The following is a 144179-nucleotide window of genomic DNA, read 5'->3' on the forward strand; positions in this document are numbered from 1 at the left end:
TAACAAATTTGCAGAAAACCTATGGCCTAATAATTCTATTTTTCCTTCTTGCCAGATTTTATCTATTTTCACAGAATTTCCTTCTGCGGTTTCTACTGTGAAGATTTGCCTAAGAGTGGTTAAAGGTAACTTAAGATCTTGGCAAAATGAAGTATTTATAAAACTTTGGTTCGCACTAGAGTCAAATAATACTTTTGCAAATATGTCGTGAACTAAGAACGTACCAGCTATCACATCTGGAATGAGTTCGGCCTCTTGAGTGGTTAGCTGGAATGCACGCGCATTTCTCTTAGTTGTTCCTTCAGCTGGTTTGGCTTGGTTGGCTACAGGTTTAGCTAATTTAGGACATTCAAATTGAAAATGTCCCCTTTCTCTGCAATTATAACAAATTCTTGTTTTCTTCCTGCAGTCTTCTTCCCGATGTCCTTTCGTCTTGCAAAAATTGCAAACCATGTTGCATTGTCCATAATGCTTCTTTTTGCAAGTTTTGCAGAAGGGAGATGATGAGGATTGCCCCGTTCCTCTTTTCTTAGTATTACCCACACGAAATCCTTGGGTAATCTTTTGAACTAATTCCTTCTTGCGATCTTCCTCTCTTGTGCGTACCAATTCATCTGTTAGGGTATTAGCTAATTCTACAGCATCGTCAATAGTATGAGGTCTCGCAGCTTTAACGATGTTTCGGATTTCACTAATTAGCCCCCAGATGTAACGAGAAATAAGTACTGGTTCTGGCGAAGCCAGTGTTGGCACTACCCTTGCGTATTCAAAGAATGTCGAAGTATAGCCCCGACAATCTACCCCTGTCATGCGGTGACTAAGGAATTTGTTTGCCATTTGGTCTTTTTCATATTCGGGACAGAATTTTCTTTCTACAAGATTCTTAAATTCTTCCCAACTCATGGCATAGGCTATCCTTCTTCCTTTTGCCTGGAGGACCGTATTCCACCATTCTAGTGTTCCTTCTTTGAACAGATTTGATGCATACATCACCTAATCCTCTTCAGCACATTTGCTTATTGCGATTACTGCTTCGGTTTTCTCTAACCAACGCAGTGTTGCAGTTGCCCCTTCGTTACCTGCAAATTCAGCGGGTTTGCAGGCAAGAAACTCTTTGTAAGTGCAACCAGGCGTTGCAGCTTTTATTCTTTTAGGGAGTGGGGCCTGTTGCGGGTCATGATTGTCATGATTGCCGCCTCCATTTATGCTGTTACTGCCGTTATCTTCCGGAGTACGTTTACTAGAAATTAATTGTTGTGGTTCGGCAGGTTTTTGAACAGCAGCCACAATTTCTGGAATAGCATGAGCTATCCCTTGGGCGATAAAGTGCTCGATATCTTGTCGAGTTATATATTGATCTTCTTGTTCTTGCTCAGATTGATTTACTTCATTAGTTGGTTCATTGTTAGCGTTTTCCATCTGTTAATTGGTAGAAATTATTAGTGTCTAACTTATTAATAATAAAATTCACACAGATGAACACATAAATTATCACACCATACAAGCATAACCAAAATTGTCGATTTCTCGACTTTCACTTTGTTATGGTATATTGTATATGCATCCGTACACACCGTATCTTACATAGTTTTATTGCCCATTTTACAAAGTTTTTTTTTGTTACTATTTATATATAATAAGATTTCCTGGCTTTTTCATGGGTTGACTGACGGTTCTAGTAACGATGTTCTCTCTCATCGTACTTCCAAGTCAGATGCTCTCCCATTTCCCTGATCCTATTACCCGTACCTATCAGTTCTTCGCCGAACTGACGGAGTTCAGCTAGATTTTCATTACTCATGGGTGGATTGGGGATTGGTTCGGGATCGAATTGAGGAAGGAAACTATAAGGACTATTGACTATATTTTGGAATTGCCAGTCGTTTGTCCACCATTCCTCCAGTTCACCTAGTGGTCGGGTATGGATTAAAGGTTCGGGAATAGCCGGTGCTACGTTTAAAGGAAATTGGACTGTAGCCGGGTAAGGATACAAATTAGTACGGATTGGGCTTATGACCTCACAGTTTCCTAATAGACGGTCTATTTCGTCTTGAAACGTGATTTCTTCTGGCTGTTTAGAACTTTCGCCAATCTCTATTCCTTTTTGCTTAAGATCTATTCCTATTTCCTTTTCGGGTGGTTTCGAACTTTCTCCAGTTTCTAGTTCCTTTCCCTTGCTCACGCTCACAGGATTTTCTATTTTAGGGAGTCTCCTAGTGGCTGGTTTCCTACGGCGTACTTTCCTCCACCCTACATATCTTCTCTTCTTTTTAGGTTTGGCTTTTTCCAGCGGTGGAGCTTGGAATTCCACGGGTTCTTCTATGTCAGCAATGTAACCAGTAAAGTCGTGAGAGACTTTGATAGGCACTGGATATAAGTTGAGATTCTGAAAAGCTTCCGACATCTCATTCATGCTGCATAGCATATATGCAAAAATGCAATGTTAAAACTTTGGAACAAAGTTTAACAAACAAACACTGAAGTTTTATTACATATTACTTTGTACAGAAGAAAACACACTAGGATTTATTTATTTACTGGATAGTGATTTTTCTTACTAGCCCCAACTTATCAGATATTTAGAGATTTGCATTTTCTGCTACAGTAGCTAGCATATAAAGATTTGCCCATTTCCCGTCTATTTTATCTTCCCAAGGTGCACTATTACCCAATTCTTGAACTTCTGGGTTAAACCTAACTCTCTTGGTTCGGGGTTTCTTTTCCTCCTGACTCTTTTTAAGTATCGAATCCCTTTTCTCTGGGGAAAGAGGATTCTCATAGTTTGCCTTGCGGACAAAGATTCCTTCTTCTAAATTTACTGGGTTTTTAGAAGAAGATGCAACATCTAGTTTGTGGTAGATAGCAGACAGCTTTTGTTTACCCATACTGTAACTATCAAATAATCAGTTAATAAAACATATAATCACAGAATAATAACTAGTAGAATTAAGTATTTTGTTAAATACTTAATTTAGTATTAGGCTTAATCAGAGGCTCGATCAGTGGCTCAATAGTTATTACTTCTTAGCTCTGATACCACCTTCTGTCGCGACCCCTGACCCACCCTGGACGGAATCGGGGAGCCGCGAGCAGTTCCAGTGGTACCCGTGGTATTTTTATGCGACAACGGAAGTCTTTTATTACAGGATCTTTTCACCGTAAAATGCTCGTTTAATATATTACACAAAGTTTTAGGGGATAAATCCCATAATTTACAATAGGTTGATTTCACACAGAAATCTTTATTTTCCAAAATATGTTTTATTGGTTTATTCATACTGAGCCACTTCCCTGAGCTTGATAGTGCTTTACTGCACTTTTCCTGGATCACACAGATCACCTGAAACATGTTTGAAAAAGGTTTTGTCAGCGGGGAAATACTGAGTGAATCATTCCATTTTCTAAAATGACCCGTTAGTTATAAATTTACAGTATTAAGAGCGATTACAATGTTTCTATCAACCAATTATCAAGAACGGGTATTTGTCACTCGACCGGATCTGTGACTGTGGTCATACCACTATTGGGTCCCGTCGCCCCAAATAGTAACGATTATCAGGCTCACTCACCTAGAGTGATACTCACTCACCTAGAGTGATAAAAATAGTAATGTGCACAATACCCCACATACCAGCTGTAATTTGGTGATTACAAAGACTTAATCCCTGTAATTATAACCTTGAAAATAATTTGAGGTATTGTAATACTTACTCACAAACTGTGAGAAAACAGTTAAAAAGAAGAATGACTCACATTGCAGATTAACGAGCAAATAGATAATGCCTACTGATTGGCCTTGATTACACCTAGTTTAACACAATGCACACACCGGCAGGTTAGTAACTAATACAGCATTTACGTCAATTCATGAGATTAAACCCTCACAATGATTAATCAGTGCAATACTCGATAATTCAGTCGGATTCACAACGAATAACAGAGCATAGTCCGAATTCGAACAGCACTCAAATATTCAAGTCGAAATCACGACGAATAATCAAAGTACAAGCTCAATTGAGCAGCACCCGGACTATCGTTGGATAGTTATAATCGATCGGACGTTGAATCGTAATAGCGATCGAGTTATTACCCTGATTGCGGCAGTACCTCGTGATCTTGTGTGTGTGTTGTGGACTGTATTGCATGTAACTCGACGTACACACAGAAGTTTTACGTCGTTTTAAGTTCACAGTTTAAGTGCCAAGGTCGGCTATTTATAGCCAGAATTTCGTCTCGCTTACGGACCGTATGCCTAACCCCTTACGGTCCGTAAGGGAACCTGGTCTGCTTACGGTCCGTAAGGACCAACCTTTACGGTCCGTAAAGGGTGCAGCCTACTTCCTAGCCTAGCTGAGTTCGGTTGTAGCCTTGGTGAATCAACACTTTTAACAAATCAGGATATAGCAACGTTTATATTAAGATAATTATCAATTAGGGTTTGCCCCCCTCGAGTTTTAGGGGCCCTGATCCTGATTCCGATTATTCCGGAAATTTCAGGGTTTATGCCAAATTACTTGGGTGTCTTAATTAGGGTTTTCTTATTAGATAATTATTATCCTAATTACCGGTTTTATTGACAGTTGTTACAAGAGTGGCATCCACTTTTCCACGGATGAAGCTGTTGGCAAGCAGGTGTTGAGACAATGTCTCATGCCAGGCTCTCGGGGCCTGGTGTAAACCATACAACGCCTTATACAGTAAATAAACCTTGTCTTTGTGGATTGGGTCAGTGAAGCCCGGTGGCTGTCTGACATATACCTCCTCTTTTACCTTCCCATAGAGAAAAATCGATTTAACATCTAGCTGATATACTCTAAATCCTTTCCACGATGCAAACGCTAGGAAGATTCTGATCGCTTCAAGTCTAGCAACGGGAGCATACACTTCGGTGAAATCTATACCATCCTGCTGACTAAAGCCCTGGACTACGAGTCGAGCTACGTTTCGAATAATTACTCCTTGGTCGTCTCTTTTGCACTTAAACACCCATTTGGTGTTGATCTTCCTGTGACCATCAGGCAAGTCTACCAATTTCCACATTCCCAACTTCTCGAATTGACTCAACTCTTCTTGCATAGCATTGACCCAAGAATCTTCAGTTAGCGCCTCTTTGTATGTTCGCGGTTCAATCTGCGAAATAAAACAACTTAGTGAAAACTCAGTTTGTAAAGGAGCAACTATAGAATAAAAACAAGTAAGGCCTTGGTCAATTTGTCGTCTAGTGCGAACGTCTGATTGTAATTCTCCAATAATCAGCTCCTCTGGATGGTATGAAAGATTTCTCGGCATCACCTCGCCTGGAACATCTATCTCGCCTTCCAAATTTGTGACATTTTGATTTGCATCTTGTTCACTGACTGGATTTGATTGACTAGAAATCTGGATTTGCTCCCCCTCAGAATATGAATCACCACGATCAAATACTGGCATATTATCAAATTCTAAATTATCAGTGACTGTCGTCTGATTGTCAGAAGCATGTTCACGTTCTGAAGATTGCTGAATATCATCATGTTCTCCAGCATTTCTTGGACCGGCTTCATCATCATTTGAAGTTTGCCGTTGTCGTCTAAACGACTCAGCTGGAAACCTTTCTTGTGATGATTCATACTCTCTTAGAATATCCAACTCTTCAAAGAACTCGGAATCTTCTTCCATGTCAAACGAATCCCACAAAGTATCGTACTTGAAACGCCATGAGTCCCCGGAATTCTGCGGTGGCATTGTATACCCTTGGCATTCAACATTATGTGCTTCAATTATCCACTTCAAGCTTGGAACAAAGACTTGTTTCAGTGGACTAGAGTAACCCACATATATTCCTTCAATGCTCTTTGGACCAAACTTTCCAAAAGGCTCTAGAACAGTACAGGGAGACCCAAACGGTTCCAGATACATCAGGTTCGGTTTGCGGTTGTTTATAAGCTTGAAACACGTCTTGTTGAATTTCTTTATAGTGAGAACCCGACTGAGTGTATAGCAAGCGGCTAACACTGCTTCTGCCCAAAAATTGACTAGTAGCTTTAAATCAGCAAGCATTGTCCTGGCCGTGTCAATTAGCGTCCTGTTCTTTCGTTCTACTACTCCATTTTGCTGTGGAGTGTAAGGAGCACTAAATTCTTGCAATATACCTCTTTCATCACAATACTCTTTCATTCTGTTGTTATTAAACTCAGTACCGTTGTCACTCCTGATTCTTCTGATTTGTGTCTGGTACAAGTTTTCAATTTTCCTGAACAACGTCGTCAAACTTTCAAACGTTTCATCCTTTGTTTTCAGAAATGATACCCACGAAAATCTGGAGAAATTGCCAGTTACTACAAGATAGTAGAGATCACCAGTTATGCTTTTGACGTTCACAGGAGCAAAAAGATCCATATGAAGTCTCTCTAAGGTCTTGAAACTGAGTTGACTTTCTTTTGAGGATGTGATTTCTTCTTTTGCTTGCATTTGATGCAGCTAATACACTCCCCTTCCAGATGGAAACTTTTCAAATGAACACCAGTGTCGTTGTGCACCAGGTGATTCATTTTTCGCAGGTGAATGTGGCCCATCTTTCGATGCCACAATTTCGATTCTTTTTCCGTTGCTTTTGAGATGAAACAATGAGCCTGACCCGTGGTAGTAGTAGCTACACTCATATCCAACACGTACAGATCATTGACTCTTGGTGCTCTCATGATAACCCATTCTTCGGGAACAACAAATCCTGGTTTCAAGATCAAACATTCTTTGTCTGTGAAGTGCGTTGTATACATGCGATCACAAATCTGAGAAATACTGAGAAGATTATTCTCAAGCTCGGCGATGTAGTTTACTCTTTCAAACGTGACAATACCATTAGATAAAGTTCCTTCTCCCACTATTCGACCACCTTGATTTCCTGCAAATCCCATATATCCTCCGTTAAACCCTCGAACATCGTACACTAGGGTTTTCTTCCCCGTCATGTGCCGAGAAGCTCCACTATCCATAATCCAACGTGAAACGGATCTTGGAAGCTCCTGCACATATCACAAACAATTAGTAAGATTTGGATGCCACCCAAGCCTCTTTTGACTCAGGTAGCTGGACATTGAGAACAGTTCTTTTGGTGAACAATGGTGGAAAATTCTTGTCATTCATCTTTAAGCTCTCTTCAGATCCAACCTCAACCTCTTTGTATAAGAAAAACTCATCTTTCTGAGGTTGAACAGATGGTTGGTCTTTCTTTTGAACATCCTTCTTTTCAGAATTGAGCATTTGTTTCTCAAGTTTCTCATAGAAATCCAAAGGAACATTCATCTTTACCGGTGTGGTAGAAGATGACTATTTTTCCGACTCTGAAACCTTTGGTTTTGGAGAAATTGTTTTCTTTTCAACAACTTTTGGCTTCCATGTTTGTTGAGATGACGCAACCCGCTTGTAAAACTTATCATTTTTAGTTACCACATTCTTTACAGGTTCAGTTTTGATTTTGGTGTTTTCATTTTTCAAAACTTTCTTCTCAACAACCATTGGAGCTTTTCCTTTTGCATCAACTTTCTTTTTCTGACTCTCAACAACTTCAGACTTAGGCTTTAAGTTGGTACACTTTCGTGCAATGTGTCCAACTTGATTACATTTGAAGCATGTTCGGGTGTCAACAACCCGACTTGTGCCTTTAGTCTGAGGCTGTGAGGCCTTTTTCTCAAAAACTCTTCATTTGTTTTTGAAAAAAATTTAGATTCTTCATCAGAAAGTGAACTTGAACTTGAACTCTTCACAAAAACCTTTTTCTCAACACTCTTTTTGTTTTGAACATATCTTCTTTGATAATTCTTACCACCCTGATATCCACCCGACCATCTGTTTTGGTTGTTGTTATAAAAACGTAGTGGTACAACAGGTTTTTTATAATAAGATTTATCTTTTTCAAAGTTCAATTGTCTTTCAGAATGTTTCAAACCTTCAATTTCAGACACATCAAGTTCAATCAACTTGAACACATTTCTCAGTTTGCCAACATTCACATTCTCCAACGGAAAATCACGATCCGAATACAACTTATCAGATCCCGCCATCTTGAACATCACAAGATTAGGTTCTTTACTTAAGTTGTTTTTGGATTTTGATTTCGGAATGTATTTGTCCAAAAAGCATTCATCATCCTCAGTAGTGTCACTTTCAGATTTCAAAACATTTTTAGCCATACTTTTAACAATTTCGGACTGGACACTATCTTCATTGGACGATGTAGTGAATGTGACATCAATTGTGTCTGGAAGCTTAATTTCATTTTCTTCTTCATCATTTACCAACCCGGATTTTTTCTTTGAAAAATTATTTAACACTGGCGGTGGAACCTAATGATACCCAACCCCGGTTCCATCGGAGTAAATATCTTCGCCTGCTTTGTTCTTTCCAATTGGTTTAGGAACGATATGTTGAAAAACAAAGCTTGCGGAGTTGTAACTGTTAAGTTTCAACTGAATGCGTTCATTTTCAATTTTAGCTTCTTGAAACTGAAGCTTCAGCTTAGCAATCTCATCCAATTGTTGGTTGATTTGCTCTTCTTTTACTCTAAGAACTCCTGACAATTGCACATTTTCTTTGTTTGTTTTACCATTTCTTTTATCAGAATCTTTTACCGTTCGTTTTAGCTTTTATTTTCTGAGACTTGACGATTTTCATGAACTAATTTTTCGTTTTCTTTCCTAATTTTTTCTACGTCAATTTTATCATTTTCGATTTTCTCAGTTAATTCTTTTAATCATTCATTTGAAGCTTTTAACATTTTGTCACGCTTTAAGATCTGATCTTCAACATCTCTGACTCTTCCTGTCAGCTCTTCGGTCTTTTTACCGCTTAGGTAAGCAAGTGTACTACAAACTTTGCAATCTTTCATGCAATTTTTGCAGTCACTCTCAATCTTTGCTTTCTTACCTGACTCATTGATTGCATCATTCTGACTGACCTTGCTTTTAGACTCAGTTCCAGAACTAGAAACTACCTCTAGCTCGTTTGCTGCAAGCACTTTGTCAGCCATCTTCTTCAAATTTTCTGCAGTGAATTCTTTTGACGTGTCAATAATCCCATCATCAACTTTCTTTGGCTGCGGCTACTTCTCTTTTTATTTTTCTTCTCCTCCTCCTCCCCACCACATTCTTTGGCTGGCTTCTTCTTGTTCAGCAATTTGCTCGGTGAGAGTTTCAACACTAACAGAATCTGGATCAACAGCTTGTTTCCTTTGGGATCTAGATAACATTCTCTATCAGCATCCCATATATTCGCCCTTTTTGCTTCTTTCCATGTATGATAAATTTTACTCTTCATGTTTTGAGCTACCATCTTTCTGTTGATGTATTTCACTTCTTATGTTCTGGTATCTTTGAAAGGAACAATCTTTGTCATAAACGCATAGCCCACTGCGTCGTCTTCTGGTAGCAGTTCACTCCAATCGAAACCCTCGTCGGCATGAATAACAGAAAGTGCTCTTGATTTTTCTTTGGGGATATCTTCTAGCTGCTTCATTCCGGGCGGTTCAGATTTGTTTTGATGATAGATTGCTCTTTTGTAATAATCCTCTCTGAATGGATTTACAGTATCATCAGCAGATGCGTTTCGACATTCACGTTTAAAATGTCCCTTTTGTTTACATTTGAAACACGTGACCTTTGATTTATCAAAACCAAGTTTTGTGGAAGGTCCACCAATAGAATGTATGCCTATAATCTCCATGAAACTTTGTGCTCTCCTGACCACACTAGCCATACACCATCTGATATCGATTAACTCCATCTCTTCTGGGTCGCTCTGATCATAGTCCTCCTTGGTGAGGTTAGTGTTTCCAATCTTGCCCGCAACAAGGCTCTCGTATGATTCTAGGACATATGCTAAAAACACCATTTGCTGCTTTGTGGATTCTTCACTGAAATTTTGAGCATTCTTGAGATCCACAGCAATGTTACATTGAAACAGATTCTTTGGAACAGGTTGACTTGGAATAGTTGACGAAGAACCTCCATGGTAACCACTGTTTGAACTTTCTTGATTTGACGTGTTAGAACTTTCTGCTGAGAAAGCTGTCTTAGGGGACAAATTCTTCGGGATCATACTTCCTCGGTAATACAGCTCAACATTCTGCTGATATGAGGAATGATTAACTTTGTTTGATTTCTTGATCCCCAACTCATGACTTTCCAATCTTTCGATTAACAGATCAACCGTCAGATCCACCGACTTTATTGTGTTCTTCAGCATCAAAGCAAAGTATTGCCAGTCTTTCTCATCCGGCAGCGAGTCAAACAGTTTGTCAACCAATTCTTCTTGAGTATATATGATTTCGTGTCTTGCAAGTTCCATCTTCAAATGCTCGAATTTTTCGATCATCTTTGACACAGATTCATTTTTCAAACATCCAAACAAATCGAATTCTTTTCTTAACAACTTCTTTTTGTTTTTAACTATCTCGGCACTACCCACACATTTCACTCTCAGTTTCTCCCATAGATCTTTCGAATTTGTGTATTCAATCAACGATATTATGTCATCTCTCACGGACTGGTGAAGTAAAGCAATGCACTTTTGTTCAGCAACAAAACTTTCTACTTCATCATCTGCTATATTTTCATAATCCGCTCTTCCCATATTGAAACCATTCTTCATGCTCTTCCAACTTGGATATGCAAAAGCTTTTAGCCATTTTTCAAACCTTTTAGCCCATCTATTGTATTCTTCAATTGCCATCAGTTTGGGCGGTTTGTTGTATGTGCCATAAGCACTCTCTACACTCAAAGCATCAGAAAGGGTTTTCTTTGCACTCTGACTTGGAGCATTTTCATTTGTGTTACTTGATGTATCATCTCCTGTGCTTCCCGTGAAAGCAAAAGTATCACTGAACTTATTTAGAAAATCATCCATTTTCAAGTACCTGAAATACTCAACAAACACTTAGAAAAATTTTGGATTTTAAACACAAACTCAAACGAAATGAATTCAAGTGAAATGAAACCCACGCGAAATAGACTTTCACATGAAATGGCAATAACATTCGCGCGAAATGAACTTTCACACAAAATGATCTTCACACAAAATACACTTTGGTACGAAATAACAACTTTGGTACGAAATGAATGTTGTTTTCGTATGAAATGAAGTTCCAAGATGATTTCGTGCGAAATAAAGTCTGATTTCGTGCGAAATGAGGATCTCAAAGGCTATTCCGTACGAAATGACCTCTAACCAGCTTGATTTCGTACGAAATGAACTTCTCAAAGTTGATTTCGTGCGAAATGAGAAATAATATGCTGATTTCGTGCAAAATGAGAAACAATATGCTGATTTCGTGCGAAACCACTTGATTTCGTACGAAATAGGGTTCACATAATTGATTTCGTGCGAAATAGATGCTGACTATTTCATGCGAAATGATGATGACATCAGCATATCGGCCACCATTTTGTCAAATTGATCCAGTTTTTGTTCGAATTTTGGTCCAATTCTTTCAAGGATTCATTAAAACAGTGTTTTACGTGATACATGTGAAATTCAATCCATTTTGTCCGTTAAATCTCATTTAATTTTGAAAAGAATGAGTAGAAGTCAGATTTTATGATGAAAACAAGCTGAATTGGTATAAACTCTTTTTCCTGTGCTCTGATACCACTTGTTGGATCGTCGTGTGACCTGAACGAGTCAATCAGAAGAGTTTACAATCCATATCAAAGGCGGAATCAGTGATATAGACGTGATAACAGCTTGATTCTCCCTAATTATCTTTCTTTTATTGATTTCAAAGCTTTTACAGATCAGTTGACAAATCGGCAGCACCTCAGCTCTGAAATCGGAAAGTTACAAATGAGCCAGCAGCTCAGGTATATATAGGCCAGCTATTTCGTACGAAATATGTAAAAGTCATTTCGTACGAAATCACCTAATCACACACAAAACCTGTTTTCTAACCTGCTGACCACTGGTTTATCCTATCTAGACACAAGACTCTATAAAGACGAAGTTAACAGACATTAGTGCACCAACAACTTGCCATCAGCCGGTTCCAAGACAAGTTCGGTTTTTAGAAGCATCCGGGTTAAACAGAACCAAGACGAAGCGATTTGCCACTCATACAAGCTACCATGCTGCTACTATCCTGGCGACGCCCATGCCAATCCTAATTGCCCTTCCATGAGCATCATTTCCAGTGTTGCTGTTTTCATTACAAGGATTTCCAGTACTGTCGTTGTTCCTTTGGTTGTTGTCTTATTAACTTAACAACGGCCAATCCATGATGTAGGAACCTTCATTTCCATATTGTAGGCTATAATTACGAATACCTTGTTGTAGCTGTGACTGCGGCCCCCAATGTCGTTGCTTGAAACGAAGCCCTACGATTTTTCACCATCAAAGTCCATCTTTTCACATTCTTAGCCACGTCCTAAAGCGCTACTCACTGTGCTGGTAGTTACACATACCACATTATGGTCAATTATCATTACTTATGCCCCGATTGATTCGTAAAAGTTGACTCCCATAAGTCGCTGACTAGCGTTAAGGATTTGATTGAAGCCGATTCGCTGATGTTCGTTGCCGGTAATCGGGGTCGTCCAGATACTGAGGTCGGTAGAGTACTACACTCATCCTGTTACCCATCAATGTTGCAAGTTGATAGAGTAATACACAATATGTTTCCAGAATGTTGCAGAAGTGGTCGCACTGCAGAATCTAAAGCGCCAATACATTGAACTCCAGCCAACGAAGAGGAGTGAGAAAGGTATCGATCAATCATTCGATGCTGCGACATCCAACTCAGGGACGTTCATACAAGCACCTAACATTCTACACGGTTCGCTAGGCGTTCAGATGGGTGTTCAGGTAATACTCGATAGCATCAAGATTCGTAAGGGTTCAGAGAGGAGTGAAAAGATCACGTTCAAGTAAGAGGCAATCACTGCTATGACTCTTATAGACTGTTGTGTTTAACATCGATCAAATAATCGGAACAGAACCCCTTTTTCACTTGTTAAGCCTCGCTGGGATTCGCATGCACCCCACATTATTATTATGTGTGCACCCACAATAATATTGTGATTTGCATGCTCATCTCAGTTCCTCCTAACTCACATCAAATGGTTCCTCAAACTCGAATGCCAACCAGAGGTTATCAAACGATAAGGTCATAGAAATTCAAGAACTATGACAGAGTACCAACGTATCATAAAGTAACCAGGCAATTCATGTAACCATGCTATAGTGACGAGTGTGTGTTCGTATGTTACATCATAATCAAATGTGTACTTGTCATGTAATGTATGCAACAGGTGAAAAAGACGAACCTTGCAGTCTGGAGCTGAGTGTCATGGTCGTATCCTTGTTTTCAGAACTGTTCGGTTAAGTCTGGTTACCAAGAATAATCAGTTTCCAACAAGGGTTACTAACAACGTCAGTCACAGTTTGCATCTATCCCACGATCACAGTTTAACATGTAGCACATACCCCGTTCCTTTACAGTTCACCCCTCATGTACTAGACTCTTGAATAGCATTTATCGAATGGGTTTGTTAATCACATAAATCAGTTCACATTCCATAAGTAATGTATCAGTAAAACACATAGCCATACTTATTCTAATCATCAAGACACAATTAGCAGGTCTCGTGGGTTACATAAGCAATAACTCAGTCAAATACGTAACTAAATATTCACATCAAACACAGTTCATGCTATACCAATTGTTCTGTTAAGATAGTTCTCAGATGGTATCCAACGAAAGATCAGACATGGCGAAACTCTTAGGTTTCGTCGAGTTATAATCACGGTGAAACTCTTACAAGTTTCGTCGAGTTGAGCCATGGTGAAACACCCATAAGTTTCGTCGAGCTATATGTGACGAACCCCCCCCCCCCCAATCTTTCGTCGGGTTACCCATGACGAAACATCTTCAATGTTTCGTCGAGTTCTCTTACCAGGTTAACAGTTTCTAGTCAGATCAAATAACAATATATGCAACCAAGTTCAATGAACCCTAATAATCACAGTCACCATTAACCGAATAAAATCATGCAATCAAGTTCATCGATTTATGTTATGCTACCATTATCAAAGTAATATTCGAATAGATTATCAATCATAATCTCTCATGGACCCTAATCACTACTCAAAGATTAACAGTATCATTACCAGGTTTATTTCACATATTCACTTCAGATATAGCGTATCATAACATCTCCCAATTATTTCCAATCAGCACATAATCTATTAATTTCTGATCATGAGTCGAACATCCTAACAACTTCCATATTTGCAATAACAGTTCATCATCATCACAGTCGGATCTGATCAAGATCGGCAAATTTCAGATATCAAACATATTTCTTATGTATTCTAATAAACCAATAACCACGGGAATTTCTACAAATCAATCATCATGCATTCACACATAATCATAATCATCAGTACGTATTGACCGTTAATCATACAAATAATAACAAGACACTAACCGAATAGAATGTTTTGAGCGAGGAAGACTTCGAGAGATGCTAAGACTGCCGTCGGGTTTCAAAGGAGAGTGGAAGGATGATACGGAGATTAGGGTTTTGCTGATAGGTAACTGCCGCACGTATGCAACACAATATATAATTTAGTCGTATTTGGGCTTTACTTGGGCCGATAGCCCAACTGCGAACAATTCAATCGACGAAAGGGTATTCCTGACGAAACTCCAATGTTTCGTCTAGCCATGATGATGACGAAACTTCAATGTTTCGTCGAGCAGGGTTTCATCGAAGTGAGGTTGGCGAAACACATGCAATACATAGACTCATCCCAAGTTTTTATAACAACCACACATAACACTAACTTACTCAATCAATACACACGTTATAACACAACCAAATTACGAAAACAGAATTGTAAACAAGTAACGTGTCGGGGAAAGACCTGTGAAAACTCAAGTTGTCATATCATCCCAACTTGAAAGAAATTTCGTCCCGAAATTTGATAAGTAACCCAAACACTAAGGTGTTAGATCAGGATGACTGTGGATTTTTCCTCGGGTACCACATCATCCCCAACTTGAAAGGGAATTTCGTCCCGAAATTCGTTAGTGACATCAAGAGTTGCTTCAACCGTAAGAACAATCGAGGATACTAGAGTTTTATCAAATCTTTGCGTTCCCACGTGAACTCCGGTCCACGTCTTGAGTTCCAACGAACTCTCCCGATTGAAATTCGACTGTGTTAACACTGGGTTCCTCAACAAGGGTATCACAAGTGTTTCATCGAACAAATGCTTCTTTAGGTTCGTGACATAAATGTCATTGTAAACGTTACCTAATCCGTTGGATAACTCAAGTTTGCAGGTCATGACCTTGATTCTTTCCAGAATTTGAATGACTCAAAGTGATGTAAGTTAAGCTCGCCACGCTTCCCAAGCGTACCACACCCTCCCAGGGTGGGACTCTCAACTGCAAGGCGTATCCTGCTTCTCAAAGATCAACCTTCGTTCTGGATATCATTAGCTTCATGTACTCGAGGATGATGTACCTAAAACCGCTTTTCGTACTCGTTTTGGACACTACGAGTTCGTGGTCATGCCTTTTGGATTGACCAACACACCCACCGTGTTTATGCATCTTATGAATTGTGTGTGTAAACCCTATTTGAATCGTTTTGTGATAGTCTTTATTGATGATATTCTTATTTATTCTAAAACTAAAGCTGATCATGCTCGTCATTTACGCTTGATGCTTGAACTTCTACGTGGTGAACGTTTATATGTTAAATTCTCTAAGTGCGAGTTTTGGATTAACGAAGTACAATTTCTCGGTCATGTCGTTAGTGAGCAAGGTATTCATGTTAACCCTTCTAAAATCGAAGCTGTGAAGAATTGGAGTACGCCTAAATCCGCATCTGAGAATCGCTCCTTCCTAGGATTGGCAGGTTATTACCGCCGATTCATCTCCGATTTTTCTAAGATCGTCGTTCCTCTCACTTCGTTGACTCAGAAAGAGAAACCTTTTGCTTGGGGTTCCGAGCAAGAGGAATCTTTTCAGACTCTTAAGACACTTTTATGTAACGCTCTTGTTCTTACTCTCCCCGACGAGAATGGCAATTTTGTGGTATATTGTGATCCCTGGAACCGTGGTTTGGGCTGTGTGCTCATGCAACGGGACAAGGTTATTGCTTATGCCTCTCGTTAACTCAAGGTACATGAGAAAAACTATACTACTCACGATCTGGAACTTGGTGTAGTTGTGTTTGCGTTAAAGATATGGCGACACTACCTGTATGGGACTAAGTGTGTGGTTTTCACTGACCATAAGAGCCTTCAACACATCTTTGACCAAAAAGAACTGAGCATGCGATAGAGGCGTTGGGTGGAATTGCTTAACGACTACGACTGTGAAATCCGCTATCATCCTGGCAAGGCGAATGTAGTGGCCGACGCTCTTAGTTGTAAAACTAATGTTAATGCTATTCGTATCTCTAGTGATCTCCATGCGTGTATTCGTGAAGCTCAGTATTCGTCAGCTAATGAAGGTAGTCTATTCGTTGAAATACGTGGTGCTACTGTGGATCAACTCGAAACTAAGTCTGATGGACTTCAATACTATCTCAATCGCATCTGGGTACCAGGTCGCGATAATCTCCGTGAACTCATTATGAATGAGGCTCACAAATCCCGTTACTCTATTCATCCAGGTGCCGATAAGATGTACCATGATCTGCGTATGATTTATTGGTGGCCCGATATGAAGAAGGACATTGCTGCTTACATCTCGAAATGCCTTACTTGTACAAAGGTTAAGGTTGAACATCAACGTCCTTCAAGACTCTTAGAACAACCAGAAATCCCTGTTTGAAGTGGGATAGCATTGCTATGGACTTTATTACCAAGCTACTCCGGACACCTTCTGGTCACGATAGTATCTGGGTGATCGTTGATCGTTTGACCAAATCAGCCCACTTTCTTCCGATTCGTGAAGATTATAAAGTGGGGAAGCTTGCTTGAATCTATACTGATGAGGTTATATGCTGTCACGGCATACCTCTTGATATAATCTCTGACCATGATGGTCGTTTTACTTCACGTCTTTGGCAAACTTTTCAGTCCGCTATGGGTTCCCATTTAAATCTTAGCACGGCCTTTCATCCTCAAACGGATGGACATACCGAGCGTACTATTCAAACCCTAGAGGATATGCTCCGTTCTTATGTCATCGACTTTGGTGGTAACTGGGATGTACATTTACCATTCATTGAGTTCTCGTACAACAACAGCTATCATTCCAGTATTCAGATGGCTCCTTTCGAAGCTTTATATGATCGTAAGTGTCGATCTCCTCTCAGCTGGTATGAGGTTGGTGACAAACAGTTTACTGGCCCTGAAATCATTCAAGAAACAACGGATAAGATTCTTCATGTCCGTGATAGCTTGATCAAGGCTAGGAGCAGACAAAAGAGCTATGCTGATAAAAGGCGCAAGCCTCTGGAATTTGATGTTGCTGATCGAGTTCTGCTCAAGGTATCTCCCTGGAAAGGAGTAGTTCATTTTGGTAAGAAGGGAAAGCTCGCTCCTCGCTATGTGGGTCCTTTCGCGATACTCGAAAGGATTGGCAAGGTGGCGTACAGACTCGACCTGCCACAAGAACTAAACAATGTGCATCCAGTGTTCCACGTATCTAATCTACGTAAATGCCTAGCCGACGAGGAATTGCAGGTTCCCCTTGAAGACTTGCAAATAAATGAAGCTGTACACTTCATGGAGAAACCGGTCGAAATCATGGATCAAGGTGTCAAGCGACTGAGGCGCAACAAAATTCCCATAGTCAAGGTTCGATGGGAAGGAAAGCGCGGCGCCGAATTCACTTGGGAACTCAAAAGTGAGATGAAGACCAAGTATCCACAGCTCTTCGAACAGTCTTCTTCCTAGATTTCGGGGACGAAATCTCCTAAAGGAGAGGAGACTGTAACGCCTGTATCCCTGAACTTTTAGCTATTGTCAATTTTGGTCCCTAAACTATGTGATTCTTGATACTATTGACACTTTGAATCTTTATGCTATGAGACTTGATTCTTAAATACTATGAAACTATGATACTTGATGCTTGATTCTTGACGCTTGATTCTTGATACTTGATACTTGGAAGCTAGATTCTTGATTCTTGATACTTGATACTTGGAAGCTAGATTCTTCATTCTTGATACTTGATACTTGGAAGCTAGATTCTTGATCCTTGATACTTTGGTGTTTGACTCTTGAGACTCGTGAAACTTGAGACTTGGTTGAACGAGAGACTGGAGGGTTGTCACTGGCTGAAACTATGAAACTTGGAAACTTTTGTGTTAACAATATAATCTAGTTATGTGATGCTATTACACAATAATGCGCAACGCAACGCTTAATCTAACTCGCTAAACGAACCAAAGACGGGAAAATGGAAAGGATGGGATTGACCGAATGGCAATCCGATCGGAGGGCCACTCGATCGAAGTGCCATCCGATCCGCTGCACACCGCCTTAACCTTCACTCTTACACTATAAATAGGACTTGTCACATCATTCTTCACTGATGTGACAGCCTCCTTCAACCAGACGCACGCTCTCTCACATTTCTTCCACTTCCCGGCGATTTCGGTATGTTTTACACTAGATTCTTGTACATCTTTGATCTATACACTATTCTCTACATGATTCTCGTTTGAAATCACACTTTCCACCATGAAATCTCTGAGATCTGAGCTCTGGAGGGTGACGTCACCATGGCTGTTTGTACAAACAAGCTGTGTGATGTCATTCCTGTCAAGATCTAGCTCAGATCTAAGAAATGTCATGTGTTTTACATCAAAACTTTGGTAGATCCAAAGTTTTCAAGTTAAAACTTATGTTTTTCTTCATCTTTTCTTGAACTTTTACTTAAAACAGTGGAATCTGGATCCAAACGGGCTGTAGACTTGGTGATTAGTCTAGAGCCGGCTTGGAAATGGATTATCGCCGGAGAAGACGACCGGATTACGGATCCCGACATGAACACTGTCAAGAACAGACGCCTGATCGGACGGGGTGATTCCCATCCAATCAGACCGGCTGAATACTGATGTGTTTACCATTGTCTCGATATGTACCAAGCCGGCACCGTTAAACTAGAAACTTAGAAATGTCAAGGAACGAAGTCGCCTCAATGGAATGGCAATCCGATCGGACTGCCATCCGATCAAACCGCCATCCGATCAAAGTGACAAGTGCCTCATAATCTTCACCACTTAGATTATCTTTGAATTAGAATCTTTGAAACTTTGGAAACTTCTACAATCGAATGGCAATCCGATCGAACTGTCGTCTGATCGAGTGACCATTTGATCGAGAGACCTGGTTTGAACACTTGGAATTCTTGGAACTAAATCTTGGATCGAATGACCATTCGATCGAATGGCCATCCGTACGGATGATCATTCGATCGGATGGCGATCCGTCCCAGCACATCTATGTCATTCGACCGGATAACCATCCGATCGGATGGCCATCCGATCAAGTGACTAATCTGACACTTTGCACGATTCTTGTTACTCTGTCCGACACTTATCTGTTGTAATCTAATCAGGCTAAACCTAAAGAGCCCCCTTTGATCCAATAGCAGTTTAAACTGGTAAGCAATCACTGTGAGTATACTCGATCCCTTTTCGTTTTAAACTTTGGGATGTAACATGTATTCTATGAAACTTGAAACTTGATACTTTTGAATCTAAACTCTATCCTATGTGAATGTGATACTTGTGATTCTTGATTCTTGATTCTTTATGCTATGTGAACGTTTAATCCAGAGTGTGTAGTTCCGCTTTAACAATAGTAGCGCTATAGGAAGATGCACCTCCCCATTATTCTCGAGGGTATTGTTAGGAGGATTCTAGTTTTCCTTGAGTCTTGGGAAAACACCAAAGCATCAGGACACTTGGGCTATCACTTGGACTACGAACACCAGCATGGCTAAAACTATTTTATTCATTTACATTGAGGATATGAGTCTTTTTAATCAATTATGCTATATACTCAAACTTGTATACTCGCCGGTACATTTTTGTACTGACTTTATTTTAATACATGTTGCAGGCTGATAGGATGCTATGGTAACAAGTGAAACAAGCTAGGATAGATGCTTAGAAACTCGCCCAGTTTAATCTATAAAACTTGGAACAATGTTTTGTGGTTGTATTTGATACTCAGTCTTGTGTTGATGTTTTAGACAAATTTTGCATGAAACTTATTTAATCTATATCGATACTATTAGTGTTATGGAACCTCGTGAGCAATCTGAACGCTTAGTGTCGCACCCCGATGTTTCCGCCATCAGTTGGGGTGTGACAGATTGGTATCAGAGCCATAACTATAGGGAATTAGGATATGTAGGAATTCTTGCCCTAGTCTATAGTCCTAGGAATCTTGACTCTTATCTGTTGTTTAAGACCTATGCATTCTACCATATCTGCTTCCTAGCAGCACATCTTCCAGCTAAACTAACATGCCTTTCCTAAGGCTGACACAATATACACTTGATACTTTGAAAACGCCGCTATTCGGTGTTTTTATTTCGCACGAGGTTTTCCCTCAAGTCAGGAGTGACATCTGGACCTTGATGAGAAATCTCCTTATTAGACACTAGTAGGTCTTATCTGTTGATAAGTACCGACGCTATTAGGGTACGATGTTGTCAAGTTAGAGGTGAAACTCATACCTTGATAACTAGTCCCATTCTTTGATTTTCATGTCTCGCCAAAGTTTAGAAATTCTCAATCAATAAGGAATGTGAAATGACCAAAAGGACGAATATCGTAGGCCTAACATCGATGACGTATTTGTCTAAGTAAGTCAAGACACGTTGCCTCAATTCGAGAGGGGTTCGATTCACTTTGGTTAGTCACCGTTCCTCTACCCGGAACAATCCTATGTTTTATGAGCCTATCTTCTATGTTATCTCGATTTTTATGTGTGGATTTAAACTTGATTCTTCGTTTAATTTGAGACTTTTTACACAAGACGCACATGTGTCCACATTCTAAAACTCTATTCATAATCTCTCAGGATCAAACTAAATTTATGAAGCTTTATTCGTGATACGTGGGAATCTTGATCGACTATGATACTATGTGAAGCTACCTGATGAATCTATGTGTTATTGTGGTTGTGAGACACTAAATGTAACATGGCATAGAAATACGAGACAGATGTGACATGTCTAAAACATGGTGGATACGCCGCTGGTACTTCCTATATATAAGTGTTTCCGGCATGTTAACAACTTTCGTACCACGAACCAACTAGAGTAGCCCAGTTGGCCACCGACACCCACCTCTTCCCAGAGGTACCGGGTTCGAGTCTTGGGAGTGGCATATGTCGCCCAGGGTAAGAACTCGGCATGGGGAAGTCACCGCGGAGCTAGCTTGGTCGGGTAGCGGCTCCCGGAGTGAGATCACTCCAGCGGTTGGGAGGACCGTGCACTATCCCCCCCCCCAACTTTCATACCACGTGCCATGAGAAACTTAGTGTTTTGCAGACCGATGATGTGAATGTTGAACTCTAAGCTATGGGAAGCTACTTGTGTAATCTATGTGAAATCTATTTGTAATCTATGTGTAATCTAAGAGTATTCTAGTGTGAATGTGTGGTCTTGAGTAACAAAATACGAAACGTAGCCTAGAGCCGAAGACGAGGCGGACGTGGCATGTCCTAAACATGGTGGATACGCCGCTAGTACTTCCTATATATAAGTGTTTCTGGCATGTTACCAAACCTTCGTACCACGCGCTAAGTGAAGTTCGTAGTTTTGTAGGCTCGGGTTGAAGTTGTCGGAATCTACTTGGTTAATCTATGTGAAAGTTTTGTGATGGCGATAGAATCTAATGATATGGTTAACGAAGCATGACACCGATGACGAGACGGACGTGGTATGATTGAAGCATGGTGGATACGCCGCTGGTACTTCCTATATATAAGTGCTTCCGTAATGTTGCCGAACTCTCGTAGCACGTGCCATGCGGAAATTCGTTGTTGGTAGACTGTGATGAGGTTGTTAACTCTAATCTATGTAGTAATCTATATGAATCTTTTGAGTAATCTATGCGAGTCTATTCGGTAATCTATGAATCTAATGGATAATCTAAGAAAATCTATTGGGCTAATCTACGTGAATCTACCGGTTTAATCTACGTGTGTATGATGATGATGATGATGATGATGATGATGATGATGATGATGATGATGATGATGATGAGTGTGTTGTTATGTCTGGCAATTGCGACACCTAACATGACATCGAGTACGAGGTGGAAGCGATGTGCCTGAAGCGTGGTGGATACGCCGCTGGTACTTCCTATATATAAGCGTTTCTGACATGTTGCCAAACTTCGTACAACGTGCCATGCGAAGGTCGTGGGTTTACGATGTTGAATCTATTGGAATCTATTGGAATCTATGTGAGACTTGCTGGAAATTTGAATCTTTAATCTATGTGAATCTTGTTGAATCTTGAGTCTTTAATCTATCGTGTGTGAATCTATACTGTGAGACTTTGTGAATCTAGACTTATACGATCCTCTTGTTGGATCTTTAGATGTCTTCTCGTAAGCTATCCGACACTCTCAAGAGATCCAGGGAGAAGTCTCAGAAAAAGATGATGTCCTTCACGGCCGACCAGATCGCTCGAGTCGTGCCAAGGATTGTCTCTGAGATCCAAGGATCAAACACTCCTCCATCCTTTTTGGAATCGAAAGGCGAGAAGCTAAAGCCTACAAAGTTCAGCTACAAACATTTCATCTCTTGCAACCCAAAACCTTTCACGGGCAGTGATGGGGTGACCGCTATGCTCAAGTGGTTTGACAGCATCGAGGTTACTTTGATTAACAGTGAGTGCCCTGAACACTTGAAGACTAGGAATGCAACAGGAATATTTCAAGGCAGAGCGTTGGACTTGTGGTCAAATGAGAAAAACATCCATTCAAATGAAGAAGCCTATGCTCTACCATGGGCCGAGGTGCGAGAATTAATGATGCTTGAATTCTGCCCTCCCCATGAACAACTGAAGCTCGAAGAAGAGTTCTGGCACTTGAAGTAGATTGGTGATGAAAATCTGGCTTATACTACCCGTTTCAAGCAGCTCAGCTTGATCGTTCCTCACTTGGTTTCTACACCTAAGCACATGATAACCAAGTACATCAATGGTCTACCTCCTGCTATGCGTGATTCTATTGAAGCAGCTCAACTCGAAACTATTGAGGAAGTCTACCGTCTTGCAGCTAGTCTCAACAACAACCGCATCCGTGATAAGCAGTTTGCTACTCCTGCTCCATCTAAGTCTGCACATCAAGTTACCCAGCAGCCAAGTGGCAGCAAGAACAAGAGGAGGAAGTCACAGGGTTCAGGATGCAATGCTATTGTGCCTCCTGCAAACCCTGCTGCTAAACCTGCTCCTGCTTCTGCTGTTCAGAACCCTGCTGCTCCTGAAATCAAAAAGCAGTACACTGGTCCTCACCCTAAGTGTGCGACTTGTAACTTTCATCATCCTGCTGCCTCTGCATGTCGTTTGTGTACCAACTGCAATCGCTATGGTCACACGACTCCCTATTGCCGTCAAGCTAATCCGGCCCAACCAGCCTAGCAAGCCCCTGCTCAAGCAACTTTACCAGCTCTTCCAGCTCCTCAGCAGAATCCTAAGCCAGTCAATGCTGTTCGTGCATGCTACAAGTGTGGAGACACTACTCACCTCTGTAATCAATGTCCTTAGCTGAACGTTTAGAGTATGGTTGCGCAATGGTGGTGGGAGAAGACCAAATATGGGTTTGCTTTGGCAAAGGTCTTTGTACTCCACGAGAATGGGATCGTGAGAGCCGCTCAAGTATAGTTGTAGTGAAGCCATCCGTGTTATGCTAAAAAATCTACGGTTCAAGCAGCGCCGTAAAAAGGAAGTTTTGTGAAAGCTGCTACAGCTATTCAGGTCCCCGTATTCCTGAAACAAGGTGAATCATCGGCACCTAATCCAATGCGGCGGACGTCAGCGCCACTTATAACCAAAACTGACGTACTATATTGAACATGCACGACAGAAGATCATTGTTGCTATGCTTTCGGGTGTCCTACCCTCCCAAAGTGAATCATGCTCAATATAAGGGGATCATGCATTGTCATGTATGCGAGCTGGTATGGGACAACGAGCATGCACGAGGACGTGCATGAAATGGTGGTGGGAGAGTGTCAAGGGCCAAATATTTGAAGGTCGCAATGTTGTGGGCTGTGCTTGAACGCTTGGGTTATTGGCTAGTCCTGGACTTCATCGGGGGACGGAATCAGTGTCAATGAAGAGGTGTACGTGCCTAGTCGTGCAAATGACGAACGCACCACTGGTCGAGAGCTGGCGCCGCTCTCCTGATGAGTCCAAGGCAGGACGAAACTAGTGACCCACACAAAGAAACGGGATGGATTGGCTTGTCCCCGGGGACTTGGGGACGCTACACGGGGCTTGAAAAGTAACCCCGTGACAACTTGACTCGTGAGGCATTCGGGCATCGCAACGAGGACGTTGCGAATTTAGGTGGGGGAGGATGTCACACGCTTCAAGAGCCTTCCGGGGCCATCTACACGCTTCAAGAGCCGCTCGGAAGACTTGGGAACAACCCGTACTCTTCCAGCAACGTAAAGGGCACAAGACACATAAACTTCCAGCAAAGAAAACTCTAGAACCCGCTAGAAATGGCTGGACAAAACAACCGTAAAAATCTGCCATGGAAGGATCTAGATTTCAACAAATATCATGATATTTAGTAGGAAATATCTTAGATATTTAAGCATGATATTTTGTAAGGAGTGTTCTAGATATAGAATACTCTAGATGGTGATCAATGTAGTATAAATAGGGATCATGGGGGCTCATTTGAAGCATCCCCAAATACTTGTAAACATCTAGCACACTTGTAATCTCCCTTTGTTAATACAAAGCATTTCTCTTGTATACTTGTGTTCAAGTATTACAAATAACTTCCTTGCGATCCAACGTTCCCTTTAGCAACTTTCATAACCAAAACCCAACGACACTAACTCTGTGACATTACGGTACAAACCTACTGCTTACTTCGTTTTCAGCTGGCCGTAGCCCATGCTTCAAGGCCGTATGCTACGTTGTATGGCTGCTTGAATATTTGTAAATATTATATCCCAACCGTAGGCTACGGTTTTACAACCGTAGCTTACGGCGCGTATAGGGGTTTGATAAATACACCCAACATATGGATTAATATACCAAACTAGTCAAACTTAGTAATGATTAAGTACTTTAATACATTATTTTATTCTAAGTCAAAAGTAATAATTATGTTTTTTTATGTTATTTTATTTTATAATACTTTTGTTACTTTTTTATATTATGTTATACTATTATTAGTATTAGTATTAATATCAATATTAATAAATAAATAATCAAGATACTTTATTATAAACACAAAAGTGAAAAGGTTTATCATAAATAAATAAATAATGAATCTCTAATAAAAAAGTAAACGTCGTCCCTTTTCTGTCATGTGTGCGAGGTAATCGAACCAAAACGTCGTCCCCTTTCTGACTTGTTTTTAACCGGCACCAGTTGGTTTTTTATAAGTATATAATATAATAATAAAGCAAATGGGTATTATTGTGTGGTTTTTTAAAAGTCACAACTTTTCATTCTAGAGAGGCAACTCAAGTTGCTTTTTGTAGGGTTATATAATTTTAAATAGAAATTTGATTTTTAAAATAAGGACATGCTTCCATGAATCACCAATACTAACGGAGATATAACATACACTTATAAGTGGTTAACTAAATTAAATCTTTAAGTTGAACAAATAGTAAAGCCAGACGCAAGTTATAAGTTACTGACAATAATTTAATATAATTAAGGATGATATAACATTGAGAAGAAAATCAAAACCCTTATTAGAGCAGTTTGATCATATAAATTAAATATGTATTGTTTTTAAATTGTTTGCAACTATAAAAAAATTAAAATAGTTGTTTAAAAAAAAATTAAAAGATATATGGAAACTTGAAAAGTAGAGTGAGAAATTATTAGTTTATGGAAACTTGAAAAGTTGAATTGTGAGAAAAGTAAAAAAAGTTGACTTTAGGGTGTATTTAACACAACCCCGCGTATAATAGCTCCACATTTTGGCCGCGTTTCAGTTTTAGATAAATTACACACAGGCCCCTGAGCTTTATTGTTTCGCGTTTCTTGTACTCTCAAGGTATTTCTCGCCCCGAACAACACCATTTACTATGTTTACCAACTTAGGCCATTTCGCTTCATCTCTAAACACTCTAACTTCACCGTATTACACGTTTAACCTGCAAAAGTACAAACATTCATAGTTGACACATTCGAGGCGTATAATCACGTGAAATGCATCAAAACACACAAGATAACACACTTAAGGATCGTGTTTCACACTCTCCATCAAAGGCCAGTTTGGGACTTGATCATTCTCACCTGTTCGATCGATTTCTCTGAACAAATGCTCCCTCGTTCTGCTGTTTCAATTCTCGAACCCCTAAACATCAAAACTCTGCTCCGTAGAAAGTGTACTAAACCCTAATCACTGAAACGATACCCTGCCCGATCGATCTGAAACCAATCAACGGATGCCAAAGTGCTGCCTGAATACCATGTCAAAACATGGATCAAAACTCACAACTAATAAAGAATTCAACAATCTGGAAATATAACAGACTCAATCCTCACAGCAGATCATCAACAAGATGATCTGCATACACTTACGACAATATGATCTAACAATCTAACACAAGATCTCAACACGAGATCATCAAAGAAAGATCAACAAAGTGTAACCCTAGGAGAGAGAAAGAGACCTCTGGATCGAAGATTATAGAGAGAGAGAGAGAGACGTATGAAAATATGAGAGTTGGTAAATTCATCCGTTGTGATGAGTTCACATATATATTCGACGAATAAGTCTTCAGCCCAGTAATCAATGTCTTCAAGTCTTCAGCCTAACAATCAACGTCTCCAGTCAGCCCGGTCATGTCTTCAGCCCAATAGCACAAGCCCAGTTCTCGCCAATGCAATTAAAACAATATAAAAGATGATTAGTGTATAAAATGTATAAAATTATGTGTTATAATAAAAGTGATGAGAATGATCAAATCAGATGCCTTATTTTTAACAATAAGGCTATACTTTGTTAACTACGTTGCGGTTTTGATCTCATGATAGTCGTTAAAGTTTGGTTCGGTTTTTACACTTATGAGGGTTATGCTCTTCTAAATTAGAGAGAAGGCTTAGAACCAGGACTATAGACTTACAAGAAGCTTAATTATCTGAAGGCTCAAGAACTACTAGCTAGCAAGGTGAGTTCCTCTGAACCGTTTCTAAAACAGGATGTGTTATTCTATCTGATTGGTAATAACTATGGAATCGACTATTTATAGCATCTGTGATATTTGGCAATGATTGATAGGATGATTGAGGGCTGATTGTATGTATTTGATTTAGCCAGTAGAGTATGTATACATAGCCTAGTTATGTGAACATACTGTGCTTACTCTGTTCTTATCTGTTTGTCATGATTATATCTGGTTGATGTTATAGTCGATAAATGCATGTTTTGAATAAAATCATTTATGTTCATGAGCTCACCAGTTTATACTGAGTCCCAAATATTTTTCGGGCACACATCTTAGGTGCCATGTGATTGCAGGAATTACAGACATTGAAACTACCATATGAAGAGATAGAGGTCTAGAGGGCTGCTGAGGAGTTAGATCGCTATTATAGTTAAACTGATATAATATTATTGTGTAATATGAGAGATGCATTATACTCTTTAATGTTTAAATAAAATATGAAAATTCTGTTGTGAATGCTCTGATTACTATGTGTTCTGTATATCCGACCCGTAACACTCCCTAGAGCTTATCCTAGGATGCGGGTGTTACAGTTTACTTTAGTTGTCACGACTTATGATTATTTGATGTGCATGTGTTTCTTGTAGGATGTCTTCTTCACGCATGGACTCTACTGTTTTACAACAGTTTGAGAGACTTTTGGAAAATGTTATTGAATCAGATCGACTGCTGTCCGAGAATCTTAATGACTTAACCGTGAGGGTTGCTAGCATACACAAGAAACAAGCGGAGCTACAAGTCTCCATTGACGCACTTTATGCGCGCTATAAAGGCCAAAAGGATGTTAAAGTCTAGCTTTAACATTACTTCGTAGCGCATATGTATATTTGATTGTAAGTTTTGTATATCGTATACGATTAATGCTTTTGTTATTAAACAATGTTTTAATTTGTATGTTTTAGGTTGTATATTTCCAATCGTATTAATATATTACGATTTGTAGTTTTATATTACCTTTTTTTATGTTCTCACATTGTAAAAATCCAATCATAAGAATACATGACATATTTCAAGAGAAACTGAATCATACGTGGAATCCTAATAAAGCAAGGGTAAATAACGTCAACGAAAGGCAAGGGCGATGGTTATATGGAAGTTAATGGAGGCTTCCAGTTTACACCATATATTTGGTTTCGTGTTTTTGGGGATAATATTTTATTATACGCATTTTCAGTCTTTTCTTTTACGTTATTCTACATCTTTGTAAACAGAGAATACAAGACATATTTGGACTAGTTATTAATTATTATTATTATTTTAATTTTAATTTTAATTTTCTCCCTTGCACTATAAATAATATCCGTTTTAACCCATTTCATTTGATTTTCCTTTAATAACCCGCGTTTGTTAAGGTTTTATGATTTCGACATTCCATTAAAAGTTTTGTTGACAATTTTTTTTTTGGGGACGACTTTTGTTGACAATTGAGTTGTATTTATATATATTGTCTTTTTTTTGTAACGCACAATAGAGTTGTATTTATATATGCTGTTTTTTTTTGTATCACAGGCTATACAAGTGCCAACACCCCCAACGAACCAAACCGATTCTGACTGAACAACATTGATAGCGGTGTCGGTCTAAACAGAACCAGTACCTATAGTCGTTTATATAGTTCTCAGCCGATATAAAAGATGTTTTGATATTACCTATGATACAATTAGCAAAGTTTGTGAACAGTATTCCTAGTTTTTCATTTTCTTTTAGTTTTTTTGTTTTTATCTTTTATTTTTGTGATTTTTATACTTTTACCCCTTAACTTTCAACATTGACACTTACAACCTCTTAACTTTCTAAAGACTTTTTAATCGAGTTTTATGTGTTTGTTGATATAAATTCAAGTTGATTTACGTTTCGACGTAAATTTTTCCTGGAAACAAGTTGGGTCAAATATAATATGTTCTTATGTTTATTATTGTGTACGTTTTAAGTTAGTTTACGCTTTGACGTAATTTTTTTCCCGAAAATGAGTCTGGTCAAATAGAATACGTTTTCGTGCTTATATTTATGTACGTTTTCAATTGGTCTACGTTTTGACGTAAATTTTGTTTGGAAACAACTCAGGTCAAATACGTTTTCATTAGACAGTATAAATTCGAGTCACTTTACGTTTCGACATTGCGGCAACGCGCCGTAACATTCTTTAACTTATAAAAAACAATACTTTCTCACGCGCTTATTTTTATGAACGTGTGCTGTCTAATTTAAATTTGTTTTTATGATTGTCAGTGGATGTAAAACCTGTGTAGATATTCTTTTAAGCATATCTGTTTAAGTTGCTATACTGAAACAAAATAGATATCGGTCGAAACCACACAACACAACACGGGTAATCTTACTAGGTCTTAAACAAATATCACAACTTTACTATTTTGTATCATGGTTGATACAACAACTATCAATCTATTATCTATATTAAAACAAAACACTTTGGTGCCACTTGGCATTATTTTAATCCTCTAATTGCCACCTGGCAACTTAATAATCCTCACAATTGTGATTTGAGCGGCAATATACATCGATTGGAGAAGCTTCTCACATACGCTTCTTTTATACTCTCTCTCTCTCATTCTCTCATAATCGATTAAACCATTACTCTGAAACCCTAAGTGGCGATTCCGCTCCTAACCGTTTCAATCGATCATGTGCGAATAGGTACAATCAATCTTGAATAATCAATAGTGATCATCGACGGTATTGAATCTGATATCTTCTTCTTTTATGATTGATTGAATGAAACATCGATGGTTTTGTTATGTATTGATTGAGTGAATGAATGTTATTTGAATATCAATTTTAGATTCTTTGTTTGTTATTGTTTTTTGACACACGATTTCGTTTTGTTAGGGTTTTAAAAGCTGATATCATGTTGTTTGTTTATATGATTTTGATTTTCACCTTCAGATGATGAATAGAAAAGGGTATGGCCTAGAACTGAGATGATACTGATACGGACACGATTACTGTGGTTTGATTACCCTTGTGTCCTTCCTTCTTTGTTTCTTCTGTTCCCCCTTTTGCTATATTAGAGTTTTCGACAAGGCTATGATGAGTTTGAAGTTCTGATTAAATATTGTTGAATATGGCACCTTGGCTTGGCAGGGTTGAAGGATGGTAGATATTCATCTGCAACCTCCCTTGCAGCCATGGTGCTTTCATTTTTGTGTAAACTCTGAGCCAGACTGTAGCATCTTTCCGACGATCGAAGGGAATTCCGATAGCCTTAGGTAACTCTACACACTTAGAAATCTTCTCTTGCACAATTAGTTAGTTATAAGTTATCCATTGTGTTGTGAAATTAAATCTTATGAGGTATTTCTGTTTTAATGAGCTCAATTTCAGGGTGATAAGTACGGAGCTACCGTTGATTACCAACCTGCTTTTAACAGGGTAATGTTATTCACCCAACTGACCCGTTTAACAATCTTTGAATAACTGCTGATCCGATTAGCTCTTTTGGCTGCATTTCTGATATATCAAACATTCAAACTGCTGTTTTGGATTTGCTGCATTTTCATCTCCATAAGAAACTTCTCAAGCTGTAATAAACATGTTTAACTTCATTTATGATATTGTAATATGGATTTAACGCATTTTCTTTACTAGGAAGATGATTGTTAGCAAATCGTTGTATGGGAAGATGATTGTGAGCATTACTTTTCGTTCAGGTACCTTCAATCTTCAGCGATAATTCATTTGTTGTGTTTATATTGTTTTGATTTTGATTAGTAATTGTCGTTGAGACGTGCTTATTTTTAATGCTTTATAATTCAGGTTTTATGGTTTCTTAATCTTTAAAAGTTTGAACAATTCTTCCTTCACACACTCCCTTTATGCATATAAATTCAAATTCTACAATGAAATCATGATGTAGAGTACAAACATGTAGAATTGGGGATAGAGGTTCACCCTGAATGTAAATTAGAATCACAGCAAACGACTGAATTTGATTAAGTCGTAATCACGAGAAGTGTTCAAAAGAAACTATTTAAGGTCAAAAAAACATGGTTTACTGTGGGTATTATCACTTTGCTCATAATCAACTCCACCATTAGTTTCATTGAAGAAAACAATGCTGGTAATGCAGCAGCTGCTCTCATGGCTAGACTGGCCCCAAGTTGGTTATTTTCAGAAAGTAAGTACGAAAAGGATTCGAATTTCACATCCAGGCGTGTGTGTTTTCGAGATTTTGAAATTGTTTATGATCTTTTCAGGTTTTGACTGCGATCGGGAATTTATGTATTTGTTCTATCACTGTTGGAATGGTGATCGAGATAATCGTAATGTTCCGGATTCAAGATAGGCAGTATCGGCCCGGTTTCTTGACTTACATCATCTTTCTTTTATTAATTTTATTATATTTTTGTATCATTTTTGACAATTTATATGATTTATACAGGGAGCGATTACGAAAAGAATGACAGGCGTAGAAGAAATGGCAGGAATGGACATTATTTGCAGTTCCAAAACCGGAACGTTGACTTTGAACAAGCTTACAGTTGACAAGAATCTTATCGAAGTCTGTTTCGTAGATGCGTATTTTTTTATTACAAATTCGTATTTTTTACCTGTAGTTTGACTTTTGAGTTGACTTAATTTGTTAGGTATTTGCCAAAGGAGTAGATGCCGACACTGTCGTTTGTGATGGCGGCCCGAGCCACTAGAACCAAAAAAAAAGATGCCATTGATGCTGCAATAGTCGGATTGGCTTGGTCAATCTGAATATATATTCAGCATAAGCTGTTAACTGGTCATCTTTATCCATAACAGTTTCACAGGTAACTTATGCAATGGTGTTTACAAACACACATTTATTAATCTTTGATTCAATTTAAACTTATGTTTACAGCTCTAACTCATTTTCTCGGATCAGCGATACATAAATTTAAATGTTGCTCAACACCCCAACCAACATTCAAACAGTTCCATCATTCAAAATTCATTGTACATCCTAGAGGTATAACGGACTATTTATCAACTTTCTCTTTTGAAAATTTATATATATTTCTGGTACATAGATTGAAACTGAATTATAAACATCTTTTACTATGTTATAGAAAGTGCGTCCGATGAGAGAAATGCCAGTCAGCCAACACTCGAATCTTCTCTACATGAGGGTTTTTTTCAAATAGTTAAATTCCTTAACTAACATAAATGTGATTGTGATATGAAGTTCTTACTTTAGCAGACAAACTCGACCTAGTTACGCTTAAAAACAGTGTGTGAAGTTCGAATCTTTGTAAGTAGCGTCATCTCCCAAACGTTAAATAGGTCGTTATCGTCATTTAAACTTCAATTTCAGCATATTCAACTTTCTTTATACGGAGTTCATGTTCTAAACTCTAAATCCTGTACCAGGACTCGACTTACAAGTACTTTGAGGTTATCTTTGTTGACCCTGCACATGCGGCTATCCGTAACGACCCACAGATCAACTGGATCTGTAACCCGGTGCACAAACACAGAGAGTTTCGCGGACTAACATCTGCTGGAAAGAAATACAGAGGTCTGCGTGGAAAGGGACACTTGAACTACAAGGCTCGCCCTTCAAGAAGGGCTACATGGAAAAGGAACAACACTCTTTCTTGAGCCGTTATCGTTGAAGGGTTTATTATATGCAAGTTTGTTATGGTGGTTACACCTTTTGTAGGGATGTTTTTTTGGGCTGGAGACTTGCAGTTTTTTTATTAAATTTTGTTCGAAACTTTGTTTTGTTTGTTGTATTATTATCTGAATTATTTTTTTACAGCAACACCTTTATATATTATCAAAAGTTCTTTGATAATTGAACATTGAATTGCCACCTTTTCTAAAACAAATATTTGTAAAAAAAATTGCATAATTGTAAAAAGGCAAAACATTTTGTAAAAAAAAATTGCATAATTGTAAAAAGGCAAAACATATAAACATGTTAATGTCACCTCTAATTAGACTCAGTCTCAATGGTTGTGATTTGTTAGCATGGATGGTTTACACTTCGTTTATAGAAGTTTTAACTATTTTTATGTTTTAGAGGATGTTCTTTTACCAACATACATGTATTATAGGAATTTAAATGAAGTGAAGGGATAACATCCCATTTGCAATAGGGATGACCAATGATGCCAACTCGATTTTCGGTACCGGATCCAACATTCTGCGTTTTCGGTACCGGTATTTACCTTCTAATACCGGTTAGTCCGTACGGTACTGAACCGTACAATACCGGATATTTTCGGTACCGGTTGGTACCGAGCTCATCCCTAATTTGCACCACTAGAGCTACGACTCTAGCTCAGTCGAGTGACCTTTGGGGTTAAATTCAAACTAAACCTACATATACTCTTTACACAATATGTAACATATTTAAAAAAATTGGGCCTCTGTGAGAATGGGCCTTAGGCTGTTGCTCATCGGGCCCTTGGCCTGGGTCGGGCTTGCGACTCCAGATTATTTGAGTAATATCAAAGGTAATGGCCACACATCCTCATACATATTCCCACACACATGATTCTGGCTTTACCTGCACACTTCTCGAGCTACGACTCTGGATCATCTGAATGATCTCCAAGGTTATGGCCCAAGACGCATAATGTTATGGATCGAGCGTGACATTAGCTCAAGCAACATATGCCGAGTAACCTAATCAGGAGGATGTGGCAAAAGAGACATGGTACGGTATTTTATCCACTTAAATGACCAATGGTACCGACTTAAATGACCATTAATGACGTTTATTTTAATTAGCTTAATGCGTGTTACACGTAACACAAGCTTTAAGCTAATGATGTGATTCACTGGTATTGTTGGGATTCGGAATGCCACATTGCATTCAGGATCAAGGATGACTGAATGAGTATTAATCTTCAGTCTCTTTAACATATGACATATAGCTATGCTCACGTCAGCGCTTGGTCACATGAGTGAATCCGTTCTCACTATGAAAGGATTTTCACTTCAACATGATGGTTCCTTATCTAAGGCGACCAAAGAATAAGATAGATTTTTGATTGTAGCGTTTTCAAAAACGACGTGGAAACTTTCAAAATCCCAAGCATAACATTTAAAATTTTGACGAACGTTACACTAAGCTCTCTTTGGAAGGAATCAACAATGATGATCTACCTGAGGATTCAATGCCAGTAGATATTATATATTTGTGTTAAGCCACCCGCGAAAATCGCAGGATCTTAGGCTAGTACCATAACAAAACAAACCGATTTCAACTAAATTTTGTATGATTGATATAGCAAGTATTAATACCGTAACGAAACAAACCGATATCATCCTAATTCCAACTAGTTCAGAAACAGAAATAAGCCAAAGTCAACTCAAACGATCCAAAACGGGGAAAGGTGACTCGTTTTCTCCTTGTTTGACCTCCTTCTTCACCATCCTAATCTTGCAGTAATTCATTTGAATACACTGTCGCCATGAAGAAAAAGCTCGATACTCGTTTTCCTGCTGTAAGTTTCTCGTTAAATTCATCCTTTTTAATTTCAATTTCGATCTAATTTTACATAATCAACTCCCTCTAGTTCGTATTTGCTGGCCAAATTCGATGTTGTTATAAATCTATATGATCAGATACAAACAATTGCTTTTTGTTTTTCAATTTTTTATTGAGTTGCAGTATGTTGTGACTTGTGATCAAATTTGAGGGTTTTGGGGGTTTTTTTAGGGTTTGATCTGAATTATTATCTTTTATGTGTTTTTATAGTTTTGTGTATGTGTAAAGCATCTATGAAGAGATTATGAGAGTACTAAAGTAGGATAATATTGATGATGCAAGTAGATTTATTTGTTATAGAGAGACAAAATCTGAGTTGAAGGAGGAGAACATCAGTTAAGATTAGACGTATGCCTTAAGTGAGTCTTGAATGATTATTTATGGTTGATTTTTTGTCAGCTCATTTACGACATGTTTAAAAGCTAGTGACCGTTGATTCTATTAGTTTAGGTTTTGTACCCGACAATTTATGGCGATAACTTATAAGCATTTTCACTTTACTTAGTGAGTACCCATGAGTATATCGTACAAGTGTTGAGCTCACGGTTTGATCTAAAAAAGCGCAAGGGGTCCGAGGCGTTTGGGTTCCGAAAGCATATGCGAGAGCATTACGTACATGTGGTGTTGCTCTATGTCTAACCAAAAGTTGCACCCGTCATCTATTTTACTTTACATATTAGCCTTTTTTATCGAGTAAACCATTTATAATCTATTCATCGCTTTGGGTACATATTACCTTCCTACAGGGCCCCGTTTTGACCAAGTGTGACCTAGATGTGCATGAGACACCTCGCGAACCAAGGCCCACGCGGAATAAAACACCCAATTAAAATACTAATAAAATACCTAAAATAATCTAATGAGTTTGATCTGCAAGATTAGTTACTAAAGGAGATCTTGGGTGTTACTTTTTCAGGGAAAACATGTTAGTTTTGAACTGACACATATGTACTTGAGTTATTGGACTCTTAAATGTTGTTGTGCGTCCAATCTCTGCCTATGTACTAGAGATCTAAATTCTTTGTGAGATCTTGTACTGTTTGCATCATTGAATTTTTGGTTGAGTATTGCACATTTGTATCTAACTAAGATTACTTTTTTTGCCTTTCAATTGCTATATCAAACTTCTAAGCTTTGAGTGAGACATACATAATTATTTCTCCAATACACTAGATAATATGAGAACTTGAAGCAGTTAAAGGGGCGTTGTAATTTGTCTACCCCAGTATCTCACAGAAAATATTTTGCAGGTTCGGATAAAAAAGATAATGCAAACTGATGAGGATGTCGGGAAGATTGCCATGGCCGTTCCGGTCTTAGTTTGTGAGTTTGTAGCCTTTTAGGTCAATGTAGCAGTTTTGACTTGTTTACTTATAAGTAGGTTGCTTTTTGGTTGTGTTTATTTCAAACGGGTCAAACCGAAAAATAAAATAGCAAAGGGTTGAGAGTTGCCGGAAATATATATATATATTTAATGCGTAAAACTCTCTAAATGTTTGTATTCAAAGAGTTAAGTTACTATTGTAATAGTATTGTGTTTGTAATTATAATTAAAGTACACGATGGTCCTTGTGGTTAACCAAAATTTTGGATTTAGTCCCTAGCTTTTTTAAACTTTAAAGTACACTGATGGTCCCTACGGTTTGTACTTTGTAACGTACTTAGTTCTCAACTTTTGCCAAAAGTACATGGATGGTTCCTGTGGTATGCACTTTGTAACGCATTTAGTCACTAAACGTTGGAGACTTAATGTGTTACAAAGTGCAAACCACAGGGACCATCCATGTACTTTTGGCAAAAGTTGAGGACTAAATATGTTACAAAAAGCAAACCACCGGGACCATTCATGTACTTTTGAAAAACTAGGGACTAAATTCAAAATTTTGGTTAACCACAGGGGCCATCCGTGTACTTTACTCTTATAATCAAAAATTTAAAACATTAGTTACTTAGAATACTTGCATAAATAACACATTAGTTATTTAGAATACTTCTGTGTTCTTACCTTTCTTAAATATTTATGCAGCCAAAGCATTGGAATTGTTCTTGCAAGATCTTGTTGATCGTACATATGATATCACCGTTCATAGAGGAGCAAAGACGGTTAACTCACTGCATTTGTAAGTGAAGATTTAAGTTTTAGTTCTGTTTTCCTAAATTCGGCCGTAGGAACGGGTGTTACTTAAAGTAGTTTTCTGATATTATCTATTACACCGTGTTGTTAATATTATGATAAGCACAGTTGATAAATTAATCTATGCTGTTCCCTTGTTTGTTCACTGTCAATCATGGCCCATTTTCAATAAATGGGCTGATTTGAGTAATTTTTGGTAGCTAGATGAGTTGATTTGGGTCACTAAAATTATATAATGGGTCACTCCTATGAAACTAGCTAACTTAGAACAGGCCCAGTGGGCCAGCACCACCCACGGTCATTGTCTGCCTCCATGACCTACCAGTCGCCACTAACACGACAACCACCGGCGTCACTATCTATGTGAAATACATTAATGGATTTATATCTCTACAGAAAGCATTGTGTTCAAAGCTATAATGTGTTTGATTTCTTGAGGGAAGTTGTCAGCAAGGTCCCTGACTATGGCAACTCGGAAGCTGGTGCTGATGATCGCCCTATGACAAAGAGAAAGTAAGATTTTCTCTCATCCTCTTCATTATATTATCAATATACCTAGTTATTCATATATTGATCTTGATTCATATCATTATGTGGAATTTCTTTTCTTAACAAATGCGAAAAATGTGAACTTTTTCTTCCAGGAAAGCTGCTGCTGATGAGTTGAATGGAAGTGATGAAGAATCAAAGAGAAACCGATTGGTAATAGTTTTATTTTTATCTGATGTGGTCTTCCTTTTACATTACTGGTCCTTGACGTTAACACACGTTATAAAATCTATTAAATGTTTGTAAAATGACTAAAATAACGTTACTATTAAAATATCAATAGATAAATAAGTTAAATAATTTCCTTATCTTAAAAAAACACAAAATAAGTAAAGATGTATTAATTAATTTACTATTAAAAAAAGAAATAGAAAAAAAAGTAAATTAAATAATTTCTTTACTTTTAGTATATCTTTTCGTGTTTTTTTACCATTTATTTAAAGGCTTGTTAATTTTTTTTGGTAGTTTAGTTATTTTACAAAAAGTTAATGCGTTTTTAATGTCTGCCTGCCCCAAGGATCATCCATGTTATGGATCAGCGAAAAGTTGAGACCAAACCAGTAATAAGTTGGGACTGAAACCGTAGTGTGGACATAACACAGGGACCATCCATGTAATTAATTCCTTAAACTGGTGCTGAGGTGTAACTTTTAGGGTCAACTCGTTGAAAGAAATACCTTCTCTTCTCTGTTTTTTTCTGGTATATTGATATGGGAACAAGGTGTAAATTGGTAATTTGCTTACGAGACTTTGCCGACTCAATCTGAGCTGATCTTAAAAGACCATAATGTTTGATACAGATTGAAGTTGGACACACGAGCAGCACTGGAAGTGGCAGAGGCAGAGGTCGAGGCAGAGGAAGGGGTCGGGGCCGTGGCAGAGGCCGAGGCAGAGTACCAGCAGAACGAGATCCTTCGTTGATCGAACCAGAATCAGAATCTTCAACATTCTCCGTTCATGACATCAGCAAGCCAAACCCGAGCCCACAGGAGCCGGTTGACAACCATTCAGAGTCCATTAAAGGCAAAATCGCAGTTGTTGACATTATTCCTAATACAGGTGTCAGAGACTTGGATCTAAATGCTGGTGTTGATGAGAATATAGTAGGGCATGCGGCTGCAGATGGTGTTGCTGCACCTCCATCACAACCACCTCCGCCACCACCGCCACCAGCTGTAGAGCCTAGTGAAGTTGCAAACAGTGAGTATCCCGGGTGGTCGGTTTCAGAAATCGACAGGATGGCCATTGACCCGCGTCTTGCACGAGTCGACTCGAGGTTGGATGAGGATGATGAAGACTATGATGAAGAATAGTGCGTGTGAATCATCAACAGTGGCTTCGTGTTGGGCGCTGATTCACCAAGGCACATGTATGGTAGCCTCCCTATTATATTTATACAGTTATTTAGTTTTCCTTGTTATGTGTATTATGTATTCTTCATTTTCCTTTTTTGTTGTAGCCATGTTATCCTATGCTTGTTGTGAGATTGTTAACAAAATATTAAACAATTATACTCTGGCTGAAATATGGTCATTATAGGGTGAAAATGATCACAACTTTTATTTGTGTTTGCACAATGATTTTAAATACATTAGACTATACACATCTGTTTTTGGGGGCGTTTTTTAGCCCGAGCAGCATTCTTCAGCATCTGTGGGAGTTGAGACTGACGTTCTGATCTGCGGGCGTTGGGAGTGTTGTTCTGGTGGCGTCTGTGTACCGTTTTTGGGGGCATTTCAAACAACTATCCTCACCCAAACAACTATATTTTCAAATTTTAAACGCCAAACGACTATATTCTCCAAGATCCCCATCTCTTCTAAAAAAACCCACTATAAGTTCAACTCTTATATTTCCTTTAACTCTTCCCGACTTTTACACTCCCTCGAATGTATTATCTATGGAATTAGCCAAAATGCAGTTTGAAGATAAAATGTACGATGATTTTGAAAAGCTATATAAGCACAGTTGCTGGAGCACCATGTCGGAGAGGGGTCAAGTTCTACGCACTCATTCACCAAGGAAACACAAATGTACACAAAGGAGTCGTAGAACGACTAGTTTTTCTCCAAATCAGCCATACCATGACATACGGTTTATGACATATAGTTTAAACCAAGGTTTCAGATAAACAACGGAATTTCAATTGAATTGTTGAAGGTATGTTCGATCACTCCGTATACTTTCAACAAATATACAATGTTGTTGGTAAAAAAAAAAAAAAGTATTTCCTGCACTATAATAGTATAATACACATGTATCTCGAATGCCTACGCAACTTTTGCTTATGCACATATGTTTAACAATTAACAATGACATGCTAAGACTAAAATATATACTCAATTTTTCATACATTAGTTTATAATAAAAAAATTAAAAAAAGAAAATAAAAGAAATAATCCTCTTTAAATGAATAAAAAGTATTTGTTGTATGGAGAGAAGTGGGGGATAACTGAAAGCATGGCGGTCATTCATCCCTTAACTTCCAATCTCAACCTGCAAATCAACACACAATTTACACACCTGAAATCAGAAACCCTAACTAGAAGCAGACTCAATTTCAGACCTCTAATCGCTCGCTCTTGCTTGAATCACAGCAATGTCGTGCTCTTTGATGCTGCTAAACACACGGTAATCTCAATATTATCCACAAAACTGATTGATTTCGACTTTTGTTTTTCCGTTTTTAGAGACTTTTCAACTAATTAAGTTCATTAGATATTTGTGCACTCATATTTACATGAATTTACGGGAATTTTCGTGTTCTATCAATGCGTGCAACTGATTGTGTTATCCTGTAGATGCTGGAGGTTGTTTTTGGTGAGTGGAAGCAGTTAGGGATTTGAAACTTGTAGTTGTTTCAGGAAATTAGCATTTAGGAAATGATTTAAATATGTATATAATCGCTTGCTTATGCTTGAATTACAGCAGTGTCTTGTTCTTTGATGCTGCTAAACACACGGTAATCTGGATATTTTTCTCAAAACTGTTTGATTTCGACTTTTGTTTATCGGGTTTTAAAGGGATATTCAACTAATTGTGTGTAGTAGATGTGTATAAGTTAATGTTTCATCGGTTCATTCGATACATCGCTCACATTCACATGAATTTCTCGTGTTCTATCAAAATTGGAAGCAGCCAGTGATTTGAATTGTTTTAGGAAATTAACATTTAGGAAATGCTTTAAATATGTATATAATCGCTTGCTCATGCTTGAATTACAGCAATGTATTGCTCTTTGATGCTGCTAAACGCACGGTATTATGGTAATCTGGATTATTTTCTCAAAGCTGTTTGATTTCTACTTTTGTTCTTCCGTTTATGAAGGATTTTCATGTAATTGTGGATAGTAGATATCTATAGGTTAATATATCATGGGATTCGATACATCGCTCATGTTTATATGAAGTTTTACCGCTCTGTTATCAATGCGCACTACTTGATTGTGTTATCTTCCTCCGTGTCGTTATTATAGATGCCAGAAGTTGTTTTTGGTAGTTGGAAGTAGTTAGAGATTTGAAACTTGTACTTGTTTCCAGGAAATTAACATTTAGAAAATGATTTAAACATGTATGTAAGTCAACCGGTTCATAGTAACATGGTAAGTTTGATGCATTGGGGAAGCTAGAAAATAAAACAGAGATAATTTCTCAACGATTATTGACTAAATAGTAAATACTGAATAATCAACCAATTTTCGAATTTTACAAACTGTGACATACATGTTGAAGTTAAAGACATAAATAAATGCGTATACTAAAACAATCAACGATTTACGCCTTTTACTGTAAAGAAGGAAAGAATATGAAAATGCTAAAATTGTGGCAAACTCTAGAGTGGCGAAATCAAGGCCCTAATTGATGAAATTTGGGTCTGACAGCTGGGCCAAACTACCTATGGCTGTTAGCCACATGGCCTGGCTCGTTGAGACCTTTCTGTCCGCTGCTTATGGGCCCCTTAACTCCACTCGTAGCCCAAATTATGCTCTTTTTTAAGTTTGAGGCTTTCTTTTTGCCATGTTTCCTTTTGTCTAGTTGGTCTAGGTAAGAGTCTGCTAATTTTTGAATCAACACCTCATCAGTTTTGAACATCTCTGTCATTGTTTTGGTGCCAATTTAGCCCATATTCCATCACTTTCTTTGCAATGTTTCTGATGATGAATTATTGAAGGTAATAGTTTGTAACTATTCTGCTGTTTTATTAGGTGGACACATATCTACAAAGTGGCATGGTGGTTGGATTAGGGTCTGGTCTAGCCTCATCTATGGCAATAGAGTATTTGGGTCAGAAACTTCGTGTCGGTCTACTAAAAGGCATAGTTGGAATTCCCACGTAAGTCTGTTAGCTATAATTGTTTATTACAAGGCCTCTTGATATCCCTTCACAGATTGATAACTCTCATCATATATACATTCTAATTATGGAATGCTACAGTGCGAGTGTTGCATATTCACGAGATTTAGTTTGTTTTTTTTTTTGTTCCCTTTGAGTCATATAATCATTATTGATGCAGTTCTGACCGTATTGCAAGTGAAGCAGAAAAGGCAGGAATACCTCTGCAACTGTACCAAGATAGTACACAAGTGTGATCCGAGTATCCATTTACTTGGTTGCTGATTGCTTATTAACTGGGTTTCGTATTTCAAGCCATATGGAAAAGTTAACCTTCTTATATTGATACAAGTTCATATGCTACATTTACAAATGAGAAGACATTACTGATCTGCTATCACAGTAAATAATTTGTGGTTAATTAACATAGTTAGAATAATCTGTATCTAAAAGCCTTATTGATTAATAACATATCCTAATTGAGCTATTTGAAGTCTTTCTAATAGAAGCTATTAAGTCATCACAATCAACTGATTATAAGGTCTCTTTCTTGTTAGAGCCTTAAGTCTGGAAAAGATCTCCCCTTTAACATAATACATAACGGAAGATCTTTGCTTATTAGTATTCTGTTTATCTTAGAAACTAGAGTAAAAGATATGGGCTTTCTCAACGATAAATCATAAATATACTCTGCTGACTTGTTTCTAGATTGATTTTTCATTCAATGATGCTGACATAATGGAAGAAGGAAGCCTAAATGTAGTCATTGGTCGTCAGAGACCTCAGGGTGAGGAGTCTATAATTGAAGAGAAGGTAGTGGAATTTGATTATTTTAACTTTTCATTTGTAAAAATAGTTCAAGGGTCAACGTCAAATTTATATCTATAAAAAGTTTAGAACCTTCTACTCTTCCGTATATTCATTTTGTCTTTGGTTTATTGCTGTACAGAAAATATTAGATGTGACGGAGAATCTTGTTATAATGGTCAAAGAGAAACAGTACAAAACGGCTGTTGAGGGTTCAATTCCTGTTTTAGTTAACTCTGTAAGTTTCAGACTCTAATAATGATGGAAAATTGGTTTACATTAAATCTATAGTTTAATAATTATGCTTACAACATATAATTCAGGTCAGCTGGATGGACACTGCTGAAGAGATCGATGACCTCTTTGTCGGTGATGCAGAGGTACGGTTTTGCACACAAATTGAATTTATTCATAACCAAGAAAACTCAATACATAGTTTTTTTTTTTGTATATTAAGGTATGGAGAAGACCATCTATGGGGCATGCCGATCCAACGGGAGGCAATTTTCCATTGGTCACAACAGACGGACATAATATTCTCGATGTCATATTTACAACTCCTATACCGAACCTTGGTAGCATCATTTGATTCCAAAACAAGTACCCATGATGTCATTTCATGTGTTTTAGCAAATAATATTAAGGATGTTTCATTTTTCATGCAGCTGAAGTAGCAAACCTCCTTAACAGCATAGATGGTGTTGCATGTCATGGCATTATAACTAAAACACCGTTAGTTTCTCTCTCCTTCCTTTGAGGTTTTGATAGAGATATGGCAACAATTCATGTAGAAGTTTGGTTCATAAGTAAAGGGTAAAGTTCTTGTACAAATAATCTTAACATACTAAACATACAAATTGAAGGAAAACTCAAAAAGACAAGGTGGCATTTTTGTAATTATCAATAACTATCAAAGTTACTCTACAAATATACCTAAAAAAACCTAACCACTCCCCCCACCCCCAAAAAAAACCTAAAACCCCCCCCCCCCCCCCCCCCACCCAAGCTAAAATGCTAAAAACTAAACCCCCCAAAAAACCTAAAAAAATAAAAAAAAACACACAAATTATTTTATTTTATTTTTTTAACATTTTTATTAAAAAATCGCTACTTTTAGTAGCAGGCCAAAAAAAAAAAAATTTTTTTTTTTGCTAACGAAATGTAGCGATTTTTTAATAAAAAATGTTAAAAAAAAATTGTGTTTTTTTAGGTATTTTTGGTTGTAACTTTGATAGTTATTGATAATTACAAAAATGCCACCTTGTCTTTTTGGGTTTTCCTTCAATTTGTATGTTTAGTATGTTAAGATTATTTGTATTTGATCTTTTGCCCATAAGTAAATGGGTAGGGGTCACTGAGATTCTCTTATTCGTGTTTCTTGTGTATTGCAGCTGTACTGCAGTGATCGCTACAGAATCAGGGCTTCGCATAATTGAAACTAGCAACGTGAGAAGCGTTTAAAACCTACATGTACGCTTTCATCTTTAACATCTAATGATCTATTTGCATATAGAACAAATACACCTGCATTTAAGTGGTAATGAGCTATAGATTATTGCAAAGAGGAAAGGCTCAATATCATTTTGATGGAATTTTACGTTATCATATCATCATTTACTTAGGGAAGTAATAATATTGTCAATTCCATTTTTGTGAGTGTACGCACATGGCTGAGGGTGATATGTGCTAAAAGATCCGAAATGAGTTCAACTTTATTTCCAACATATTGTATATGAGTTACTTCCGTTGTGAAAACAAGAAACCAAGGCTGGCAGGAGTATGCTCACTAGGATGTTTACATTGAATGTAACCTAGGGGTGTAGAAAACATCCATTTGACTGAAATACATCTGTCAAAATAGAGGTTAACCAGGTTCGAAAAATTTGAAGATCCACATTATATACAGGGATCATATTACTCTTGATACAGCTGATCGACTTAACATAAAAAATGTTGGGAGGTATATATACACACATATTTAGGTATGTGCATCTACGTATATTTACACATCGTCATTGGTTTGAGTCATCGATGGGCCAAGAGATGTTAACCTCTCAACCAGAAGAGGAATGGATTCCATATTGAATAAGATATACGATAATGATTTTGAAACTCCTTTTTGTGGTTAAAGGACCACATCATCTTCATTCTAAAAACACTTAATCCGTCGCTTTCTCAGTTTCTCGTTTTTGATATATCATGTGCAATTAAGTGTAATGAGGATAAGTGATTTTGACTTTGACTAGTTCATTTGTGGATACAAGTTTAATTGCTCACATTGTAGGACAAGGTTGTGCAAACGATTATGGAAATATTTCACAAACACCTCTTAGAATCACTCGCTTATTAAAATGGTTCTCTTGTGACTTGTATTATTTTCAAAGATTATATATTTGACTAAATTTTAATTAGAGACACTCGCTTATTAAAATCTGACATTTGCAAATGACAGAAGAATTTTCTTATGTGCTTATGAAAAATGTGTAAAAGTTTTCTTGAGATGAAATCCACATTTTTATATCTAGCACTCATTAAAGATGAAAGGTTAAGGATTTTGTTTGATTCCTAGTGCAAGATATATGGTTTTGAGTAATTTGACGATTTCTAAGAATTTTCTTGATGTTAGAAGTAGATCTTTTGAAGAGTAAAGAAAACAAGAGATGCAGCAAATAATTTGCTAACTTATTTAACAAAGAAGATATTATTAAACAACAAACCAGCGGAATGTTGGACAATTACAAACATTAACAAAGAAAAACCAAAGACATAGAGCAAACAAAGCAAACTAGAAGCAACTAATAGGAAAATACATCAAATAAACCAACAAATGTGATGATGTTTGGACATGTTTCGGAACCACGGCAACTATTGATCTTGATGTTTTCTACCAAACAAGTAGCTTTGCTAAAAAAAAACACTATAAGAGAAAAATAAAGAAATTAGCCTTAAACTACACGTCATTGCCATGTAGACAATGAGCCTTTAACTAAACTATCATTCCACATAGTTGTAGTGGTTTTAACTAAAAAAACAATAAAAAAAATAAAGGAAAAAATATGAAAATGTATGATTGATGGTTTGCAAATGGCCCCATCTCTCTTATCTCTCACGTCAGCTTCCCCCTTTAATGAAGAAGGGGGCATTGAAGTTTTGGTGACCATGTTAATGACAGTGTAATACATTAACGAAATGGAGGTGGTGATTAGGTATGACGGGGTCGGTGATTCCCTACTATACCTAGCCTAATATAACCTTGATCTTATTTTAAGAGTTAAATGTTTGTTTGGTCTTTGTGGTTTGCAAAAATTGCAGATTTGGTCCCGATGCTTCAATAATTACATACGTGATCCCGGTGGTTGTAATGTTTGCATTTATGTGGTCCTTATCGCTAACCCATGTTAGATATCTCAGTTAAGTGTGTGTAAAATGACATGATTGCCCCTAAACAATTAAAAAACAAATATATATATATATATATATATATATATATATATATATATATATATATATATAGAGAGAGAGAGAGAGAAAGTATAATGTACAAAACTGCTTAACCTACATTAACCTACGCGACCCAAAACATAACGTGCGTGATTATTTTTTTTGTACATTATAACGTGCATGATTATCACCTCTCATGCGTGATTATCACCAAATAACTGCTCCCATGCGTGATTAACTGATCCATGCGTGATTATGGCCCTGATCTGATGGTTCTGCTTGTCGCGTACGTGAAGTATGATAAGGCTTTTTGTATGTTAACCTTCCTATATATATATATATATATATAGGGTAGAGATATGGTAAAAAGTGTTTAGAATGTGAGAAGGGTAAGAAGTGTTTTAAACCATTGGATATTTGATCTAATGGTTGAGATCAATAGGGTATAAAATGTAAATTGTGTTTTAATTAGAAGGGCCTTATGTAAAATTGAAGGGCAATAGTGTCTTTTCAAATGTTTCAAATATGGTAACCGTCTCCTACACAACCAAAACCCCCATTATTCTCTTAAAAATAAGCAACTTTCCCCAATAAAAAATGGTAACCGTATCCTTCACTATATGAAGATATAACACTATGAACCCTTGATAAAACACTATATGAAGATATAACACTATGAACCAGAAAAATCAAGATGTCTGTACAGAATATAACACTATTGATTGGGGATAAAACACTATGAACCAGAAAATCAAGATGTCTGTACAGAATATAACACTATTAATTGGAGATAAAACACTATAAACCAGAAAATTAAGATGTCTCTAGATTTTAAAACACCATGACTATGATTCAAGTATGGTATTTTATCTGGAATCCAAAAAACATTGTAAATCATCAAACAAACAGACGATTCAAGTCATGGTGTTTTATCTGGAATTCAAGTCAGATAAAACATCATGACTTGAATCATAGTCAATGTCTCCAGATGTTTAAAACACCACGCCATGAACAATGTCTCCTGATAAAACACCATGACTTGAATCATAGTCAATGTCTCCAGATGTTTAAAACACCACGCCATGAACAATGTATCCAGATGTTTAAAACACCACGTCATGAACAATATATGATTAAAAGATGTGGCGACTAAAAGATGATGAAGAAGATAAAAGAATCAGATGTATAATGTTTCCTAAAATTTCTCCTAATTCAAAATTCGATTCATCCCTATAAAAACTCATCGCAAGTTTTTTTTTTTTTTTTTTTTTTTTTTTTTGCAGTTATCTTTGAAATCAATTAAATGATAAGAAAGTCAAATTACTAATATACCCTTTTGAATTAATTAGGATAAAGGACACTTGTCACTCCCAAATTATTTCTCACACTTCTTACAAAAGTCCCACTTTGTACAGGATCCTCTACCTATATATATATATATATATATATAAGATGGCCACCACTCATCTTCTTCCTTCTCTCTCTAAAATAACTCTACCACCACCACCTCCTCCACCTTCACAACCCACCACAATCTGCAACCACCTCCACCACTACCACCCCCGCCATCTAATCACCTGCAGCTTCCACACAAGATCTGTAATCGAAATACGCAGATACATTATAAAAAATTTACAGGTCAATTTTCTAATTCCGGTAATTTGATTACCTAATTATGTGCGGATTGCTCTTTATCTGTTTTGATTTGGCCTTAATTATGTGTGGCGGCTGGGGCGGTGTTGTGGTGGTTGGGTGTTAGGTGGTGTTGTGGTGCGTAGGACGACGACTTGCGGAGGGAAGCAATTGGAGGGCGACGGCTGGTGTATTTCGTTTTTCAGGGCAAATCCGTTTTTGGTCGGTAGCTTGTGGAGGGCATACAAGTTTTCCGGCAAGATTTGTGGTGGTGGGTTGAAGGTAGTGGTGGATTGATGATGGAGGTGGTAGTGCGTTGATGGTGGAGGTAGTGGTAGAGAGAGAGAGAGAGAGGGAGTGTGTGTGTGTGGGGGGGGGGGGGGAGGAAGAAGATGAAGGGTGGGTCTATCTTTTTTTATTTTTTAGTTGTTCAGGGGCAATCATGTCATTTCACACATACTTAACGGAGAAATCTAACATGTGATAACGGTAAGGACCACACGAGTGCAAAAATTACAACCAACGGGATCACGTATGTAATTATTGAATAATTGGGACCAGTTCTGCAATTTTTACAAACCATATGGACCAATCAAGAATTTAACCCTTATTTTAATCTTAATAAAATCAAATGATCTCAATTTCTAACTAATCTAAATTAACAAACACTCCAATTTCAAGATATCATCACTACTACTAAACTATTACACGAAAATGATTCCTTTCAAAACTCACATCCTAAACAATTCAAGTCAAATGACAAAATAAGCAGCTAATTCAAACCCAAAAGTCTCCAAATCACTATATTTAAAACAAATTCATTTCATAATCATAACTTACACATCATCATATTAAACAATCACACATTCACACCATTATTCAAATCAAGATTCTTAACCCAACCAACCTCCTTATTTCTGAATTCAGGCAGTCGGTAGTGGCGTGTACGGTCGGGTCCGATACCCCTTCTGTCCACGTTCTTGTGTTGCGCGTGTGAATTATTATTATTATTATTATTCTTATTACTATTATCATTGCTTATCATCAAGGATATCAACCCATGTTTGCCACAGGAATTTGAGGGTTTCACCCCACCAAACAAGATATAAATTTATTATCTTTACATCATCATCAACACAAAGACGAACATACAACACTTATTGATCTATCTTTAACCTAAAGTTGCAATCTTTTTGCATCTTTGATCAATCTTTAACCTCAAGTTGCAATCTTTTTGCATATTTGATCAATCTTTAACCTAAAGTTGCAATCTTTTTGCATCTTTTATCAATCTTTAACCTAAAGTTGCAATCTTTTTGCGTCTTTGATCAATCTTTAGCCTGAAGTTGCAATCTTTTTGCATATTTGATCAATCTTGAACCTGAAGTTGCAACCTTTTTGCATCTTTGATCAATTTCTTTACATCTGTAAGTCCAATTTCTTGATCTTTATATCTTGATCGGTTTTGTTTACAAATTATGACCTGAAATATGGTTTTTGTTGGAATTGGAAGTGTACCCAGATCATGAAATTGTGATATTTGATGGGTTGTTGAAGTGGGTCTGATTCTTTATACAAACTTGTGAAAAAGGTTGAAACTTGATTGGGGGTGGTATCTTTTTAGGGAGATTAGATGAAAAAATTTTGTAGAAAAAAGTGATTTTGTTTGTATGGTGTGTTTGGGCTATTTGATTTGATTGAAGATGATCATATGAAGTGGTTTTGTATGTGTTCTTGCAATTGGTGAAGCAACCGTAAAGCGATCGGTTTGATAGAATTGTGGTTTAAGTGGTCTTACAATATTGGATTTGAGTTGGGGATTTTTAAAGATTTTGTGGTAAAAAGATGCAGAGAGTTCGGGTTTCGTCACAGCAAGCAGCAGTACAGAGGTTAGGGGATTCACAAATGACGTTATCGCCTAAATTTAAGTTTGCTGCAGTTCAATCGCGTTTACTGGATCCGTTTGTGGAAACCGAATTGAGTCTTAGAGGGGATCCACTAATACCCGGTCTTCCTGACGATATTGCCTTAAGTTGTCTTTTACGGTTGCCAGTCTCGAGTCATGTGGCTGGTAAAACCGTTTGCAAGCGTTGGTATCAACTGTTTGGAAACAAAGAACGGTTCTTTACGCGAAGAAAAGAAATGGGTTTTCAAGATCCATGGTTATATATATTCGCCTTTCATAAATGTACAGGAAAGATTCAATGGCACGTTCTTGATCTTACTCATTTCTCATGGCACGCGATTCCACAAATGCCTTGTATCGATAAGGTTTGTCCACACGGGTTTAGGTGTGTTTCGTTCCCGTTTGAGGGATCGCTTTTTGTGTGTGGAGGTGTGGTTTTCGACGCTGATTGCCCTTTGAATTTAGTCATGAAATTCAACGTTCAAAAGAATTGTTGGACCGTGATGAAGAAAATGATCACAGCAAGGTCGTTTTTCGCAAGCGGGGTCATAAACGGAAAGATTTACGTAGCGGGTGGCAACAGCACGGATCTTTATGAGCTTAATTCCGCTGAGGTTATGGACCCGAAAAAAGGGATTTGGCACTCCATTGCAAATATGCACACAAATATGGCCTCTTATGATGCAGCGGTTCTTGATGGGAAGCTTCTTGTGACCGAAGGGTGGTTTTGGCCGTTTTATGTGGTTCCAAGGGGTCAAATTTACGATCCGAAAACCGATCATTGGGAAAACATGCCTGATGGGCTTAGAGAAGGATGGACGGGTTCGAGTGCAGTGATTTACGGTCACTTATTCGTGGTAACCGAGCACGAGAGGACTAAACTTAAGGTGTACGACACAAATAATGATTCTTGGAGAACTGTTGACGGGCCTCCGTTACCTGAGCAAATCTGCAAGCCCTTTTCGGTAAATTGTAATAACAGTAAGATTTATGTTGTGGGAAGAAACCTTCATGTTGCTGTTGGTTGTATTTTGAGATTGAATACTGAGAATAACCCATGCTTTTCGGTTCATTGGCAAGTAGTTGAAGCACCCCAAGCGTTTTCTGATCTGGCACCTTCGAGTACACAGGTTCTCTTCGCGTAATGGTATGTTTTTAATGTTGCTTCGGTTTTGTATGTTTTGGTTGGTGTTTATGTGATTATATTGTGTCTTTTGTTTATATAATGTTGTATGATGTCTCTTGAATGATATGATATGTTAATGATGCTTGGATTAAGTTAATTTTAAATAAAAAAAAGAAGAAGTTTAGCTTGAATGTTCGCCTGTATTTTTGCGGCAATTCCTGACATGATACAAACACGGGTTAAATATAGTTAGCTTTGGGTTGGATCCAAACGGGGTTGGGTCATAAGCTAGTTGACCACTTGACCCGTCTTACCTGTTTAATATAATGTGACGCATTTGGGTTGGGTTGGGTTGTAAACAGGTGATCGGCTTGTCAACCCTTTTAGAATTTTAATTAAAAAAATATTTAATTTGTAGGTTGAACCTGCCAACTTGTTTACATTTCGTCAACCTGTTAACGACCCGTTTAACCTTTTTGCAACTTGATTATTATTTGTTTATTACCTACAACTATTTTTAAGTTGCTAACCTGTTTTGATAAACAAGTTACACTAGTCGTGTCTGGATTACGTGATTTTATACGTGTTCGAGTTAGGGTTGTATTTGACAGTAACAAATACAAGTAGTCATGTCGACGTTCGTTGTTTTCAAGTTTTAACCCTTCAACTCGAACTTGTCAATCCGCTAGCCTGACCCGATTTCCACCTCCAAAGAGGTGATAATTCTGACTTATTTATTTAAAGACACTGATTTCAGTTGCAACAAATCAAATTTCAGAAGTTTCCTAATATAATAGGTTCGGCCTGTATCATAGGTGTTAAAAGCCATCGCCTCTTGCGCCTAGGCCTATTTTTCAGGCGAGGTAGTTGCGCTTTAAGTCGAGGAAATTGCGCTTTAACTCTCTAGGTGATGGTTCAGGCGCAGATTCCGGCGAGATTCCTAGATTCCGGAGAGTTTCCGGCCAAATTATCTAAATTCCGACAAGATTCTAGCCAGATTTCTACTTTTATCCAAGGAAAACTACTTTTCTATACTAATACACTAATATTTTTAGAACTTTTGGTTCTAAATAGATGACATATAGTTTTATATAATAGATTTTGTTTGTTTTATTTGAAGAATAGCATTCTTTTTTTAATACATAATATAGTTTAACTTTTTTTCATTATGCGCTTAATTTTTCTCAGGCCCTCGTTTTTTTTGCGCTTTGCGCCTAGGCCCCAGGCGAGGCCTATGCGCCTTTAAGTGCGCTTAGCGCCTTTAATAACTATGGCCTGTATGCATTCTAACATTGACAACATAGTAACTTGTTTTATTAAAAAAAAAATAGGTCTTATTTACTAGTATGACTTTTATAGATTTCAAACTGGTCTACCCGATCGACTTTCATGGGTTCACTCAGTCATTTCGACTATTTATAAACAACAACCACAACCATACCCAGAAAATCTCACAAATAGCAATGCTACTTATAAACACCGCTGGTATAATATATTATGATGGTTACAGATATAATTATAGTTTTCAAAAAATAAAAGAAAATTTCATAAGCGTTTCCGTTTTGCTCCGGGTCAGTCATTAACTAACCAGGCACTTGTTTGAATAAAGTTTGCCTTAAAAAGTGGGGTTGATTTTGAGGATAAATCGAAGTGCATTAGATTATCGTATACATGTAACTTGTTTTGGTTATATTTTGATATATCGGTAAAAAATGTTTTCGAATCTGACAATTTAATAAACTATTCCAATTTATAAACTATTTATTAAAAAATTGCGAGTTAAATGCCTGGTTGGTCCATATGGTTTGTAATTTTTGCAGATCTGGTCCCAAATCTTTAATAATTACAGAGTTGGTCCCGGTGGTTGCAATTTTTAAACTTGGATGGTCCTTATCACTAACCTATGTTAGATTTTTCAGTTAAGTATGTGTGAAATGACTATATTACCCTTGAACAATAAAAAGAAATAAAAAAATATAAAGGAGATGGGCAACCCTCACCGGAATCTCAATAATATTCTCTCTCTCTCTACACCCTCACCGGAATCACAACCACTCGCCGATAACTCTCACCGGAATCTCAACAGATCGTAACTTCATCTTCTTCATTCACACCGTTACAGTTCATCCAACCTACTATATAACTACTATATACATACATGTATTTTGTTCATTTCGAGATTACTTTCAATTCTGCAGGTCGAGTTGAATTTCATATGCTCAAATTCGTCGATCGAATCGCTGAAGTTTAGATTCGTCAAATCGGAATCGTGAATTTGATTTGTTGAAGTGATTTTTGACGGATTGAGTCTAAATTTTTGAAGTGTTAGGGTTTAGGTTTGTGGATTTGAATTGTGGAAGTGAATTTATGAAGGATTGAGTGTGAATTTATGAAGTGTTAGGGTTTAGGTTTGTGGTTTTTAATAGATTGGATGATTTTTGAGGGGGGATTTAGGGTGACGAGTGGTTAGATTTTTGTGAATTGGTGTGGAAATTTAGTTTCGTTGGATCGGAATAATGGATTTGACTTGTGGAGATGTGGAGGTGGTCGTGGTGATGATGAAGGTAATGGGGAAGTTGTAGGTGATCAGATGGCGAAGGCAGAGGTGGTTGCAGGTTGTGGTGGGTTGTGAAGGTGGTGGTAGATGCTTTTTTTTAGAGATAGATGGGGGTGTTTAGGATTGCTTATTTTAGTCACTTAGGGCATGTTTGGCTAAGCTTTTTGAAACAACTTATTGGCTTATTGGCTTTTTGAAAAGTTATAAGCTCTAAAAAGTCTGTTTGGGATTGAGGGTGTATGTGAGGGGAAAAGTGACATTTCCAAAAAGTCACTCCATCCTGACTTTTCCAAAAAGTCATAAGTCAATCTTGAAAAGCTAAACCAAACATGCCTTTATTAGGTTATTGACGGACTTTTTAAAAAGTTAAAAGGAGTTTTTTTGAACTGCAAATTATACTTTCATTCCACACTAAATATTACAAAAGTCTTTTGTTCAAATGGTTAGTAAGTGACTAGCCAACCACCTGAAAAAACCAACACACCCGATTACATATTTATATATATATTTTTTTTTGGTAAAGGAGGGCGGCACCTCCGGTAAATTTTATTAATAACAAAAAATATAATTACACCTACAGGGGTTTAGTCTCCCGAGACATAAAACCCAAGGAACACCGCATCCCTAATGCAACGAGCCTAACAAAATGGACCAACATGATCCGGCTCTTGCCGAGACACACCACCAACCAACCTATCCAGCTAACAAAAACCAATCCATCAAAATACATAACCAAAAGACAAAAGCCATATACATCAAATCTATCAAAAAACATAACACAACACTCAAACCATCTTCCATCCATGTACCTGCAAAAACAAATATAAAACAATATTGAAACTTCAAATCTTCAGCTCCCTGAATATCCAGCAATCTTCTAATCAGCAACTCATATTCCAGCAACCATCCATCATGCAGCCTCCCCAGCAGCAACCATATACCCATATTAGCTGTTTGTGCACTAGCCAAACAAATCCCCAGCAGCAACCATATACCCATATTAGCTGTTTGTGCACTAGCCAAACAAAATTTAACCCAAATAGCACTACCCAAATCATCTAAACCGCCACTCATACCACTAACCCAACCCATCACATCGTCAAACCTCCCCTCACCACCTGGGTCAATATAAAACCAGCACCAAAAAATCCCCAAATACCCTTCCTTTACCAAACTCACCACATACACAAAATTCCATCTAAACAACTCCCAAACAACACACCCAAACACCACAATCCCTTTCAAAATAAACCGAACCAAAACAACCATATTCCACAACCAAAAAAATACCCAAAATACCCCTCCAGCCCCCTTTCACACTCCCAATGTTACCAACCATACCCTCCCAACTACAAACCAACCAATAATTAACCATTCCCATAACTATCATCCCCAATCTGCCCCAAACACCCATAACAACCCAAACCTGCACCTCAACCAACCCCCACATTTGCAACCCCATTAAGATTAATACCATTACCTTTAGTCTTCACTTCAAAACCCCAAATGTCAGCAACCATTCTCACATTAGGAGTATCTTTAAAGCATAGACCCAGCAACCTCATTCTAACAGTTTCAAAAACTGTACCACATAACTGCTGCACTGAACGCTTCCCCTCCCCAAAATGCCTACAATTCCTCTCTTGCCAAATAAAATACACTGAAGCAGCGAGAACTAATTTCCCAATAATACCCCATACAGAATTTAATAAACCCTTTTCTTCCACAAACCTAATGATATCAGGCCATGAATTAGGAGCATCATTCATTCTACCAAATACTTTACACCTTCTCCACACAGCCAATGCATACTCACATTCAAAAAACAAATGCCTATGACTATCAGGACATTTTCTGCATAACGCACACCTCAGATCACCTTCATAACCCCATTTAAGTAACCTGTCTTGAGTAAGTAACCGGAATTTAAAAGCCAACCATAAAATAAATGCATGCTTCGGGATATTTTGACTAAACCAAATAGCACTACTCCAAAGAACCTTAGGGCCATTCATACAAAGAGTTTTATACACTCTTTTAACAGCATACTCTTCCAACTTCCCGTTCTCCATTTTCCACATAAACTTATCTTCTCTTAAAGCATTATACTGATGAATATTAGAAGAAACTAACCAAGGATATTTAGAGAACGAATCCTGAGGAAGCTTCCATTCTTTGCCATAAAAAATTTCAACAAGTCTAGTATTCATAGTAAAACCCGCAGTCTTTATATCACGCCTATTAATACTATTCAGAAGAATACCCTTTTCATGCCAAAGATCAAGCCATGCCCTCACACCCTTCCCATTATCTATCACATCATAGAGTTTTTCTCTAAACATACTTCTATGCTGCAAAATTTGCCTCCAACTCCAAGAATCAACACTAGTCTCACTAACTTCCCAAAAACTTTTACCGCATAATTTGTATTTTCCAACCCACCTCACCCATAAAGAATCCTTATTAGACAAAACATTCCACATACGCTTCGACATCAAAGCAATATTCTGGATTTTCAGAGAAGATATATTCAATCCTCCTTGACATTTAGCCATACAAATTTCCTCCCATTTTACTCTAGCCATCCCCTTATTTCCCCTCCCCTGACTCCACAAAAAACCACACAGCAGCCTTTCAATTTCTTCACTGATAGCAACAGGAAGGATATACAACGAAGACCAATATATAGTGATAGAAGATAAGACAGATTTTATTAACTGAACTCTACCAGCAAAGGATAAAAACTTAACCTTCCAGTCAGAAATCCTCCCCTTCACTCTATCAATTAACGCTTTACAATCTTTCTGATACAACCTCTTAGAAGAAAGCGGAATCCCTAGATACTTCATAGGAAAAACTCCAACTCTAAAAGGTAAAATATCAAGAATCAACTTCTGAACCTTCTCATCAACATTACCAAAAATTACATCACTTTTATTCATATTGGGAACCAAATCAGACACAGAACTGAATTCATTCAAAGCATCCTTTATAACCTTCACAGATCCAATATCCGCCCCACAAAAAATAAACAGGTCATCGGCAAAGCATAAATGAGTTAGTTTCAGGCTGAACGGAGACAACGGATCACCTTGACGCACCCCCCGATAACATTGAAACTCAAGAGTCGGAGACCCATTTATTAATTCCGATGCCCTCGCAGATGTCAAAATGCCTCTTACCCACATCCTCCATCTACCGGGGAACCCCGTTTGCTCAAGAACTTTTTCAATGAAAACCCAATTAATCGAATCGTATGCTTTTTCGATATCGATTTTTAAAATAAAAGCTTTTTAGATTTTTTAACCCAAGAAATAATCTCATTTAAAATGAGAGGACCATCAAGAATGTTCCGGTTATAAATAAAACCAGACTGGACCTCGGACACAACAGACCCCACCACCCCTTTGATCCTATTAGCCAGTATCTTAGATATGATCTTAAAGATACTACCAATAAGACTAATTGGTCTATAATTGTAACAACTCTCACTAAAATCAATACTTATTATGTTAATTGTCTATTAAGGAAACCCGAATTGAGAAACCAAGTAATTCTGCATAAACCCTAAAATTTTCAAAACAATCAGAATCACGATCAGGGCCCCTAAAACTCAAGGGGGGTAAACCCTAACTGATAATTATCTTCCGAATTCGTTGTCTAAGTTGAAATTGCATGCGACGTCGACTCAGCAAGGCTACCCAGGTGACAAGCCTACCCTAGGCTAGGTAGGCATGCCCCGCGACACGCGACACGCGATAGGTGTCGCGTATTCTTCCGCGACATGCAGGAGGTGCACATTTCGAGTATATATAGGGGGCCTTGGGACTTGAATTCTGACACTGATTCAACGTTTAATTCCAAACAGACGCTGAGATATAGCAGAAACAGTCCTAAACACACACTGCACGGAACGCGGCTGCAACAAACAGGGTAATAACTCGATTGCTATTACGATACAACGTCCGATCGATTGAAACTATCCAACGATTTGTTTGAGTGCTGCTCAAATTAAGTTATATTTTGTTATTCATCGTGATTTCGACTGGATGTTTGAGTGCTGCCCGTATCAGGGATATACTCTGTCATCCGTTGTGAATCCGCTGGATATTTAAGTATTGCACTTTGTCAATCGTTGTGAGGGTTTAATCTCGTGAATTGTCGTAACTGTTGTATTAGTTACTAACCCAGTTTGTGTGCATTGTTATTTAAATTAGGTTAAACAAGGCTAATCAGTAGGCTTATACACTGCTCGTTAAAACTGCAATGTGAGTCATTCTCTTTTTATCAACTATTTTACAATACTCCAAACTATTTTCGAAGTTATAATTACAGTGATTAAGTTAATGTAGTCTTCACTTACAGCCGGTATGTGTGGTATTGTGCACATTATTACTGTTTTATCAGTTTAGGTGAGCGAGCCTAAATCCTGATACCCTTTTTAGGTGAACGGACCTATATAGGGATTTACGTCACTTGTGGGTGAACGGACCCAACAGTGATATGACCACAGTTACCGAAACGAGTCAAGTGACAAATACTGTGGGTAATTGGTTGACATAGAAACATTGTAATTGTTATGGGTGAAATCCTGAGCCCATATCCTGAGAATTATCTTGAATTATATCTTACTTATATGATATCTGTTCACATCCGGGATGCTGATTCAGGATATTGGTAACATCCTGAATGGTATCCTCAGGGTTACTAACGGATTATGTGCAGGCACGTGGGTTAGAAGCTAGCAACGTTCATGAAGACCTTTTCTACTGAAGACTCGGTCCAAGTCGTTCACAAGAAGCCGTTGAAGCCGTTTTACTCGGTCTTTGACGTTCACATTGGAATATTCCGAGCATCCCATGATTATAGGAGTTTTAGTTTACATTTCGTTACTATAAATAGATGGGTATACCAGATCGAATAGGACATCACAGCTACACTCACTACACTTACACACTTGTTCTCTCGCAACTTGTACTCTCACACAAAGCATTGTAACACTTAGCGATCTGGTCAATATCCTGCACTGTATCCTGAAGTTTGAAGCAATAAGAAGAACTAGGCAGCTGCGATTGTCAGCTCCCGAGGTTTTATGCCGGCGATCTAGATTGATCAAGGGCTTTCCTCGTACATCTCGTGTCAATCCTTTTACTTTTTGCTCATTGTTTGATCGTAGATACAGCTCAATATCCTGAGCCGTATCCTGAACACTGTTTTCCCAAACAACTTAACAAGCATATTTTCTATATACTTTTTAGCACACTACCTCACTTAACTAATTTGATCACTTAATTGCTTCGGTAATTTTTGACCAAAACAATTTGGTGCCCACCGTGGGGCAAGTGGTGCTATCTTTACTAAAATCTTTGTGAAATCATTAATCAGTTTTCTGTTTTCAAAACTTTTTGCCACATTATCTGCAATGGCCTCAAGATCAAGCATGAGCTCTTCCACCGTGTCTGCTATGACTTCTGCTACTACTGGTCCGGTGCTTCCACCACCTCCTCCAAGGATGCAATCTTCTTCGCAACCTCAGGATATTATCCCTACTCGGAATATTCAGGGATCTGCTCCGATTTTAGCTTCAAATGATGAAATTCTAACCTTGTTTGGAAGTGTGCAGGAACAAATGAGGCAACAACAGGAAACAAACCAAATGCTGTTAAGAGAGATACAAGTCTTAAAAGCTGGCTCAAGCAGATCCACCGAAGATATCGTCACTCCTCTACAACCCAGAGCTTTGAACTTTAGTTCAGCTGTGTATACTGAGGATAATAGGGGGAATATTGTGCCCAGCCTTCCTCAGAATCATACTCCTGAAATACCCTCCTCGGTTAGGATGTCAACCGTGAGGAGCTCAGGATATGCTTCAGGATATGGGCAGAATCCTCCGACTGGTAACGTGCCTAATAATAATAATAATAATACTTTTGCCACTAACAGTGTTGGATCTTTGCAGGATGCAGCTGTGACATCAGCATTATCCAGGGAGCTTCAGAAGCTAAAGGATATGATATCCAGTGTACCTGGGGTGGTTCAGCCAATTCCTGAAGTATCCCAGGATAGTCACAGGATATCCCGGTTCGTACGTCCTATTTATGATGCTGAAATCCCAAAAAGATTCCAGACTCCAAACATGAAGCTTTATGATGGAACCACGGATCCTGAAGAGCATATTGCCCAGTATAGGGAGAGAATGGAGATCAACCCTATCCCTCCGGAGCTCAAGGAAGCTTGCTTGTGCAAGGGTTTTGGTTCTACCTTAACAGGATCAACCTTGAAATGGCTCCTAAATGTTCCTCCTCATTCGATTACATCATTTGCTCACTTAGTGAATTTATTTAATAGTCAGTTTTCTTGTAGTAGAAGCTTTGAAAAACTAACAAGTGACCTTTACAGGATAACACAGGGGCCTCAAGAGTCCCTAAGGGATTATGTGAACAAGTTCAGTAGGGAATCTTTAGACATACCGCATCTTGATGTTGCAACAACTGTGCAAGCTTTCAAGATGGGGCTGCAAAAAGATTCTCAATTTTACCAAGACCTTGTAATGAACCCATGTAGGAACTTGGACGAAGCTCGAAACAGGGCCCTAAGATATATTCGGTTGGAGGATGACAAAAAGATGCAAGAGAGGATGAATGCATCCTCAACATACGAATCGACTAACAGGAAGTCGGAATCCTCGTACAAACCATACCGTTCTAAGCCATATGGTAGAAATGATAACAAGAGAGTGAATGCTGTTGAAGACGAGGATCCTGAAGAATATCCTGAACTATCTGAATATTGCTTTTCTGTTAACATTCCTGAACTGATGTATGCCATGCAGGGTTTAGGAGACAAGGCTAGGTGGCCTCGAAAGAATCAACAAAAAGCTGATTGGAAAGATAAGTCAAAATGGTGTGCCTTCCACGAAGATTTCGGACATGTGACTGAGGATTGCATTGCCCTAAGGAAAGAAATAAGCTACCTTTTGAGCAAGGGGTATCTGAAAGATCTCTTAGGAGAAAGAAGAATAAAGGTCAGGATACTGAGAAGGATCCTGAACGAGCAGCCTCACCTCCTGCGGACGCCAAGATAATAAACTTCATTTCGGGAGGATCCGACATTTGTGGGACTTCGTATTCGGCAGCAAAAAGACATGCAAAAGAAGCTAAGGCTGAGAGGGGAGACAAACCTGTCAGGATGACTACCCTCACAACTGACAAAATGATCACATTTGATGCTGATGACAGGGATACTGTCCAGGATCCTCATCATGATGCTCTGGTAATAACGTTATATGTGGCTAACCATTTTGTACGTAGGATATTGGTTGATAATGGCAGCTCCGTCAATATAATCCAACTAGAGACTCTGAAGAGAATGAATGTGTCTCCGATGGATATCACTTCAAAGTCCACCGTGCTTGTTGGGTTCAGTGGAGAGGCTAGGAACACAGTGGGATAGATAAAGTTACCGGTATATGTTGAAGGAGTCAACTCGATACAACGTTTCTGTGTGATGGATTCTCTGTCCTGCTATAACATCATACTGGGAAGACCATGGATTCATGATATGAAGGCCGTACCATCAACATATCACCAATGCATCAAGATCCCTACCCCTTGGGGAGTTGTCAAAGTCGATAGTGATCAGCAGGAAGCGAAAGAATGTTACTCATCCTCAATGAAATCCTCGACCAAACCCAGTGCAGCATAGCAATTAAAGATGCGGGCCTAGGATATCGTGGAAGATCCGGAGCAGGATGTGAAGAAAGTTATCCTGGATCAGGATAATCCTGATATCTCGGTGCTCGTGGGAACCAATATCCCTCAGGATATTGAAGATCAATTAACTAATTTTTTGAAATGCAGGATGTCAACATTTGCATGGAAGCATGAGGATATGACAGGTATATCCAAAGACATTATTACTCACAAGCTTGGAATTGACAGGTCATTCAAGCCTATACAACAAAAGAGAAGGAAGTTCGCCCCTGAACGAAATGCAATTATCCAAGAGGAAGTTGAGAGATTATTGAAGTACAAGATGATCAGAGAAGTCAAATTCCCTAGGTGGCTAGCAAATGTGGTAGTGGTTCAAAAGAAGAATGGGAAGTGGAGAGTTTGTGTAGACTACACAGACCTAAACAAAGCTTGTCCAAAAGACCCGTTCCCTCTTCCACATATCGACTCAATGGTGGATGCTACTGCCGGGCATGAAATGTTGACTTTCATGGATGCGTCCTCAGGATTTCAGCAGATTCAAATGGAACCTTCTGACCAGGAGGATACTGCCTTCATGACACCAACAGGTATTTATTGTTATACTGCTATGCCTTTTGGTTTGAAAAATGCAGGTGCAACATACCAGAGATTGGTAAATATGATGTTTAAAGACAAGCTGGGGGACACCATGGAGGTATACATTGATGATATGGTGGTAAAATCAAAGAGAGCCCAGGATCACCTCCAGGATATTAAGGGAGCATTTGATATCTTGGACCAGTATAACATGAAGCTAAATCCTGCTAAGTGCCATTTCGGAGTAGGGGCAGGAAAATTCCTAGGATATATGGTGACCAAAAGAGGAATAGAGGCGAGCCCGGAGCAGATTAAAGCCATCTTGGATATTAAATCACCTTCAAATATGAAAGACGTTCAGCGATTAACAGGGAGAGTGGCAGCACTAAACCGATTTATTTCAAGATCCTCAGAAAAATGCAAAGAGTTCTATGATATCCTAAAAAAGAATAAGAAATTTGAATGGGGTGAGAAGCATGAAGCAGCCCTGCAGGATTTGAAGCAGTATCTTTCAACCGCACCTCTATTGATGAAGCCTGAGGATGGTGAACCATTATCCCTGTATCTTGCGGTGTCAGGGAATGCAGTAAGTGCAGTCCTTGTGAAGGATCACGAAGGTCAGCAGTATCCTGTTTATTATGTTAGCAAAAGTTTATTAAATGCTGAAACTAGATATTCTCACCTAGAAAAGTTAATATTGGCTCTAGTTATGGCATCAACAAAGCTTAGACATTACTTTGAGACACATAGGATTCATGTTAAAACTAATTATCCCGTTAAAAATGTGCTTAGGAAACCAGAAATGTCCAGTAGGATGGCTAAGTGGTCGGTAAAGTTGAGTGCTTATGATCTAATATATGAACCTAGAAATGCCATAAAGTCCCAGGCTTTAGCTGACTTTGTGGCTGATTTCAGTAGTGACATTCAGGATGAGGTAGACCTAGAAGTCCAGCAATTAGGGGAATCCTCAGGATCCTGGATATTATATACTGATGGTGCATCTAATGTAAGAGGAGTAGGTTTGGGAATACTACTAAAATCGCCACAGGGGGACATATTACCCCAGGCTATTAGGTGTGAATTCCCTGCTACCAATAACGAAGCAGAATATGTGGCTTTGATTGCAGGATCAGAATTGGCTAAGAAGATGAGTATTAAGAATTTGCAAGTATATGTTGATTCCTTGTTAATTACCAATCATTTCAACGGATCCTATACAGTCAAGGGTGAGAAGTTAATCGAATACCTCGGTATTCTCAAAAAATTAGCAGGATATTTCGATATTTTTACACTTGAACAGGTACCAAGGGAGGATAATGCTGAAGTAGATGCCTTGGCAAATCTAGGATCATCGATCAGGATACTAGATGGGACCCAAATACCAATATTACATATCTTGTATCCTGCAACGAATCCTCAGGATAAAGAAGTAGCATGTATTCAGGATCCTGGAGTGGAGTATCCTGAGAAGAATCCTACATCCTGGATGACTCCAATCATGAGATATCTCAAAGAAGGACATATCCCCGAAGATGAAAATCCTAAGGCATTTAGGATGAAGGTATCACGATTCACTATTATAAACAATGTTTTGTACAGGAAATCTCTTGCAGGATCGTATTTGAGGTGCTTAGCGGACCCTGAAGCTAAAGAAGTGCTTCAGGATATACATGAAGGGGATTGTGGTAACCACACTAGGGGCAGGTCACTGTTCTCCAAAGTATTAAGGACAGGATATTATTGGCCAACGATGAGGAAAGATGCTGCAGAATATGCTCAAAGATGTGATGCATGTCAAAGGCATAGTAACATACTACATCAACCAGCTGAACCACTGTATCATATAGCATCCCCCTGGCCGTTCATGAAATGGGGGATGGATATAGTAGGGAAGTTACCGAAAGCTCCGGGAGGAAAAGTCTTTATGCTAGCAATGACGGATTATTTCTCTAAGTGGGTTGAAGCTGAAGCATTTGTCCAAGTTAGATATCAAGAAGTAGTATCCTTCATAAAGAGGAATATCCTGACCAGGTTTGGGGTACCGGCTGAAATCAACTGTGATAATGGGTCCCAGTTTATAAGCAAGAGGACTACTGACTTTTGCAAGAGTTGGGGAATCAAAATGATCACGTCTACTTGTTTTGGTCAAAAATATGATGAGGATAATGCAACCAAACTCTTAGTTATGGGGTATGATGCTTGAAATGAGGAACAATGATAAGGATCACTTCAATGTAAATTGCACAAACGACACAAGGATTTATACGAGGAAAAAGCCTTGATCAATGAATGATCTCCGGCATAAAAAACCTCGGGTGATGGAAACTACCGATCACCAAGCTCAAATTAATCAATAAATGTTTACAACTTCGGATAGTAACGAGCTAGGAACAAGGATCACTATGGTGAAATGTGTAAAAGTGTGTGAAAACTGTTAAGTGTTTGCCGAATGCTTCAAGAGTGTAGTTGTACGAGAGTGTGTGTAGCTGAAAATGGCTAAGTGTTCTAATTACTAGCTCGTTGCCCCTTTAAAAATAGAAGTTAACTATGCTAACAAACTATCCGACTTTTGTGCCATGCTCCCACGTTCTCCACAACGTCCATTTCCAGTCAAACGTGTGCGAAATACCCGTGGAATATTCCATAGCAACGTTGCCAAGATCAGGTCAAGCTTGTTACTCCTGCAAAACAATACGAAATTCAAACAAACAATCGTTAGTATGAGGATCCTTAAGGTGATCCATGATCCTGATCCTGAAGCTCTTCTGAGGATCACTATCTGTCACAGAAGTAAGGCTCATTGTTAGGATAACAAGTAAGGATCACGAGTTATTAGAAAATCCTCCCCTAACAATTGCCCCCAAAATATAAGGAGTAATTTGTAAAATGAACGAGTTATATTTTCTTGATCTTATCCGCAACTAACTAACGGATATATAGCTGTTGATATAGAACTATCCGTTGCAATCCTGACGTCACAGAAGTGACAACCCTGCACAATCATGATTATAAATAGGAGATAGAGATAGGATCGTTTTGCATTTAAATTTCAGAGATACTCCCTTTATAATCCCATCCGAAGATAAACAGGTAGTCTCTCTTCATCTTCTTCCTTCTCATACTCTGTTTTCTTTCTCTTTCCATCATTCTGTAAAAAATGTTGCTCCAGAACTCCCCAGCTAAGGATCACCCGAAGAATAGCCCACTGAAGAGCCAGGGGATCATCGAAGATTCCATAAAAGAACGCTGTTGTTTTACCGATCCACAGATTGATAGGAACCGCTACTGTTTCCCGGCGAATACTGTATTTAAATCCTTTGACCCCAATGCCCTGAGTGACCATATTTCTGATAATTGGGTTGCTTTTCCTGTGACCCCGTTCACCATAGGCTATACATATCCTTTTCTAGCCTTTACCCAATCTTTCTTTTCCATAACCGGCATCTCTTATATCGAAGCCATGCCGATGATCTGGAGGGTTTTGTATACCCTTGAAAGGATCATCGAGCAGGAAGGGATAGACCTAGGAATGTCAGAGCTGGGAGAGCTATATGATCTCACTACCTTTGGTTCTCATCGTTATTTGTTCAAACGTAAACCTGGTGAGGAACACCCGATCTTCAAAGCCACCAAGAATGACACTAACTGGAAGCGGCGTTTCTTTTTCGTCAAAAGAGATTCTATCCCTGATGGGAAGGATCTACCCCGGAAATGGGCTACCCATGGTAGGATGGAGGATCCTGAGAAGGATCACCAGAGAACTTTCTTTTCAAATAAGGATCACTGACATTCTTTTGCTTTCTTGTTATGCAGCTATCACCGTCTCACACCTCAGACTGTCTCCTACTGCCAAAGAGAGACTCGCCGCCTTCAAGAGACTTGATCCTGAAATCAGATCTTTCAAGACAACCACCCAGGATTCTCAGGAGGTATCCTCAGGCTCTGTCACGATGTCAAGTAAGTATCTTTGTTTAAAAATTCAAATAAATAGTGAAATATAAGCGAAGTAAAGATACTTATCTTGTTTTGGTTGTGTAGGTGCTGGAAAATCCACCAAATCTGCTTCAAAGTTCAGCGTCACCGATCTTACCACCATCAGATCCTCCAAGAGAAAGACTTCTGCCAGCCCGACTGCTTCAATCCCCAAGGCACCCCTCAAAGGAAAGGGAGGCAAGAAGAGAAAAGCCTCCGAAGCTGAGGACCTGCAAGGTCTGCCCTTGATCCGCCAACAATTCCTTGACTACTTCAGTGAGGTAAGGATCACTGTCCCTGCTTGTATATCCTGCTTATTTGAGGATCACCCGGTCTTGAACTTATCCTTTATCCTCTTTGCAGAAATTTGCTGAGATTGAGGACTACGTTGGCCACGTTGAGGATCAGGATAGGAAGATTGCTGACCTCCAACAGGTTGCACTGCTAAAGGATCTCAAAATTGCCGATCTTCAGAAGGATCTTCAGAATGCCAAAAACGATACGGCCAAGGTGTTGATCAACTTTGACTACGAGAGGCATGAGATCACCGAGGATGCCAAAGTGTCTGCCGCGATAGCGATGTATAAGACCAAGCTGCAAATGGCCTTGGAAGCTCAGGATCCTGACTTTGACAGGAGCACCTGGGATGTGGAGGGCTGGAAGGCAAGGCTGGCTGAACTGGATGATGAAGAGGAGGCTGAAGAGATCCTAACAATTGAGGCTGGAGGCAGTGGCAAGGATCAAGGTGGTGAAGCAAGTGGAGCCGGAGGTGGTGACGCAGCGAAGGTTTAGGCTGCGTGATTGGGCGATGATGGAAATTTCTAGACATAGCCGGAGCCCAATTTTTTTAGTTTGATGGTTGTTTTGTTGAAGAATTTGATGGTTTGTACTGAACAATAGTTTTTAGGATTAAGGATCTAGGATCCTTCAGACAATAGGCAGGATTGCAAATGGTGGAGGGATCCTCTGTTTGGGGGATGAAGCCATTGTGATCCTGCCGCCTTTATATTCCTGCACTACTTAGAACTTATTATCATGGACACCCTTTACCTACCCCAGCGGACGGGCCACGTATTGCTGGTAGATGCTCGGGGTAGGTAATTTTGACAACCTTTTAAGGGTTAATCTTTTGTTAATAAATAAAACCTTAATCTTTTGTGGCTTATCTTGTGTTGTTATCCTTTTTGTCTCTTTAATTCTCAATTGTTTTGATCTACACTTGTTTAAATAAGTAATTTTGAATAAGTCAGAATGAAAATATTTAGGATATGATCCAAGATCAAATATCCTATGTTTGAAAAATCCCAAAAAGTAATATATTTTAAGGATCACAAGCTTAGTTGTCAAATTACAAGGGTTATTCAAATAATCAATGAATAGAATGGAAATAGTTAAGGATCATACCTGAGGATCCAAGTTAGGATCCTAACCATAATCAAGATAACTATAAGATAAACCTTAGAGAGAAGTAAGGATCAAGGATCCCTAGTTGTTTAACTTCAAGGACCTGAAATAGAGCATAACTTGGGACTAAGCCAATATAAGATAAAGGTTAGCAACTGGGGACAAGCCCAAGGATAACTGGGGACAAGCCCAAGGATAACTGGGGACAAGCCCAAGGATAACTGGGGACAAGCCCAAGGATCGTATGTAAACTGGAGTATGGCCCTAACTGGCGACTATCCAAACTTAGTGACATGACAATGCCAAAACCTTAGCTAACGTGAAAACGTTAGAAACCTTAGGAACGGATGTATGGTACGTCTACCATTATACGTAGGATCCTAGGTATAGCCAGTACAATGGAATTATCAGCCCCTAAAGCGAGTACTGGTCCCACTGCCTTGAACTATACCAGGATCATCATGCGCTACAGGCGGAACTGGGGTCAAGCCCAAATAACTGGGGTTAAACCCAAGGAACGGGTCGCTTCTGTGGATAATCAACATTTTGCTAAGGATACCTGAACTTTCAAAACTCAGAATCGTGTGAGAGATGGATAAAGGACACATGATCCTTATCCTTATATGAGAAAATAAGGAAATGAAGTAGTTCAAGATTAGGACATTACCAGAGTAAGGATCATTGATGCTTTAAGGATCCTTCAAGGATACCCCTAATGTAAGATCATATGTGCCATGAGGATCCTGCTCACATGAAATATTTCTTCAAATGGACAGCATTCCAAAATCTTGGTAGCAAATCACCTTCCATGGTTAGCAATCTATATGCCCTCTTTCCTGCTTCAGCTTCAATCAAATAAGGGCCTTCCCATTTTGGTGCCAATTTTCCATCAGCAGGATTGGTGGTATTCTGAAATGCTTTCCTTAACACCATATCATTGCTAGGGCTGGATTTTTACAATACATGATCCTCACGTGTGATCCTAACCAGTGATCCTTGTTTCTTTGGCAGATAGTGATCCTCAGCAGAGTTCCAGGATCAGGATCACGGACCATCATAGGATCCTCATGCTAACAGTTGCTTTCGTTGAATTTAATGTTGTTTTGCAGGACATCTAGCAGGATCCGCTCTTAAGCATCACAATCAATGGACGCGTCTTTACAACTATAGCATGTGCTTAATCGGAGATGGACGTTGTGAAGGATATGGAAACTTGGCATGATTTAAGGGCGATAATTTAGGCTAGATTTGCTTTTATTTCTAAAGGGGTAATGAGCTGATTATTAGTCTTTTTACCTAAAATAGGTCACCTACACTTGTATATATAACACTCTTCCCCATTCGGAAGAACAGACAACACAATTCTCACACGCTTAGACACACATTACGATAGTGATCCTTGTACTCAGCTCATTACCATCCGAAGTTGTAACCATATTTTGATATATTGAAGTTTGGTGATCGGTAGTTGCCATCACCCGAGGTTTTTTATGCCGGAGATCATACACTGATCAAGGGCTTTTTCCTCGTATAAATCATTGTGTCTTTGCATATTTCATAGTAAAAGTGATCCTTTACTTTTTCAACAAACCAAGCATCATACCCCGTTTACATAGAGTTTGGTTGCATTATCCTTTGTGTGATTTTTGACCAAAACAGTTTGGCGCCCACCGTGGGGCAATTGGTGCTTCATTCATAAGAAAACCTTTTGTTCGAAATCATTTCAAAGAATTACATGGCTTCATCATTGAAAAACATATCCACGGCGATGTCTGCAGTCACCTCGTCTCAGAACACTCTGCCTCCTCCACCGGCAGGATCCCAGAAGAATGCTGAGAAGAGACCAACTCCTACTAACTCTAAACCTCCAACTTCTTCTGCTATGAATTCTTATACTCCCAGTACTAGTGACGTATTTACTTTGATTTTGCAGATGAAGGATCGCATGCAGCGGCAGGATGAAACTAATGACAGGATCCTCAGGGAAATTGGAGACCTCAAAAGGCAAAAGATAGCGGCAGAGGATCATTCCCCACTGATGCCCAAATCTCTGAGCTTTGATACTCCAATGATCACTTCTCAGCCATCGGGAGTCCCAGACGTGCAAATTATGGGAGAATCAAGAGGATTGCACCTCGGATCGGCAGCAATGACTCAGGCATCAGGCTCACACTTTCAGCCGGCAGGATCCTATCCCCAGCATATGGGATCCTTCATGAATTCAGGAGCCTATCCGGGAGCACAGCAGTTTCAAGGATCCTACTTTGTTCCAGGATCATCCCAGGTTCAAGGATCCTCCTTCGTTCCAGGATCATCCCAGATACCAGGATCCTTCCAGATGCCAGGATCCCTAAAAAGTTTGCAATCAGGAAGTCTAGATGTCCATCAAGGGGACTTCATTCCAATGCAGACCATTGCTTCCACTGGTCCCTCCGTTATCCCAGAATCCCAGCAATATGGATTCACTAACTTGAACTCAATGGGAGGTAACACTTTAAATAATTATCTTACCACTAACCATGGATTCATGCAGGATACAGGTATCAATCATGCTATGACCAGGGAGTTGCAGAAGCTAAAAGATATGATCTCAAGTGTTCCAGGGGTAGTCAAGCCTATCCCAGAAATTGCAGATGGAAGCCATAAGGTATCTCGCTTTGCACCACCAATTTGTGATGCAGAGGTACCCAAAAGGTTCCATATCCCTACTATGAAGCTGTATGATGGTACAACGGATCCTGAGGAGCACATAGCACAATACAGGGAAAGGATGGAGATCAATCCAATCCCGGAAAAGCTAAAGGAAGCATGCCTATGTAAAGGATTTGGATCCACTCTTACTGGATCAGCTCTTAAATGGCTGCTAAGTCTTCCCCCTTACTCTATTACTTCATTTGCTAATTTAGTTAATTTATTCAATAACCAATTCTCTTGTAGTAGAAAATTTGAAAGATTAACTAGTGATTTATATATGGTAACTCAAAGTCATAATGAATCATTAAGGGATTATATAACTAAATTCAGTAAAGAATCCTTGGACATTCCCAACTTGGATATGGCTACGGCTGTTGAAGCCTTCAAAATGGGACTGCTTAAGGATTCATTATTCTATGATGATCTTGTTATGACACCATGCAGGAATCTAGATGAAGTAAGAACTCGGGCACTCAGGTTCATCCGGCTAGAGGATGACAAGAGGATCCAGGAGAGACAGGTAGGATCCTCAAAACAGGAGAAACAAGGATCCTCCTTCAAGAACAATAAATTCAAATCCTACCATAGAAGTGACAACCAGAATGTGCATGCTGTTGACCAAGAAGAGGATGATGAAGATTATCCTCCAATCTCAGAATATTGTTTTTCCGTTGATAATCATGAACTAATCCTTGCAATGCAGAATCTAGGAGAAAAAGCTAGGTGGCCCAGGAAGAATGATAAACCATCCGGGACTAAAGACAAGTCAAAATGGTGTGCATACCATGAGGATTTCGGGCATCTAACTGAAGAATGCATAGCTTTAAGAAAAGAAATTGGATATCTGTTAAGCAAGGGGCATCTAAAAGAATTATTAGGAAGAAAAAAGCAAAGGACTCAGGATCCTGAAAGGATCCCTGAAAAGGCTCCAGCCCCTCCGGCGAATGCACAAGTGATCAACTTTATTTCCGGAGGATCAGACATCTGTGGTACATCCTTCTCGGCGGCCAAAAGGCTTGCAAAGGAAGCAAAAATGGATAATGGAGAGAGACCTATTCGAACATCAAGTGTCTCGGAAGGAAAGACGATAACGTTTGATGAGAATGATCGCATTAACATCCAGGATCCTCATCATGATAGTTTAGTTATTACTCTCTTTATCTCTAACCATTTTGTCCGCAGGATCCTTATCGACGGAGGAAGCTCAGTGAACATTATCCAGCTTGATGTTCTGAAGAAAATGGGTATCCCAGAATGAGACATCACACCAAGATCCTCCGTGCTTGTAGGATTCAGTGGAGAAACGAAGAAAACTCTGGGGGACATCAAACTCCCAATCTACGTGGAAGGATTACATAATTATCAAAAATTTTGTGTTATTGACTGTTTTGGACAAAAATCACACAAGGATAATGTAACCAAACTTTATGTAAACGGGGTATGATGCTTGGTTAATTATAAAAGTAAAGGATCACTTTTGTGAGAAATATGCAAAGACACAATGATTTATAGGAGGAAAAAGCCCTTGATCAATGTATGATCTCCGGCATAAAAAACCTCGGGTGATGGCAACTACCGATCACCAAACTTCAATATAAGAAAAATAGTTACAACTTTGGATGATAATGAGCTGAGTACAAGGATCACTATAGTTTCGAGTGTCTAAGCGTGTGAGAGTTGTGTTGTGTGTTCTTCCGAATGAAGAAGAGTGTTATATATACAAGTGTAGGTGACCTATTTTAGGTAAAAAGACTAATAATCAGCTCATTACCCCTTTAGAAATAAAAGACAATCTAGCCTAAATTGCCGCCCTTAAATCAAGCTAAGTTTCCATATCCTTTGCAACGTCTATCTCCGATTAAGCTAATGCCATAATTGTGAAGACACGTCCCTTGGTTATGATGCTAAGAGCGTATCCTGCTAGATATTCCTGCAAGATAACATTATATTAAACGAAGGTAACCGTTAGCATGAGGATCCTAAAATGGTCCATGATCCTGATCCTGAAGTCCTGCTGAGGATCACTGTCTGCCAAAGAAACGAGGATCACTGGTTAGGATCACGTGTAAGGATCATGTATAATAAAAATCCAGCCCTAACAATTGCCCCCAAAATATAAGGAGTTAATTGTAAATTAATGAGTTATATTTTGCTCTGATCTTATCTTCAACGGACTACTCGGATAACTAGCCGTTATAAGCGGACTAGCCGTTGTGATCATTACGTCATAGATGTGACAATCCCTGCAAATCATGATTATAAATAGAAGATAGGGTTGGGATCATTCTGCATTTAAATTTGAGATATCTTCCCTTTATAATCGCTACCGAAGATCGATCAGGTGTTCTCTTTTCTTCTCTTTTCATTCTTCCTTCTCTTGCTCTGTTTTTTCTGCTCCCCTGTTTTTATTCTGCTGTGAGGATGTTGCTCCGAAACTCTCCCCATAAGGATCACGAGAAGAGCAGTCCCCTGAAAAGCCAAGGGTTCATTAAGGACTCTCCTACGGAGAGATGTTGCTTTACCGATGCTCATGTAGATAGGATTCGTCATTGCTTTCCGGCGGATGCTGTTTTCAACTCCTTCACATCCACTGCTTTGAGTGACTTTGTTTCAGACACCTGGGTGATCTTTCCTGCAACTCCATTTACCATAGGATATTCGTATCCTTTTCCGGCCTTCACCCAATCTTTCTTTTCTCTGACCGGCATATCTTATATCCAAGCTATGCCGATGATCTGGAGGGTCTTGTATACCTTCGAGAGGATCATCGAGCAGGAGGGGATTGATTTAGGGATAGCAGAGCTGGCCGAGCTTTATGATCTTACCACGTTTGGTTCTCATCGATATTTGCTGAAACGGAAGGCCGGGGAGGATCACCCTGTTTTGAAAGTTACCAAAAATGACACAAACTGGAAGCGTCGTTTCTTCTTTGTGAGAAGGGATTCCCTCCCTGATGGGAATGATCTGCCCAAGGAGTGGGCCACCCATGGTAGGATAGAGGATCCTGGAAGGATCACCATCAGACTGGTCTCTTATGATGAGGATCACTAATGTCTTGTTTTTTGTTTATTGTGCAGCTGTCTCCATTGCTCATCTCAAGTTAACCCCTGCTGCCAGAGAGAGGGTCCTTGCTTTCAAGAAGCTTGATCCTGAAATCAGAAGTTTTCAAGTCACCGTCCAAGATTCTCAAGAAGTATCCTCCGCATCTGCCACTATGTCAAGTAAGTATCCTTATTAAAAAGTAAGTTATATGTAAGACTGTTTAGTTAGTAAGGGAACTTATCTTGTTTTGGTTGTGTAGGCGCTGGGAAACCTGCTAAGTCTGCCAAGTCTGCATCCAAGTTCGGGATTGATGAACTTGCCAACGTCAAGTCTTCACGAAAGAAGGCTTCTGTTGCCAGTCCCTCTGCTTCGGCTCCTAAAGCACCTGTTAGAGGTAAGGGGAAGAAGAGGAAGACTTCTGAGGATCTCCAAGGATTTCCCCTGATCCGCCAACAGTTCCTTGACTATGTCAATGAGGTATGGATCATTGCCCCTGTTGGTTATCCTTCTCGAATATCCTGCTTGTATATTCTGCCTGTATATCCTGCTTTTTTGAGGATCACCTGATCCTGAACTTACCTTTTTTCTCTTTTGCAGAAACTTTCTGAGATTGAGACCTACCTTGGCCACGTCGAGGATCAGGAGAGCCAAATCGCCGACCTCCAACAAATGGGCGTGTTAAAGGATCTCAAGATAGCCGATCTTGAGAAGGAGCTCCGGGCTACAAAGGATGAGGCTGCTCAAAGGCTAATTGACATGGATGGCGAGAAGCAGGAGATCATCCAGGATGCCAAGGTCTCTACCGCAACTGCTATGTACAAGATACAACTACAAATGGCTGCGGAGGCTCAGGATCCTGCCTTTGACAAGAGCTCATGGGACGTGGAGGGTTGGAAGGCAAGATTGGCAGAGCTGGAGGATGAGGACGAAGCAGAGGAGATCCCAATGCTGGAGGGCGGTGATGCTGACAAGGATCAGGGTGGAGAAGCTGGTGGTGATGGAGCAGCAAAGGTGTGAGCTGCTGGATTGGGCGATGATGGATATTTCGAGACTAGGCCGGAGCCCAATTTTTTTGAGTTTGGTAGTGGTTTGTTTGTGGTTTGAAACAATTATGGTTTGTAATCTTTGAACAATAGTTTTTAGGGTTAAGGATCCTGGATCCTTTGAACAATAGGTAGGATCGCAAAAGGTGGAGGGATCCTCTGTTTGGGGGATGAAGCCTTTGTGATCCTGCCGCCTTTAATTTCCTGCACCTGCTAAGACCGCATAGACAATGGACACCCTTTGCCAACCCATGTGGACGGGCCACGTTTTGCTGGTAGAAATGTGGGTTGGCAATTTTGACAACTTTTGAAGGGTCAATCCTTTCGTTAATAAATAAAATCTTAAACTTTTGTCGCTTATCTTGTGTTATTATCCTTTTTAATTTCAATTGTTTTGACACATGTTTGTTTGAGTAAGAAAAGTTGAGCAAATTATGTTTAAGAAATTTAGGACATGATCCTGGATCAAATATCCTATAATCGAAAGTTTTCAAGGTAGTTTATTTTAAGGATCATAGGTTCAGTTGTCAAAGTGCAAGGGTTGTTTAGTATAATCAAAATAGTCAAGGATCATACCTGAGGATCCAAGTTAGGATCCTAACCTTTGATCAAGATAACCATAAGTGAAATTTTAACGGATAACAAGGATTAAGGATCCTTATTCGTTTAGCTTTGAGAACCTGAAAAATGGAACATAACTTGGGACTAAGCCAATGTAAAAGATAAATTAGTAGCTGGAGACATGCCCAAAGGATAACGGAGGATGATCCCAAAGGATCACTGGGGACAAGCCCAAAGGATAACTGGGGACAAGCCCAAAGGATAACTGGGGACAAGCCCAAAGGATCGTATGTAAACTGGAGTATGGCCCTTACTGGCGACTATCCAAACTTAGTGACATGAAAATGTCAAAACCTTAGCTAACGTGAAAACGTTAGAAACCTTATGAACGGATGTATGGTACGTCTACCATTATACGTAGGATCCTGGGTATAGCCAGTACGATGAGGTTGTCAGCCCCGGAAGTGGGTACTGGTCCCAAAGACGTGAACTATATCAGGATCATCGTGCGCTGCTGGCGGAAACTGGGGATAATCCCAAGGATAACTGGGGACAAGCCCAAGGATCTGCGTTGCTTTTGAAGATCTTTGACGATATGCTGTAGATACCTGAACTATCATAACTCAAATGGTTCGTGAGAAGAGGATGAAGGATACAGGATCCTTATCCTTTGGTAAAAAGTAAGGAAATGTAAATGTTTTAAGATAAGGACATTACCAGAGTAAGGATCACTTGACATCACCAGGATCCTTCGAGGATACTTCAGTGTAAGGATCACATGCTTGAAGGATCATGTTCACATAAAGTATCTCTTTAAGTGAACAGCATTCCAGGCTCTTGGTAACAAGTTTCCTTCCATAGTTAGCAATCTGTATGCCCCCTTTCCTGCTTCAGCTTCAATCAAGTAAGGGCCTTCCCACTTTGGTGCTAACTTCCCGTCAGCAGGATTAATAGTGTTTTGGAATGTTTTTCTCAACACCATATCTCCGATTTGGAACTTCCTTATCCTAACATTTTTGTTGTAAGCACCAGCCATTCTTTGTTGGTAGCTTGCCATCCTTATCCTAGCCAGATCCCTGATTTCCTCAATAGTATCCAAATCCTGAGCCAGGATTGCAGCATTTTCTTCAGGATCACGAGCACTTGTTCTAGCAGTTGGGATCACCATCTCTGTTGGGATCACTGCTTCTGCCCCAAATACTAAAGAAAAAGGTGTTTGACCAGTGGCGTTCTTGGGAGTTGTTCTATCAGCCCATAGCACATAAGGTAACTCCTCTGCCCATTTTCCCTTCTTGGATCCTAGCTTCTTCTTCAGATTGTTGATGATGATCTTGTTGGATGATTCTGCTTGGCCATTGGCCTGTGGATGAACTGGTGTTGATGTTATCATCTTGATTCCCCAACTGTCACAAAAGTTAGTAGTTCTGCTTCCAATGAATTGGGAACCATTATCGCATACAATTTCAGAGGGAATGCCAAATCTAGTTATAATGTTTCTTTTGATAAAGGATATAACTTCTTTTTCTCTGACTTGAGCAAAAGCTTCAGCCTCTATCCACTTAGAGAAGTAGTCAGTCATGGCAAGCATAAATACTTTTCCACCAGGTGCTTTAGGGAGCTTGCCAACTATGTCCATTCCCCATCTCATGAATGGCCAAGAGGATGGTATGGGTTGTAGCAATTTAGCTGGTTGATGAAGGATATTGCTGTGTCTTTGACAAGGATCACATTTCCTAGCATATTCTACAGCATCCCTTTTCATGGTTGGCCAGTAGTATCCTGTTCTAAGGATCCTTGAGAATAATGCCCTGCCCCCAGTGTGGTTTCCACAATCTCCTTCATGGAAGTCTCTCAACACTTCTTCAATTTCAGGATCCTCAATACATCTTAAATATGGTCCTGCAAGGGATCGTTTATATAGCACATTATTTAAGATTGTAAATTGAGATACCTTGATCCTGAAAGCTCTAGGATTTTCTCCCATCGGAATCTCTCCGTGTTGCAAGTATTTCATGATTGGTGAGGCCCATGATCCTGCATAAGATTGAGCTTCTTCACTAGGGATTACTGCAGTATCCTCTTCTATTTCCATGGCTACTTGATTTTCAATAGCAGGAGCCAGGATATGGATGATAGGGATACTTATGTCTTCTGGAATTTTTAAGGATGATCCTAAGTTGGCCAATGCATCAGCTTCCGTGTTATCCTCCCTTGGTACCTGTGTTAAGCTGAAAGAAACAAAAGAGAGTGCCAATTCTTTGACTATCTCTAAATATTTGGTTAGTTTTTCACCTTTAACAGCATAGGATCCATTAAAGTGATTGGTGATCAATAATGAGTCTACATATACTTTAAGATATTTCACCCCCATATCCTTAGCAATTTGCAAGCCAGCAATTAAGGCTTCATATTCAGCCTCATTGTTAGTTGCTTGGAACTCACAGGCTATGGAGTGGGGTATTATGTCCCCCTGTGGCGATTTTAGTAGTATCCCGAGCCCTGTGCCCTTGACATTTGAGGATCCATCAGTGTGTAGTATCCAGGGATCCTTGGTCTCATCCAGCTGTTGGACTTCCAATTCTGCTTCTTTTTGTAGATCACTACTGAAATCAGCCACAAAGTCAGCTAGTGCTTGGGATTTAATGGCTGTTCTTGGCTCATATCTTATATCATGGGCACTAAGCTTTACTGCCCACTTAGCCATTCTTCCTGACATCTCTGGTTTCCTGAGGAAATTCTTGATTGGGAAGTTAGTTTTAACAACAATAGTATGGGTTTCAAAATAATGCCTTAACTTAGTTGATGCCATGATTAATGCAAGAATAAGTTTTTCGAGGTGTGAGTACCTGGATTCGGCATCAAGTAAACTCTTACTTACATAGTAGATAGGATATTGTGTACCTTCATGATCCTTAACAAGGACAGCGCTTACAGCGGTTGAGGATACCGCCAAATATAAGGATAACACATCTCCTCTTTCGGGTTTTGATAATGCTGGTGCTGAGGACATATATTCTTTAAGGGCTTGTAAAGCATTCTCATGTTTCTCAGTCCATTCAGACTTCTTGTTCTTCTTTAGGATATCGTAAAATTCTTTACATTTTTCTGAGGATTTTGATATGAACCTGTTCAGAGCTGCTATCCTGCCTGTTAGCCTTTGCACATCCTTAGCATTGGCAGGGGACTTGATGTTTACTAGTGCTTTAATTTGCTCCGGACTTGCCTCAATGCCCCTCTGAGTTACCATATATCCTAGGAATTTACCTGCCTTAACACCAAAGTGGCACTTTGAAGGATTAAGCTTCATGTTATAATTATCAAGGATATCAAATGCTTCCTCCAAATCCCTTAGGTGATCCTCAGCTTTCTTTGATTTGACTACCATATCATCTATGTACACTTCCATGGTTTGTCCAATTTGATCTTTGAATATCATATTCACCAGCCTTTGATATGTTGCACCTGCATTTCTTAATCCAAAAGGCATGGCAATATAACAATACAAACCTGTTGGGGTCATAAAGGCTGTATCCTCTTGGTCAGATGGTTCCATCTGAATTTGTTGGAATCTAGATGATGCATCCATAAAGGTTAACAGTTCATGCCCCGCTGTTGCATCCACCATGGAGTCAATGTGGGGTAATGGGAAAGGATCCTTGGGACATGCTTTATTCAGATCAGTGAAATCGACACATACCCTCCACTTTCCGTTTTTCTTTTGGACAACGACCACATTGGCTAACCATTTTGGATACTTTACCTCTCTGATCATACCTGCTCGAAGTAGTCTCTCTACTTCTTCTTGGATAATGGCATTCCTTTCTGGTGCAAACTTCCTCCTTTTTTGATGGATTGGTTTGATAGACCTGTCAATGCCAAGTTTGTGAGTAATAATATCCTTAGATATACCTGTCATATCTTCATGTTTCCAAGCAAAGGTAGATTTTCTTCTTTTGAGGAAGGATATTAAGTCTTCTTTCATCTTGCCAAGGATCCCTGATCCGATATAGATTTTTGATTCAGGATCACTAGGATCCAAGAGGATTTCGTCCACATCTTGTTCCCTTGCCTACAAGACATTCCTCGGAGGATACTGTAATTGCTATTGCTCCCTTGGCTTCGAGGTTGGCTTCATGGATGAAGTATAACAATCCTTAGCCTCTTGCTGATCACTGTCGATCTTGATTATTCCCCATGGGCTAGGGAGCTTCACACATTGATGGTAGGTGGATGGGACTGCTTTCATATCATGTATCCAAGGTCTGCCAAGGATAACATTGCAACAAGACAAACAGTCAATAACACAAAATTTCTGATAATTATGTAATCCTTCCACGTAGATTGGGAGTTTGATGTCCCCCAGAGTTTTCTTCGTTTCTCCACTGAATCCTACAAGCACGGAGGATCTCGGCGTGATGTCTGATTCTGGGATACCCATTTTCTTCAGAACATCAAGCTGGATAATGTTCACTGAGCTTCCTCCATCGATAAGGATCCCGCGGACAAAATGGTTAGAGATAAAGAGAGTAATAACCAAACTATCATGATGAGGATCCTGAATATTGACGCGATCATCCTCATCAAACGTTATTATCTTCCCCTCTGAGACACTTGATGTTCTAATAGGCCTTTCTCCATTATCCATTTTTGACTCCTTTGCATGCCTTTTGGCCGCCGAGAAGGATGTACCACAGATGTCTGATCCTCCGGAAATAAAGTTGATCACTTGTGCATTTGCCGGAGGTGCTGGAGCCTTCTCAGGGATCCTTTCAGGATCCTGAGTCCTTTGCTTTTTTCTTCCCAATAATTCTTTTAGGTGCCCCTTGCTTAACAGATATCCAATCTCTTTTCTTAAAGCTATGCATTCTTCAGTTAGATGCCCGAAATCTTCATGGTATGCACACCATTTTGACTTGTCTTTAGTCCCGGATGGTTTATCATTCTTCCTGGGCCACCTAGCTTTTTCACCTAGATTCTGCATTGCAAGGATTAGTTCCTGATTATCAACGGAAAAACAATATTCTGAGATTGGAGGATAATCTTCATCATCCTCTTCTTGGTCAACAGCATGCACATTCTGGTTCTCATTTCTATGGTAGGATTTGAATTTGTTGTTCTTGAAGGAGGATCCTTGCTTCTCCTGTTTTGAGGATCCTACTTGTCTCTCCTGGATCCTCTTGTCATCCTCTAGCCGGATGAACCTGAGTGCCCGAGTTCTTACTTCATCTAGGTTCCTGCATGGTGTCATAACAAGATCATCATAGAATAATGAATCCTTAAGTAGTCCCATTTTGAAGGCTTCAACAGCCGTAGCCATATCCAAGTTGGGAATGTCCAAGGATTCTTTACTAAATTTAGTTATGTAATCCCTTAATGATTCATTATGACTTTGAGTTACTCTATATAAATCACTGGTTAATCTTTCAAATTTTCTACTACAAGAGAATTGGTTATTGAATAAATTAACTAAATTAGCAAATGAAGTAATAGAGTAAGGGGGAAGACTTAGCAGCCACTTAAGAGCTGATCTAGTAAGAGTGGATCCAAATCCTTTACATAGGCATGCTTCCTTCAGCTTTTCTGGGATAGGATTGATCTCCATCCTCTCCCTGTATTGTGCTATGTGCTCCTCTGGATCCGTTTTACCATCATACAGCTTCATAGTAGGGATATGGAACCTTTTGGGTACCTCTGCATCACAAATTGGTGGTGCAAAGCGAGATACCTTGTGGCTTCCATCTGCAATCTCTGGGATAGGCTTGACTACCCCTGGAACACTTGAGATCATATCTTTTAGCTTCTGCAATTCTCTGGCCATAGCATGATTGACACCTGTATCCTGCATGAATCCATGGTTAGTAGTAAGATGATTATTTAAAGTGTTACCTCCCATTGAGTTCAAGTTAGTGAATCCATATTGCTGGGATTCGGGGATAACGGAGGGACCAGTGGAAGCAATGGTCTGCATTGGAATGAAGTCCCCTTGATGGGCATCTAGACTTCCTGTTTGCAAATTTTTTAGGGATCCTGACATCTGGAAGGATCCTGGTATCTGGAAGGATCCTGGTATCTGGGATGATCCTGGAACGAAGGAGGATCCTTGACCCTGGGATGATCCTGGAACAAAGTAGGATCCTTGACCCTGGGATGATCCTGGAACAAAGTAGGATCCTTGAAACTGCTGTGTTCCCGGATAGGCTCCTGAATGCATGAAGGATCCCATATGCTGGGGATAGGATCCTGCCGGTTGAAAGTGTGAGCTTGATGCCTGAGTCATTGCTGTCGATCCGAGGTGCAATCCTCTTGATTCTCCCATAATTTGCACGTCTGGAATTCCCGATGGCTGAGAAGTGATCATTGGAGTATCAAAGCTCAAGGATTTGGGCATCAGTGGGGAATGATCCTCTGCCGTTCTCTTTTGTCTTTTGAGATCTCCAATTTCCCTGAGGATCCTATCATTAGTTTCATCCTGCCGCTGCATACGATCCTTCATCTGCAAAATCAAAGTAAATACATCACTAGTACTGGGAATATAAGAATTCATAGCAGAAGGAGATGGAGTTTTAGAATTAGTAGGAGTTTGTCTCTTCTCAGCATTCTTCTGGGATCCTGCCGGTGGAGGAGGCAGAATGTTCTGGGACGAGGTGACTGCAGACATTGCCGTGGACATGTTTTTCAATGATGAAGCCATGTAACTCTTCGAAATGATTTTGAACAAAGAGTTTTCTTATGAATGAAGCACCAATTGCCCCACGGTGGGCGCCAAACTGTTTTGGTCAAAAATCACACAAGGATAATGTAACCAAACTTTATGTAAACGGGGTATGATGCTTGGTTAATTATAAAAGTAAAGGATCACTTTTGTGAGAAATATGCAAAGACACAATGATTTATACGAGGAAAAAGCCCTTGATCAATGTATGATCTCCGGCATAAAAAACCTCGGGTGATGGCAACTACCGATCACCAAACTTCAATATAAGAAAAATAGTTACAACTTTGGATGATAATGAGCTGAGTACAAGGATCACTATAGTTTCGAGTGTCTAAGCGTGTGAGAGTTGTGTTGTGTGTTCTTCCGAATGAAGAAGAGTGTTATATATACAAGTGTAGGTGACCTATTTTAGGTAAAAAGACTAATAATCAGCTCATTACCCCTTTAGAAATAAAAGACAATCTAGCCTAAATTGCCGCCCTTAAATCAAGCTAAGTTTCCATATCCTTTGCAACGTCTATCTCCGATTAAGCTAATGCCATAATTGTGAAGACGCGTCCCTTGGTTATGATGCTAAGAGCGTATCCTGCTAGATAGTCCTGCAAGATAACATTATATTAAACGAAGGTAACCGTTAGCATGAGGATCCTAAAATGGTCCATGATCCTGATCCTGAAGTCCTGCTGAGGATCATTGTCTGCCAAAGAAACGAGGATCACTGGTTAGGATCACGTGTAAGGATCATGTATAATAAAAATCCAGCCCTAACATTGACTGTTTATCTTGTTGCAATGTTATCCTTGGCAGGCCCTGGATACATGATATGAAAGCAGTCCCATCCACCTATCATCAATGTGTGAAACTCCCTAGCCCATGGGGATAATCAAGATCGACAGTGATCAGCAGGAGGCTAAGGATTGTTATACATCATCCATGAAGCCAACCTCGAAGCCAAGGGAGCAATAGCAATTACAGTATCCTCCGAGGAATGTCTTGGAGGCAAGGGAACAAGATGTGGATGAAATTCTCTTGGATTCTAGTGATCCTGAATCAAAAATCTATATCGGATCAGGGATCCTTGGCAAGATGAAAGAAGACATGATATCCTTCCTCAAAAGAAGAAAGTCTACCTTTGCATGGAAGCACGAAGATATGACAGGTATATCTAAGGATATCATAACTCATAAACTTGGCATTGACAGGTCTATCAAACCAATCCATCAAAAGAGGAGGAAGTTTGCACCAGAAAGGAATGCCATTATCCAAGAAGAAGTAGAGAGACTACTTCGAGCAGGTATGATCAGAGAGGTAAAATATCCAAAATGGTTAGCCAATGTGGTCGTTGTCCAAAAGAAAAACGGAAAGTGGAGGGTGTGTGTCGATTTCACTGATCTGAATAAGGTATGTCCCAAGGATCCTTTCCCATTACCCCACATTGACTCCATGGTGGATGCAACAGCGGGGCATGAACTGTTGACCTTTATGGATGCATCATCTGGATTCCAACAAATTCAGATGGAACCATCTGACCAAGAGGATACAGCCTTTATGACCCCAACAGGTTTGTATTGTTATATTGCCATGCCTTTTGGATTAAGAAATGCAGGTGCAACATATCAAAGGCTGGTGAATATGATGTTCAAAGATCAAATTGGACAAACTATGGAAGTATACATAGATGATATGGTAGTCAAATCAAAGAAAGCTGAGGATCACCTAAGGGATTTGGAAGAAGCATTTGATATCCTTGATAATTATAACATGAAGCTTAATCCTTCAAAATGCCACTTTGGTGTTAAGGCAGGTAAATTCCTAGGATATATGGTAACTCAGAGGGGGATTGAAGCAAGTCCGGAGCAAATTAAAGCACTGGTGAATATCAAATCCCCTGCCAATGCTAAGGATGTGCAAAGGCTAACAGGCAGGATAGCAGCTCTGAACAGGTTCATATCAAAATCCTCAGAAAAATGTAAAGAATTTTACGATATCCTAAGGAAGAACAAGAAGTTTGAATGGACTGAGAAACATGAGAACGCTTTACAAGCCCTTAAAGAATATATGTCCTCAGCACCAGCATTAACAAAGCCCGAAAAAGGAGATGTATTATCCTTATATTTGGCGGTATCCTCCACCGCTGTATTTGCTGTCCTTGTTAAGGATCATGAAGGTACACAATATCCTATCTACTATGTAAGTAAGAGTTTACTTGACGCCGAATCCAGGTACTCACACCTCGAAAAACTTATTCTTGCATTAATAATGGCATCAACTAAGTTAAGACATTATTTTGAAACCCATACTATCGTTGTTAAAACTAACTTTCCAATTAAGAATGTCCTCAGGAAACCAGAGATGTCCGGAAGGATGGCTAAGTGGGCAGTAAAACTTAGTGCCCATGATATAAGATACGAGCCTAGAACAACCATCAAATCCCAAGCACTAGCTGACTTTGTGGCAGATTTCAGTAGTGATCTACAAAAGGAAGCAGAATTGGAAGTCCAGCAGCTGGATGAAACCAAGGATCCTTGGATACTACACACTGATGGATCCTCAAATGTCAAGGGCACAGGGCTCGGGATACTACTAAAATCGCCACAGGGGGACATAATACCCCACTCCATAACTTGTGAGTTCCAAGCAACTAACAATGAGGCTGAATATGAAGCCTTAATTGCTGGCTTGCAAATTGCTAAGGATATGGGGGTGAAGTATCTTAAAGTATATGTAGACTCATTATTGATCACCAATCACTTTAATGGATCCTATGCTGTTAAAGGTGAAAAACTAACCAAATATTTAGAGATAGTCAAGGAATTGGCACTCTCTTTTGTCTCTTTTAGCTTAACACAGGTACCAAGGGAGGATAACACGGAAGCTGATGCATTGGCCAACCTAGGATCATCTTTAAAGATTCCAAAAGATATAAGTATCCCTATCATCCATATCCTGGCTCCTGCCATTGAAAATCAGGTGGCCATGGAAATAGAAGAGGATACTGCAGTGATCCCTAGTAAAGAAGCTCAATCTTATTCAGGATCATGGATCTCACCAATTATGAGATACTTGCAATACGGGGAGATTCCGATGGGAGAAAATCCTAGAGCTTTCAGGATTAAGGTATCTCAATTCACAATCTTAAATAATGTGCTATATAAACGATCTCTTGCAGGACCATATTTAAGATGTATCGAGGATCCTGAAATCGAAGAAGTGTTGAGAGACTTCCATGAAGGAGATTGTGGAAACCACACTGGGGGCAGAGCATTATTCTCAAAGATCCTTAGAACAGGATACTATTGGCCAACTATGAAAAGGGATGCTGTAGAATATGCTAAGAAGTGTGATCCTTGTCAAAGACACAGCAATATCCTCCATCAGCCAACCGAATTGCTACACCCTATACCATCCTCTTGGCCATTCATGAGATGGGGGATGGATATAGTTGGCAAGCTCCCTAAAGCACCTGGTGGAAAAGTATTTATGCTTGCCATGACTGACTACTTCTCTAAGTGGATAGAAGCTGAAGCCTTTGCTCAAGTCAGAGAAAAAGAAGTTATATCCTTTATCAAAAGAAACATTATAACTAGATTTGGCATTCCCTCTGAAATTGTATGTGATAATGGTTCCCAATTCATTGGAAGCAGAACCACTAACTTTTGTGACAGTTGGGGAATTAAGATGATAACATCAACACCAGTTCACCCACAAGCCAATGGCCAAGCAGAATCATCCAACAAGATCATCATCAACAATCTGAAGAAAAAGCTAGGATCCAAGAAGGGAAAATGGGCAGAGGAGTTACCTTATGTGCTATGGGCTGATAGGACAACTCCCAAGAATGCCACTGGTCAAACACCTTTCTCTTTAGTATTTGGGGCAGAAGCAGTGATCCCAACAGAGATGGTGATCCCAACTGCTAGAACAAATGCTCGTGATCCTGAAGAGAATGCTACAATCCTGGCTCAGGATTTGGATACTATTGAGGAAATCAGGGATCTGGCTAGGATAAGGATGGCAAGCTACCAACAAAGAATGGCTGGTGCTTACAACAAAAATGTTAGGATAAGGAAGTTCCAAGTCGGAGATATGGTGTTGAGAAAAGCATTCCAAAACACTATCAATCCTGCTGACGGGAAGTTAGCACCAAAGTGGGAAGGTCCTTACTTGATTGAAGCCGAAGCAGGAAAGGGGGCATACAGATTGCTAACCATGGAAGGAAATTTGTTACCAAGAGCCTGGAATGCTGTTCACTTAAAAAAGTACTTTATGTGAACATGATCCTTCAAGCATGTGATCCTTACATTGAAGTATCCTCGAAGGATCCCGGTGATGTCAGTGATCCTTACTCTGGTAATGTCCTTATCTTAAAACTATTACATTTCCTTACTTTTTACCAAAGGATAAGGATCCTGTATCCTTCATCCTCTTCTCACGAACCATTTGAGTTATGATAGTTCAGGTATCTACAACATATCGTCAAAGATCTTCAAAAGCAACGCAGATCCTTGGGTTCAACCCCAGTTATCCTTGGGATTATCCCCAGTTTCCGCCAGCAGCGCACGATGATCCTGATATAGTTCACGTCTTTGGGACCAGTACCCACTTCCGGGGCTGACAACCTCATCGTACTGGCTATACCTAGGATCCTACGTATAATGGTAGACGTACCATACATCCGTTCCTAAGGTTTCTAACGTTTTCACGTTAGCTAAGGTTTTGACATTTTCATGTCACTAAGTTTGGATAGTCGCTAGTAAAGGGCCATACTCCAGTTTACATACGATCCTTGGGCTTGTCCCCAGTTATCCTTTGGGCTTGTCCCCAGTTATCCTTTGGGCTTGTCCCCAGTTATCCTTTGGGCTTGTACCCAGTTATCCTCTGGGCTTGTCCCCAGTGATCCTTTGGGATCGTCCCCAGTTATCCTTTGGGCATGTCCCCAGTTATTAATTTATCTTTTACATTGGCTTAGTCCCAAGATATGCTCCATTTTTCAGGTTCTCGAAGTTAAACAAATAAGGATCCCTAATCCTTATTTATGGTTATCTTGATTAAAGGATAAGAATCCTAACTTGGATCCTCAGGTATGATCCTTGACTATTTTGATTATACTAAACAACCCTTACACTTTGACAACTAAACCTATGATCCTTGAAATTGATTGCTTCAAAAAATTTTCAGTGTCAGGATATTTGATCTAGGATCATATCCTAAATTTATTAAACATGGTTTGCTCAACTCTTGTTACTCTAACAAATATGTTTCTAAAACGAACTGGAAAATAAGAAGATAAATAAAGGATAACAACACGAGATAAGCCAGAAAGATTAAAAGTTATATTATTAACAAAAGGATCTTAAACCCTTTCAAAAAGTTGTCAAAATTGCCAACCCACATTTCTACCAGCAAAACGTGGCCCGTCCACATGGGTTGGCAAAGGGTGTCCATTGTCTATGCGGTCTTAGCAGGTGCAGGAAATTAAAGGCGGCAGGATCACAAAGGCTTCATCCCCCAAACAGAGGATCCCTCCACCATTTGCGATCATACCTATTGTTCAAAGGATCCAGGATCCTTAACCCTAAAAACTATTGTTTAAGTACAGACCATCATTGTTTCAAAACCGTTAGGATAACCAACAGGGGCAGTGATCCTAACCTCGTTGAAATAATCAAGAAACTGCTGGCGGATCAGGGGAAATCCTTGAAGATCCTCAGAAACCTTTCTCTTCTTTCCCTTACCCCTGATAGGAGCTTTAGGGGCTGAAGCAGAGGGACTAGCAGCAGGGGTCTTCTTCCTTGAAGGCTTGACATTGGCGAGTTCATCAATACCGAACTTGGAGGCAGACTTGACAGATTTCCCAGCACCTACATAATCAAAACAAGATAAGTACTTTAACCAATTTAAAAATCCTACATAGAACTACTTTTTAATGAAGATACTTACTTGACATTGTGGCAGATGCGGAGGATACTTCCTGTGAATCTTGAATGGCAATTTGGAAACTCCTGATTTCAGGATCAAGCTTCTTAAAAGCTAGAACCCTCTCTCTTGCAGCAGGGGTTAACTTGAGATGAGCAATGGAGATAGCTGCACAAAAGACAAAAAAGACATTAGTGATCCTCATCATAAGAGACAAGTCTGATGGTGATCCTTCCAGGATCCTCTATCCTACCATGAGTAGCCCACTCCTTGGGCAGATCCTCCCCGTTAGGGATGGTATCTCTCCTAACAAAGAAGAATCGTCGCTTCCAGTTGGTATCATTTTTTGTGACCTTAAAAACAGGGTGATCCTCTCCAGCTTTCCGTTTCAGCAAATATCGATAGGAACCAAACGTGGTAAGATCATAAAGATCAGCCAGCTCTGCCATCCCTAAGTCAATCCCCTCCTGCTCGATGATCCTCTCGAAGGTATACAGAACCCTCCAGATCATCGGCATGGCTTGGATATAAGATATGCCGGTCAAGGAAAAGAAGGATTGGGTGAAGGCTGGAAAAGGATACAAATATCCTATGGTAAACGGAGTTGCAGGAAAAGCCACCCAGGTCTCGGAAACAAAATCGCTTAAAACGGTGGAGGTGAATGACTTGAAGATAGCATCCGCCGGAAAACAATGACGGATCCTATCAACATGAGCGTCAGTGAAGCAGCATCTCTCCGTAGGAGAGTCTTTAATGATCCCTTGGCTTTTTAGGGGACTGCTCTTCTTGTGATCCTTGTGAGGAGAATTTCGGAGCAACATACTTACAGCAGAATGAAAACAGAGGAGTAGAAAATCAGAGCAAGAGAAGGAAGAAAGAAAAGAAGAGAATACCTGATCGATCTTCGGTAGAGATTATAAAGGGAGTATATCTTGAATTTAAATGCAGATTGATCCTTACCCTATCTCCTATTTATAATCATGATTTGCAGGGATGTCACCTCAGTGACGTAAGGATTGCAACGGCTAGTTCGAGATTAACGGCTAGTTATCCGAGTTGTTCGTTGCAGATAAGATCAAAGCAAAATATAACTCATTTATTTACAAAATCACTCCTTATATTTTGGGGGCAATTGTTAGGGCTGGATTTTTACAATACATGATCCTCACGTGTGATCCTAACCAGTGATCCTTGTTTCTTTGGCAGATAGTGATCCTCAGCAGAGTTCCAGGATCAGGATCACGGACCATCATAGGATCCTCATGCTAACAGTTGCTTTCGTTGAATTTAATGTTGTTTTGCAGGACATCTAGCAGGATCCGCTCTTAAGCATCACAATCAAAGGACACGTCTTTACAACTATAGCATGTGCTTAATCGGAGATGGACGTTGTGAAGGATATGGAAACTTGGCATGATTTAAGGGCGATAATTTAGGCTAGATTTGCTTTTATTTCTAAAGGGGTAATGAGCTGATTATTAGTCTTTTTACCTAAAATAGGTCACCTACACTTGTATATATAACACTCTTCCCCATTCGGAAGAACAGACAACACAATTCTCACACGCTTAGACACACATTACGATAGTGATCCTTGTACTCAGCTCATTACCATCCGAAGTTGTAACCATATTTTGATATATTGAAGTTTGGTGATCGGTAGTTGCCATCACCCGAGGTTTTTTATGCCGGAGATCATACACTGATCAAGGGCTTTTTCCTCGTATAAATCATTGTGTCTTTGCATATTTCATAGTAAAAGTGATCCTTTACTTTTTCAACAAACCAAGCATCATACCCCGTTTACATAGAGTTTGGTTGCATTATCCTTTGTGTGATTTTTGACCAAAACAATCACCAATTTGAAATTTCCTGATTCTGACATTTTTGTTGTAAGCACCAGCCATTCTTTGTTGATAACTGGCCATCCTTATCCTAGCTAGATCCCTGATTTCTTCAATGGTATTCAGATCTTGAGCCAAGTTCTCATCATTTTCCTCAGGATCACGGGTACTTGTTCTAGCAGTTGGAACCACCATTTCTGTTGGGATCACTGATTCTGCCCCAAATACCAAAGAGAATGGAGTCTGGCCTGTAGCATTCTTGGGGGTTGTCCTATTAGCCCAAAGCACATAAGGTAGTTCTTCTGCCCATTTCTCTTTCTTGGATCCAAGCTTCTTCTTCAAATTGTTGATGATGATCTTGTTGGATGATTCTGCTTGACCATTAGCTTGTGGGTGGACTGGTGTTGATGTTATCATCTTAATCCCCCAGCTGTCACAAAAGTTAGTAGTTCTGCCCCCAATAAATTGGGAACCATTATCACATATAATTTCAGAAGGAATACCAAATCTAGTTATAATATTTCTTTTAATGAAGGATATAACTTCCTTTTCTCTGACTTGGGCAAAAGCTTCAGCCTCTATCCACTTGGAGAAGTAATCAGTCATAGCTAGCATGAACACTTTTCCACCAGGTTCCTTAGGGAGCTTACCAACTATATCCATGCCCCATCTCATAAATGGCCAAGAGGAGGATATAGGATGTAAAAATTCAGCCGGCTGATGAAGGATATTGCTGTGTCTCTGACAAGGATCACACTTTTTAGCATATTCCACATCATCTCTTTTCATAGTTGGCCAGTAGTATCCTATCCTCAGGATCCTTGAGAACAATGCCCTGCCCCCAGTGTGGTTTCCACAATCTCCTTCATGGAAGTCTTTTAAAACTTCTTGGATTTCAGGATCCTCAATGCATCTTAAATATGGTCCTGCAAGAGATCGCTTATACAACATATTATTTAAGATTGTGAATTGAGATACCTTAATTTTGAAAGCCCTAGGGTTTTCTCCTGTAGGAATCTCTCCGTGTTGTAAGTATCTCATGATTGGTGAGGTCCATGATCCTGATCCTGAATGAGATTGAGTATCCTCACTAGGGATAATCGCAGAATCCTCCCCTATTTCCATGGCCACATGATCCTCGATGGCAGGAGCCAAGACATGGATAATGGGGATACTTATGTCCTCCGGGATCTTCAAAGATGATCCTAAGTTAGCCAATGCATCAGCTTCTGTATTTTCTTCCCTTGGTACCTGTGTCAAACTAAAGGAAACAAAAGAGAGTGCCAACTCTTTGACTATCTCTCAAGATACCTGATCCCCATATGCTTAGCAATTTGCAAACCAGCAATCAAGGCTTCATACTCAGCCTCATTATTAGTGGTTTGGAACTCACAAGCTATAGAGTGGGGTATTATGTCCCCCTGTGGCGATTTTAGTAGTATTCCAAGCCCTGTGCCTTTGACATTTGAGGATCCATCAGTATAGAGTATCCAAGGATCCTTGGTCTCCTCTAGCCGCTGGACTTCTAACTCAGCTTCCTTTTGTAAATCACTACTGAAATCAGCCACAAAGTCAGCCAATGCTTGGGATTTGATGGCTGTCCTAGGCTCATATCTTATATCATAGGCACTAAGCTTCACTGCCCACTTAGCCATCCTTCCTGACATCTCTGGTTTCCTGAGGACATTCTTAATTGGAAAATTAGTTTTAACAACAATAACATGAGTTTCAAAATATTGTCTCAACTTAGTAGATGCCATGATTAATGCAAAAATAAGCTTTTTAAGGTGTGAATACCTGGATTCGGCATCAAGTAAACTCTTACTTACATAATAGACAGGATGTTGTGTACCTTCATGATCCTTAACAAGGACTGCACTTACTGCTTTTGAGGATACTGCAAGATGTAAGGATAGCACATCGCCTTTTTCTGGTTTCATCAAGGCCGGGGCTGAGGATAGGTAATCTTTGAGAGCTCTTAAGGCATTTTCATGCTTCTCAGTCCACTCAAATTTCTTGTTCTTCCTTAGGATATCATAGAATTCTTTGCACTTCTCTGAGGATTTGGATATAAATCTGTTCAAAGCTGCTATCCTGCCTGTTAGACTCTGGACATCCTTAGCATTGGCAGGAGATTTGATATTCACCAAGGCTTTGATTTGTTCCGGGCTAGCTTCAATGCCTCTCTTGGTCACCATGTATCCTAAGAATTTACCTGCTTTAACACCAAAGTGACATTTTGAAGGATTAAGTTTCATGTTATATTTGTCAAGGATATCGAATGCTTCCTCCAAGTCCCTTAGGTGATCCTCAGCTTTTACTGATTTTACCACCATATCATCTATGTAAACCTCCATAGTTTGTCCAATCTGATCCTTGAACATCATATTCACCAGCCTTTGATATGTTGTACCTGCATTCCCTAATCCAAACGGCATAGCAATATAACAATATATACCGGTTGGAGTCATAAAGGCCGTATCCTCTTGATCAGATGGTTCCATCTGAATTTGTTGAAATCCAGATGAAGCATCCATAAAAGTCAACAGTTCATGACCCGTCGTTGCATCCACCATGGAGTCAATGTGGGGTAATGGGAAAGGATCCTTGGGACATGCCTTATTTAAATCTGTGAAATCGACACATACCCTCCACTTTCCATTTTTCTTTTGAACAACAACCACATTGGCCAACCATCTTGGATACTTGACCTCTCTAATCATACCTGCCCGGAGCAATTTCTCTACCTCTTCCTGGATAATGGCATTTCTTTCCGGTGCAAACTTCCTCCTTTTTTGATAGATTGGTTTGAATGACCTGTCAATGCTAAGTTTATGAGTGATAATATCCTTAGATATACCTGTCATATCATCATGCTTCCATGCAAAGGTAGTTTTCCTCCTTTTGAGGAAGGATACGAGGTCTTCTTTCATTTTGCCAAAGATCCCTGATCCGATATAGATTTTGGATTCAGGATCATCAGGATCCATGAGGATTTCTACCACATCCTGCTCTCTTGCCTCCAAGACATCCCTTGGAGGATACTTTGATTGCTATTGCTCCCTTGACTTCGAGGCTGGTTTCATCGATGAAGTGTAGCAGTTCTTAGCCTCCTGCTGATCACTATCAATCTTGACTATTCCCCAAGGACTAGGGAGCTTCACACATTGATGGTAGGTAGATGGGACTGCCTTCATATCGTGTATCCAGGGCCTGCCAAGGATAACATTACAACAAGATAAACAGTCAATAACATAAAATTTTTGATAAGAATGTAGGCCTTCGATGTATATTGGAAGTTTAATGTCCCCCAGGGTATTCTTAGTTTCGCCACTGAATCCCACGAGCACGGAGGATCTTGGTATGATATCTGATTCAGGGATACCCATCTTCTTCAGAACATCAAGCTGGATAATGTTCACTGAGCTTCCTTCGTCTATAAGAATCCTGTGGACAAAATGGTTAGAAATGAAAAGGGTAATAACTAAACCATCGTGATGAGGATCCTGGATATCAACACGATCATCCTCATCAAAGGTTATGACTTTTCCTTCGGAGACACTTGATGTTCGAATGGGTCTTTCTCCACTATCCATTTTGGTTTCCTTTGCATGCCTTTTAGCTGCTGAGAAGGATGTGCCACAAATGTCTGATCCTCCGGAAATAAAGTTTATTACTTGTGCATCTGCTGGAGGGGCCGGAGCTTTCTCAGGGATCCTTTCAGGATCCTGAGTCCTTGACTTTTTTCTACCCAACAATTCTTTTAGATGCCCCTTGCTCAGCAAGTATCCAATTTCCTTTCTTAGTGCAATGCATTCTTCTGTGAGATGACCAAAATCTTCATGGTATGCACACCACTTTGATTTATCTTTGGTTGCAGCTGGCCTGTCATTCTTCCTGGGCCATCTAGCTTTATCACCTAGGTTCTGCATCGCAAGGATTACTTCATTGTTATCAACAGAAAAACAATATTCAGAAATTGGAGGATAATCCTCATCATCCTCTTCCTGATCAACAGCATGCACGTTCTGGTTATCAGATTTGTTACAGGATCTGAACTTGTTGTTCTTGAACGAGGATCCTTGCTTCTCTTGTTTTGAGGATCCTGCTAATCTCTTCTGGATCCTCTTATCATCCTCTAGTCGGATGAACCTGAGTGCCCGGGTTCTTACCTCATCTAGGTTCCTACATGGTTGTTTTGGTCAAAAATCACACAAGGATAATGTAACCAAACTTTATGTAAACGGGGTATGATGCTTGGTTAATTATAAAAGTAAAGGATCACTTTTATGAGAAATATGCAAAGACACAATGATTTATACGAGGAAAAAGCCCTTGATCAATGTATGATCTCCGGCATAAAAAACCTCGGGTGATGGCAACTACCGATCACCAACTTCAATATAAGAAAAATATAGTTACAACTTCGGATGATAATGAGCTGAGTACAAGGATCACTATAGTTTCGAGTGTCTAAGCGTGTGAGAATTGTGTTGTGTGTCGTCGTCTGTTTCTTCCGAATGAGGAAGAGTGATTTATATACAAGTGTAGGTGACCTATTTTAGGTAAAAGGACTAATAATCAGCTCATTACCCCTTTAGAAATAAAAGACAATCTAGCCTAAATTGCCGCCCTTAAATTAAGCTAAGTTTCCATATCCTTTGCAACGTCTATCTCCGATTAAGCTCATGCCATAATTATGAAGACGCGTCCCTTGATTATGATGCTAAGAGCGGATCCTACTAGATGTTCCTGCAAAATAATATTGAATTAATCGAAGGTAACTGTTAGCACAAGGATCCTACAATAGTCCGTGATCCTGATCCTGAAGTTCTGCCGAGGATCACTATCTGCCAAAGAAACAAGGATCACTGGTTAGGATCATATATAAGGATCATGTATATATATATATATAAAAATCCAGCCCTAACAATTGCCCCCAAAATATAAGGAGTTTATTGTAAATTAACGAGTTGTATTTTGTTTTGATCTTATCTCCAACGGGCGACTCCGAATAACTAGCCGTTACAACCGGACTAGCCGTTGCGCTCATTACGTCATTGAGGTGACATCCCTGCAAATCATGATTATAAATAGGAGATAGGGTTGGAAGGCAAGACTGGCGGAACTGGAGGACGAGGATGAAGCTGAGGATATCCCAATGCTGGAGGGTGGTGATGCTGACAAGGATCAGGGCGGAGAAGCTGGTGGTGATGGGGCAGCAAAGGTGTAAGCTGCATGATTGGGCGATGATGGATATTTGTGACTAGGCCGGAGCCCAATTTTTTAAGCTTGGTAGTGGTTTGTGGTTGTGGTATTTGAGACAATTGATGGTCTGTAATCTTTGAACAATAGTTTTTAGGGTTAAGGATCCTGGATCCTTTGGACAATAGGTAGGATTACAAAAGGTGGAGGGATCCTCTGTTTGGGGGATGAAGCCTTTGTGATCCTGCCGCCTTTAATTTCCTGCACCTGCTAAGACCGCATAGACAATGGACACCCTTTGCCAACCCATGTGGACGGGCCACGTTTTGCTGGTAGAAATGTGGGTTGGCAATTTTGACAACTTTTTGAAAGGGTTTAAGATCCTTTTGTTAATAATATAACTTTAATCTTTCTGGCTTATCTCGTGTTGTTATCCTTTATTTATCTTCTTATTTTCCAGTTTGTTTTAGAAACATATTTGTTAGAGTAACAAGAGTTGAGCAAACCATGTTTAATAAATTTAGGATATGATCCTAGATCAGATATCCTGACACTGAAAATTTTTGAAGCAATCAATTTCAAGGATCATAGGTTTAGTTGTCAAAGTGTAAGGGTTGTTTAGTATAATCAAAATAGTCAAGGATCATACCTGAGGATCCAAGTTAGGATCCTAACCTTTAATCAAGATAACCATAAGTGAAATTTTAACGGATAATAAGGATTAAGGATCCTTATTTGTTTAACTTCGAGAACCTGAAAAATGGAACATAACTTGGGACTAAGCCAATGTAAAAGATAAATTAGTAGCTGGGGACATGCCCAAAGGATAACTGGGGATGATCCCAAAGGATCACTGGGGACAAGCCCAAAGGATAACTGGGGACAAGCCCAAAGGATAACTGGGGACAAGCCCATAGGATCGTATGTAAACTGGAGTATGGCCCTTACTGGCGACTATCCAAACTTAGTGACATGAAAATGTCAAAACCTTAGCTAACGTGAAAACGTTAGAAACCTTATGAACGGATGTATGGTACGTCTACCATTATACGTAGGATCCTAGGTGTAGCCAGTACGATGAGGTTGTCAGCCCCGGAAGTGGGTACTGGTCCCAAAGACGTGAACTATATCAGGATCATCGTGCGCTGCTGGCGGAAACTGGGGATAATCCCAAGGATAACTGGGGACAAGCCCAAGGATCTGCGTTGCTTTTGAAGATCCTTGACGATATGCTGTAGATACCTGAACTATCATAACTCAAATGGTTCGTGAGAAGAGGATGAAGGATACAGGATCCTTATCCTTTGGTAAAGAGTAAGGAAATGTAATAGTTTTAAGATAAGGACATTACCAGAGTAAGGATCACTGACATCACCGGGATTCTTTGAGGATACTTCAATGTAAGGATCACATGCTTGAAGGATCATGTTCACATAAAGTATCTCTTTAAGTGAACAACATTCCAGGCTCTTGGTAACAAGTTTCCTTCCATAGTTAGCAATCTGTATGCCCCCTTTCCTGCTTCAGCTTCAATCAAGTAAGGGCCTTCCCACTTTGGTGCTAACTTCCCGTCAGCAGGATTAATAGTGTTTTGGAATGTTTTTCTCAACACCATATCTCCGACTTGGAACTTCCTTATCCTAACATTTTTGTTGTAAGCACCAGCCATTCTTTGTTGGTAGCTTGCCATCCTTATCCTAGCCAGATCCCTGATTTCCTCAATAGTATCCAAATCCTGAGCCAGGATTGCAGCATTTTCTTCAGGATCACGAGCACTTGTTCTAGCAGTTGGGATCACCATCTCTGTTGGGATCACTGCTTCTGCCCCAAATACTAAAGAAAAAGGTGTTTGACCAGTGGCATTCTTGGGAGTTGTTCTATCAGCCCATAGCACATAAGGTAACTCCTCTGCCCATTTTCCCTTCTTGGATCCTAGCTTCTTCTTCAGATTGTTGATGATGATCTTGTTGGATGATTCTGCTTGGCCATTGGCCTGTGGATGAACTGGAGTTGATGTTATCATCTTGATTCCCCAACTGTCACAAAAGTTAGTAGTTCTGCTTCCAATGAATTGGGAACCATTATCACATACAATTTCAGAGGGAATGCCAAATCTAGTTATAATGTTTCTTTTGATAAAGGATATAACTTCTTTTTCTCTGACTTGAGCAAAAGCTTCAGCTTCTATCCACTTAGAGAAGTAGTCAGTCATGGCAAGCATAAATACTTTTCCACCAGGTGCTTTAGGGAGCTTGCCAACTATATCCATCCCCCATCTCATGAATGGCCAAGAGGATGGTATAGGGTGTAGCAGTTCAGCTGGTTGATGAAGGATATTGCTGTGTCTTTGACAAGGATCACATTTCCTAGCATATTCTACAGCATCCCTTTTCATGGTTGGCCAGTAGTATCCTGTTCTAAGGATCCTTGAGAACAATGCCCTGCCCCCAGTGTGGTTTCCACAATCTCCTTCATGAAAGTCTCTCAATACTTCTTCAATTTCAGGATCCTCGATACATCTTAAATATGATCCTGCAAGAGATCGTTTATACAATACATTATTTAAGATTGTGAATTGAGATACCTTAATCCTGAAAGCTCTAGGATTTTCTCCCATCGGAATCTCCCCGTATTGCAAGTATCTCATGATTGGTGAGATCCATGATCCTGAATAAGATTGAGCTTCTTCACTAGGGATTACTGCAGTATCCTCTTCTATTTCCATGGCCACCTGATTTTCAATAGCAGGAGCCAGGATATAGATGATAGGGATACTTATGTCTTCTGGAATTTTTAAGGATGATCCTAAGTTGGCCAATGCATCAGCTTCCGTGTTATCCTCCCTTGGTACCTGTGTTAAGCTGAAAGAAACAAAAGAGAGTGCCAATTCTTTGACTATCTCTAAATATTTGGTTAGTTTTTCACCTTTAACAGCATAGGATCCATTAAAGTGATTGGTGATCAATAATGAGTCTACATATACTTTAAGATATTTTACCCCCATATCCTTAGCAATTTGCAAGCCAGCAATTAAGGCTTCATATTCAGCCTCATTGTTAGTTGCTTGGAACTCACAGGATATGGAGTGGGGTATTATGTCCCCCTGTGGCGATTTTAGTAGTATCCCGAGCCCTGTGCCCTTGACATTTGAGGATCCATCAGTGTGTAGTATCCAAGGATCCTTGGTCTCATCCAGCTGTTGGACTTCCAATTCTGCTTCTTTTTGTAGATCACTACTGAAATCAGCCACAAAGTCAGCTAGTGCTTGGGATTTAATGGCTGTTCTTGGCTCATATCTTATATCATGGGCACTAAGCTTTACTGCCCACTTAGCCATTCTTCCTGACATCTCTGGTTTCATAGTAGATAGGATATTGTGTACCTTCGTGATCCTTAACAAGGACAGCACTTACAGCGGTTGAGGATACCGCCAAATATAAGGATAACACATCTCCTTTTTCGGGCTTTGATAATGCTGGTGCTGAGGACATATATTCTTTAAGGGCTTGTAAAGCATTCTCATGTTTCTCAGTCCATTCAAACTTCTTGTTCTTCCTTAGGATATCGTAAAATTCTTTACATTTTTCTGAGGATTTTGATATGAACCTGTTCAGAGCTGCTATCCTGCCTGTTAGCCTTTGCACATCCTTAGCATTGGCAGGGGACTTGATGTTTACTAGTGCTTTAATTTGCTCCGGACTTGCCTCAATGCCCCTCTGGGTTACCATATATCCTAGGAATTTACCTGCCTTAACACCAAAGTGGCACTTTGAAGGATTAAGCTTCATGTTATAATTATCAAGGATATCAAATGCTTCCTCCAAATCCCTTAGGTGATCCTCAGCTTTCTTTGATTTGACTACCATATCATCTATGTATACTTCCATAGTTTGTCCAATTTGATCTTTGAACATCATGTTCACCAGCCTTTGATATGTTGCACCTGCATTTCTTAATCCAAAAGGCATGGCAATATAACAATACAAACCTGTTGGGGTCATAAAGGCTGTATCCTCTTGGTCAGATGGTTCCATCTGAATTTGTTGGAATCCAGATGATGCATCCATAAAGGTTAACAGTTCATGCCCCGCTGTTGCATCCACCATGGAGTCAATGTGGGGTAATGGGAAAGGATCCTTGGGACATGCCTTATTTAAATCAGTGAAATCAACACATACCCTCCACTTTCCGTTTTTCTTTTGGACAACGACCACATTGGCTAACCATTTTGGATATTTTACCTCTCTGATCATACCTGTTCGAAGTAGTCTCTCTACTTCTTCTTGGATAATGGCATTCCTTTCCGGTGCAAACTTCCTCCTTTTTTGATGGATTGGTTTGATAGACCTGTCAATGCCAAGTTTGTGAGTAATAATATCCTTAGATATACCTGTCATATCTTCATGTTTCCAAGCAAAGGTAGATTTTCTTCTTTTGAGGAAGGATATTAAGTCTTCTTTCATCTTGCTAAGGATCCCTGATCCGATATAGATTTTTGATTCAGGATCACTAGGATCCAAGAGGATTTCGTCCACATCTTGTTCCCTTGCCTCCAAGACATTCCTCGGAGGATACTGTAATTGCTATTGCTCCCTTGGCTTCGAGGTTGGCTTCATGGATGAGGTATAACAATCCTTAGCCTCCTGCTGATCACTGTCGATCTTGATTATTCCCCATGGGCTAGGGAGCTTCACACATTGATGGTAGGTGGATGGGACTGCTTTCATATCATGTATCCAGGGCCTGCCAAGGATAACATTGCAACAAGATAAACAGTCAATAACGCAAAATTTTTGATAATTATGTAGTCCTTCCACGTAGATTGGGAGTTTGATGTCCCCCAGAGTTTTCTTCGTTTCTCCACTGAATCCTACAAGCACGGAGGATCTTGGTGTGATGTCTGATTCTGGGATACCCATTTTCTTCAGAACATCAAGCTGGATAATGTTTACTGAGCTTCCTCCATCGATAAGGATCCTGCGGACAAAATGGTTAGAGATAAAGAGAGTAATAACTAAACTATCATGATGAGGATCCTGAATGTTAATGCGATCATCCTCATCAAACGTTATCATCTTCCCCTCTGAGACACTTGATGTTCTAATAGGTCTTTCTCCATTATCCATTTTTGACTCCTTTGCATGCCTTTTGGCCGCCGAGAAGGATGTACCACAGATGTCTGATCCTCCGGAAATAAAGTTGATCACTTGTGCATTTGCCGGAGGTGCTGGAGCCTTTTCAGGGATCCTTTCAGGATCCTGAGTCCTTTGCTTTTTTCTTCCCAACAGTTCTTTTAGGTGCCCCTTGCTTAACAGATATCCAATCTCTTTTCTTAAAGCTATGCATTCTTCGGTTAGATGCCCGAAATCCTCATGGTATGCACACCATTTTGACTTGTCTTTAGTCCCGGATGGTTTATCATTCTTCCTGGGCCACCTAGCTTTTTCACCTAGATTCTGCATTGCAAGGATTAGTTCCTGATTATCAACGGAAAAACAATATTCTGAGATTGGAGGATAATCTTCATCATCCTCTTCTTGGTCAACAGCATGCACATTCTGGTTCTCATTTCTATGGTAGGATTTGAATTTGTTGTTCTTGGAGGATCCTTGCTTCTCCTGTTTTGAGGATCCTACTTGTCTCTCCTGGATCCTCTTGTCATCCTCTAGCCGGATGAACCTGAGTGCCCGAGTTCTTACTTCATCTAGGTTCCTGCATGGTGTCATAACAATATCATCATAGAATAATGAATCCTTAAGCAGTCCCATTTTGAAGGCTTCAACAGCCGTAGCCATATCCAAGTTGGGAATGTCCAAGGATTCTTTACTAAATTTAGTTATGTAATCCCTTAATGATTCATTATGACTTTGAGTTACTCTATATAAATCACTGGTTAATCTTTCAAATTTTCTACTACGAGAGAATTGGTTATTGAATAAATTAACTAAATTAGCAAATGAAGTAATAGAGTAAGGGGGAAGACTTAGCAGCCACTTAAGAGCTGATCCAGTAAGAGTGGATCCAAATCCTTTACATAGGCATGCTTCCTTCAGCTTTTCTGGGATAGGATTGATCTCCATCCTCTCCCTGTATTGTGCTATGTGCTCCTCTGGATCCGTTGTACCATCATACAGCTTCATAGTAGGGATATGGAACCTTTTGGGTACCTCTGCATCACAAATTGGTGGTGCAAAGCGAGATACCTTGTGGCTTCCATCTGCAATCTCTGGGATAGGCTTGACTACCCCTGGAACACTTGAGATCATATCTTTTAGCTTCTGCAATTCTCTGGCCATAGCATGATTGACACCTGTATCCTGCATGAATCCATGGTTAGTAGTAAGATGATTATTTAAAGTGTTACCTCCCATTGAGTTCAAGTTAGTGAATCCATATTGTTGGGATTCGGGGATAACGGAGGGACCAGTGGAAGCAATGGTCTGCATTGGAATGAAGTCCCCTTGATGGACATCTAGACTTCCTGTTTGCAAACTTTTTAGGGATCCTGACATCTGGAAGGATCCTGGTATTTGGAAGGATCCTGGTATTTGGGATGATCCTGGAACGAAGGAGGATCCTTGAACCTGGGATGATCCTGGTACGAAGGAGGATCCTTGAACCTGGGATGATCCTGGAATAAAGTAGGATCCTTGAAACTGCTGTGCTCCCGGATAGGCTCCCGAATTCATGAAGGATCCCATATGCTGGGGATAGGATCCTGCCGGCTGAAAGTGTGAGCCTGATGCCTGAGTCATTGCTGTCGATCCGAGGTGCAATCCTCTTGATTCTCCCATAATTTGCACGTCTGGAATTCCTGATGGCTGAGAAGTAATCATTGGAGTATCAAAGCTCAAGGATTTGGGCATCAGTGGGGAATGATCCTCTGCCGTTTTCTTTTGTCTCTTGAGATCTCCAATTTCCCTGAGGATCCTTTCATTAGTTTCATCCTGCCGCTGCATACGATCCTTCATCTGCAAAATCAAAGTAAATACATCACTAGTACTGGGAATATAAGAATTCATAGCAGAAGGAGATGGAGTTTTAGAATTAGTAGGAGTTTGTCTCTTCTCAGCATTCTTCTGGGATCCTGCCGGTGGTGGAGGCAGAATGTTCTGGGACGAGGTGACTGCAGACATTGCCGTGGACATGTTTTTCAATGATGAAGCCATGTAATTCTTTGAAATGATTTCGAACAAAAGGTTTTCTTATGAATGAAGCACCAATTGCCCCATGGTGGGCGCCAAACTGTTTTGGTCAAAAATCACACAAGGATAATGTAACCAAACTTTATGTAAACGGGGTATGATGCTTGGTTAATTATAAAAGTAAAGGATCACTTTTATGAGAAATATGCAAAGACACAATGATTTATACGAGGAAAAAGCCCTTGATCAATGTATGATCTCCGGCATAAAAAACCTCGGGTGATGGCAACTACCGATCACCAACTTCAATATAAGAAAAATATAGTTACAACTTCGGATGATAATGAGCTGAGTACAAGGATCACTATAGTTTCGAGTGTCTAAGCGTGTGAGAATTGTGTTGTGTGTCGTCGTCTGTTTCTTCCGAATGAGGAAGAGTGATTTATATACAAGTGTAGGTGACCTATTTTAGGTAAAAGGACTAATAATCAGCTCATTACCCCTTTAGAAATAAAAGACAATCTAGCCTAAATTGACGCCCTTAAATTAAGCTAAGTTTCCATATCCTTTGCAACGTCTATCTCCGATTAAGCTCATGCCATAATTATGAAGACGCGTCCCTTGATTATGATGCTAAGAGCGGATCCTGCTAGATGTTTCTGCAAAATAATATTGAATTAATCGAAGGTAACTGTTAGCACAAGGATCCTACAATAGTCCGTGATCCTGATCCTGAAGTTCTGCCGAGGATCACTATCTGCCAAAGAAACAAGGATCACTGGTTAGGATCATATATAAGGATCATGTATATATATATATAAAAATCCAGCCCTAACAATGTGTCATAACAAGATCATCATAGAACAATGAATCCCTAAGCAATCCCATTTTGAAGGCCTCAACAGCCGTGGCTATATCCAGGTTGGGAATGTCTAAGGATTCTTTACTAAATTTGGTAATGTAATCCCTTAACTATTCATTATGACCCTGGGTTATCCTATATAAATCACTAGTTAAACGTTCAAATTTTCTACTACAAGAAAACTGATTATTAAATAGGTTAACTAGATTAGCAAATGAGGTAATAGAGTAGGGGGGAAGACTTAGCAGCCATTTAAGGGCAGATCCTGTGAGAGTGGATCCGAATCCTTTGCACAGGCATGCTTCCTTTAACCTTTCTGGGATTGGATTGATCTCCATCCTTTCCCTGTATTGTGCTATATGCTCTTCAGGATCCGTCGAACCATCATACAGCTTCATGGTTGGCACATGGAACCTTTTGGGTATCTCAGCATCACAAATTGGTGGTGCAAAACGAGATATCTTATGGCCTCCATCTGCAATCTCTGGGATAGGTTTGACCACTCCTGGAACACTTGATATCATATCCTTCAACTTTTGCAACTCTCTGGCCATGGCATGGTTGATACCTGTATCCTGCATGAATCCATGGTTAGTGGTAAGAGAATTATTAAGAGTGTTACCTCCCACCGGGTTCAAATTAGGAACACCGGATGTGAACCCATATTGTTGAGACTCTGGAATGACCGAAGGACCAGTACAAGCAATGGTCTGCATCGGAATAAAATCTCCCTGATGGACATCTGAACTTCCTGTTTGCAAACTTCTTAAGGATCCTGGCATCTGGAAGGATCCTTGAAACTGGGATGACCCTGGAACGAATGAGGATCCTTGAACCTGGGATGATCCTGGAATGAAGGAGGATCCTTGAACCTGGGATGATCCTAGAACAAAGGAGGATCCTTGAACCTGGGATGATCCTGGAACGAAGGAGGATCCTTGAACCTGGGATGACCCTGGAACAAAGGAGGATCCTTGAACCTGGGATGATCCTCGAACAAAGGAGGATCCTTGAACCTGGGATGATCCTGGAAACGGCCAGAACCCCTGAATCTGCTGCGCTCCTGAGTATCCTCCCGAACTCGTGAAGGATCCCATATGCTGAGGATAGGATCCTGATGGCTGGAAATATGAGCCTGATGCCTGAGTCACTGTTGTTGATCCGTAGTGCACTCCTTTTGGTCCACCTACATATTGAACATCTGGAACCACTGATGGCTGAGAAGTAATCACCGGAGTATCAAAATTCAAAGATCTGGGCACCAGTGGGGAATGATCCTCTGCCGTTTTCTTTTGTTTCTTGAGATCTCTGATTTCTTTGAGAATCCTTTCATTGGTCTTATCCTGTTGCTGTATATGATCCTTCATCTGCAAAATCAAAGTAAACATGTCACTAGTAGTAGGAGTGTAAGAAGCAGAAGAAGTTGGAGGTTTGAAGAAAATGGGAGTTGGTTTCTTCTCAGCATTTTTCTGAGATCCAGCAGGTGGTGGAGGCAAAGGTGGAATGCCCTGAGATGAATTGACCGCAGACATTGCAGTAGAGGCATTCTTCAATGATGAAGCCATGTACTTGTATGCAATGAACCGGAATGATCACCAACAGAAAAACTTCTTAGGAATGAAGCACCAATTGCCCCACGGTGGGCGCCAGACTGTTTTGGTCAAAAATTTGATGAGGATAATGCAACCAAACTCTTAGTTATGGGGTATGATGCTTGAAATGAGGAACAATGATAAGGATCACTTCAATGTAAATTGCACAAACGACACAAGGATTTATACAAGGAAAAAGCCCTTGATCAATGAATGATCTCCGGCATAAAAAACCTCGGGTGATGGAAACTACCGATCACCAAGCTCAAATTAATCAATAAATGTTTACAACCTCGGATAGTAACGAGCTAGGAACAAGGATCACTATAGTGAAATGTGTAAAAGTGTGTGAAAACTGTTAAGTGTTTGCCGAATGCTTCAAGAGTGTAATTGTACGAGAGTGTGTGTAGCTGAAAATGGCTAAGTGTTCTAATTACTAACTCGTTGCCCCTTTAAAAATAGAAGTTAACTATGCTAACAAACTATCTGACTTTTGTGCCATGCTCCCACGTTCTCCACAACGTCCATTTCCAGTCAAACGTGTGCGAAATACCCGTGGAATATTCCATAGCAACGTTGCCAAGACCAGGTCAAGCTTGTTACTCCTGCAAAATAATACGAAATTCGAACAAACAATCGTTAGTATGAGGATCCTTAAGGTGATCCATGATCCTGATCCTGAAGCTCTTCTGAGGATCACTATCTGTCACAGAAGTAAGGATCATTGTTAGGATAACAATTAAGGATCACAGGTTATTAGAAAATCCTCCCCTAACACTACTCCGGTGCATCCTCAAGCGAATGGACAGGCAGAATCCTCAAAAAAGATAATTGTCAATGACTTAAAGAAGAGACTTGGAGCCAAAAAAGGAAGATGGGCAGAAGAATTACCCTTTGTTTTGTGGGCTGATAGGACGACGGTAAAGAATGCGATAGGCCAGACCCCATTTTCCTTGGTATTTGGAGCAGAAGCAATGATTCCAACGGAAATGACAATACCTACTGCAAGATCTATCCTACAGGATCCTGAACGGAATCCTGAGGCTTTATGTCAAGATTTGGATACTATAGATGAAAAAAGGGATGCAGCAAAGTTAAGGATGGCAGCATATCAACAAAGAATATCCAGGGCATATAACAAGAATATAAGGACTAGGAGATTTCGAGTTGGTGATTAGGTGCTAAGAAATGCTTTTCAAAATACCACTAATCCTGCCGATAGCAAGCTAGCTCCAAAATGGGAAGGACCGTATGAAGTTGAATCAGAAGCAGGGAAAGGAGCATATAGACTCAAGAATATGGAAGGGGATATGCTACCGAGATCCTGGAATGCAATACACTTAAAGCTCCATTTCAAGTAAGAATAGAATTTAATTTCTATCCTAATGGTATGTACTCTATCTCTTTTAAATATATTTATGTATTATCTTGAACCCAATACTGACTTAAGCATCGGAGGGGTGTTAGCCAGGCTAACACCCACCTTATTTTATAGTTGTTTTGCAGCATATGCTCCAGGATATAGCTCCAGGATTTGCATTCGGGACAAATCGGAAGACTAGAGGATTGGCCCCCTCTCTCACGTTTAAGGGATCTCGATCCCTTCAAAGGTTTAAAGGTATTCACCGTTCTTTCGAATTGGGTTTAAACACCTCGCCTGGAGCGCAAGTTATCTAGGTATAGTTCAAGGTAGCGGGACCAGTTCATGTAAAAGTGGCTGACAACTTCGTTACTGCTGGCTATATCCTGGATCCTGAAGGTATATGAGGATTGATCACCCTCTCTCACGAAAGGGTATTTTCATACTCTCTAAGGTTTAAAGGTTTTCACCTTTCTAAGACTTGGAGTTTGTACACTCTCGCCTGTAGCGCATGAAACTCAGGGTTTATCCCCAGGATATTAAGGGTTTACCCTAGTATGTTGAGGATTCATTTTAGGATAACAAGGTTTTTGCCTCGAGGTGTTTGGAATTTATTCAAGCCAGAGCATGAATACATTTGCATTTCTGTGTCACATACAGGGGACATATATTATACTATTCAAAGGTTGGATCCAAGATTATAACTGTGCACTGGGGACACTCCTAAGGTGGAAGATTAGATTTGACTCTCCAAGAGCCTTTGGTATGATCTCTCCTTTTCTCAAAAGACTTAAGTTTTCTAAGTTATATGATGATATCCTGACCAGGATATCTCTTAAGATACTTATATTCTCAGATGATAATATTTCCAAGAGTTCTCAAACAAAACAATTTTCATAAGTAAAATTCATGTAATGAAAGGAATAAAGCAAAAAAAGGGGTTATATTATTAACATAGCAAAAGATTATGCTTTTGGCTTCGTCTCAAACCGAGACCCATCCACCAAAAGCATGATTAGTTTTCCAACATATTTACTTAACAAATGAAGGCTTCGTCTTGGAACCCAAGATACCTCCACCTTCACTTGTTAAAAGCGTTCAAAATAAACCATACTAACTGATGACCAAGGGCTTCGTCCTGAAACTCAGGATCCCTCCACCTTTGGCCATCATATTGTCTACGTGCAGGAAATTAAAATTCTTCAAACAAGAAAAGTAAATTGTTCAAAACACCAACCATCAAATCTAAAAAAGTGGGCTCCGGCCTAAGCATCAATATCCATCATCACCCACTCAGATGCCCTCACACAGCGGCATCCTCTCCAACCTTCCCTGGCTTCTCAGCACCAGCATCCTCACCAGCATCCTGCCCAGCATCCTCACCAGCATCCGCTCCAGCATCCTTCTTGTCTCCAGCCTGATCCACCACCTCTGCTGACTTAGAGGACTCACCGGCTTCTGCGGGGAGTGGCACAGCTTTTCCTCCAAGCTTCTTCAGTTTGGCCGCCCAAGAGTCAACCGGCCAGGCCGGGCATACGAGGCCTGTCTCCTTGGCCCCGTAGGCCATCTTGATGCGGGCTTGTAGCAAGGAGACGATGGCAGGGGCCTTGATCCCTTCCCGGAAAGAAACCATGGCCTGCTCGTGATCCATTTCTGCGGTGGCAAGTTTGAGCTCAGCCTCTTGGGTGACCTTCTTCATCAAGCTCTCGTAATGCGGGGACTTTGCTTCAGCAATGGCACCTTGGTCAGCAACAGTGCTTTCGAGCTGTTTGATTCTGGCTTCGTGGAGTGCGACAGTACCGCAGGCATCATTATACAGGTGGAGCAGATGCTGAAGGCCCTGCACATTAATTTCAGGTATGGGTCAGAATATATTAATCAAGATATCCTATCAGGATATATATGCAGGATATGTAGCAGGATATTACCTTGTTGAGGAAGGATGTCATTGGCTCTAAGGAGTCAGAAAAGCTGAGTTCATCATAGGAGAACCCCTCGGAGCCTGGGACACTAATTTCGAAGCCCTTCGTCTTTTTTGCTGTGGAAGCACGGGTCCTTGGGTTAGCCTTAGGGGCCGGCAGTGGGTTGGAGCTGGTGGCAGCAGGTGTCTCTTTCTTGACCATGACTGGAGTAGGATAGCTGTCGAGTTCGTCAAGGTCAAGGAGGATTGGAACTTTGCTGGAATCTGCACACAGGGAGTAAAAATTCTTTCCTAAATATTTCAAATAAAAGCATGTATGCAGGATATTGAACAGGATCCTTACCAGACATGTTTACACTGGAAAGAGGGCTTGGAGACGGTGGAGATGGGTTGAAACTTCTTTCAGCTTCAGGAAGGAGTCTGATGGCGTCAATTCTCTTCTGTGATTCAGCAAAGGGAGGTGTAAGCTTCCTAAAATCAGCTGTGTACAAGGAAATAACAAAGTCAGTTCAAGATACGTGGCAGGATATAAGACAGGATTGTCCTAAAACCCTAAGTCCTACCCTTTTTAACCATTTCACCGGATAATCCGCCCCACCAGGGATTGAATCTCTTTTTACAAAAAAGAACTTGGATTTCCATTCCTCTTCATTCCTGGTGGCTCGGAGAATCAGTGGGTCACTGGAGGTGGAATAGAACAAAATCGACAAGAGCCATGACATCTAAGCCGATATGCTAAAGGAAGGTCGTGAACAAAAAGATCAGGGATATGGTTGTTCTTGATCTGATCAAGAACAGACAGGACCCGCCAAAGCATTGGCATTGTTTGACTAAAAGAAATCTTGGTGAGGTTGAAAAACTCGGTGATAAATTTAGAAAAAGGAAATTGTAGCCCTAGAGTAAAGGGGAAAGCATTGAAACATAACCACTCGTCGGAAACCATATCCGATCAGATTTCCCGATCAAATGGCCGGAACACCGTCCCTTTTGGGAAGATGCCGAAGGTTTTGAGGGCCGACAAGTGGGCACTGTCGAAAGAGCATATTTCCTTCTCCGGATCTTGGAGAATATTCTGGTGAATGAATGTGGGGGCCGAATCGCCGGAGCTGGATCTTGTCTGCCTTGTCATGATGTTACCGGAATATTGAAGAGGGTAAAAAAGGAAGATGAAGTTGAGAGAGAAAATGTTTACCTTTTTTCTCTTCGGATATAGTTAAAAGAAGATAAGAATGAGAAGATATAGGGAGCAATGAGTAAATATAGACTGATCGGTTACAAGCAGTCACATCATGGGTCTTATCACTTAATTGCCTCGTTCTCCGGAAAAAATATAACCGTTAGTGACCAGGATACTTAACGGTAACATTTTTTGGGGACAATTGTTATGGGTGAAATCCTGAGCCCATATCTTGAGAATTATCTTGAATTATATCTTGCTTATATGATATCTGTTCACATCCGGGATGCTGATTCAGGATATTGGTAACATCCTGAATGGTATCCTCAGGGTTACTAACGGATTATGTGCAGGCACGTGGGTTAGAAGCTAGCAACATTCATGAAGACCTTTTCTACTGAAGACTCGGTCCAAGTCGTTCACAAGAAGCCGTTGAAGCCGCTTTACTCGGTCTTCGACATTCACATTGGAATATTCCGAGCATCCCATGATTATAGGAGTTTTAGTTTACATTTCGTTACTATAAATAGATGGGTATACCAGATCGAATAGGACATCACAGCTACACTCACTACACTTACACACTTGTTCTCTCGCAGCTTGTACTCTCACACAAAGCATTGTAACACTTAGCGATCTGGTCAATATCCTGCACTGTATCCTGAAGTTTGAAGCAATAAGAAGAACTAGGCAGCTACGAGTGTCAGCTCCCGAGGTTTTATGCCGGCGATCTAGATTAATCAAGGGCTTTCCTCGTACATCTCGTGTCAATCCTTTTACTTTTTGCTCATTGTTTGATCGTAGATACAGCTCAATATCCTGAGTCGTATCCTGAACACTGTTTTTCCAAACAACTTAACAAGCATATTTTCAATACACTTTTTAGCACACTACCTCACTTAACTAATTTGATCACTTAATTGCTTCGGTAATTTTTGACCAAAACAGTAATCTCTCTTAATACTGTGAATTATAGCAAATGTGTCATTTTCAGTAAAATGAATGATTCACTCAGTATTTCCCCGCTGACAAAACCTTTTTCAAACATGTTTCAGGTGATCTGTTGTAATCTAAGAAAAGTGCCGTGAAGCACTACAAGCTTAGAGAAGTGGCTCAGTATAAATGAATAAAAGAAACATGTTTTGAGAAATAAAGATTTCCTAGTGAAATCATGTATTGTAAATTACAGGGTTTTATCCCCAAATTATGTAAACGGGCCTTTTTAATACTAAAAGATCCTATATTAAAAAGACTTCCGCTGTCGCTTTAAATTAAATACCACGGGATTCTTGCCCCACGGCTCTCGAACCGGGTCAAACCGGGCACGTGGGCCGTGACAGGAAAAGGTGGTATCAGAGCCACTGATTTAAGCCTACTACTGATTTAAGTATTCAGCAAAATACTTAATTTTACTGATTACCATTTTGTGATTATGTGTTTATTAACTGATTATTTGTTAGCTACAGTATGGGTAAACAAAGACTTTCGGATATCTATCATAAATTAGATACTGCACCTAAAGAAAAAGGAACTTCCTCAAAATATCCCGCAAGTATGGATGAAGGAATATTTGTCCGTAAAGCACAGTTTGAAAAGCCACTTTCTCACAGTAAAAGAAATTCGATACTTAGGAAAAGTCAGGAAAAAGGAAAGAAATCCCAACTAAAGAAAGTGAGGTTTAATCCAGAAACCCAGGAAATATGCAATAATCCACCGTGGGAAGACAAATTAGATGAAAAATGGGCAGATCTTTACATGTTAGCCACTATAGCAGTAAATGCAAATCTTTTAATCAGTACCTATAGTACCTACAAGCCAGAAGCTCTAGAGAAAAGTATTCCGTAAATAAATAAGTGACAATAAATCCTAGTGTGTTTAGATTTCAGTTGTTCTTTGTATAATTACACGGTATGCAATAATACTTAAAATAGTATTTGTGAAATTTTATTATAAAATTTTAACTTAGCATTTTTGTGCATTTTGCATATATGCTAAACAACATGAGTGAGCTATCTGAAGCATTTCAGAATCTCAATCTATATCTAGTACCAATCGAAGTATCCAACGACTTTACTGGTTATTTTGCAGATGTGGAGGAACCCCTGGAATTTCAAGCTCCTAAGAAAGCAAAAGCTAAGAAAAGAAGAAGATATGTAGGTTGGAGGAAAGTACGTAGGAGGAAACCCGCAACTAGGAGAATTCCAAAAATAGAAAATCCTACAGATAAAGGAAAAGGGATCGAGACTGAAGAGAACCCTAGGCCAACAGGAATAGAAATCAGAGAAAAGTCTAGACCAGCAAGGATAGAAATTGGAGAGAGTTCTAAACAAACTGAAGAAATAACATTTCAAGATGAAATAGATCGTCTATTGGCAAACTGTGATTTTATTAGACCTATCAACAACTTTCACCCTTACTCCGTTGAAACCCAAATTCCCATAAATTTGGAACCAGCCATCCCAGACCCTTTAATCCACACACAACCTTTAGGAGGAATGGACGAGTTGTGGACTAACGATTGGCAGTTCCAGAATATAACGAGTGGTGGACTAACGATTGGCAGTTCCAGAATATAATCAATAGTCCTTATACCTTTCTCCCGCAGTTTGACCCAGAATGTGACACCCCAGGAAAACCAGTGAACGATATAACCTACATAGCTTCCTCAGTGAGTGCGTACCAAATTTCGGGACGAAATTTCTTTTTAGTTGGGGATAATGTGACAACTCGAACTTTAGACTTACTTTGTGTAACGTATGTGAACGTGTTATGATTATATGAACGTTGACTTATTGAATATTATGACATTATGATATGTAATCATGTGAACCTTGTGAGTAATGAATGCTATGTGTAATATGTGTACATGATACGTGAACCGAGCGCACAAAAATAGAGTCCGATCGCACAAGCCCTTTGGGCCGTGTTACTTGTAATCGGACTAGAGGGCAGCCCATGTTAGGGTCCGGCCCACCCACCTCACACGCATAACTCTTAGAATGTAGTAACCATCTCTCACACTTTTACAAAAACACAATACGCACAAGTCACAAAACCCTAGCTCCTCTCTCTTCTCTCACACGAACTCGACGGCACAAGACAACCAAGGAACATTCTTTGTTCGGATCACCCTCTTGCCATCATTAACCGGTTAGTGTGTGATGTTAGTTGCTTTGATAAATGATGCTTTGATTATACATGATTATATGATAAATCATAATGTTTTGTGTGCATGGTTAATCGGATGTCTTGCAATATGTTGTTGGGATTTTTGCTAAGATTGATTGTAAACTGAATGTTTGATGATTTAGACCGAATGCATGATTAATCGATTGTGATGTGATTAATTGTTAGTCGGCTGCTAGGGTTTATCGGTTGGGTTAATTTGATGATTGAAAAGGTTACAATCTTGTGTTCCGGGTTGAATGTTATGGCACATGTTCGTGTAAATCATTATGTTATTGTTCTTATGATTAGATTAGGGTTCATAAGGATTTGAAGGTGAAAACTATGTTTGATCGATATTATGCTAACCAAACTAATTGGAAACTTGTTAATTGATAAGTGTGAATAAGGAAACCCGATGAATAATTGTAACCGAATGCATGTTTTCCGGAAATCCAAACTAATCGCACAAGGGAGCCCACTCGTACAAGGCTCCTGGTCGCACAAGGCCCCTAGTCGCATAAGACCTCCTTCGCACAAGGCTGGTCAGCCGTACAAGACACATCCAGTCGCACAAGGCTTGCTGGATCGCACATGCGTTTAACAGTTGGGCCTTCAAGCCCAAAGTGAGTCGCCCAAGACACATGGGCCGGGCTGGATAGTTGTTGTTTGTTGTGACTGGGCCGCACAAGACGACTTGACCCCACAAGGAGTTCCCTGTCGCACAAGGTCCTTCGGATCGCACAAATTGGATAATTGCTAACTGTTGGGCCCTAAAGCCCAAGACACGATCGCACAACCCGAACCGGACCGCACAAGTTCACCATGTGATATATATTTGGGCCGCTTATGTTATTGGATCATTTATATTATAGTTGGGCCGGGTTTGGTTGGATCGCACAACATGTTGTGGGTCGCACAACATGTTGGGCCGTTTACATTTGGGCTAATAGTTTAGACGCACAAGTATGATTGCATTGTTATGCTTTGACTGTTTACGTGCTATACGTGTTGCTATGATTTATACGTGCATTACTTGAAGTCAAAACCTGACTTGTATGGTAACCCTGTTAGGACGTGGTTGACCACTGTTAGTTCAAGAACCCTCTTTGTGTATCTGCCGAGCAATCCAAGGTGAGTTCACACAGCCAAGGCATGGGATTCCCGGGTTGGGAATTGGGTTGGAATGTTTGATATGGAATGATTACTCGTACTTACGCAATCACTAGACTATAGACCATCGTCCTCAGGATAGTCAGGACACTTACGTAAAACCTGCGTAAACTAGTATCTACCATTGTCTCCCGGGTCGGGAGGACACTTACGTAAATCCTGCGTAACCTAATACCCACTACTGTCTTCCGGGTCGGAAGGACACTTACGTAAATCCTGCGTAAACCCCACGCGTACCACTGTCCTCGGGGAAGGGCACTCACGTAAATCCTGCGTGACCTTGTACGTATTCCTGTTCTCGGTTTAAGAAGAACACATGGTTGCAAATAGTCTAGTAAGTACCATAATGGGAAGCCCCCATTATAAAGGATAAATGTGAGAATCCCTCACCAGTAGTATATACTTGCATGGGAAGCCCCCCCACAAGATGAACTTACGCAATACTGTTATGAACTTACTTTCTGTGAACTCGCTCAACTAGTTGTTGATTATTTGCTGCATGCCTTGCAGGACCATAGGTACTTAAGGAGCTTGCACCAGGAGGAGCAGGTCGTTGTGGACAAGGATTTGTGAATGCTTACTAAACACTTATGATATTTCATACATTAACACTTATGTTTGGGTTTTACGTTAATGCTTCCGCTACACTTATTTATGTTGGTTTGAAAAACACCTTTCGTATTGTTGGATAATTATTACTATTTATTTACATGTTCAATATGATTGGTGGCTTGATCCTGGTCAGTCACGCTCCCAAGCGGTGATACTCCGCACGTGGATTTTGGGGGTGTGACAGATTGGTATCAGAGCCATTGGTTATAGAGAACTTGGTTTTAATATGGGGAAAACGTTTTTATTAAAACCAGACTATAACCAGAACAGTGCTCTCAACGATCCACAACGACGCTTCGCTCCACGTGCAAGACTCGACATCCTAGGTAATAAGGTTTATGTTTATTGCCTGCATGCTAGAACTATGTAGAACTTTGCTCGCATTACGCTTAGATACACGTGACTTTATTACATGAGAATACCTACGTGCTTACGCTTTTCTGTCATCGCCCTACTCGTGAACCATTCTCACTTACGTTACTTTCACTATGAAGATCATGTCTGGACGAATTAACATGACTCAAGCCCAGTTAGAGGCTCTCGTTCAAGCTCAAGTTGCAGCGGCACTTGCAGCTGCTCAAGCAGGTAGTATATCCTGTAGTCATAACTTACGCTAGGATCTTTAGATCCTACACTCCTAAACTAGCCCTTTGTATTTAAACCTTGCCCTATTCGTACACAATAGGTCAACCAGCGCAGCAGCCTGTCTGCACTTTTAAGAACTTCATGGACTGTCGTCCAAGTACTTTCAGCGGCACAGAGGGGGCAGTGGGACTCCTCCACTGGTTTGAGAAGCTAGAGTCAGTATTCGAGATGTGTGAATGCCCTGAGGCTCGCAGGGTGAAATACGCCACTGGCACACTAGAAGGAATAACACTAACTTGGTGGAACGCCCAAGTTCAGATCTTAGGGTTGCCAGCTGCTAACGCCACACCCTGGAACGAATTCAAGGAACTTATCAAGCGTGAGTACTGCACAAACGCATCGAGTTGTACCTCAAGGGTCTAGCCTCAGAAATTCAGAGCCATGTTACATCGGCTAACCTCGACAATATCCAAGACATCCAGCGTCTTGCTCATCGCCTCACGGATCAGGCGGTGGAACAGAACAAGTTGCCCAAACGCATCAGTGCTACCACTTCAGCCGCTACTCCCACTACACCCAGTGACAACAAAAGAAAGTGGGATGGGGATTCTAGCAAGGGTTCAGCAACAGTTCAATCTCAAGCTCAGCAGCAGAAGACTGACCACTACCAGAGTCCTAGTCAGCAATCCTCTGGTGGGCATAGACAGAGAAGGTATCAAGGGTTTCACCCTAAGTGTCACAACTGCAACAGACATCACAGCGGCCAGTGCAACAAGGGTCGTTGTCAAAGATGTCTCAAGATGGGTCACGAGGCCAAAGACTGTAGGAGCCCACGGCCTGCAAATCAGAACCAGCAACCGCAACAACCAGCACCACAGAACCCACAGCAGCAGCAGCCACAACGTGGAAACCGGGGATGTTTCCATTGTGGGGCTGAAGGTCATTTCAAACGCGATTGTCCTCAGTTGAACCAGAACCAAAATCGCAACAACAATAACCAGGGCAACGGGAACAACAACGGGGGAAACAACAACAATGGCAACGAGGCAAGGGGTCGAGCTTTCGTGCTGGGGCGAGGAGACGCAATGAACGATCCCAATGTGGTTATGGGTAAGTTTCTCCTCGACGATATTTATGTTACTGTTTTATTTGATTCGGGTGCGGATACAAGTTATATTTCTGTGAAAGCCAGTAAATTGTTAAAACGTACATCAACACCCCTAAACACCAAACACGTCGTAGAACTAGCAAATGGTAAGAGTTTAGAAGCCACGCAAATAGTCAGGGGTTGTAGTATTGTCTTAGCCGGTCAAGCTTTCCCCATCGACCTTATTCCCATAGTCTTGGGAAGTTTTGATATCGTTATTGGGATGGATTGGTTGTCCCAACATCAGGCAGAGATCCTATGCAGTGAGAAGATCATTCGTATTCCACGTTCTGGTCAAGAACCTCTCGAAGTTCAAGGCGACAGGAGTGGTGCTGTGGTTGGCATCATCTCTTTCTTGAAGGCTCAGAAGTGTCTGCGGAAGGGTCACACCGCAATCTTGGCACTCGTTTCAGACGTACCAGCAAAGGAAAAGAAACTGGAGGATATTCCAGTTGTACGCGACTACCCTCAGGTGTTTCCTGAAGACTTACCTGGCTTACCGCCTCATCGTCGGGTCGAATTTCAAATCGAGCTCGCTCCAGGAGCAGCACCCATAGCTCGCGCACCATATCGTCTAGCTCCATCAGAATTGGAAGAATTGTCAAAGCAGCTACAAGAGCTCTTGGAAAAGGGCTTCATTCGTCCAAGCTCTTCGCCATGGGGAGCTCCAGTGTTATTTGTGAAAAAGAAGGACGGTACCTTCAGGATGTGCATAGACTACCGCGAACTGAACAAGGTAACGGTGAAGAACCGTTATCCTCTACCACGCATAGACGACTTATTCGACCAGTTGCAAGGGTCGTGTTATTACTCCAAGATAGACTTGAGGTCTGGCTATCATCAGCTGAGAGTCCGGGATGAGGACGTCTCCAAAACCGCATTCAGAACTCGCTACGGCCACTACGAGTTTCTTGTCATGTCGTTCGGGTTAACGAACGCGCCTGCCGTATTTATGGACCTTATGAACAGGGTGTGCAAACCCTATCTTGACAAGTTTGTCATTGTCTTCATCGACGACATTCTGATCTACTCCAAGAGTCAGGAGGAATACGAGCAGCATCTACGCCTTATTTTGGAACTTTTTCGAAAGGAACAGCTGTACGCTAAGTTTTCGAAATGTGACTTCTGGCTTCGCAAAGTCCACTTCTTAGGCCACGTAGTGAACAAGGATGGGATCCATGTCGATCCATCCAAGGTAGACTCGATCGGAAACTGGCCTGCACCACGTACACCAACGGAAATACGCCAATTTTTGGGATTGGCGGTGTACTACAGACGGTTTATCAAGGATTTCTCGAAGATTGCTCAGCCGCTTACACTACTGACACAGAAGGGTGTCACCTACCGTTGGGGCAACACGCAAGAAACTGCTTTTCAGCACTTAAAGGATAGACTTTGCAGTGCACCTATCCTCTCATTGCCAGAGGGCACGGACGATTTTGTAGTATACTGTGACGCATCCATCCAGGGTCTGGGATGTGTATTAATGCAACGGGATAAAGTTATCGCTTACGCTTCACGCTAACTTAAGATTCATGAACGGAACTACACGACGCACGACTTAGAGCTGGGAGCTGTTGTTTTCGCGCTTAAGATATGGCGACACTACCTGTACGGTACCAGGTGCATGATTTACACCGATCACAGGAGTCTCGAGCATATCCTTAAGCAAAAGGATTTGAACATGCGTCAACGAAGATGGGTTGAACTACTGAACGATTACGAATGCGCCATCAAGTACCATCCAGGCAAAGCCAATGTTGTGGCTGACGCCCTCAGTTGGAAAGACACTTTACCTCGGCGCGTGCGAGCGCTACAGCTTACGATTCAGTCTAGCCTTCCTGCACAAATACGAGATGCTCAGGCAGAAGCATTGAAACCAGAAAACGTCAGGGCTGAAGCCTTACGCGGCTCAAGGCAACGATTAGAACAGAAGGCAGACGGCGCCTACTATGTAACGGGGCGTATTTGGGTCCCACTTTATGGCGGTCTACGCGAACTTGTGATGGACGAAGCACACAAGTCTCGCTACTCGGTACATCCAGGGTCGGATAAAATGTACCACGATATCAGGACTACCTATTGGTGGCCTAGCATGAAGGCCCACATCGCTACTTACGTTGGCAAGTGCTTGACCTGTGCGAGAGTCAAGGTTGAATACCAGAAACCAGCGGGCCTACTTCAGCAACCCACGATACCGCAATGGAAATGGGAAGAAATTTCCATGGATTTCGTTACAGGCCTACCTAGATCCCAGCGGGGGAATGATACCATATGGGTGATCGTGGATCGACTCACCAAGTCTGCACACTTCCTAGCTATTAAGGAAACGGATAAGTTCTCCACTCTCGCAGACATCTACCTCAAAGAAGTTGTTTCGAGGCACGGGGTGCCCACCTCCATCATTTCGGATCGGGATGCACGATTCACGTCAGAACTATGGCAAGTGATGCACAAATCTTTCGGCTCACGATTAGACATGAGCACAGCATATCATCCTCAGACGGATGGGCAGTATGAGCGAACGATTCAAACTCTTGAAGACATGCTTCGGGCATGCGTTATTGATTTCGGCAACGGCTGCGAAAAGCACCTCCCTTTGGTGGAGTTCTCGTATAATAATAGTTATCACACCAGCATTCAAGCCGCTCCATTCGAGGCATTGTACGGACGTAAATGCCGGTCACCTCTCTGTTGGGCAGAGGTGGGCGATAGTCAGATCACGGGTCCAGAGATTGTAGTGGACGCCACAGAAAAGATTGCACAGATACGACAACGCATGGCGGCAGCACGCGACCGTCAGAAAGCCTACGCGGATAAGCGTAGAAAGCCTTTGGAATTTCAGGTCGGGGACCGGGTATTACTTAAAGTCTCACCCTGGAAGGGTGTGGTTCGTTTTGGCAAACGGGGCAAACTAAATCCGCGGTATGTCGGACCATTCGAGATCATTGAGAAAATCGGCAAGGTAGCCTACAGATTGAACCTACCAGCTGAACTCGGGGCAGTTCACAATGTCTTTCACGTGTCGAATCTGAAGAAGTGCCTATCAGATGAGACCCTTATCATTCCTTTCAAAGAACTTACTATCGACGAGCGGTTGCAGTTCGTCGAAGAGCCAGTTGAAATCACGGACCGGGATGTGAAGGTCCTCAAAAACAAGAGAATCCCTCTTGTTCGAGTTCGTTAGAACTCCAAACGTGGCCCAGAGTACACCTGGGAACGCGAAGACAGGATGACAGAAAAGTACCCCCAGTTATTCGGAACCAATGCAACCACTACTGAGGCTGAAGCTACTACTTCGGAATTTCGGGACGAAATTCCAGATCAACGGGGGGAGGATGTGACACCCCAGGAAAACCAGTGAACGATATAACCTACATAGCTTCCTCAGTGAGTGCGTACCAAATTTCGGGACGAAATTTCTTTTTAGTTGGGGATAATGTGACAACTCGAACTTTAGACTTACTTTGTGTAACGTATGTGAACGTGTTATGATTATATGAACGTTGACTTATTGAATATTATGACATTATGATATGTAATCATGTGAACCTTGTGAGTAATGAATGCTATGTGTAATATGTGTACATGATACGTGAACCGAGCGCACAAAAATAGAGTCCGATCGCACAAGCCCTTTGGGCCGTGTTACTTGTAATCGGACTAGAGGGCAGCCCATGTTAGGGTCCGGCCCACCCACCTCACACGCATAACTCTTAGAATGTAGTAACCATCTCTCACACTTTTACAAAAACACAATACGCACAAGTCACAAAACCCTAGCTCCTCTCTCTTCTCTCACACGAACTCGACGGCACAAGACAACCAAGGAACATTCTTTGTTCGGATCACCCTCTTGCCATCATTAACCGGTTAGTGTGTGATGTTAGTTGCTTTGATAAATGATGCTTTGATTATACATGATTATATGATAAATCATAATGTTTTGTGTGCATGGTTAATCGGATGTCTTGCAATATGTTGTTGGGATTTTTGCTAAGATTGATTGTAAACTGAATGTTTGATGATTTAGACCGAATGCATGATTAATCGATTGTGATGTGATTAATTGTTAGTCGGCTGCTAGGGTTTATCGGTTGGGTTAATTTGATGATTGAAAAGGTTACAATCTTGTGTTCCGGGTTGAATGTTATGGCACATGTTCGTGTAAATCATTATGTTATTGTTCTTATGATTAGATTAGGGTTCATAAGGATTTGAAGGTGAAAACTATGTTTGATCGATATTATGCTAACCAAACTAATTGGAAACTTGTTAATTGATAAGTGTGAATAAGGAAACCCGATGAATAATTGTAACCGAATGCATGTTTTCCGGAAATCCAAACTAATCGCACAAGGGAGCCCACTCGTACAAGGCTCCTGGTCGCACAAGGCCCCTAGTCGCATAAGACCTCCTTCGCACAAGGCTGGTCAGCCGTACAAGACACATCCAGTCGCACAAGGCTTGCTGGATCGCACATGCGTTTAACAGTTGGGCCTTCAAGCCCAAAGTGAGTCGCCCAAGACACATGGGCCGGGCTGGATAGTTGTTGTTTGTTGTGACTGGGCCGCACAAGACGACTTGACCCCACAAGGAGTTCCCTGTCGCACAAGGTCCTTCGGATCGCACAAATTGGATAATTGCTAACTGTTGGGCCCTAAAGCCCAAGACACGATCGCACAACCCGAACCGGACCGCACAAGTTCACCATGTGATATATATTTGGGCCGCTTATGTTATTGGATCATTTATATTATAGTTGGGCCGGGTTTGGTTGGATCGCACAACATGTTGTGGGTCGCACAACATGTTGGGCCGTTTACATTTGGGCTAATAGTTTAGACGCACAAGTATGATTGCATTGTTATGCTTTGACTGTTTACGTGCTATACGTGTTGCTATGATTTATACGTGCATTACTTGAAGTCAAAACCTGACTTGTATGGTAACCCTGTTAGGACGTGGTTGACCACTGTTAGTTCAAGAACCCTCTTTGTTTATCTGCCGAGCAATCCAAGGTGAGTTCACACAGCCAAGGCATGGGATTCCCGGGTTGGGAATTGGGTTGGAATGTTTGATATGGAATGATTACTCGTACTTACGCAATCACTAGACTATAGACCATCGTCCTCAGGATAGTCAGGACACTTACGTAAAACCTGCGTAAACTAGTATCTACCATTGTCTCCCGGGTCGGGAGGACACTTACGTAAATCCTGCGTAACCTAATACCCACTACTGTCTTCCGGGTCGGAAGGACACTTACGTAAATCCTGCGTAAACCCCACGCGTACCACTGTCCTCGGGGAAGGGCACTCACGTAAATCCTGCGTGACCTTGTACGTATTCCTGTTCTCGGTTTAAGAAGAACACATGGTTGCAAATAGTCTAGTAAGTACCATAATGGGAAGCCCCCATTATAAAGGATAAATGTGAGAATCCCTCACCAGTAGTATATACTTGCATGGGAAGCCCCCCCACAAGATGAACTTACGCAATACTGTTATGAACTTACTTTCTGTGAACTCGCTCAACTAGTTGTTGATTATTTGCTGCATGCCTTGCAGGACCTTAGGTACTTAAGGAGCTTGCACCAGGAGGAGCAGGTCGTTGTGGACAAGGATTTGTGAATGCTTACTAAACACTTATGATATTTCATACATTAACACTTATGTTTGGGTTTTACGTTAATGCTTCCGCTACACTTATTTATGTTGGTTTGAAAAACACCTTTCGTATTGTTGGATAATTATTACTATTTATTTACATGTTCAATATGATTGGTGGCTTGATCCTGGTCAGTCACGCTCCCAAGCGGTGATACTCCGCACGTGGATTTTGGGGGTGTGACAGATTGGTATCAGAGCCATTGGTTATAGAGAACTTGGTTTTAATATGGGGAAAACGTTTTTATTAAAACCAGACTATAACCAGAACAGTGCTCTCAACGATCCACAACGACGCTTCGCTCCACGTGCAAGACTCGACATCCTAGGTAATAAGGTTTATGTTTATTGCTTGCATGCTAGAACTATGTAGAACTTTGCTCGCATTACGCTTAGATACACGTGACTTTATTACATGAGAATACCTACGTGCTTACGCTTTTCTGTCATCGCCCTACTCGCGAACCATTCTCACTTACGTTACTTTCATTATGAAGATCATGTCTGGACGAATTAACATGACTCAAGCCCAGTTAGAGGCTCTCATTTAAGCTCAAGTTGCAGCGGCACTTGCAGCTGCTCAAGCAGCTAGTATATCCTGTAGTCATAACTTACGCTAGGATCTTTAGATCCTACACTCCTAAACTAGCCCTTTGTATTTAAACCTTGCCCTATTCGTGCACAATAGGTCAACCAGCGCAGCAGCCTGTCTGCACTTTTAAGAACTTCATGGACTGTCGTCCAAGTACTTTCAGCGGCACAGAGGGGGCAGTGGGACTCCTCCACTGGTTTGAGAAGCTAGAGTCAGTATTCGAGATGTGTGAATGCCCTGAGGCTCGCAGGGTGAAATACGCCACTGGCACACTAGAAGGAATAGCACTAACTTGGTGGAACGCCCAAGTTCAGATCTTAGGGTTGGTAGCTGCTAACGCCACACCCTGGAACGAATTCAAGGAACTTATCAAGCGTGAGTACTGCACAAGGGATGATATCCACAAGTTGGAGAATGAGTTTTATCACTTGAAGATGACGGGGTCAGAGATAGAAGCTTACACGAAGCGATCGAACGAACTGGCTATTTTGTGTCCTACCATGGTAGACCCTCCCATCAAACGCATCGAGTTGTACCTCAAGGGTCTAGCCTCAGAAATTCAGAGCCATGTTACATCGGCTAACCTCGACAATATCCAAGACATCCAGCGTCTTGCTCATCGCCTCACGGATCAGGCGGTGGAACAGAACAAGTTGCCCAAACGCATCAGTGCTACCACTTCAGCCGCTACTCCCACTACACCCAGTGACAACAAAAGAAAGTGGGATGGGGATTCTAGCAAGGGTTCAGCAACAGTTCAATCTCAAGCTCAGCAGCAGAAGACTGACCACTACCAGAGTCCTAGTCAGCAATCCTCTGGTGGGCATAGACAGAGAAGGTATCAAGGGTTTCACCCTAAGTGTCACAACTGCAACAGACATCACAGCGGCCAGTGCAACAAGGGTCGTTGTCAAAGATGTCTCAAGATGGGTCACGAGGCCAAAGACTGTAGGAGCCCACGGCCTGCAAATCAGAACCAGCAACCGCAACAACCAGCACCACAGAACCCACAGCAGCAGCAGCCACAGCGTGGAAACCGGGGATGTTTCCATTGTGGGGCTGAAGGTCATTTCAAACGCGATTGTCCTCAGTTGAACCAGAACCAAAATCGCAACAACAATAACCAGGGCAACGGGAACAACAACAGGGGAAACAACAACAATGGCAACGAGGCAAGGGGTCGAGCTTTCGTGCTGGGGCGAGGAGACGCAATGAACGATCCCAATGTGGTTATGGGTAAGTTTCTCCTCGACGATATTTATGTTACTGTTTTATTTGATTCGGGTGCGGATACAAGTTATATTTCTGTGAAAGCCAGTAAATTGTTAAAACGTACATCAACACCCCTAAACACCAAACACGTCGTAGAACTAGCAAATGGTAAGAGTTTAGAAGCCACGCAAATAGTCAGGGGTTGTAGTATTGTCTTAGCCGGTCAAGCTTTCCCCATCGACCTTATTCCCATAGTCTTGGGAAGTTTTGATATCGTTATTGGGATGGATTGGTTGTCCCAACATCAGGCAGAGATCCTATGCAGTGAGAAGATTATTCGTATTCCACGTTCTGGTCAAGAACCTCTCGAAGTTCAAGGCGACAGGAGTGGTGCTGTGGTTGGCATCATCTCTTTCTTGAAGGCTCAGAAGTGTCTACGGAAGGGTCACACCGCAATCTTGGCACTCGTTTCAGACGTATCAGCAAAGGAAAAGAAACTGGAGGATATTCCAGTTGTACGCGACTACCCTCAGGTGTTTCCTGAAGACTTACCTGGCTTACCGCCTCATCGTCAGGTCGAATTTCAAATCGAGCTCGCTCCAGGAGCAGCACCCATAGCTCGCGCACCATATCGTCTAGCTCCATCAGAATTGGAAGAATTGTCAAAGCAGCTACAAGAGCTCTTGGAAAAGGGCTTCATTCGTCCAAGCTCTTCGCCATGGGGAGCTCCAGTGTTATTTGTGAAAAAGAAGGACGGTACCTTCAGGATGTGCATAGACTACCGCGAACTGAACAAGGTAACGGTGAAGAACCGTTATCCTCTACCACGCATGGACGACTTATTCGACCAGTTGCAAGGGTCGTGTTATTACTCCAAGATAGACTTGAGGTCTGGCTATCATCAGCTGAGAGTCCGGGATGAGGACGTCTCCAAAACCGCATTCAGAACTCGCTACGGCCACTACGAGTTTCTTGTCATGCCGTTCGGGTTAACGAACGCGCCTGCCGTATTTATGGACCTTATGAACAGGGTGTGCAAACCCTATCTTGACAAGTTTGTCATTGTCTTCATCGACGACATTCTGATCTACTCCAAGAGTCAGGAGGAACACGAGCAGCATCTACGCCTTATTTTGGAACTTCTTCGAAAGGAACAGCTGTACGCTAAGTTTTCGAAATGTGACTTCTGGCTTCGCGAAGTCCACTTCTTAGGCCACGTAGTGAACAAGGATGGGATCCATGTCGATCCATCCAAGGTAGACTCGATCAGAAACTGGCCTGCACCACGTACACCAACGGAAATACGCCAATTTTTGGGATTGGCGGTGTACTACAGACGGTTTATCAAGGATTTCTCGAAGATTGCTCAGCCGCTTACACTACTGACACAGAAGGGTGTCACCTACCGTTGGGGCAACACGCAAGAAACTGCTTTTCAGCACTTAAAGGATAGACTTTGCAGTGCACTTATCCTCTCATTGCCAGAGGGCACGGACGATTTTGTAGTATACTGTGACGCATCCATCCAGGGTCTGGGATGTGTATTAATGCAACGGGATAAAGTTATCGCTTACGCTTCACGCTAACTTAAGATTCATGAACGGAACTACACGACGCACGACTTAGAGCTGGGAGCTGTTGTTTTCGCGCTTAAGATATGGCGACACTACCTGTACGGTACCAGGTGCACGATTTACACCGATCACAGGAGTCTCGAGCATATCCTTAAGCAAAAGGATTTGAACATGCGTCAACGAAGATGGGTTGAACTACTGAACGATTACGAATGCGCCATCAAGTACCATCCAGGCAAAGCCAATGTTGTGGCTGACGCCCTCAGTTGGAAAGACACTTTACCTCGGCGCGTGCGAGCGCTACAGCTTACGATTCAGTCTAGCCTTCCTGCACAAATACGAGATGCTCAGGCAGAAGCATTGAACCCAGAAAACGTCAGGGCTGAAGCCTTACGCGGCTCAAGGCAATGATTAGAACAGAAGGCAGACGGCGCCTACTATGTAACGGGGCGTATTTGGGTCCCACTTTATGGCGGTCTACGCGAACTTGTGATGGACGAAGCACACAAGTCTCGCTACTCGGTACATCCAGGGTCGGATAAAATGTACCACGATATCAGGACTACCTATTGGTGGCCTAGCATGAAGGCCCACATCGCTACTTACGTTGGCAAGTGCTTGACCTGTGCGAGAGTCAAGGTTGAATACCAGAAACCAGCGGGCCTACTTCAGCAACCCACGATACCGCAATGGAAATGGGAAGAAATTTCCATGGATTTCGTTACAGGCCTACCTAGATCCCAGCGGGGGAATGATACCATATGGGTGATCGTGGATCGACTCACCAAGTCTGCACACTTCCTAGCTATTAAGGAAACGGATAAGTTCTCCACTCTCGCAGACATCTACCTCAAAGAAGTTGTTTCGAGGCACGGGGTGCCCACCTCCATCATTTCGGATCGGGATGCACGATTCACGTCAGAACTATGGTAAGCGATGCACAAATCTTTCGGCTCACGATTAGACATGAGCACAGCATATCATCCTCAGACGGATGGGCAGTATGAGCGAACGATTCAAACTCTTGAAGACATGCTTCGGGCATGCGTTATTGATTTCGGCAACGGCTGCGAAAAGCACCTCCCTTTGGTGGAGTTCTCGTATAATAATAGTTATCACACCAGCATTCAAGCCGCTCCATTCGAGGCATTGTACGGACGTAAATGCCGGTCACCTCTCTGTTGGGCAGAGGTGGGCGATAGTCAGATCACGGGTCCAGAGATTGTAGTGGACGCCACAGAAAAGATTGCACAGATACGACAACGCATGGCGGCAGCACGCGACCGTCAGAAAGCCTACGCGGATAAGCGTAGAAAGCCTTTGGAATTTCAGGTCGGGGACCGGGTATTACTTAAAGTCTCACCCTGGAAGGGTGTGGTTCGTTTTGGCAAACGGGGCAAACTAAATCCGTGGTATGTCGGACCATTCGAGATCATTGAGAAAATCGGCAAGGTAGCCTACAGATTGAACCTACCAGCTGAACTTGGGGCAGTTCACAATGTCTTTCACGTGTCGAATCTGAAGAAGTGCCTATCAGATGAGACCCTTATCATTCCTTTCAAAGAACTTACTATCGACGAGCGGTTGCAGTTCGTCGAAGAGCCAGTTGAAATCACGGACCGGGATGTGAAGGTCCTCAAAAACAAGAGAATCCCTCTTGTTCGAGTTCGTTGGAACTCCAAACGTGGCCCAGAGTACACCTGGGAACGCGAAGACAGGATGACAGAAAAGTACCCCCAGTTATTCGGAACCAATGCAACCACTACTGAGGCTGAAGCTACTACTTCGGAATTTCGGGACGAAATTCCAGATCAACGGGGGGAGGATGTGACACCCCAGGAAAACCAGTGAACGATATAACCTACATAGCTTCCTCAGTGAGTGCGTACCAAATTTTGGGACGAAATTTCTTTTTAGTTGGGGATAATGTGACAACTCGAACTTTAGACTTACTTTGTGTAACGTATGTGAACGTGTTATGATTATATGAACGTTGACTTATTGAATATTATGACATTATGATATGTAATCATGTGAACCTTGTGAGTAATGAATGCTATGTGTAATATGTGTACATGATACGTGAACCGAGCGCACAAAAATAGAGTCCGATCGCACAAGCCCTTTGGGCCGTGTTACTTGTAATCGGACTAGAGGGCAGCCCATGTTAGGGTCCGGCCCACCCACCTCACACGCATAACTCTTAGAATGTAGTAACCATCTCTCACACTTTTACAAAAACACAATACGCACAAGTCACAAAACCCTAGCTCCTCTCTCTTCTCTCACACGAACTCGACGGCACAAGACAACCAAGGAACATTCTTTGTTCGGATCACCCTCTTGCCATCATTAACCGGTTAGTGTGTGATGTTAGTTGCTTTGATAAATGATGCTTTGATTATACATGATTATATGATAAATCATAATGTTTTGTGTGCATGGTTAATCGGATGTCTTGCAATATGTTGTTGGGATTTTTGCTAAGATTGATTGTAAACTGAATGTTTGATGATTTAGACCGAATGCATGATTAATCGATTGTGATGTGATTAATTGTTAGTCGGCTGCTAGGGTTTATCGGTTGGGTTAATTTGATGATTGAAAAGGTTACAATCTTGTGTTCCGGGTTGAATGTTATGGCACATGTTCGTGTAAATCATTATGTTATTGTTCTTATGATTAGATTAGGGTTCATAAGGATTTGAAGGTGAAAACTATGTTTGATCGATATTATGCTAACCAAACTAATTGGAAACTTGTTAATTGATAAGTGTGAATAAGGAAACCCGATGAATAATTGTAACCGAATGCATGTTTTCCGGAAATCCAAACTAATCGCACAAGGGAGCCCACTCGTACAAGGCTCCTGGTCGCACAAGGCCCCTAGTCGCATAAGACCTCCTTCGCACAAGGCTGGTCAGCCGTACAAGACACATCCAGTCGCACAAGGCTTGCTGGATCGCACATGCGTTTAACAGTTGGGCCTTCAAGCCCAAAGTGAGTCGCACAAGACACATGGGCCGGGCTGGATAGTTGTTGTTTGTTGTGACTGGGCCGCACAAGACGACTTGACCCCACAAGGAGTTCCCTGACGCACAAGGTCCTTCGGATCGCACAAATTGGATAATTGCTAACTGTTGGGCCCTAAAGCCCAAGACACGATCGCACAACCCGAACCGGACCGCACAAGTTCACCATGTGATATATATTTGGGCCGCTTATGTTATTGGATCATTTATATTATAGTTGGGCCGGGTTTGGTTGGATCGCACAACATGTTGTGGGTCGCACAACATGTTGGGCCGTTTACATTTGGGCTAATAGTTTAGACGCACAAGTATGATTGCATTGTTATGCTTTGACTGTTTACGTGCTATACGTGTTGCTATGATTTATACGTGCATTACTTGAAGTCAAAACCTGACTTGTATGGTAACCCTGTTAGGACGTGGTTGACCACTGTTAGTTCAAGAACCCTCTTTGTGTATCTGCCGAGCAATCCAAGGTGAGTTCACACAGCCAAGGCATGGGATTCCCGGTTGGGAATTGGGTTGGAATGTTTGATATGGAATGATTACTCGTACTTACGCAATCACTAGACTATAGACCATCGTCCTCAGGATAGTCAGGACACTTACGTAAAACCTGCGTAAACTAGTATCTACCATTGTCTCCCGGGTCGGGAGGACACTTACGTAAATCCTGCGTAACCTAATACCCACTACTGTCTTCCGGGTCGGAAGGACACTTACGTAAATCCTGCGTAAACCCCACGCGTACCACTGTCCTCGGGGAAGGGCACTCACGTAAATCCTGCGTGACCTTGTACGTATTCCTGTTCTCGGTTTAAGAAGAACACATGGTTGCAAATAGTCTAGTAAGTACCATAATGGGAAGCCCCCTTTATAAAGGATAAATGTGAGAATTCCTCACCAGTAGTATATACTTGCATGGGAAGCCCCCCCCCACAAGATGAACTTACGCAATACTGTTATGAACTTACTTTCTGTGAACTCGCTCAACTAGTTGTTGATTATTTGTTGCATGCCTTGCAGGACCTTAGGTACTTAAGGAGCTTGCACCAGGAGGAGCAGGTCGTTGTGGACAAGGATTTGTGAATGCTTACTAAACACTTATGATATTTCATACATTAACACTTATGTTTGGGTTTTACGTTAATGCTTCCGCTACACTTATTTATGTTGGTTTGAAAAACACCTTTCGTATTGTTGGATAATTATTACTATTTATTTACATGTTCAATATGATTGGTGGCTTGATCCTGGTCAGTCACGCTCCCAAGCGGTGATACTCCGCACGTGGATTTTGGGGGTGTGACACAGAACCTATACCAAACCCGCCAATGAGCAACGAGAACTTAGCTGAACTCCGTCAGTTTGGCGAAGAACTGATAGGTACGGGGAATAGAATCCGGGATATGGGAGAACAAATCTCCTGGAAATACGACGAGAGGGAGCGTCGCTACTAAACTGCCAGTTGACAAAAGAATAGTGGGGTTGGGAAGTATGTTTGTATAATAACAGTAATAGTAAAATATAACTCTGTAAAATAGCTCAGGAATAAAACGTTGTTGTGACACTCGAGGTTTTTCCGAACGAACACCTTGTAATATTTTGTGTATATAAATATTATTAAATGGAAACGTGATCTTTATTTGCTTAATGTGTGTTGAATGTACGTATTATATATAAATGTACGTGAGTCGAGACCATGACTCGCAACCGGGCGGTTGCGAGTGGGCCTTTGGGCCGTAACCGGTTTGGGCCGAAACCCCAAGCCCAACCCGAAACATCCCTTGGTATATATACCCCATCTTTCCCCACTTTCCCTCATTTCATACACAACACACAAACACACTTCTACTATTTTTCTCTCAACTAGAAACCCTCAACAACACACCCCAATCCCTTTCAATTTTCGGTTCAAGCAAGGATCCCGGACAAGGACTCGGTCAAGACCACTAACTCGGACACTCCATCTTCTCGGTTCTTTTCCTTGTTTACGGCTTCTTCTTCTCAAACCGGTTAGTGTTCTATTTTGTGTGTAGAAATTATGTGTGATAAATGAACTAGAAATGTTTGGTTAGAAACAAAATGCATGATTCTTAGGTTGGTTTGTAAAGCTTGACAATATGTGGTAACATGTTTAAAAATGGTTAGAAAATGGTAGTCTAAGAGTATTCATGGCTAACCAATCTATGCTTCATTGTCCTTGCAAAATGATGTTGTTAAATATGAGATTTCGGCTACAAACATGTGTGTTTCTTGTTCTTGCATGATGATCTTGCTAGAAATATGTGATTTTCGGTTCATAAATGTGTGTTTATGTTGGCATGAAAACCCTAGAAAATGATGAACATAAGATGAACTTGTTTGAATATGACTTGAAGATGTAAAAATGGCAAAGTTTGATCTATTTTCATTGCTGGTCAGTTTAGGAAAAGTGTTAGTGAAACCTTATTGGTTGTTTCCTAATCTGGGTCTGAATACATGGTACAATTTCGGACTGTTGCATCTGCATCATCACGTGTACGTGAAAGGGACAGCTTACGACTCGCAACCGCGTAGTTGCGACTCGCAACCACAGCATGACTACTCGAAACCACGAGATTGCGACTCGAAATCACACCGTTGCGACTCGCAACCAAAACATGATGACTCGAGACCACGGTTACGACTCGTAACCACAGCGTGACAAGCCGAGACCACCTGGTTGCGACTCGAGACCAGCTGGTTGCGAGTGGGCTGTCCATTCTGGTTATTGGGCCATTCTGTGTTAACTTGGGCTATCTGTTAAATGAACTATGTGTTGCTGTTGACTGCTTAATTATTTAGGCCGGCCCATTAACCCACTGTTTACTTATATGCTTGATACGTGTTAGTTATGTGTAAGTTTTACGTGAATGCTTGTATACCGAACCTGACCTATACCGGTAACCATGTTAGGACGTGGTGACCAACGTGATTGACAAGTAACCTAAACCTACCGAGCAACCCAAGGTGAGTTCACAACTTAAAAGCATGCGTCCCGGTGGTTTGGGACACGAGACTAACAACCCTATCCCCTGGTAAAAGGGGATACCATTTACATACTTTCCCTGGTTATTGGGAACAAAACTTACTTTTCCTTCCCTGGTATTGGGAAACCTATTGGACAATCCTATCCCCTGGTAAAAGGGGATACCATTTACATACTTTCCCTGGTTATTGGGAACACAACTTACTTTTCCTTCCCGGGTATTGGGAAACCTTTTGGTTAATTACTGTTTATACGGATTGCAACTAACGGCACTAAACGAAACTCTATCACTCAAGTCCCTACTACAAATACCGATTAGTCGCCGGGTTAGGCGAGCGGGTTATTAGTTGATAGCGCTATTTAGGTGTTTACCAGCCTCACACCGTGCCCTGGTTTGGGACGGGCGTGAACTAATAGACTCAGAAATCCGTCAATGATGATAGAACATTGACATCGGGGCATCCTGCGGATACGCAACGGTTACCTAGTGTTCGGTATTGGAAAAACAGTTTAGTCGCTAACTTTTGGGGTAGCTCCCCAGGGCATGTATAAACGGATAAATTAACCGGTGAAACAAGTTTTTGGTAATTAAAACTGGACAACTAGTGAACTCACTCAGCATTATTGTTGACTCCTTACTGCATGCTTTGCAGGTAACCAATGATTCAGGAGCTGCTACTTGGGGAAGTGTAGTGTTCGTCAAACCCGTGTGTTGGGATAACTGTTTTGATCAATGAACTGTCTTTAAAACTATTTTGGTTTATGCTTCCGCTGTTTTGTTTAACTAATTACCGAATCTAAACTCTAATGTTGTTAATTACTTCGGATTTTAAATATTTCTACTATTAATTAAATGCTCAGTATAATTGGTGGCTGGATCCTGGTCAGTCACGCCCTCGAAGCGGGTGTTATCCGCAGGTGGATTTTGGGGGTGTGACAGATTGGTATCAGAGCCATTGGTTATAGTGAACTTGGTTTTAAAAAGGGGTAAATCTTTTTGGAGAAAACCAGACTATAACCCGTGACTCGTGACGACACTACACTCCAAGTGCAAGGCTCAACACTTTTGACCTCATAGCTCGGACCAGTGTTTACTTGTTTGCTTACTTTATGTTTCCTGTTTCGCTATACGTACTAGTATGCCTAACTAGTGAAAGCCCACATACGATATTGCATGTGATTGCACGTTAGCACACCAACATGAATTTATGTACACTTTCTCGTATCATGTGATTGATAGGGTGGTAATTCCCTAAACCTCCATGACTTACACTACTTGATACTCTTTGAAATCTACTCGAGTGTGGGGAACCATTTGACATGAGTTAAGAGGAGCTGAGATGAACATGCAAATCACAATATTATTGTGGGTGCACACATAATAATATAGTGGGGTGGATGTGAGTCCCAGTGAGGCTTAACAAGTGAAAAAGGGGTTCCGTTTCGTTATCTGTATGATGAGAGACACAACAGTTCATAGGAGCCGTAGCAATGATTGCCTCCTACTCGAACACGATCTTTTCACTTCTCCCTGCACCCCTTTCGAACCTCGATGCTATCGAGTAGTACCTGAACACCCATATGAACGCCTAGCAAACTGTGTAGAACATTAGGTGCCTGTACGAACATCCCCGGGATGGGTGTTGAAACGACAACGATTGGTCTATATCCTTCTCACCTTTCTTCGCTTACTGGAACTTAACGTGTTGACGTCTTAAATCCCGAAGTGCGATCACTTCTGCAACACTATCTCAACATACCGTGTATTACTCAGTCAAGAGGGTAGACGTAGTACCTTACTGGCTTCAGCATTTGAACGACCCTAGTCACCGACAACGAGCATCAGCGAATTGACTCCAATCGAACCCTTAACCCTAGTCAGCGGCTCATAGGAGCCAGCTCTTACGAATCAGTCGGGCCATAAGCGATGACAATTGACAATGGTGCGGAAATGCGTAACGGCCAGCTCAATAAGTACACCTTGGGACGCGGCACGGAAACGTGACAAGGTGGACTTGTCAGTGAAGGATCGTAGCGCACCATTCCAAGCAACGACATCAGAAACAACAGTCGCGACAACATCAAGGTCAACAACCAGGGAATGATGATAGTAATGGAAATCCTCGCAACCGTAACAACAACATTGGAAATGATGCTCGTGGAAGGGCATTTAGGATTGGCGCCGGCGACGCCAGGCATAGTAGCAACATGGTAGCTGGTATGGGTAGTTGTTTGCTTCATCTCTGTTCTGCTTGACCCTGATACTTCTTGAAACTGAACCAGATGTGGAATCGACTGATGGCAAGTCAAATAGAATCTCAAGAGTTCGTCAGGATGTAAACACGACCTTGTGGGACGAGTGTCCGATGTCGACCTTCCTTCTACCACACTCGATGGTTACAACGCAGTAGTTAGTGTGAATTGGTTACCCAGGAATCACGCGAATATACCCAGTGAGGAGAAAACTTTGTGTGGAGAATCGGCATTTGTTCTAAAGCGTCAGAGTAGTTCAATAGTTAGCGCCATTTCAGCTGTGAAGGCCAGAAGCGTCTACAGAGGGATTACTCCGCTGTGTTAGCAACCGCTACGGATGTTAAGGCTAAGGAAAAGTGGATCGAGGATCCACCAGTTGTTCGTTGTTTCTCTCGGCGTGCTATCCGAGGAACATTCAGTTTTTCTTCCGAAAATTTGTTAGGCGGAATCTCAGTTTGATCTCACGTCTGAGGCAGCCCTGATTACTTGTACTTTTTACCATTTTGCGCCAGGAAGGTCGCAAGGCCTATCAAAGCAACTACAGGAACCGTTGGACAGGAGTTTTGTAGGGTCTAGTTCTTCGCTTTGGGGGAGCCTCACTTATCCTAGGGAAGATGGGCCTTTTCTTGTGTATACTGACTATTAAGAACTCATCAAGGTGACAGCCCATAACCGTTTGTCTCGATCCTGTATTGACAACCTGTTGACCAGTTACATGGGTCATGCTCCAATGTGAAGATTGAGTAGCGAACGAACTAACATCAGATGGAAGTCCAGAGGGAGGATGTTCCTAAAACGGCATAGTGAACGCAATAAGGCCATTTCCAGGAGACACCGGATGAATTATTCCATGACCTTTTGGGGTGAACAACCCACCAGCTGCTTTATGGATCACACTGCAACTGTGTTTATCTAGTACGTTTTGAATCACTTCTAGGAGAAAGGGGCACCTTGAACAACACTTGTATTCCATTATAGAGCTTCTAGGGGAGGAGCGTCTACGTGCGAAGTCTACCTAAGTATGACTTCAGGATTCGGGAAGTACACATTTTCTTTTTATCAAACAACGAAGTGGGAATACACATGGATCTCGCTAAGATCCATTTTGTTAGGAACTGATCAACATCAAAGATCCCTTCGAGGATACAGGAGTTTCTTGGTCCCACTAGATACTATCGCAGCTTAATCACAAGATTTTCGAAGGTCGCACAGCTTAAGTCTCGTTGGCACAGCAGGGTGTTGTGTTCGTGAAAGACCAAAACAGGAGGACGTCTTTTCAGCTTTCGAATCCCAACTTTGTAATGCACTGAGCATCATCTTCACCCTAGGGTACGGGTGATCTAGCGGTATACCATGATGCTTCGAATCAGGATCCCAGTTACACACGGATGCAACGCGAGAAGGTTATTGCTTACGCCCCTCGACAACTTAGGACGCACGAAAGGAACTACACAACGCTTGATTTGGAACTGGGAGCAGTGATCTTCGCACTTAAGTTATGACGGCATTACCTATACGGAACCAAGTGCGCCGTCTACACCGACCGCGGAAGTTTAGAACACATATTCAAGCAGAAGGAACTGAATATGCGACAGCGACGATGGGTCGGACTGCTGAATGATTACGAGTGCTCTATCAGGTATCACCCGGGCAAGGCCAATGTAGTGGCAGACGCCCTCAGTCGGAAGGACACTACGCCTAAACGCGTAAGAGCTTTACAACTCACGATCCATTCTAGTCTACCTTCGCAAATACGAGCTGCTCAGATAGAAGCACTGAAACCAGAGAACGTTAGAGCTGAAGCCCTACGCGGGTCAAGGCAACGCTTAGAACAGAAGGAAGACGGTGCTTATTATGTAACAGGACGCATTTGGGTCCCACTCTATGGCGACTTACGGGAACTTGCGATGAAAGAAGCGCACAAATCTCGCTACTCAGTACACCCTGGTTCGGATAAGATGTACCACGATATTAAGACTACGTATTGGTGGCCTAGCATGAAGGCCCACATAGCAACTTACGTCAGCAAGTGTTTGACTTGTGCGCGAGTCAAGACGGAATATCAGAAACCCTCAGGCCTACTCTAACAACCAGAGATACCACAATGGAAATGGGAGCAAATTTCCATGGATTTCGTTACTGGCCTACCTAGATCACAGCGCGGAAACGACACTATCTGGGTGATCGTGGATCGACTCACGAAATCCGCACACTTCTTGGCAATCGAAGACAACAGATGAATTCTCCACTCTGGCGAAGATATACCTCAAGGAAGTGGTTTCGAGGCACGGGGTGCCCACCTCTATCATCTCTGATCGAGATGCACGTTTTACTTCGGAACTGTGGCAAGCAATGCACAAGTCTTTTGGCTCACGTTTAGTTATGAGCACAGCATATCTATATCACCCACAGACGGACGGGCAGTCCGAACGCACTATTCAAACATTAGAAGATATGCTTCGCGCTTGTGTAAACGACTTTGGCAACAGCTGGGAAAGGCATCTGCCACTCGTGGAATTCTCGTATAATAACAGCTACCACACCAGCATTAGAGCTGCTCCGTTTGAGGCATTGTACGGACGTAAATGCCGGTCACCTCTTTATTGGGCAGAGGTGGGGGATAGTCAAATCACTGGTCCAGAACATGTGATAGACACTACTGAGCGGATTGCTCAAATACGACAACGCAGAAGGCCTACGCCGATAAGGGCAGGAAACCACTTGAGCTCCAGGTTGGGGAGCGGGTATCACTCAAAGTTTCACCCTGGAAGGGTGTGGTTCATTTTGGTAAACGAGGCAAACTCAACCCACGGTACGTTGGACCTTTCGAAATCCTTGAGAAAATAGGCAGGGTGGCCTACAGACTGAACTTACCAGCAGAACTCGGTGCAGTTCACAACGTTTTCCATGTGTCGAATCTGAAGAAGTGTCTGTCAGATGAGACGCACGTAGTTCCTCTGAAGGAACTCACGATCGACGAACAGTTGAAATTCGTCGAAGAACCTGTCGAAATCACGGACCGGGATGTTAAGGTCCTCAAGAGCACTAGAATACCTCTTGTTCGAGTTCGTTGGAACTCACGTCGCGGCCCAGAGCTTACCTGGGAGCGGGAGGACCAGATGAAGTCCAAGTATCCCCAGTTATTCCCAAACGAAAACCCCAGCACTGAAGCTACAACCGAATTTCGGGACGAAATTCCAAACTAACGGGGGGATGATGTGACACCCCGTTAAAACACGCTAGCTTGGCAGTGGCTGCTTCAACTTTCGGGACGAAAGTTCTTAAAACTTGGGGATAATGTGACACTCGAGGTTTTTCCGAACGAACACCTTGTAATATTTTGTGTATATAAATATTATTAAATGGAAACGTGATCTTTATTTGCTTAATGTGTGTTGAATGTACGTATTATATATAAATGTACGTGAGTCGAGACCATGACTCGCAACCGGGCGGTTGCGAGTGGGCCTTTGGGCCGTAACCGGTTTGGGCCGAAACCCCAAGCCCAACCCGAAACATCCCTTGGTATATATACCCCATCTTTCCCCACTTTCCCTCATTTCATACACAACACACAAACACACTTCTACTATTTTTCTCTCAACTAGAAACCCTCAACAACACACCCCAATCCCTTTCAATTTTCGGTTCAAGCAAGGATCCCGGACAAGGACTCGGTCAAGACCACTAACTCGGACACTCCATCTTCTCGGTTCTTTTCCTTGTTTACGGCTTCTTCTTCTCAAACCGGTTAGTGTTCTATTTTGTGTGTAGAAATTATGTGTGATAAATGAACTAGAAATGTTTGGTTAGAAACAAAATGCATGATTCTTAGGTTGGTTTGTAAAGCTTGACAATATGTGGTAACATGTTTAAAAATGGTTAGAAAATGGTAGTCTAAGAGTATTCATGGCTAACCAATCTATGCTTCATTGTCCTTGCAAAATGATGTTGTTAAATATGAGATTTCGGCTACAAACATGTGTGTTTCTTGTTCTTGCATGATGATCTTGCTAGAAATATGTGATTTTCGGTTCATAAATGTGTGTTTATGTTGGCATGAAAACCCTAGAAAATGATGAACATAAGATGAACTTGTTTGAATATGACTTGAAGATGTAAAAATGGCAAAGTTTGATCTATTTTCATTGCTGGTCAGTTTAGGAAAAGTGTTAGTGAAACCTTATTGGTTGTTTCCTAATCTGGGTCTGAATACATGGTACAATTTCGGACTGTTGCATCTGCATCATCACGTGTACGTGAAAGGGACAGCTTACGACTCGCAACCGCGTAGTTGCGACTCGCAACCACAGCATGACTACTCGAAACCACGAGATTGCGACTCGAAATCACACCGTTGCGACTCGCAACCAAAACATGATGACTCGAGACCACGGTTACGACTCGTAACCACAGCGTGACAAGCCGAGACCACCTGGTTGCGACTCGAGACCAGCTGGTTGCGAGTGGGCTGTCCATTCTGGTTATTGGGCCATTCTGTGTTAACTTGGGCTATCTGTTAAATGAACTATGTGTTGCTGTTGACTGCTTAATTATTTAGGCCGGCCCATTAACCCACTGTTTACTTATATGCTTGATACGTGTTAGTTATGTGTAAGTTTTACGTGAATGCTTGTATACCGAACCTGACCTATACCGGTAACCATGTTAGGACGTGGTGACCAACGTGATTGACAAGTAACCTAAACCTACCGAGCAACCCAAGGTGAGTTCACAACTTAAAAGCATGCGTCCCGGTGGTTTGGGACACGAGACTAACAACCCTATCCCCTGGTAAAAGGGGATACCATTTACATACTTTCCCTGGTTATTGGGAACAAAACTTACTTTTCCTTCCCTGGTATTGGGAAACCTATTGGACAATCCTATCCCCTGGTAAAAGGGGATACCATTTACATACTTTCCCTGGTTATTGGGAACACAACTTACTTTTCCTTCCCGGGTATTGGGAAACCTTTTGGTTAATTACTGTTTATACGGATTGCAACTAACGGCACTAAACGAAACTCTATCACTCAAGTCCCTACTACAAATACCGATTAGTCGCCGGGTTAGGCGAGCGGGTTATTAGTTGATAGCGCTATTTAGGTGTTTACCAGCCTCACACCGTGCCCTGGTTTGGGACGGGCGTGAACTAATAGACTCAGAAATCCGTCAATGATGATAGAACATTGACATCGGGGCATCCTGCGGATACGCAACGGTTACCTAGTGTTCGGTATTGGAAAAACAGTTTAGTCGCTAACTTTTGGGGTAGCTCCCCAGGGCATGTATAAACGGATAAATTAACCGGTGAAACAAGTTTTTGGTAATTAAAACTGGACAACTAGTGAACTCACTCAGCATTATTGTTGACTCCTTACTGCATGCTTTGCAGGTAACCAATGATTCAGGAGCTGCTACTTGGGGAAGTGTAGTGTTCGTCAAACCCGTGTGTTGGGATAACTGTTTTGATCAATGAACTGTCTTTAAAACTATTTTGGTTTATGCTTCCGCTGTTTTGTTTAACTAATTACCGAATCTAAACTCTAATGTTGTTAATTACTTCGGATTTTAAATATTTCTACTATTAATTAAATGCTCAGTATAATTGGTGGCTGGATCCTGGTCAGTCACGCCCTCGAAGCGGGTGTTATCCGCAGGTGGATTTTGGGGGTGTGACAGTTGTAATATAAACAGTGTGTATTTGAGCAATCTGAGCAAAATCAGGAAAACCAATATATGACTAGGCAAGATATTGAGAATATCATTACTCAAGGGATAGCCAATGCTATTCCAGCAATCGTGGCTGCTGCTCAGAAACCTGTTGAACCGCAACAAATCATTCCTAGTAAACGTACTCAGAAAGATAATTTTAGTAATAGTGTAAACGGAGGCGGCAATCATGATAATCATAACAACGATCCACGGCAAGCCCCACTTCTTAAGAAAATGAAAGCTGCAACGCCTGGTTGCACCTACAAAGAATTTCTTGCCTGTAAACCAGCAGAATTTGCAGGTAATGAAGGGGCAACTGCAACACTGCGTTGTTTAGAGAAAACCGAAGCAGTAATTGCAATAAGTAAATGTGCCGAAGAAGATAAAGTAATGTACGCGTCCCACCTTTTCAAAGAAGGAGCACTAGTGATGTGTGTAAAATGCAACATATAAAACACATCAATTAAGGCATAAAACTAACCCTTTTTAAGTACTAATGTTGGAAAAAGAGTGTTTTTGTCTTCCTTTTGTATTTTCAGGATGAAATGAGCTCAAAATCACAAAAGAAGCAAAAAGACCACTAATTCTACCATAAATACAAGAAAAGGAACAAAAGTAAACTGCCCGGACCCTCAACGGCACCTCCCAAGACAAAGAGAAGAGAACAGAGTCTGAACACGCCCCGTGTCCAGTGAACACGGGGGCGTGCCCAGGAAGCAGCAGAAAAGACAAACCAGTAGAAGCTTCCATTGCTCACCACGGGGCCGTGCCCAGCGGGCACGGGGGCGTGTTGAAAGTACAGCAGGCGCATTAATTGTAATTCGCAATTACAATTAATGAAGAGAGAGAATGTCAGACGGGCACGGGGCCGTGTCCAGCGGACACGGGGCCGTGTCCAGCGTTCTGTTCAGCCTATAAATAGAGGAGCTTGGTTTCATTCTCTCTCATCCCTTGGCACACCACCTCTCTCACACTTCATCCACCACCCATCACCACCATAACACCATCATCCACCACCATCATCCATTGTCCATCATAGAGTGTGTGAGTCGTCTCGGGATCCAAGATTGATCGTAAGAGTTCTTGACAATCAAGGCCATGTTTGCCTAAGTCTCTTACATCACTTGGTGAAGACAAGTGTTTAGTATAATACTTTTTATTTTTAATCTTTTGCACTTTTTATTTGGTTTTGTATTAATGACTTTAATAACTAGTTACTTATGTTGAAGGTGATCTTTCCTTATCGTTTGTCCGTGGTGTCTTGGCGTTATTTTACTGTCTATATAAAATAAAAGATTTTCACCATTCATATCTCCACGGTCTATATGGAGGTATGTTGGCTACCTGGTCGGGGGTTAAGGGAACGGTTTGGTAAGGGTCTTGCCCTTGTTCAGCGTTTAGAGGTCCTGCTTGGGACCTGGGTCAAATTTAGTAGGATCTCCTTCAATGCCCATAGGTATTGGATGGCGGGGATCCAAACTCTTTGACCCCCTCATAAGCTAACTACTATTAATACTATAACCCGGCTATTTAGGACTGTATCCCTGCTGACTCAGACTACTTAGCCGAGGGTAACGTCACCGCCAAAAGCGGGGCCTACCATAATTTGCATTAATAACTTAATTCATTATCTTCCAATAATCCGACCCTTTAGGATTGTATCCTTGCTGACTCAAACTACTGGGTTGAGGGTAACGTCGCCTTCAAAAGAGGGGCCTACTACAATAACTAAGATAATCTCTTAAACAAGTGCAAAAGTGCGAAAATAATCAAAGGTTATACTAATACACGTGTCGGATCCAAGTGATTCATCTTGTCTATCTGTTTTTATTTTATTTTATTTTTCAGCATTTAGTTAGTTTTTATTTTTCTTAGTTTAAAACATTTTTCTAACCTTTTGATTTGATTAGACGTTGAGGATAAACCGGTATTAAAAGCTCTTGTGTCCTTGGACGACCTCGGTATCTTACCAACACTATACTACGTCCACGATGGGTGCACTTGCCCATATGTGTGTTTAGTGTTAGTGAATATCGTGTTTTATAAATTTAAAACTTGGCTAAAAGTGTAAAAAGGGCTTAAATAAACATCTAAAAATATATTACACTACACACGCATCAACTAGAATGGTGGAATACGGTACTTCAAGCCAAAGGAAGGAATGTAGCTTATGCCATGAGCTGGGAAGAATTTAAGTAGTTAATGGAAAGAAAATTCTGTCCCGAATATGAAAAGGAACAAATGGCAAATAAGTTCTTAAACCATCGCATGGTAGGTGTAGATTGTCGAGGATATACGTCGACTTTCTTCGAATATGCTAGAGTGGTGCCAACACTGGCTTCGCCAGAACCGGTTCTCATTTCCCGCTACATTTGGGGATTAATTGGTGAAATCCGTAATATCGTTAAAGCTGCGAGACCTCGCCTTATTGACGATGCTGTGGAATTAGCTAATACCATAACTGATGAACTGGTGCGCACAAGAGAAGAAGATCGGAAGAAGGAATTGGCTCAAGAAGACAACAGTCTGTTTGCAGAAAATCGGAAGAAGGAATGCGCACAAGTGTTTCTTCCAAAGTATTTCTTCCTACAATTTCTGCAAAAAGGAATTAGCCAATTCCTTCTTCCGATCTTCTTCTCTTTTTGCAGAAAATTGCAGAAAGAAGACAACAGTCTGTTTCAACTGCGGAGAAACCGGACATTTCAAGACAGAATGTGTCACACCCCCAAAATCCACCTGCGGAGTACTACCGCTTGGAGGCGTGACTGACCAGGATCCAGCCACCAATCATACTGAATGAGCATATAAATAGTTATAAAAGTCTAACCAATACGATTGGTGTTCAAACAAAACAAAGTTTAAGTTGTAAGCGGAAGCATAAGTCTTAAAGTTAAAACATAAGTTCAAATGTTTTCAAGTTTAACATGGCACGCAGCAATCCATGTCCCACAACGACTCTCCTCCATGCAAGCTCCAGCTGAGTACCTATGGTCCTGCAAAGCATGTAGTAACGAGTCAACAACTAGTTGAGTGAGTTAACGGTTGGGTGTTCGTTTTAAGTTGTTTCAAAAACAGTTTCCTTTATCTGGCATCCCGCCGTGGGGGTTACCCCATAGTTAAAAACGTGACTTGTTTATTCCCGGTTACTCTGGCATTCCAGCCGTGGGGCTACCCCGTGTTAGTTATCAGGCATTTCGGCCGTGGGGGCTACCCCATGTATCCACTAGACTCGTTACCATATCGACTGCTGACTGTAGTCATGTTTATGTGCCCTGAAACTGTCAATGTCTATCATCATTGACGTGCCCCAGATCCATTAGTTCACGCCCGTCCTCTGCGGCACGGTGTGAGGTTTGTCAGACCTAAATAGCGCTATCTAACTAATGACCCGCTCGCCATTGGCCCGGCGATTAAGTCGATACAAAAGGAGGGACTTCGTGATAGATTTTTGGTCTAGTACGAGTTATCCGTCCATCCGGACGAGGAATCACATTCCTGAACCATTGCTGTCCTACCCAAGGAGGACGAGGAATCCACGTTCCTTAACCCCATTCCCAACCCAGGGAATCCCATGCTTTGTAGAGGGTGTGAACTCACCTTGGTTTGCTCGGCAGATACACAGAAAGGTCAATCGGGTTGTAAGTGGTCAACTATGTCCTAACATAGATACCATTCAAGTCAGGTTGTACCCAAGTATTGCACGTATAAGTAACAATCATGGCACACAAGTTCTAGCATGGCAGTTTATTAACAGTGCACAACATACTCAATTAACAGTAGCACATTTAGCCCAAATGTTCGGCCCAATTACTTAGGCCCGTAATTAAGCAAGCCCAATAAGCGTGGTCTCGAGTCGAGACTGTGCGGTCTCTACTCGAGACTGTGCGGTCTCGAGTGTAGCTGACAGGGTCTCGAGTCGCAATCTGAGGAGATCTCGGGTCATGCATGTGTTGGTCTCGAGTCGCAACCGGACTCGCAGGCATGGTCTCGAGTCATGCTGTTTGTGTTGATCATATGTGGTCTCGAGTCGAGACTAGGGGTTCTCGACTCGCAACCTGTGTCGCAACCTGTGGTCTCGGCTTGTCATGCTATGGTCTCGAGTCGAAACCAGGGGTCTCGACTCCCCAGCAGGTGCTGATCCTTCGCAGTTTGTACTATCCAATGAAATTCATGCAGAATTATGTACTATCCACTAAACATGTTTTGTTGTCTAACATTTACCCAAAATGGATCAAACAAATCAGATTTCAAATATTCAAAGCACCTTCAAAGCACATTCAAGTTGTTCTTCATATATTCAAAACACATTCATTAAGTTCTTCACATATTCATAACATAAACAACCCTTATTCAAACACATTTTGCATCACTCACAAACATAATCATGAATAACAAATCAACACATTTAACATAACACTACAAACTCGGTTCTATACTAAGCCGATTATATGACATATGTAAACCGGTTTCATGAACATCAACAACTAGTGGTTTAAGCTTCATTTAGACACAAATATCATAACTCTACATGCAATATATCCGAAATCAAGACATGTTAACCGATTTATCATCATCATACATATGATATCATCATTTGACAACAAGTAGCTATTTTCTATCAAGCAAACAATCATTTCTCATGTGCAACCTTAGCGAGCAAACATAATGTCATACTCATCAACCCAAACACAAAACACAACAAGGATTACTAACCGGTTAAGGAATAGGAAAGGTGAGCTCCAAATGTCGATTCCAAGCTTGAACCGAAGGTCCTAGTGCCCACCGATTGGATCCGAGAATGAAGTGTGTTTGTGTTTCTTAGGGTTTTAGTGAGAGGGAAAGTAGGAGAGTGTGTGTAGGAGAGTGAGTGTGTTGTCCAAAGAAATGGCAAGGATAGCCAAGAGTGTGATATATATACTAGTTCCCCAAGGTGCACCCTAATGGGTTTACAAGCCGGCTAAAGGGGTTTACGGCCCAAATGGCCCAACCGGTTACTGTTCACTCGAGACCACATGGTCTCGAGTCGGGTCCTTGTTGTCTCGGTTCATATACATACACGCATACACATAATATAACATGTAGTTCACATAAGATGTTCACATATATCATTACACCAATCATGTCAACTAATCACATAATGTTCAAGCATGTTACATCAAGGCACAACGAAAGGTTCTAAATTTCGAGTTGTCACATCATCCCCAAGTTGAAAGAAATTTCGTCCCGAAATTTGATGGCACTCACTGAGGAAGCTAGTTAAGTTGTATGGTTTTCCCGGTTTTCCTGGGGTGTCACATCCTCCCCCCGTTGATCTGGAATTTCGTCCCGAAATTCCGTAGCTTCAGCCTCAGTAGTGGTCGTACCATTTGCAAGTAGTTGGGGATACTTTTGTTTCATCTGATCTTCGCGCTCCCAGGTGAACTCTGGGCCGCGACGTGAGTTCCAACGAACTCGAACAAGTGGTATTCTAGTGCTCTTGAGGACCTTAACATCCTGGTCCGTGATTTCAACTGGTTCTTCGACGAATCGTAACTGTTCGTCAATAGTGAGTTCCTTCAGAGGAACTACGTGGGTCTCATCTGACAGACACTTCTTCAGATTCGACACGTGAAAAACGTTGTGAACTGCACCGAGTTCTGCTGGTAAGTTTAGTCTGTAGGCCACCTTGCCTATTTTCTCAATGATTTCAAAAGGTCCAACGTATCGTGGGTTAAGTTTGCCTCGTTTACCAAAACGAACCACACCCTTCCAGGGTGAAACTTTGAGTAATACCCGCTCCCCAACCTGGAGCTCAAGTGGTTTCCTGCCCTTATCGGCGTAGGCTTTCTGACGGTCACGAGCGGCCGCCATGCGTTGTCGTATTTGAGCAATCCGCTCAGTAGTGTCTACCACATGTTCTGGACCAGTGATTTGACTATCCCCCACCTCTGCCCAACAAAGAGGTGGCCGGCATTTACGTCCGTACAATGCCTCGAACGGAGCAGCTTTAATGCTGGTGTGGTAGCTGTTATTGTACGAGAATTCCACAAGTGGTAGATGCTTCTCCCAGCTGTTGCCAAAGTCGATTACACATGCACGAAGCATGTCTTCTAAGGTCTGAATAGTGCGCTCGGACTGCCCGTCCGTCTGTGGGTGATACGCTGTGCTCATATCTAATCGTGAGCCAAAGGACTTGTGCATTGCTTGCCACAGCTCTAAAGTAAAACGCGCATCCCGATCAGAGATGATAGAGGTGGGCACCCCGTGCCTCGAAACAACTTCCTTGAGGTATATCTCCGCTAGAGTGGAGAATTTATCCGTTTCTTTAATCGCCAAAAAGTGTGCGGA

The 144179-nt window shown here is 40.9% G+C and overlaps 4 protein-coding genes and 1 long non-coding RNA gene across 34 annotated transcripts; 4 read left to right on the forward strand and 1 right to left on the reverse strand.

Moving 5' to 3' along the window:
- The first annotated feature begins 29902 nt into the window (after positions 1–29902).
- On the forward strand, positions 29903–33113 carry LOC110890606. Of its 29 annotated transcripts, none has more exons than XR_004870994.1 (11): positions 29904–30051; positions 30301–30623; positions 30739–30786; positions 31003–31064; positions 31452–31531; positions 31611–31713; positions 31796–31915; positions 32001–32174; positions 32246–32353; positions 32454–32635; positions 32755–33113. It is a non-coding gene; the product is annotated as an uncharacterized LOC110890606 (long non-coding RNA). The 29 variants fall into 29 exon arrangements; XR_004870998.1 differs by having other exon boundaries at positions 30301–30364; positions 30499–30623; positions 30739–31064; positions 31484–31531; XR_004870995.1 differs by having other exon boundaries at positions 29903–30051; positions 30739–31064; positions 31171–31531; positions 31611–31702.
- Positions 33114–34562: 1449 nt separating this feature from the next.
- LOC110890605 (dr1-associated corepressor) lies at positions 34563–39142 on the forward strand. Its single transcript, XM_022138218.2, has 6 exons — positions 34563–34841; positions 36136–36208; positions 36912–37005; positions 37416–37532; positions 37664–37721; positions 38369–39142. Exons 1-6 carry the CDS (start codon positions 34809–34811, stop codon positions 38879–38881), a joined length of 888 nt encoding a protein of 295 aa, XP_021993910.1. The 5' UTR covers positions 34563–34808; the 3' UTR covers positions 38882–39142.
- Positions 39143–39986: 844 nt separating this feature from the next.
- Positions 39987–44356, forward strand: LOC110890604 (probable ribose-5-phosphate isomerase 4, chloroplastic). 2 transcript variants are annotated; one of them, XM_022138216.2, is made up of 9 exons: positions 39987–40199; positions 41773–41900; positions 42082–42151; positions 42609–42713; positions 42850–42945; positions 43031–43087; positions 43165–43282; positions 43373–43439; positions 44099–44356. In XM_022138216.2, exons 1-9 carry the CDS (start codon positions 40029–40031, stop codon positions 44166–44168), a joined length of 882 nt encoding a protein of 293 aa, XP_021993908.1. In that variant the 5' UTR covers positions 39987–40028; the 3' UTR covers positions 44169–44356. The 2 variants fall into 2 exon arrangements, with proteins under 2 accessions (XP_021993908.1, XP_021993909.1); XM_022138217.2 differs by lacking the exon at positions 39987–40199 and adding an exon at positions 40382–40530.
- A 4322-nt stretch (positions 44357–48678) lies between these two features.
- LOC110890603 (F-box/kelch-repeat protein At1g30090) lies at positions 48679–51003 on the forward strand. Its single transcript, XM_022138215.2, has 2 exons — positions 48679–49207; positions 49294–51003. Exon 2 carries the CDS (start codon positions 49626–49628, stop codon positions 50829–50831), a length of 1206 nt encoding a protein of 401 aa, XP_021993907.1. The 5' UTR covers positions 48679–49207; positions 49294–49625; the 3' UTR covers positions 50832–51003.
- Positions 51004–54802: 3799 nt separating this feature from the next.
- On the reverse strand, positions 54803–108599 carry LOC110888484. Its single transcript, XM_022136009.1, has 3 exons — positions 108534–108599; positions 106465–106852; positions 54803–56658 (listed from the first exon to the last, which is right to left on the reverse strand). The coding sequence occupies exons 1-3, from the start codon at positions 108597–108599 to the stop codon at positions 54803–54805; spliced, it is 2310 nt and encodes a 769-aa protein (XP_021991701.1).
- Between the last annotated feature and the right edge of the window lie 35580 nt (positions 108600–144179).

The sequence above is a fragment of the Helianthus annuus genome, chromosome 11 (assembly GCF_002127325.2).
Source record: "Helianthus annuus cultivar XRQ/B chromosome 11, HanXRQr2.0-SUNRISE, whole genome shotgun sequence".
Lineage (NCBI taxonomy): Eukaryota > Viridiplantae > Streptophyta > Magnoliopsida > Asterales > Asteraceae > Helianthus > Helianthus annuus.

Bases quoted from the DNA above. Each gene is read 5' to 3' on its own strand.
- LOC110890605 (XM_022138218.2), top strand. From the start codon at position 34,809: ATGAAGAAAAAGCTCGATACTCGTTTTCCTGCT. The intron at 36,209-36,911 runs GTGAGTTTGTAG...ATATTTATGCAG, and splicing joins GGCCGTTCCGGTCTTAGTTT to CCAAAGCATTGGAATTGTTC. The intron at 37,006-37,415 runs GTAAGTGAAGAT...ATATCTCTACAG, and splicing joins ACGGTTAACTCACTGCATTT to AAAGCATTGTGTTCAAAGCT.
- LOC110890604 (XM_022138216.2), top strand. From the start codon at position 40,029: ATGGCGGTCATTCATCCCTTAACTTCCAATCTCAACCTGCAAATCAAC. The intron at 41,901-42,081 runs GTAAGTCTGTTA...TTATTGATGCAG, and splicing joins GGCATAGTTGGAATTCCCAC to TTCTGACCGTATTGCAAGTG. The intron at 42,714-42,849 runs GTAGTGGAATTT...ATTGCTGTACAG, and splicing joins AGTCTATAATTGAAGAGAAG to AAAATATTAGATGTGACGGA.
- LOC110890603 (XM_022138215.2), top strand. From the start codon at position 49,626: ATGCAGAGAGTTCGGGTTTCGTCACAGCAAGCAGCAGTACAGAGGTTA.
- LOC110888484 (XM_022136009.1), bottom strand. From the start codon at position 108,599: ATGGGATGCTCGGAATATTCCAATGTGAATGTCGAAGACCGAGTAAAG. The intron at 106,853-108,533 runs GTGAACGACTTG...ATTAATGTGCAG, and splicing joins AGCGGCTTCAACGGCTTCTT to GGCCTTCAGCATCTGCTCCA. The intron at 56,659-106,464 runs GTGAGTCCTCTA...AAATCTAAAAAG, and splicing joins GCCACTCCCCGCAGAAGCCG to CTTTTATTTTAAAAATCGAT.